The sequence below is a fragment of the Hermetia illucens genome, chromosome 6 (assembly GCF_905115235.1).
Source record: "Hermetia illucens chromosome 6, iHerIll2.2.curated.20191125, whole genome shotgun sequence".
Lineage (NCBI taxonomy): Eukaryota > Metazoa > Arthropoda > Insecta > Diptera > Stratiomyidae > Hermetia > Hermetia illucens.
The window spans coordinates 36,152,381-36,296,559 of NC_051854.1; the positions used below are offsets into that span (position 1 = coordinate 36,152,381).

At 42.9% G+C, this 144,179-nt stretch overlaps 4 protein-coding genes across 5 annotated transcripts; 1 reads left to right on the forward strand and 3 right to left on the reverse strand.

Annotated features, from left to right (window-relative positions):
* Positions 1-692: 692 nt before the first annotated feature.
* On the reverse strand, positions 693-1,779 carry LOC119659345 (nucleolar protein 12). Its single transcript, XM_038067389.1, has 2 exons — positions 1,574-1,779; positions 693-1,488 (listed from the first exon to the last, which is right to left on the reverse strand). The coding sequence occupies exons 1-2, from the start codon at positions 1,633-1,635 to the stop codon at positions 894-896; spliced, it is 657 nt and encodes a 218-aa protein (XP_037923317.1). The 5' UTR covers positions 1,636-1,779; the 3' UTR covers positions 693-893.
* A 147-nt stretch (positions 1,780-1,926) lies between these two features.
* LOC119659344 (parafibromin) lies at positions 1,927-10,637 on the forward strand. Its single transcript, XM_038067388.1, has 6 exons — positions 1,927-2,165; positions 2,224-2,329; positions 2,388-2,879; positions 2,975-3,152; positions 3,213-3,710; positions 10,203-10,637. The coding sequence occupies exons 1-6, from the start codon at positions 2,035-2,037 to the stop codon at positions 10,379-10,381; spliced, it is 1,584 nt and encodes a 527-aa protein (XP_037923316.1). The 5' UTR covers positions 1,927-2,034; the 3' UTR covers positions 10,382-10,637.
* A 4,582-nt stretch (positions 10,638-15,219) lies between these two features.
* LOC119658569 (histone-lysine N-methyltransferase trithorax) lies at positions 15,220-65,321 on the reverse strand. The gene is made up of 9 exons (XM_038066017.1): positions 64,696-65,321; positions 47,288-48,323; positions 30,235-30,462; positions 29,994-30,173; positions 24,366-29,851; positions 22,085-24,282; positions 21,833-21,966; positions 15,647-15,822; positions 15,220-15,589 (listed from the first exon to the last, which is right to left on the reverse strand). The coding sequence occupies exons 1-9, from the start codon at positions 64,900-64,902 to the stop codon at positions 15,416-15,418; spliced, it is 9,819 nt and encodes a 3,272-aa protein (XP_037921945.1). The 5' UTR covers positions 64,903-65,321; the 3' UTR covers positions 15,220-15,415.
* Positions 65,322-69,334: 4,013 nt separating this feature from the next.
* On the reverse strand, positions 69,335-108,028 carry LOC119660203 (transcription termination factor 2). 2 transcript variants are annotated; one of them, XM_038068638.1, is made up of 11 exons: positions 107,877-108,028; positions 90,619-90,702; positions 89,313-90,562; positions 80,773-80,941; positions 75,951-76,088; positions 75,483-75,892; positions 74,882-75,322; positions 74,601-74,831; positions 74,336-74,545; positions 69,612-69,769; positions 69,335-69,550 (listed from the first exon to the last, which is right to left on the reverse strand). In XM_038068638.1, exons 1-11 carry the CDS (start codon positions 107,974-107,976, stop codon positions 69,403-69,405), a joined length of 3,339 nt encoding a protein of 1,112 aa, XP_037924566.1. In that variant the 5' UTR covers positions 107,977-108,028; the 3' UTR covers positions 69,335-69,402. The 2 variants fall into 2 exon arrangements, with proteins under 2 accessions (XP_037924566.1, XP_037924565.1); XM_038068637.1 differs by having other exon boundaries at positions 90,613-90,702.
* Between the last annotated feature and the right edge of the window lie 36,151 nt (positions 108,029-144,179).

The window sequence follows — 144,179 nt, forward strand, 5'->3', positions numbered from 1 at the left end:
GGACGATTCCGTAGCCTACACAATGACGAAATCTATGAGCGATACCATGACCGTCCGGTTGTGGATAAAATCCGGCTCAATAGGTTACGGTGGGCGGGTCACTTAATCCGTATGGATGAAGATGATCCCACCCGGAAAGTCTATAAGGGCAATATCTATGGTAGGAAAAGAAGACGAGGCAGACCCTGCCTAAGATGGAGCGATGGCGTGGGCCAGGACGCCAGACAGCTTTTAGGGATATCGAATTGGTGGACCTCGGCGCAAAACCGGGATGTCTGGAGTTCCTTATTAAGGCAGGCCTAGACCGGATACCGGTTGTTGCGCCGTTGATGATGATGATTCCCAGTTCTTTGAGTCACTACAGCTTTCCAAATGAAAATGCAAGTCTGAAAAAGGTTAATAGCTGCGGAAAGCTAGTCTGTATTAACCATGGATCTAGTAACATCTACTTACATCTTTTAGCATCTTCAACGTGGTTTCATTTAGCATTCCAAAGAGCAGCCTAGATTAGGGCACAGTAGGAGTGTCACTTGGGAGCCAGAGTAAAAATGCAAGCCCCCGGGGTCATAATATTTCTTCAATTATACTGCTACAACGAGAAGTCAAAATTATAAAGAAAAATCGAAGAAGCTATTTCTTAGGCAAATGGAGCGCGGGCGTATATCACATACATTCAAAATAATAGGCATTGGTAAAATCGTTAAATTTTCCTATGTATTCCAAGATATAAAACTTTGAAAAGTGTTTCACGACAGGTTCTTGCACTCGCATATTTATCGATATTGCGACTTCACCTGGACACAACTTATGACGGACAGAACTGGTAAGTCCGATCCATGCAAGCCAGCCCCGCTAGCGAACGATACAAGGCTGTAGATGGTGAATCAAAGATGTCATCGGCCCTTGAATTTGCCTCTCCGCCGTTGCTGTTTGGCGTGCAACTTTTCCTTCTTCCTCTTTTCTTTCCTGGCTTTTTTCTTATCCGCCGCACTGTCCAATTTCGACTTCATTTTAAACAACTTATTCTTTCGCAATGATTTCACTGCAGTTTTCTTTGTTAAGCGGTTAAGATCCTTTTTTGAAGATATTTCCTTTACTTCCTTTTTTTCTTTCGGAGCTGGTTTCGATTTTGTCACTACACTCATCCCAGGAACGGCATCTTCCACTCCATCATCCAATTCCTCGTCATCATTATCTGTTTCTTCAGGATTTTGGCGCACTTTATTTTCTCCGATGAAGTTATACTGCGAGGCGTTGTCCGTCGAAAGATCCATGATTTTGACTGTGACTGCACTGTTTTCGTACTCCTCTTCATTGATTAGGTGTTCAACTTCCGGGACAGGTTCGTATGATTTTTTCAAATGCTTCACACTGTCTTTGACCTCTTGTCGTATGCGTTTGCGTTCCTCTTTCAGCATTTCCTCCAACTTTTCTTTAGCACGTTTCTTTCGCTCGTTTTTCCGTTTATGAAAGCCTGTGAGGAACTCTCTGTAAAGGAAGGATTTATTAAATTCTTATCATAATCTCAAAGTGCAATTTCAAACTAAATTATGAGAATTGTTTGGGCGCGAACCTTCTACTTTTGGGATCAAAAACTATTTCCAGCTTCTTTTTCACTTTCTTCTTCCTAGCCATATTGTTTCCAAGGGGATACCGCCTTATTCTTAAGATAAAGTTATTATAAACAAGGACCAAGTACGACAACCGATATTCAAATGTGTCCTCAGATCTCTTCCACCCACTACTGTCACGAAAAGGTGTTTACGTTACCTCCCCATGTGCTCCAACTGTCAAGCCTAAAAGCTCGTGCAAAAAACAAATGCTTCTTGGATCATTTTTCGCTCTCAAAACACAGATGCCGCCACTTCATGCACCATTTTCGCCATGCATAACCGGTTACATTTATATATGACAGTCACCTATCAAAACGCATTCACAACGCCTTGGCATGTTGTCACTCTGACAGCGGTTTTATCTCGGGGAGTTGCGTTGCGTCTAGTTTCCTTGCGACGTTTGTAGACATATTCGGCGAGAATGGCAGATCCCCTTAGTTTACTCCGCCAATATAATATTAACAAGAAAGAGATCATCGAACGCGACAATCAGATCATATTCGGAGAGTTCTCGTGGCCGAAGAATGTGAAAACGAACTACTTGAAATACGGGTTGGTTTTGCATTAATCTGACCCAAATGGTGATACTCATTTGTATTTAATATTGCAGTTCCGGCAAGAAAGGCGCTCCGCGGGAATACTACACACTCGAGTGTTTACTGTATTTGCTTAAAAATGTTCACCTGCAGCACTCCGTGTACGTGCGGCAATGTGCGGTAAGTGAGCCTGTTCCCACCCAATAGGCTGCCCAGTTATTATTTGTGGATATTTTAGGCTGAAGACATACCCGCTGTCAATCGTCCCGATCGGAAGGAACTTCTGGCTTATCTCAATGGCGAGACATCAACTTGCGCCAGCATCGACAAAAGTGCTCCATTGGAGATTCCCACACAGGTGAAGCGGCCAATGGAGAGCGATGGATCGAACATTGATCCGATCGCGAAAAAGGCGCGGTATGAGGAGATGCAAGTGCAAAAAGTCCGAGAACAGCTAGCTGAGCGACTCGCGGTCAACAAGAAAGAAGCCTCTGTAAATATCGATAACATAAAATCTCTTTCGGAAACTATGTCTGTGGAGAAAATTGCAGCCATAAAGGCCAAACGGTTGGCCAATAAGCGTACGACCATCAAAAGACACGACAATGATGATGCCATGGGTACTGATTTGCGTGCTATTTTGGACTTTGATGTGGATTCTACAAAAGATATTATAAGCAGAGAAAGGCAGTGGCGAACGCGGACGACGATACTTCAAAGTAATGGCAAGGTAAGAGGAGAGTTAATCCAGAGCTCACATAACACATTTGCATTTACAACAACAATTGTAGACATTGCTTTATTTACATGTGGTGCTTTTCACAGCTATTTGCGAAGGACATATTCGCGATACTGCAAGGCATAAAGGCCCGGGAAGAGGGCCGAGCCAAACCGCCTCAACAGCCTGTTCGGATGCCCGAGCCACCAAGACCGATGAAACCGCAACCACAACTGGCGCAGTACAATCGTTACGATCAGGAAAGGTTCAATCGGCAAAAAGAAGGTAAAGAAACTTTCATAATGACCACCCGAAATTCTGACTAACTGACGAATTGGATTTCAGAAACTGAGGGTTTCAAGATCGATACTATGGGTACATACCATGGAATGTCACTGAAGTCGGTAACAGAAGGATCGGCTCTTCAGAAAAAGCCACAGGTACCAGCTTTGCCTCCAGGTCGTCCGAAGGAATTGCTCCCCACTGCCCAAGCACGCATGCTACCACAAACGCCGAGCAAACGAACTTCACGAACGCCCATTATAATTATACCGGCTGCTACCACAAGCCTTATTACTATGTACAATGCGAAGGACGTCCTCCAAGATTTGCGTTACGTTACAACGGAAGAAAAAAAATCACAGGGTTGTCAGCGAGACAACGAGGTATTACTGCAGCGACGAAAAGAAGGCAATATGACCGTTCCATATCGAGTGATCGATAATCCACAAAAGTTGACGGCCCAGGATTGGGCTAGAGTGGTTGCTGTTTTTGTCATGGGACCTGCGTGGCAATTCAAAGGATGGCCATGGGATGGCAATCCTGTGGAGATTTTCTCGAAAAGTGAGTATAAAATGTTTTTATAGTTAAAACTTGTGCTCATGTTTTATTTTTAACAAACTTGTGGTCACTAGCCTTTTTGTCTGGTCAATATACACCTTTTCACATCCCGGACAGCTGACCTTATAAATTCCGCTCATCTCTTGTAATGAAATTATGGGATTGAGACAGTCAAACGACCATCCTGAGTGATTGAAGACCACCTACAGGGAAGAGCTGTCGTGAAGCTCCGCCCGCAAATACTGAAGCTCCATCGCAGCGCTCGGTCGAGACGTGCTTGCAGGCCTTCGTGATAGCCAGGCTCGAAAAAGTGGGGGGTCCTTTGATCGTTACCATCCGTCACGTATTATTATACAAAATTGACGTGTCTATACCATTTGTGGGTCCGTACCAGACCTTTGTCCCCACGTACTCGAGGAGGGCGATCAGACCCGAGTCTGCAAGGAACTCATCTGAAGTGGCTCTGCCACGAAGTCTCACCGGAGGTTATCTGGTACCATGGGAACCGGGGTGGCCCTCTGAGAGCATATGCTCCAGGAGAAATCCTGGAGGATGTGGTCTCGGCCCGGTTATTTGCGGTTGGCCCCCTAGTGGGAGTTTCATGGTGGTTGTGGTTATGCCTACATCGTGGAAAGAGCTCCTTGGAGCTCAAGCGTGGAGTTGCGCTGTACAACTCGGGTGCCGTACCCCTTAGTTGCGGCAGAGGTGTTAGATAGACCTCGCATCCACTGGTATGAATGCTGAGCCTGCACTCAGTATAAACCAGGACCGCTGTGCTTGCATGGCGGGGCTCTGATTGTAGTCCCAAAATCAATCCGTGTCCGAAGAGGACCGTGGGATTAAACCTTCACGGCAGGTACTCACGTTAAACCCCCAGGACTTTCGTACCAGACCTTGAAATTAATTACAAAAACAGCGATTCGCGTGAGCCTAAACCAAACATGAGCTGAAATCTAAAAAATAAAAAAAAACGACGGCTCAACCGCGCGCATGGAGCCGTAAATCTCCGGAGCCGAGTGTCGCGATCGCGGAAGGGAAATCTCGATCGCTGTTTCTTCTGCATCAGATGTTTATTGAGGCGCGACCCCTGAGGTTCCCTCCCTTCCTTGATATCCTCAGGCCAATAATCTGGAGGATGTCCCTAATATGTGGAAGTTTTGCGGGGCTAAAGAGGAGGAGAGATATTTATGCTATGCTATTTTACATTATTCATTCACATTGATCTTAACCAGGGAGATGAGATAGGGGGGAGATGAGGGGGGGCACTTGCCTTGTGGCTTGCGATATTCACATTTTCTTATAAAAAGCACGGTAAAATAAATATGAAAAAAACGTGAGAGACACAGTTCTAAAGCTTGATTCTTTTACGAAGCTGATCAACTCCTCAATCTGGAGTTGGTTTCCTTCTTTAAAAGAAACTCTTTGGGAGTTAAAAGACTCTTTCCAACTGAATTTGTTCTTAGCCACACTGTGCCTCCTACAGTCCTGCACGCCACACTTTAGACAATTATCATTATTGAGTTTGGCAATCTTCCGAAGGAAAGGTTTGCTGTAGACATGGTTCGGGTAAAGTCTATTGAAAGTTTATATAATTGCTATACTATTTGTTGAGATGAAAGCTGGTATTTTAATAGGCAGCTCCGGAACGATTGCCGCGAAATCTTTGCCTTTTAATCTCGACATTGTCTGGTATTCATCGTGCCAGTCATTCTTGATTTTATCCTCCACCACCCATAGTACATCCTCAGTTGCAAAGGATGAAACCACGATGTTTCCACTGATAAGGGCTGCTTTGGCTACTGAGTGTGCTATTTTGTTCAACATCGGTTCTCTTTTAGCTGGTCACCACAGTATTCTTATCTCCTCGAAGTTAGAGTTATCTAGTGCGTCAATTATTTTCCACACAATGGGATGTCTGTTTATTCAGAAGAGTGCAGGTTTTTTGAGAGTCTGTGATTATTAGTATCTTCTTTTTTATCTTTCTTTTGCCATTTGTGGGGCCATCTTTATCCCATTCAGTTCAGCCGAGAGGACCGTCATTGCTTGCATCCTGTAGCCAGCTTTGACTCGAGGGCGGTCTGAGAGCACCGCACAGTTGGAGGCCGCAGCCGATATTGCTGCATCAGCTCCATATAGGGCAACCCCGTTTCTGAGTTCGGTTATTTCATTTTGGATTTTAACTACCCAACCGTTTCTGTTCCCATTCTTTGCCTGCCGGGACTCACTCCAGACCAGCATGTTTCTCACTCTTCTTTCCTCCTCATAGATCTTGCAGTTGCTAAAGGCTTGCTAGAAATTTTTATAAGTTACCAAACAATTACATTTCAAAAAGCGACGATTTAACTTCTTAGCGATCCGAAATAAATATCTGCTTTTACAGAAATTTTGCGGTTTCGATCCGTCCGGATAATGTCCACCGAATCCCATAAAACTTTCACTTCTTCGTGAATTTATCTAAAAAAAATACGAGATGTTTACAAAATAGACACAAACAAGAAAATAGGCTCCGAAATGATAACTTCTCAATAAAATCTCGTAATTTCATTCGACTTCTTTCATTTCCAAGTGATGATTTTTCGGAGTCACAATCCTCGTTCTCGTTCTGTCGAATCACACTCACCTCTAGCAAGTCCGAAGTCGAACCTTTTTCACCAATAGCCAAAAATGATCTCGTCTGCCCATTACTTGTCACTCGATCAGCGCTTCCCGCTTAACTTTCCTTGAACTTTTAGAGTTCATGTTGTCAGCATATGCAAAAGCGTTGATGGATATGGTAGATCATTACCCTCCGTATCGATCAATTCGCCCGAATGCATTCAATAATGCGCAATATGCTGCGAAATTTTAGGCATAGAATGCATTATTTGATCAAATTAATTCCGAAAAAGGCGAATGAAATCCTGGTTCCGTTGCGAAGCCGCGGCCACTACACTTTTCTTCTTTCAATTTGTCTTTGGTAGAAGCTAGCTTAGTCCTCAGTTGTCTGTTTTCGCTTGAACTTACTACTTTAATGTTGTATTTTGTAGTTTGTTAACTATGAGAATGTAATCCTCGCTCTGATATGATCATCCCTTTTTTGTCGTTTGAAGAATGTTGAGTTGATCCTTTTTCATTCTATTTTGTTTTCTGTGCAATATCCTATTTCCTCCTTACTCGATACGTTTTTCAACACTGTCCTTTATGTAGTTTAATTTCTTTTCGAAGCGCTCCTCAGTCAATGGTGTCACTAGCAATCTATGTACCATACTATGGTAAGCCGGCTTTTTCTGCTCATAAGTGTGGTTTGAGGTCCTCGGTATGGTACGCTGTGTTTGAGTTTTTTTTTCTAAATATATCGAATTCGAGTTTATTGTTGCTTCTTATTATTGCCAAATCCAGAAACGCTATTCTATGGTCGTCTTCCTTTTCCGATGTCAAAATTATGTTACGATGTACATTGTTTATTGCTTCCAACGTTTTCTTGATATCTTCCTTTTGGGATTATTACCAGTCCGTCGTCTACGTAACGTGCCCAAAATCTTGGCACAATATACTCCGTTTTTCGATTCCCTCTTCTATGCTTGCCATGAAAACTTCGGTTATCAGGATAACGGATTCCACATTGCAGAGTTTCTGATGTGGTTTTGTAAAATTGGTCTCCATAAGTGAAGTAAAAAGAGAGCTGCTAATTTTACGTAGATTTCCTGCTTTTTCCCTCGTTTAGTTCCACAAATTGTTCCATTAACTATTCCTTGAGTTTTCAAATGGCTTCTTTGGTTAACCTACTCGGATACAAGGCGTTTACATCAAATGATACCAGCAAGTTTCTCCACTGGATCCATGCTATTCTTAACTGAATACTATTAGGTTGTTGCAAATGAAATGTCGGATATTTGAGTAAAATTTCAAAAAACTATAACTTTTATGAAAATTAATTTTATTAGTCAAAATAAGAACCAGCAGCTTCAATGCACTTCTCCCAACGAGATACAAGGGCATTTATTCCAGTTTCGTAAAAGTCTGGGTTTCTAGAGCTAAGAAATTCTTCAAAGGCACTTTTTACAGCTACTTCATTGCTGAATTGTTTCCCCGCCAAAAAGTGATCCAAATGCTTAAAAAAGTGGTAGTCGGTTGGCGAGAGGTCAGGTGAATATGGTGGATGAGGAAGAGTCTCATATCGTAATTCATTTAATTTTTGGACCGTCATTCTGGAAACATGAGGTCGGGCGTTATCATGGAGCAGTATCACTCCATCTCTGTTGACCAATCTAGGCCGCTGAACACGTAATTTCTCGTGCATTTCATCAAGTTGGGCACAATATTTCTCTGCATTAATTGTTTCACCACGCTCCAAAAACGAATAATGAATAATTCCAGATGCAGACCACCAGTTACCATTACCTTCTTCGGGTGAAGGCTCGGTTTTGGCATGTGTTGTGGAGGCTGATCGGCATCTAGCCATTGCGCTGATCTGCGACGGTTGTCGTACAATATCCACTTTTCATCGCATGTCACTATTCTGCGCAAAAAGGGATTGTTCCTGTTGCGGTTGAGTAGAGAACTGGATATTTCCATTCGCAGCGCCATGTTTTGCTCGTTGAGTTCATGCGGAACCCACTTATCAAGCTTCTTCACCTTTCCAAGCTGTTGTAAGTGCCGAGATACTGTCGAATAGTGTACGCCTATTTTCTCTGCAATGTCACGAATCGATGATCGGGGATCAGATTCCACTATCAAACGCAACTCGTCGTTGTCGATCGATGGTCCTGGGTGTCCACGAGGTTCACTTTGGAAGGTCATGTCGCCTGATCGGAATTTTTCGAACCACCGCTGTGTCGTTCGTTCGTTTGCTGCGTCAGCTCCAAATGCTCTGCAAATGTTTCTGGTTGCCTCCGCTGCGTTGTGACCAAGTTTAAATTCATATAGAAAAAGTAGACGTTTTTGACTCCCTTCCATGCTTTTTTCTTTGAGTTTTACTTGGAACTGAAATGACTCCTTGATCGAACGAACGACTATTTATACTCAATTATCCCATACCACCAGAGTCACCTTGCGGCAGTTTTAAACATTAAAATCATAACTAACTTCACTTCATTGAAAAATCCGACATTTCATTTGCAACAACCTAATAGTTACCTTGTTTATGGATTTTTGGCTGAATCCTCATACTCGATAAAGTGGAGTTTGGGATTTTTAGGTCTGCAATGTTTCCTAGTACTACTTTCATTGAGTGCCTTTTGTATCCTTTTTATAGAATCAGGAACTGGATTATATCTCAACTCATTTTTCTTGTAGGGCGCTTTTGTATTCATTCTTGTCCATTATTACAACCGCCGCTTCCTTTGTCGGTTTTCGTGTAGAAAGCATCCTTTTCTCGTAATTCCTAACTACCCGACCATGTTTTTACGTTTTTTCGCTTGTTGTTCTCTTGTCCAGAATATCCCCCAATTCCTTGCGAACTATTTCCTTTGATTCGGGGTCTAAATTCCGAATGGTAACTTCTACGTCGACGGCTATGCCTTCAATTCGTGGCTTCATATTAATTGCGAAATTGAGTCCGTTGTTGAGTAATTCCAGGTTACTTTTCGTAAATATTTCCGATGATTTGTTGATAACGAAGTATTTGTTAAATTTCTAGGGTAGTAGCTTTTATCATTGGTGGTGATTTTATTTTCATTCTGTATAGCTTTTTGTTCAGGAGATCCCGCTTTCACCTCTATCCAGTTTAAACATCTTTGGTTCTAGCTGGGTCCCTTCCATTGTTAGGTATTAAGTTAAGCTAACCTTAGATGGTGGTTGTAGACAACTAAGTTGAATTTATCCATTTTTTTTTTGTACTTTTGATCGATGCTATCCTTCAGAAGCAATCTTTTCATTTTGATCGTCTGATTCTTTGTGTTATATAATCCTGCGTGTAGTTTCACCCGGTGTGATGGGGGTGTAAGCTTCTCTTTTAAATATCTTTTCAGGAACTTAATCTTTTCGATTGTCCCCGCAATATTCTTCCTCGCCTTTAAATGCGGACGGAGACTTGGTTGTCCACACTAAGTTGAAACTTGTGTCCATGTTTTATTTTTTACAGTAGAACTAGGTTTTTTTCCTTATTCTGCAAATTTGTGTATTTGGTATAGCATACAATTGTTTCGGAGACCACGTGTCTCCTTCATCAGTGTTAATACCTAATTAAATGGTTTGTCTTGAACTATCATCATCATCAACGGCGCAACAACCGGTATCCGGTCTAGGCCTGCCTTAATAAGGAACTCCAGACATCCCGGTTTTGCGCCGAAGTCCACCAATTCGATATCCCTAAAAGCTGTCTGGCGTCCTGACCTACGCCATCGCTTCATCTTAGGCAGGGTCTGCCTCGTCTTCTTTTTCTACCATAGATATTGCCCTTATAGACTTTCCGGGCGGGATCATCCTCATCCATACGGAACTATGCCTATTTATATGGTTACTTTTTTAGTCTCGTTAAGATTTCGTCATTTTGATAATATCATTTCTTTTTTTCAGTTTGTGCGTTTCACTTACGCTACGACGAGATGAAATTGGATGCGAACGTTTCAAAGTGGGCAGTAACCGTGCTGAATCTCTCGCGCACTAAACGCCATTTGGACCGAGCTGTTTTAATGACCTTCTGGGAGAAGCTGGACAAGTACATGATGAAGAATAAACCTGAGCTGCGTTTCTAATTGAATATATTGATTTTTAATTTTGATAGTAAATAGTGAACATACTTAGGTAATAACTATTGTTTCATTAAAGCCGCGTTCAATATTGTGTATCCAAGTTTAATGAAGAACATGTATCTCCATCTGGCAATGTATACACAGAGGAACAAAGATTCAATTTTTCGTAATAAAATTGTCTCCAATTGCGCTTTATGAGAAGCAATTGTGGCACTGAAGTTTTCCCATTTTTAATCAATAAATTAATTGTTACAAAGAATCAACTTCAACTATCCTTTGGCGCTTGATTAAAATTTCAGATATGTCAATATGTATCTGAGAATTTGAATTCATTGACGCAGGAAGTATACGAGGCGTTCAACGAATCCCGCAGGAAATTTTTATCGCTGATCTGAAACCTGGGATATTCATCAAGGTTTGGTAGGCTGACACTTTTCAAGGAATTTTACAACGTATCCGTATCATGGCGGCTTCGATGGGTGGTATTTTGGATGCTTTTTAGAGAATCTGGTTGGATGTGTTCGCCGCACTATTATCGTTTCTGTTGCCATTAAACTGATTATTGTTTTAATAATCTGAAGATGTGTTTGGCGCAGGCGTGTGTGGCATTTAGTTTGCCGTTGGGTAGGCAAGACATCGGCGAATGGCAGGAGTTTTGTTGCGACGCGTTGTTTTGATACTGCAATTAGATTGGTTTTGGATGAGGGGGACACATTTTTGAAGTACTTTCTAACCATAACTTCTGTGAAAGCCGGGTACTTGTAATAAACAAAGCTAGGCGTAAGTTGAGACGCAGTGTAACACAGGGCAGCGCAAGGGGACGCAGGAAAGCAGGAGCAGAAATTGTCTCCACTGTGTTAAATAATGAACGCATCAAAGAACATCTCGAAAGTTTGATCGACAGCGGATCACTTTGGAACAGTGCACAGAGTTTAGATCTTCGCTGCACTTGCTCTTCATAGTTTTCGATAGTTTGAACACTAGATGTATGTGGAGGTGCGGATGAGGATATTGGGTCGAAAACGGAGTCCGCTAGGGGTGCATCCTGTCACCGATATTATTTCTTCTTGTTATCGGTGACGTTCTCCATGCTGCCTTGCCCGGAGGCCGTGGAGGAATTCAATGGGCGACAATATTTTCTAGATTTTAAATGAGAGGCAAGTAGAGTTGGACTGAAGATAAACTCCAACTAAACCAAGGTTTTCAATCGGACGGGTCATAGTACTCTCCCTATTTGCATTAATAGGTACAGGCAATTTGTATATCTAGGAAGGGTGGTTTCTGCCGACGCACACTGGGGCCTTTTTTTCGGAAATAGCGCTCAAAACCTCAATTTTAATTTCGCGTCATTTTGAATTTATTATATGACTGAAATAATCTATACATTCCGGCAAATCATGAGGTAGACAGGTTCAGTCCCAATTGTTTACTTTCACCACTTTTAGTCCTTTGGTATTAGACTTAATTATTACATATATTCGAAGTGGCACAAGCAAATATTCGTCAGTTGCCTATCTTTCGCAAGTTTTGCTTCAAATTACTATGGCGAGTTCTAGTAATGGCATGTAATACATTAAAATATAAACAACAAATTTTAATGGCGAAATTAGGGAGAAATTTGCATTCAAATCTGACCAATGAATTTTATTTTTGAACATGAATATTTCAATTTTGCGCAAGGGGATTTCAAATCCGCCAATGTAGTGTTACAATAAAAGGTCCAAATAAATTAAATGTGAAGGAAAAAGTGAAATCCCCTTGCGCAAAATTTAAAAATTGAAAAAAATAAATTTAGTGTGAAAAATTTGTGCAGCAGTTTTGCTCTACTTTAGACGATTCTTGCATTCAAATTTCCATCACAAGGAAGAAAATGTGCGAAATATTTTACCAAACTAAACAAACATCATTTGAAGATGCTTGGAAGGTCATTTGTCAAAAAGTACCGTCACAAGTTAATTGCCTGAATCCGAGCCTGAATCAACATAACTTTAAAAAATTTTAAATCAAAATTAAAGTGGATAAGTAGACATAAGGACCGATTTTTCAAACAGAAAAGAAATGGCTAGAAGGGTCCTGCATACTTCAAACCAACCGACATTCAAGAAGTGGTTGCAGTCGGCCGCTAGGGCGAGCGGTAGAAAATTTGCAGCAGGCATGGTGAAGAAAGTAACCGGAATACCAGGATTTGCTCAAAAACATATAAAAGATAAATATGTTCAAAAGTTACCAGTAACTGATGTCCTGTCTATGATAATTGAAGCTGATTTATCCAAAAAACAATATAACGTAATCCGAAGTTATGCAAAGGAAATCTTCCCGTCTTACAAACAAAGAAAAATAAAAATGTTATCTAGAAAACATTTCGTTAAAGGAAAGTGAAGCTGAGGTACCATTACAATTAATTTTAGACCATACTGCCTGTCGGCTACTGTCAGCTCAAAAAGATATCATTAGAAGTTTAGATCCTTGGATTCTCTAACCCTAATTTTAAAGTGGAGTTTCGATGGTAGTTCCAGTCATCCACAGTATAAACAAAAATTCGTATCAGAACTTGCCAACAATAATGATCGATGATAAAGAATAATCTGTGGCGCATAAAGCCAGATTCACGATGGTGAATTATACAATGCCTTAAGTGAGACTAAATCTTCTGTCCGATGCTATTTATGCGGTCTAAAGATTTTAACAACAAATGGCTTCTTGTCGTTTGGTCAGTGTTACACTCATGGATAAGAGCATTTGAATTTTTACTGCAACTAACATACAAATTATCGATTAAATCTTGGCGAATCACAAAAGAAACCCAAGATATTGTTGAGAACAACAAAAAAATTCTTCAAGAAAAATTGAGGGAAAAAATGTCGGTAATAATCGATCAACCAAAACCTGGATAAAGTAACAGTAACGATGGGAATGCAGTCACGAAGCTTTTTCAAAATTTTGAAGAATCCGCAACTATCTCTGGAGTTGAAAAAGAACTTATTAGACGATTACATGATTCTATAAACAAGTTCATGTGGTTTCGATATAAATAAACAAAATTTACTGTTTAGGAACGGCCAAATTATACATACGCCCCAGAAATTATTTCGCACGCATTGTTACCAATCAAAAAGATCAGCAAGGAAGCACAAGAAGCCCGAAACAAAGATTTTAAGGCCTACGGGGAACATTTTAGCCGAAAGGCTTCACAATACTACAGACAGTTTGAATAGACTCTTAATTTTTTCTGATCCCTTTATTACTAACCTGCGAAAATTACCAACTCTAAAGGGAAAATCATTCGATAGGGATGTTTGTGATACAATATGTTAATGGCGGACTTGGATAATTCAGCTTCCTCAGTACAAGTCCTTCAAATCACGGATTCCGATGATTCCTCTTAATTAGATTAAAAAAATTAGGCTCTAAAAAGAATCAAGTACAATTAAATACACATTCCTAATTTTTTTTTTCTTTTGATTATAATCATTTTTTATTGAAATCATCCTTATCTTAATATTTTACTTTACCTAACAACTGAACCAAGCTTTGAAAATGTGTTAAATGTTCTAAGGTTTTTATTGTTTCAAATTTCGCGTTTTACATACATATATATTATGCGAAATTACGTCTTTTTATAATTTAGTCATGCTTTTATCCCATTATTTATTACTTACAATAATATTCTAACACGAAAAAATGGTTTTGAAGTTTTGAACACGAGCGCCCTGTAAAGGCCCCAGTGTGCGACGGTGGCAGTGAACTGGGTGTTGAATGCGTTTTTTCTGTGTTCCTATGCAAGTGAACTGATACGCACTGTGATCGGAAGACGACAATTGTTGGCTGCGCCAAGCAGTGGATCCACTCTCCCAGGACTGCCGACGAGTTGGTCGCCCTAAGGACACTTGGCGCAAAGTAGTAGAAGACGAGTGCGAGTGTCTCGGGAAGTCGTGGTGCGAGCTGAAGGGCATTTCAGGTAAACGCGAACTATGGCGCGTAAGTGTGGTTGTCGCGCAATACCCCACCTAGGGGTCAATGGCAACCATATATATATAAATAAATCCATGTCTGTACGCTAAAGACCTCCACAAGAACTCTTTGTAAGAAGTGCCTTCATATTTGTGCTCTGTAAGAAACTCGGCGGTGAAGCCATGAAAGAAGTCGGGTGATTTAATAACCTGTTAATGAAGCTCACTGTTGTCTCTGTTGTCCACCATCTACACATCATGAATAGATCAATCCGATGCCGAGGAAGAAGGCTTCTGGCAACTACTTGGGACAAAGACCAGAAACATATGCAAGACCGAAATTTTTGTATCATTTGAGCCGTCCAGCATTACCCTTGCAATAGGAAATGCGTGAAAGGTCACCACCATAAACTGAATCATTCATTACAACGCGGAACTTATTTTTTTAAGTCATTGAGGAAAACTGCTACCGACACAATAAACAAACTAATAAGTGTCAATTTATTTAACTGATGAAGGCAATCATTGAACCCAGATGATTGAAGGCCCATGTTGAAGCACTGCATTACGATAAGGAAGCAGATCCTATACCACATAAAAGACTAAATAGTGGGATCTAGGATCCTTTTTTGAGGCAATCTTCCATATGAATTGGTTTAACTTTCATGCTTACTTCGAAATGCTTGAACAGATTGTAAACCAATATATTAATGTTAGATTGACGTTCCTGAAAAATTCATATCCATAAAAAAAATGTTCAAATGAACAAATTCGTGCCTCTTTCATTCGCTCTAATCTCACCAAATTGCTAAATCGACAGGGGAAGTCCATAGGAAATGTACCTTTCGGAGACAGAAGTAGCACCTGAGAGTGAAATCAGTTGAATTCTATTTTTAAAATGAAACAATAATTATCTCTAATTAAATACTATGTATTTACAATTAATTTTCAAGTGATTTCTGTACTTAATAAATAAAGATTAACATATAAAATCCAATAAATACTGCTAAAAATTAAAAACATTAGAAATGTACTTTAGACACTTTCCTTCTGTCGCAACTCTCCATTTTCCTTTTTCACTTTATTCTTAATTTAAATATTTTCTGCATTTTCTTGATCTACATGAGCATGGTATCTTATCCTCTTCGAATGGAAATTTGTAATCATATGTCAACTCTTCTCCTTGAACGATCCGTCTCAAAGCAAAGATGATTATATGCTTGTGGCCAAGAATGTCCACCACTTTTGAATAACAGTTTGGCTGCAAAGATTTTATGTGAGTATCCTTTTTCAATTTCACTACCAAATTTCTACTTACTTCGCAGGAATGATTAATAAATCGAGCTGCATTTCCTCGCATTGTCGCATCTACAACAAGATTGTCATCGATCTTAAACATGTAGCAACCAATATTTTTGCTGTCATAATATCGCTCTCTTTTATCGGTTAGTGTTGATCTTATAAGTTCTCCAGCGTATTCGATAACCATCTCCCCTGGAAATAAGTCACAATGAAATCTTCTTATATATAAAAATCAATTGCTGTTCGTTAGTCTCGCTAAAACTCGAGAACGGCTGAACGGATTTATCTTATCTTGGTTTTGAAATGTCCGTGGAGGTCTAGGGAAGGTTTAAAAGGTGAGAAAAATTCGAATAATTGCCGGTAAAACCCTAAAAACAGCACTTTTCTTCTTCCCATATAAACGTTTATTTCTAAATAAAATTTAGAGTCAATTTGAACTTTATTGATATTCAATAAAGTTCAATCACTCACTATGTTCATCGGACCTCATATTACAACCAAGTGACAATCTTTTATTTCTAAAAAGACATCAAATGTTTCACAGCTCAGAACATGTTGTATTGGAAAATAGAATTTCTGTTTTTAGTATTTTTGTTTTTCACTATTTAAACCTTCTCTGAATTTCCATAAATATTTCAAGACCAAACTAGACTACCTAGACCTAGACTAGATATTAAGTTTTGTTACAAATTAAATTTCTGAATGCAACGATAATATTTGACATTAGATTTGACAACCAACTAATATGTCAATCCATCCTCTTGCACTTTAGAACACGGAAAGAAGTATTACGATATTGTGTTACGATATCTATGAGTGCGCGAGAACTTTTTTTACTTCGGCGATCCTTTGTGGTAGTGACATTCCAGTAAATGTGCTCTTTTTTTTTGATATTTTGCGATTGTGACACTTTACTGCTAAGTGAGCGAAAAATGTTCTCACTTTGATTATTTACAATTTACGATGCCGAGGAGAAGACAACCTGACTTGGGTCGTCGCAGTGAATCAAATGTGCGAAGAGCTACCTCACTTACTAACTGCACTGATGACCAGAGAGAGACAGATCAAGAAAATAGTCGTATTGCTATGTCAGAATTGCGTTATTTAGTGAGTGATAATGAAGGTAGATAGGCTTAGAATGCAACGAGTTCGTGCACATCAAACACAACAACAGCAATCACGACATAATAAAATTGATCGAATCCGCAGACGGAATGCTCCTGTGATTCTTGAACGAGCTGCATTCCACTATGATCCGGCAATTGATTATAGTGCTGACAAATCGGTAACAATTGGGGAAATGAAAATAATTTGTAAATATTGTAAGGCGTTAAAATACACTCATGAATCTACTGGATTATGTTGTGCTGGAGGCTAAATAAAATTGCCACAATTGCTCCCGCCACCAGATCCTTTACGATCTTTAGTTTCTGGGATTGGAAATGATTCTAAGCACTTCATGGCCAACATTCAGAAATATAACAGCTGTTTCGAGATGATATCATTTGGCTCTAGACATATTATACAGGACAATTTCATCCCCATTTTCAAGGTTACTAAAATGTATGTATCGGAAATAATTAATCTACAAATTTTTAAAAATTACAGATACAAGGACAAATTTATCACTTATTAGGGACACTGTTACCAGTACCTGATGCAGATTATCAATTTTTACAAATTTATTTTATGGGCAATTCAGATGCGGAAGTTGATAATCGTTGTGCTCACAATCCAACAGTGAAGAGAACCATTGTCCATGAATTACAAATGTTTCTGCATCAGAATAACAATTTAGTAAACATGTTCAAAATAGCATTGGATCGAATGCCATCTGATAGCCATAATATTATCGTTCGAGCTGACAAATCGATTGAGGCAGTTCGAAGTCTGCCGGGTCAGCTAGTATATAATAAATATAATTTTATCTATATACCTAAATAACACTATTTAACACAAATCTATCTTTCGTGAGCTCATTGTGTTGGCAAATATGCTAGCAAACAAATTTCTTTCGGACGTTGCTTTGCCTGATTAAAGTGAACTCAAATTAGGTCAGGAAATATGCTAATCTAAATGTTTAAATATTTCCCATGTTCGTGTACGCAGTACACGCAGTAGTGAAAGAATATTTTTAATGGAATAAAATCTCCGAAAAAAACTATAGTAGTGGTCGTACTGCAATACTTGCAGCATAATTTCACCAAGCAAATTTTCCACTAAATGTACATGTAATTTAAATACTAGATTAACAGTAGCAGCAATTCCTTCCGAACATTTACTTAACTTAACTTTAGTACCTGCACGAAGGTCTTACAGCTTTTACAGGTCTGTCCTGCTGATGATCGATATTTTCTCTTCAACTTCTAGGTCGTTATGAAAACCCTAGGAGTTTCCATGTAGGCATAATCTTAATTTTACGGTTCTATCAGGAGAGATTAATTTGGTGACCACAATCAAAGTCTCGCCATGAGTAGCACAGGGATACTGATTTATACTGAATGCCTGTTCAGAATTCATATCAGTGGATACGAGGCACTGAGCGAGAAATATAATAAAAAATCAATCAGACAAATGGCAGATAATAGACGGATGTGTCTGTGTAAGTCACAAATGTGCATAAACCACTGCTACTTGGAAATACGCATATAAAGGGTGACGCAGGGGTGATGGACCGTTTTGAACTTTGTTGTACTGAAAGTGTGGTGGCGATATTTCTTCTTCACACAAGAGGCCAGTTCAGTTGCAAACAAATTCCGTATTACATATTGTCCTCAGAGGGAGGAGCAAGTGAATGGCTTATTTTACGCTTAAAACGAGAGAAGGAAATAGAATAAAAGGACCCAAGCTATAGGGCGTTGTAGGACCAGCATAACTTCGCGATCGGAGAGTGGAAGTAAATTTCGAGCTCCGCGAAGGGTACATAAAAAATGTCCGCACTACGTGTGTTATAAGACCAGGCGATACGGAAAGTAATATCCGAGTTGGCGGAGCAGTCCATCAGGGAATTGCAGAGTTTGAAAAGAGTACGCATATCAAGGAAGATACGACATTGTTGCAGGGAGGGGAGATTGAGGGAGCGCAGTCACAGTGAATTAAAGCATTTAGCAACGAACTTGATAAAGACCAGAAGGTTTGAAATTGTAGATTTATGTTTCACGAAACCATGCTGCTTATTGACAATGAGATGACTGAAGTGCGCGGTCAACCAGTCGTTGACGTACCTTTCCAGGATTTTGGAGAAAGAGGATTGAAGGACAATGGGGCGATAGTTCACAGCAAGAGAAGGGTCTTCGCTCTTGAGGATAGGGATGATAAGGATCTCTTTCCCGATATGGGGAAAGTAGCATTCTTCTTGACTTTTGTTGTAGATTATACTCAGGGGAAGGGAAATGTGTTTTTAGGAAGCTCATCGGGGCCAGGTCCAACATTGGGATCAACATTACCAATGAGGAACTCAATCAAGGAAGGCATAAGGAGAGGAATGGCCAGAGATTCGGAGCAGACTGCAGTTAGTAGAGGTGTAGGGGGTGGGGAGGTGGAAGGAGAAAACACTGAAGAGAAGGTCGCAAGATTGTTGTGGGGAGTTGACAGTGGAGAAATGTGTTTTGCAATGTTGGTCGGCATGGAGTTGTTCTCAGTCGCAACACTATAATCAGATGGATGAAACACTGCAGATCAACAGGTAACATACTAGATAAGAAGCATATAAGCCCGAGACGCAGTGTAACTACACCAGAAAATGTTGGAAGAACAAGAGAAGCGGTACTCAGAAGTCCAGGACAGTCAGCTAGACGTCATGCTGATGAGCTAAGAATCAGTTGTGAGTTGGTTCGACGAATTTTACACAAAGAATGATGAGTTAAGGCGTTAAAAAATGCAATCGTTCAAGAAATTGCTGTCGTCCCTGCAGGGTTGTTGGTCCGTATGGTAGGATTTCGAGAAGAGACTTGAGTCGTGCATCGTTCAAGATGGACATCACCTGGACGATGTCTTACTTACACTAAAGTGGCAAGTAATGAGCTTTAATTAATGTCAATAAACATACATTAATTTGGAAATTGGCCGAGTATTCTTTATTTAAAAACTGTTTTTTTTTTATAATTCTTTGAGAATTTCTTTTAACTTTTATTTGAAGAGTAAATATTGGTAATGTACTGAAGAGTTGTGTCAAGTTGTTTGGAGGCACAGAAAAGTTCTGGTTCTGCAAAAGTGAGTTTCTTTTCTGTAATTTGATGAAATTTCAAGACGGCAAGGTGTAAACACATTAGTGCTGAAAAAAGGAATATGGTGGTGGCTTTATTAAGGACCAACATGTTTTTCTTTCAACATATCGCAAAGAGGGAAAAGGTCTCTCATTAAACAGGGAGTAGAATCAGCAGCATGAGCATCAATAATAAAGAACAAATTCGCAACAAACGGCAAAGTGCTGTGGTAAAAGGAAAAAAATTCCTGCAAAGAATCACGGAATTATTGCACACGCTTGTGAGGAGCGTTTTTGAAGGACTCTTCTCAGGGACTTCAAGAAGAGGGAATACACATTTTGCAAGTGGCATTAAGGAGTTTTCTAAAAAGCATATTTAAAAAAAAACACTTTTTCTTTTGTTCCATTTAGGCAGCATTTAACGACGAGTTGCAGGCAGTTACAGAGGGCCATTAGAGCAGTTTAATGAAGGTTGCATTGCGGCAAAGATAAAAATCCACCAGGAATGAAGCTATGGTAACTTATCTCCGTCAATGGACCTCGGGCCGCATATTTCGTGGAAGGAAGAATCGAAAATAAAGCGAAAAAACAGACTTTTTGTAAAAACATTAGTAGTCCTAATTCGATGAACAGGGACTGTATTTGTGAGAATTTGAATTTACCATTTCGGTTTGTTGTGAACACGCTCGCTTGTCTTTCTCTTCCTGTTCGCATGGTGCCGACTCGTCTAGATCGGCTTCCCCACAGCTTTCTCGGTCGTAGATTTGGTCCAGGTGAAGTGGAAACGTTCTCAAATCTTCATCCCGGATTGATTTAGGCCAACTACACCAAGAGGGTTGTCATCAGCGCTGATTACTTGACCACATCATGAAATATTCCACTCTCGCAACTTATTCACGATAAGTGCAAATCCATATCGGTCGTGAATTTCCGCAACATTTTTTTTTATTTCTATGCGAAGCAGAATTCCTTTCTCTTTGTGGGCCGGCAACATTCAAATCCATAGAAGACAACAGGACGATTGATCATAAACAGTGAATCTCAATTTTTTTTCACCAATTTCTAATGGTCGGACTAATTGAAATTCTACACCAGTTGATTCAGAATTGCATGTCGCCAAATAAGATTAAAATAAAAAACAATTTTTTGAACTGAAAGTGATCAGGGTACCCCTAAACTGAAAGGTTCTTTATTATTATTTCATCCAGGGTCACTGTCTTTTTCTTTTTAACGTTCTCTAAATAGCAACCGAGTTGAATGGAAAGTGCATGCAGCATTAAAAAATGCGTGGCCGTGACTATTTTAATTGGACAGACAAATAAATGATGATGATTTTGTGCATTTTCAAAGATTTCGCGCAGGGTTGTTGGCAGCCAACAGAGCCTATTTCAGCTTACACAATCTCTTCCGCTCGAAACGTCTCACCATAATGTCAAAGCTCTTACTGTAAAAGGAAATGATCTTGCCAGTCCTCATGTATTCCTCGGAGACTTGGATTCTTAGCAAGAAAAATTGCGAACTCTTGGCTATACATAAGTATGGACGATTTCGGAATCTATCATCGACACCATTACTGTCTAGTTGTGGATAAAATCCGGCTCAATAGGAGGGCCACCTAATCCATATGGATGACGATGATCTAGCCTGGGAAGTCTATAAGGGTATTATGTATGGTAGAAAAAGAAGACGAGGCTGACCTTGCCTGAGATGGAGCGATGGTGGCTAGGACGCCAGACAGCTTTTAGGGATAACGAATTGGGGGACCCCGGCGCAAACCCGAGATGTCTGGAGTTCCTTATTAAGGTAGGCCTAGACCGGGTGCCGGTTGTTGAGCCGTTGATTATGATGATTTTCAAAGATTCCCCACTGTCTTATTCGCTTATCTTTCAAGTATATTCCGTTAGCATTCAATTATGACCCCTCAATTTTATCATTTTTCAAAAACTAGCACCTTACATATTCAACTAATTTTCTTCAAATAGAATATTGTGATCTTACCTGCTTCAATATCTTTCGTACAGAAGAGACCTCGACCGTGAATGTGGGAACGGAATACACCCACATAATCTTTATATGTTTCTTTAAGAGTCCGATACTTCATAGCCATTGGCAAATTACTTCCAGTGCCCCGTCTAAAAGTAATGAAAAGAAATAAAGTTTCTCCAAGGCCTTCCAATAAAATTTAAAAATGTCGACATGAAACCATTAGTCTCGAATCTATACACAACATAAAAAAGAAAATCCTCTTACCTTGGGACTAATTCATTATCCGATGGTTGAATAACAACATGTATGGGTTGTTTCCGATGCCTCGAAGCCAACCAACTGAACATATCGTAATCAGAGCGTTTGGAAAATGCTTCACATCGAGCAGCGCCGAAGTCATTCTCCTTTAGTTCCTCTTGATCGGAAGAGTACTCTGCACTGATGCTTGTTTCTTTTCTGTGATATTTCGGGGTGTACTTGCTACAGCGCTCCGCGCCTGGCAATTGTTCAATCAAGTATCTTAAGGCATTGGTTTTCAGTCCCAACATTTGTATCCCACACATATCAGTCAGAGGACCTTCTGGCAATGTTAAAAGTCCATGAGCTTTACGGGCAATTTGTACTGCTTCAAACACTTTCTCCCAAATTTCAGTAATTGAGGTCGATTTATATGTAAATCCATCTTCACTTTGAATTTCATAAAGCACATGTGGGCCTGTAGGTTTTGAAATCATCATTTGTTCTGCTTTTTGAGTAGGGATTGCGATTCTGGGCATGTCTTGAATGTTTTGTGGATCTAAATTTTCTTTCTGATCGACAAGATATTTTTCATCGAGATTCTGTTCCTTTTGATTGAAGTTCAGGTTGTTACATTCATCGTCTAGATTCTCTAGTATTTTACTTATCTTCTCCTTGACTTCAGGTAAAGTGCTTTCGGATCTATCATCATTATCAGTAATGTCATCACAACTCGTCTTCATATCGAAATCGTCATCTATCATATCCTTATCACTATCTTTCTCCTCTATTTGTTTGTCTTCGATTTTGGGGGACGGCTCCTCAAACTCTGTAAACTCTGGCACAGCAAGTGTTGGCGTTTCCACAGTAACATTACTTTCACTTTTCTCCAAACCATCAACCTTAGTTGGGGAAACATTCATTATCGAAATCTTCAAATCTTCTTCTTTTACCGCTGTTTTTGTTTCTGAAATCTTCTGCACAGAATTTGGTGAGTTCGGTTTCTGTAGGATAGTTTGCATTGGTAAAACCCTATTCGTTGGCCGGGAGACTATATTGTTGGATTGGTTGTTCGCAGTTTGTTGAATAGGATTGACAATGTTCGTTGGTATGCTACCATATGGAGAATTGAATGGGGCGCAAGGCAGCTGGATACTAGATGAATGCGAAGTTACAGGCTGAGTTGGATTCACCGTGCACGTCGGATTAAACTGAACATTAGTTGGTTGCTGATAAACAGAATTATTAGTCACAACGTTACTTTCAGGAGTAGGAGTATGGAATGATGCAGAAACGACTCCTTTCTCCAATGCCACCGTGACGGGCTGGGAGGTTTGATTCTGCTCTGACAAACTTTTATCCAGCAATGCAATGTTGAATTGGCGAGGCACGCTCTTATCGTTGTTACTGTTATTCGCGACAGGTTTCCTTTGGATCGTGTAGCTTGGCTTTGGAGCTATCAGTGTTGGAATTTGATTCGTAGCTTTCACTGGATTGTTCACTTTTTGATTGGCCGTCTTAGCTATAATTTTCGGCTTTATTGTCACTGATGCAGGTTTATTTAAAGGTCGAATCAAATTCAATTTCCTTTGAACAGGTTGAATATTTACCACGGAAGAATTTGTCGTGGAAACAGGAGCAATTTTAGGTTTCAAAGCATACTGTTGAGATACTGAAAGCGGCGCGGTTTTCATTATTTTCGACATTTTGTTTGTGATTGCTGATTGCATTCCAGCAGAATTGTTCTCTGCAGTTGGTACGTTAGCCGTGGAAGCTGTCGAGATGGCTGCTGGGACTGTATGATCCTGCACGATTTGATTATTGGTTACAGACATATTTGGTATCACTTTATTAATTATTTGCGGTTGAATTTTTGTCATAACTATTGGTGTTGATTTTGCCGTTGGTTTTACAGGAGAGAGAGTATTCATTTTCGGTGCTTGGATCTGTTGGGGGACAATACACTGAGAAGTCTGTTGCGGCTGACTGTGATGCTGCTGAATATTGTAAATAGATTGACTGCCTATCTGCTGCGCTTGTACTTGAGCTTGAATTGGTTGCGATTGTGTTTGTAGCTGGGTTAGTGGCTGCTGTAAAACGTTGGCAGATATGATGTTAGATTGAGTGGCAGGTTGTTGCATGATTGTTGTTCCATCCACATTATTCAAAACCACATATCCATTAGGCATTTCCATTATCGGCTCAATTTTACTTGCTTGGAAAACCTGATGTGGGAGCAACGAAACCAAATTCAAAGTAAGAAAACAATCGTTCCAATTGTGAATATATATAATTACTCCGTACTTACCTGTGTTGTTGTCGCGGAAAAGCTGGCATTTTGACTCAACACGCCTTGCATAGCGGTCGAGACGAATTGCTGTGATGACATTACTGTGTTCTGCACAATCGTCTCCAGTCCATAATATACAGGCTGGCTTGCAAGTAACATCGTTGGATTCGCCACCATTTCCAACGCAGGTGCTGGGCCCAATACCATTTGTTCTGCAGACATCATCCCGCACTGTACCGCTCCAGATTGAGGCTGTATAAGAGTGCCGATAACTTGAGGTGGCGCTTGTTGGGCAATCTGCAACGGAGTTGCAGACAGCATTTGTAATCCTGCTGAAGCGTTCGTCAACAGAAGATTTCCACTGGAATCGGTTTGAATGAATGCGCCTTGCATCAAAGGGTTTGCTGGTGTTATGAATGCGTTATGCGCCTGAGGTTTGAAGTCTGTAGCTGAGGGGACAGCTAAATACTGTACTGGTTGGCTGTGGCCATCTGTTACGTATGACATTATATTATGTGGCCCGTTGCTCATTTGTTGAACAATAATAGGTTGCGTGTTCGTGTTTGGCTGTAGTATTAAGCCTGGCGTTTGAATACTCTCATTCACTATGGAAATCGGCCTGTTGTCAGTTCTTTGAAATACCTTCTTCATTTGAATGGGCTTTGAAGGTACATTCTGTGCAACTTTTGGTCTGAGTTTCGTTGTAGGTGATAATTGGACCGGCTTTGACTTTGGAGGACTTTTTTCATTTTGTACTCGATACAACTTCGGTTGAGGGAGCGTTGAGACTATAGGATTCGCTGTCGCACTTACCGGTTGGGTAATAAGTGTCGCCTGTTGCGGAGCTATGGTGACAATTTGTTGAGTTCCACCATTAGATGCAGGCATGGTGAAAACTTGCGACGATGGATTTTGCATGGCTTGTACGCTTGATAGAGGTACAGTAGACATTGATACGGTAGGCACTTCGTTTTTCTGCTGTAATAATTGAACAGTCGTTGATCCATTCATGGATTGCAACGGGAAAAATTGATGCGATTGTTGCTGTGGCTGCTGTTGAGTATTGGTCAGAATAATATTAGAGACTCCTTGATTAATTTGCGTTATGGGAATATTCGTGTTTTGTAGACTTTGTATATGAATACTCTGCGTTGTACTGTTGCAAGGCATTGGAAACGAAGTTGGCGTACTACAAGGAAGCGGATTTAATACCGCATGGGCATTTAATGAGGATTGGTTCAGGTTTTGTACTAACGAAAGTGGATGCTGGTGGATACTTCCATTCATTTTATTCCCTGGTTCCATGGTTAGAAGCATATGATGGGATTGTATAGGCGGCGAACGTGCAGATTCCGATTCACTTTCGCTTGTGGATAGCGACTCGCAAGTTGCCAAATGCCTTTGATAAGATTCCTGTGTTCGATACGTGCAATTGCAACGATCACATTTCACAGGGCAATCAACTAAACCTTGTTCGTAAATATTATGATCTTGATGAAAATCCAGCATTTCATTTTCGCTCATCAGATCATCCATGCCATCTAATTGTGAAATTTTCAATTTTTCCCCAACATCACGTACTTTCCCAGTACTCTCTTGATTAATTTCCGCAGAGGATGAGGAAGAATACTTTTTCGCAGCGCTCCAATTAAACGTCTTCGTCTTAATATCTTCACTCTGCATTGTTCTGTGACGTTCTAGAATTGGAATCTCATCTTTTCTCCTGCCAATTGAAAGCAATACGCTCTCTGGAATTCTTATATCCTGGAATCCTTTCGACAGTTTTCTCCGCTTCGCTCCCGACGTTCCGTCGATTTTGCAGTTAAAAGTCAAGCTAGATGATCTTTGTTGGCTTCTGTTACTCCCAAGACTCCTCTGAAATACTTCCGATTTGCTTCTTTTAATCTCTCGACTAGAGCATATAGGCCGCGCTGCTGAAAGCATTGCATCTTCGACGTGATTGAAACCTAAATTGACAGGCCAATCTACAGCAGCATTGCCGTCTTTTTGGAAAGGCTCATTTCCATCTTCTTCTGACATAGTACCATCTTTTGTACATTCGTTCGATAAAAGCGTTTCAGCTTTTGAGTCGAGATTTATCATATCTTCATAGATCATTAGTTTTGGAAATATATCGAGCATAGAAATTCCATCCAACAATTCATGTGGAAGATCTTCGAAAATAGCTTCCTTAATTTCCGGTGGTAGCAAATCAGCATTATTTTGAGGTTCTTCTTCCGTGGCATCGTCAGCACTGTAGTTTTGACTAACCGCTTCTAATAGTTGCTTCATTGATCGCTCTTGTCTGAGAAACATGTCATTCTCATCATTAACGATCAAACTGTTATGCCACCGAGCAATTTGCGCTAGACCTATTTGCACGAGATTCACATTATTTGAGTGGTCCACAGTAAAATTTCGACCATAGTCCGTGGAAAAAGCGAGAGCTCCATTTTGAATAGACGTTTTTACCGTATATTCAACTATCTTCCAAGGTTCTTTAATCGACCAATAAAGCCGTGTACAAGAAAAATCAATCGGAATTAAAGACTCGTTTGTGTCCGAAAGCTTCGGAAATATGCTTCCTAGTTTCTTTACCACTAGAGATCCTATGAGAAATTGTACTTTGCTGGGTTCAATTAATTTTTTCTTTTTTCGGTCAAGCTCAACATAGACAGGTCGTTGAACATTGAAATGTTTTTCACTTTCTACGTTTTTCTTTTTCAAACTTTCTTCGACGTGCTGGGGGCAATAGACAGTTTTATCAGTAAGAAATGAGCATTCTGCTTTCCTAGCACAAGGGTAGTGGAAGTGTTCACCACAACTTTTCACGTTACATCCAACGGTTGCTCCCCTATTCCCGCACAGGGTGCATTTGATAAGTCGTCCTCTTGATATAGCACTATGTACATTCTGAAGTGATCCATCAATTTCTTCGAAAACTTCCGCCGACCATAATGCACAATTTATATGTACCCAAAAATTTTGACCGCAATATATGAGCCTTGACTCTTCACCTGATATGCCCTCGCCAACTCCTTTGCACAGCATGCAACTTCGACTATCCTGTCCTACTACTGAACCATAGAAGCAATCTTCAATGTCTCCGGGAAGATCGATCACTGGGACTTGTTGATCACATTCAACTTCTGAATTTTGAGTGAAACTACACGAATCGAACATATCCTCTTCGAGAAGATCCGTACAGGCTTTCGTTTCATTCTGAAACCAGGGAAAAGTTTCACTCAGGATTTCCTTGTACGTTATAACCAGTTCATCACAATTGGCTGCTGAGATCACGTTGATCATATCATAGTTGAACTCAGCTACAGATACGTATTCACAGGCGTTGATTTTACGTTTGATGTCGATCAAGGATGGGACATTGGGAAGCTGTTTGTCAGTGGCTCCGCAAAAGCATTTTTTCACTGAAGCTGGTGGCGATTCTTTGAATTCATAGACATCTTCCAAACCGTTATCATCACTATTCTGAGATTCTTCATCGAAACTTCTGTAGTCGCAACTTGAACTACTAAATTGAATATTGCGGTTCGCTTGTATTGGTTGACATATGCAAGGAGACGTCTTTTTCCTGGGACTAAGCTTTAGAAGAGCACAAGCTTGTCTACTTTTACTCAACAGTTTCACAACACTTAAGAGCCCAGATTTGAATTCACCAGCAACGGCTTCTCGCCAGATATTAGATTGCGTATTTGTCTCCGAGCATTTTCGACATATGAATTCGATATTTTCGGGTAAAGTACTCAGCATATTGTACTGCTCATCTGAAAGACCTTCACACTTCGCATGCACCCATCGTTCACAATCTCCACATTCCATCATTTTTAAATCAAAGTCATTATCTTCGTAGCATTTTTGGCAAATTGGGCAGTAGTTGCCTTTCTTTCGAAGCTTGAAACATTGCGAGCATAATGGCAGATTTCCAACAAACTTGGTGACTTTTGTGGTGGCACAGCTTTTACATTTCAGACAATTCGCGCAAATTAGCGGCCGATCGGCTCCCAATAATCGTTTACTCGTTCCTAGGCAAGTTGTGTGGTAATTTTTCTGGCATTTCTGACATTTAACCTTTGATCCCGAAGACATATTACAGGTATAGCATACAGTGCATCGAGGACATAGCCAGTTGAGTTTACTAGTAATGGCATTCAAGTTAGTTCCAACGCTCAAAGAAGTATCGTATATACTTGTAATGGTATCATCGAGTGAGGAATGTTTCAAATTATATTCATCTTCGACACAATACTGATGATATGGTTCGCAGCAACAAGCACAAAATATTAAAGGGTCTACGCCAGCGCTTCCGCATAAAAAACAGAGAGCACGAATAGAGATTGACTCTGTCAGTATCAAACCAAAACCAGTTTGGCTTACTTCTGCAGGGTCATAATTTTCCCAGAAATCGATTGATATAGTTACTGGTGAACGTTTGTTTGCTCCCTTTTGTGAATTCTTCCTGCTGTTAAAGCTCCTTGAAATTTTCCTTGTTAGTGATTTCTGAACATCGACTACACTTTTCTTCATAATGTCCGATGACTCTACAGTTTCCTCCTCACTCGCGTTAGCTGGAGGACTTAGTGGCACTTTTGAAATCTCCACCTTGGTGCAACTTGTGCAATTTAGTGTGAGATCATCAACGTTCAGATTTGATGTGTGTTCCGAGAGATCCGCTTCATTGACATTTGCGGTTACAGATGTTGGAGTAGGTTCTTGTAACGTTTCATCCGTCATTTCATCTTCAGGACTCTGAGCTTCATCTTCATTTTCAAACGTTGCCAGTGGCTGTCCCAAAACAATCGATGCACTGCGACACACATGTTTCACTCGCGGTCCTTTCAAATCGATTCGCTGCCTTTTTGGAGCCTCATTTGAGGCAGTAGCCAATTGCGATGCCACAGGCACCCTTTTCTGCTTACTCTTGTTACTTTCTTCCTCGTTAACGGAAGAAACCGATTTAAGGTCATTATTAACATTGATCACAGATTTTGTTCTATCTAGCACATTTTTCTTATCACTCTCATTAATGTTTGGAGTATTTATATTCGAATTGATTGAGAAAACTCGCTTCTCTAAAACTGTAGGCTTGATTAACGGACTACCGCCAAAAGTAGCGTTACTCTCTGTTAACGCATTCGATGGCAACTGAGCGGCTATATTGTTGCATTCAACACTCTCTGACCAATTAATTAGGTTGCTGCATGAACTGGAAAATAAATTGCTACTGCTTTTATTGTCCACAGAAGTCGTTGACGCTGTAAGATTTTCTTTACTGCTGCCAACGCTACTATTACTAAATGGACTTATGCAGTTTTCACTTTCCGATAACGACGCAGGAAGTCTTGCAGTCAAAAGTTTCCTTACACCAGACGATATATTAAATGTTTTCAAACATTTTTTAAGCCAGCATGCATGGCATCTTTCTTTGAAAGTTCTCTTGATATTTCTATATTTATTGCCTATCACAGGTGAGATGGAGCAACTACCTGCATAGAGACAAAAAAAAGGCGAATTAGGAATCATTCCATTAGGATGTCCCTGGGATGGATACGGGGATTGTTACCATGATAAAGGCTGTTAGAAAACTGCCTTTCACTTTCTTATTATATTTGGATAATGTATACGTACCGTTGCCTGAAGAACATTGCAATGTATTTGTCTGCGAGTCGCCGTTTGAAGAATTTACAATTCTTTTAATTGTTTTCGTTATAAATTTGCGGCAAGCTTCACAGGCGAATATGTCAAAAGTTGGGGTTTTTTGAACGCTGGTATGGAGACTTCCACAAACACCACAAATACTGGACACTCCTTTGGAGAGAGTAAATGTTTTAACTTCAGCAAGTTTTTCAGAATTAAGTGCAATACTCACCTAAGGTAGTAGAACAGTTGTCAATGGCTTTCTTCTGTCTTAAACCGAACGAGCTGTTTGCGCAGGGAGTAGTAATGAATGATGGCGTGGAAGTTCGCAAATCGAATTGTAAGCGCGGTTGCCGAAGTATCGATTTCGATGCACAGAATAGGCTTCCAAAATTTTTAGATGTCGAGAATGCGAAAAGGTTGTTTTTAATAGCATACTCCCCTTCAGGTTGAGAACAGTCTGAAAATAGAAAAAACACGAAATACATGAATAGTCGCTGGTTTTCGTTTGCGATTTATTCGAATGAGGTGGGACCCACTTCCAGGCAATTTGGTGAGAATTCGTGGTTTAGATGCGAATACAATAAATGTCAGGTAGGTCTCCTAGTCCCATATTTTGATAGAGGACATTTATTTGCTCTTCTGGAGAATAACACCAAGAAAGCCAAGGATAACACATCTGCTTCATGGGGATTTCCGATGTAGATCATGCATCATTCTCCTTTAAAATTTTCTACCGTTTTAATGTTCATTTTTCGGAGTTTCGTTTTGAGAACTGCGGAAAGCACTATTTGAGTTATAGGTGGTAACAATTGATGTTACTTGCATTAGTCCCGTCGCTTCCATTCATAAAAGCGAAATTTAAGGCGGAGGTATGTGCACTCTTAGACACATTAATTGTATGATTTTTATAACATTTTTACCCAAAAACGGACTTTTTATTATCGGATTAGTTAGAGAAGACTCCAGAAGCTTGGCCAGGAATTTTTGGGGGATCAATTTACAGGGTCTTTTGTTCTTCCAAATCGATTGACTGGTGAAGGACATACATTTTTTTGCGGGAGGTTCTGCTCGATTTATTGAAAAATGTACCATTTAGCAGAAGGAGCTGGATGTTTTTTCACCAGGATGGTACACCTTCGCATAATTTCACGGATGTTATCTCTTTTTAATGAAGAATATGATAACGATGGCTAGGCCGTTATGTGTTAGTACGATGGCCTGCAAGATAGTTTGATTTAAATCCACTGAACTAATTCCTGTAGGGATATTTAGAAGAAATGGTTTATAGGAGCCTCCAAGATTCTTAGAAGAAGTTTCTTCTAAATTTACTAATGTTAGTGCTAATATATCAGGCAGAATGTTGTCTGAAACTTAAATATTTATATAAGCGTGTTTCGTAAGTGGCAATTTTTTATTTGCGCCTACAGTGTAAAGTCAATCATCTGCTTGCTTCAAACACAGCCATCTGTCGGTCTGTTGTCTAATACAGACGCACACATTTGCCTGAGGCAGACCCAGATATTTTTCTGATACAGAAGCAGACTTTGTCTGAAGCAGACATTGACATTGATGTCTGACACAAGCACAGAAGGAGAAGAATATGCCTTTGCTTTTAAGTGCTTTCTCTCCACAAAGCAATTTTGCAGACTTGGAAATATCTTTCGAGTTTTTATGTACAGTCGGTCAAGTAAGAGCGTGGTCGTGTTAATTTATAAAAAAATTATTTGATGAAACTTTCATATTCATATATTCATTGTACACATTACAAACAATGATGCAATTCGGTCAATAATGTGTCCAGTCACCACCGGCGTCGACAATTGCCTGGCATCTCCGAGGCAGGCTTTCTACTAATTTGACGGCGTATTCTAGTGGCAAGAATCTCCAAATCCGACGAATTTCGTAAGACAACTGCCAGAAAGTGTATGTGCGTCTTCCACGAAGCTTCCGTTTAATATATGCCCACACATTTTCAATAGGGTTTGCATCGGGCGACTGCGACGGTCAATCCAATGTAACGATGCCAGATTGAGTCTTCCACTGAGTAGTTTAGGATCGTTGTCCTCCTGCAGAATCCAATCTTCATTTCTTGTGATGAACCATCGTTTGGCAGATGGCAGTAAAGCCTTTTTGTAGATTTTTATCATTTTCTCGGCATTTAGGTTGCTAGTAAAGCGGTGCAAAGTGCCGAATCCCTGCTTTGAGAAGCAGCCCCAAAGATGCACCTTTATTCCATGTTTTACGGTCCGCTGAACAAGCCTATTGGTGGAAGTTGACCAGGCTCGCGTGAGGACAGAACGTGCCCATATAGAACATTCATCAGTAAAAAGACATTTTCAAAATCTCTGTCAATATTCTGATGCGCCCAAGCGAGTCGCTTTGTCACATGTTTTTCAGTCAACAGAGGCTTCGTCATTGTGTTTATGCGCCATTTCAGTTTATAAGTATATAAGGGTTCGGATAGTTTCGTAGGATATATCTAAACCTTTTGCCATTAATTTTGCTTGTCCTTGCCGCAATGCTAAAGCAGGATTCCGCGAAGACAGATTCACTATTCTTTTTTCATCTTTTTTGTTCACTTTTCCTGTCGAGCCACGTTCTGCTAAATCATCGACATTTTTAGTCACTTTATATCGCTGTATCCACTTCTGTACAAATGCCTTCGACTTTCTCATATATTTAGCAGCCACTGATTGCGACATTTTGGGACCTTTCGGGTGGATGCAAAGGAACACAGCCTCGTAGCGCGACGCGTACTTAGCACTCATGGCGTCTAACGTGATTCTCTTTCAAAAGATCAATGACAACTGAATTTTTGTTGACAATGCATCAAGAACAAAGCTTCCCTCTATTGGCTTGCGAAGGAATTAAAACGAAATCTTCCATTACCTGTCGGTGAAGTTGACCACGCTCTTACTTGACAGACTGTACATACTTTTTTGTCTACATCTTCAACGCCTTTTAATTTTCTTATTGGATATTACGTCCGATTCCTCCAAACATACGTACAGTAAAATTTGATCATTAGCCGTTGTGTTACCACCCAAAAAAGTACTCGTTGTTTACCAGCCGGGCACCCAAGCACAGATTTATAAATAATACTGTACTTTAGCTCAAGATATGTTTATACTACACATTAGAGAGATATTGACTAAGTTATGGTTTACGAAAGTATTTAAGCTGAATAAGTGTGTCCGGAAAGCTGAGTGATTAGAGCACAAGGCTGTCGTACGGAAAGTCGCGGTTCAAATCTCACGGGTGGCAGTTTTATTTGTATCGTTACGACGTCAAAACAGTCTACTCAGTTGTGAATGAGTACCTGAGTCAAATCGCCCGAGATTATTACCCTAAATGCTCGTTTTCTCCAACTTGAGTGGGAATTTCAACGATACAAGCTGGACATTCTGGGCCTAAGGGAAGTAAAATCGTGGGACTCTGGGGGTACTTCTCTTCCACTTGCGGTAATGTGCTTTTGGACTCTTGAAAGCCAAGTGGTAGCCGGTTTCTGACAGACTTCTAACTGCACTGCAAGATTCCGGTCCAGGTGAAGGAGCATCACAATTGTAGAATTCTACGCACCAACGGAGACTTCCGATATAATGAAGAAGGATGCTTTCTAAAGGTGACATTGTGATGGATGATCTGAATGCCAAGGTGGGATCTGACAACACCTTGCTTGGACCTGTGATGGAGAAGCACATGGTGGGAGATTCAAGGATTTCTGCAACTGCCACCGTCTTGTCATTGGTGGCACATTGTTTGAGCACAGATCTTACCTCAAGGTTAGTTGGGTTTCAACTGACCGACGTCGTACGGGCAATCAGATCGACCACTTCAGCAGAATATTTAGGACTTGTCTGTTGGATATGCGTAACAAGAGAGGCGTTGACATCGGCCTCGAGAGGAGTCGTCGATCACGTCCCGAAGGAGCGTCATAAGACCTGGCTGACTGCAGAATCGTGGAAGTCGTCGGAAGGGATTGAAGGCTTTACTGAGCGCGAGCGATGGCGAGCGTCACGCGCTCGAATTCCGATACCAAGAGAAATACCGGGAAGTTCAGCATAGTGTACGCCCTAGCAACAGAGGATTTGCTATTACGCTGGTCAGGGAAACGGAAAATATCGGTCAACTTTTTATCCACCATTACAAACAACCGAAGAGGTGGAAAGAACACTTCATCGCGGTTTTTAGTATCACATCCGGTGAAGTTCCTCCTTTTGTGGATGAAATGGCTAGTCCCCGTAATTGAATTCCAATTGGGGTGCAATGAAAATTACAGAAAAATATACATAAATTATTCAAAAACTTAAAATTTTCAGAAACATGAACAAGTTCGGTGTGGGTCTCCACAGAGACTAAATTCAAAAACTATTACGTCCACATTTAAAATTTCCCTAATCCAGTGGGTAAGTTCCTGTTACAAGAGTAAAAATTACTGGAAAGCTTTTCTATATGTATCAACAAAATAACCACCCCAAGTACACGAGTAAATTTGCAAAGCAGTTTTTTACCGAAGATAGCATTGGACAGTTAGAGGGACCGGGCTCAATTGCTAGATTTAAATCCGATTGAATATTTGTGGACAACAAATTCATTCCATTTGAGGCTCGCGTAAATACGAACTCTTTCCAAGGAAGCATTCAGGAAGAGTGGATTAAAATATCCAATTGTAATCTTGCCGTGTTTCTAGCGATTAAATTGTTTGCAATAATTAAGACTGTTTTTACTTTTTCTCTAGTGTTATTCATAATATTTATTTATATATATATATATATTACAAAAAGCCCACGGACCCTCTTCCCGCCCAACCGGACCGAGGGGCGACCAACCTAAGGATGGGCTGAAGGCAACATCCAAAGGCCCCCATCACAGCGATGATGCGTTTTATCGCAAAGTGTGTGCGACCATGGGAAAATGTATTACTACTTCCCGATTGTCGTAAACACTTCAGCCAATGACGCGGAGGTTCTACACTACAGAGACATGGATCTTATATTGAAGACAGTGCTGATCAAGACTGAAACCCATTAGGTCAGATTGTTACCGGACAGGACTCTTCGGACTATAGCACAGGTTGCAAGGATAACTGCTTTTTGCATCTCCATGTATAGTCCAGCCCTAAGATCGAGCGTTTTCAGCGCTTTATGTAAGTTCTGCGGGACTAATCCCGTCGCTGAAATTATTACTGGGACTACTTGGATCTTTTGTAGTCTCCAAGTCTGCTTCATATCGTCTGCCAAGGGGCCGTAGTTCCGAATTTTTTCGTGCTGTTTTTCAACAGTGTTCCGGTCCAACGGTACGGCTACATCGATTATAAAGCACGCTCGTTCTACCTTCAGAAGCAGAACTAGATCGGGTCTGTTATGATTAACACTGTGGTCGGTGGCAATAGTGTGATCCCACAGTAGTTTGACCCGATCATTTTCCAAGATTCTCTGCGGAGTATACTTATAGTAAGGATGGTAGGTTGCCACTAAGTTATACTTCAACGCAAGATTTTGATGGAGAATCTTGCAGACGGAGTTATGACGATTGGTGTACTCGGTACCGCTCAACATCCTGCACGCAGATGTTATGTGCTGGATGGTCTCCTCTTCACAGTTGCATAACCTACAACTGGAGTTGGTGATTGAGGAGTCGTGAAGAATGTACCGTTTATAATTTTTTGTTGGGAGCGAAGCATCCTGAATTGAAGTTAGGAATGCTTCGGTCTCATAGAAAAGTACACCATTTGTCAACCATTTGTTGGAGGCTTCGATGTCAATGCCTGACAACAACAAATTTTTGATATGACCTCCGTGAATGGGTTTCTCTTTCCACATGTCGATCTTCTGTTGGACTGAAGTAACATTCGACATGGGATCCCATTCTCTGCTTCTCAAGTTCAAAGGAGATAATTTATTATCTGCCATGACGGTAGCCTGATGTATTTGGCTAGAGGATTGTTACTCATAGAAAAACTCAGGAAGAGAATGCACTTGATTGTAGTGCAGCGTTTTTAAATCAAGTACCCCCCTTCCTCCCTGATGACGTGGGATAGTGATCCTCAATTTTTCGGCAGCTCTATTGTGCATGTTGTTGTTTGCAAGAACTACCCTTACCCGTCTATTGACAGATTCTAAATCAGTATTACTCCACTGTATCACACCGAAAGTGTATAGAAGGACGGGAATGGCAAAGGTGTTGATTGCCATGATTTTATTTTTCCCGTACAGCTCAGTTTTAAGGACAAGATCCAGACGCCGTTCAAATTCCCCCAGCAACTTAGATTTAATTATTGCCACAGCAGGTGTTGTTGCTTGCAATATGCCAAGGTATTTGTAGACGTCGTCCGAATCCATGCCTTCAATTCGGATGTTATTTTGGCTGTATCCTTCGTTGTCGGTGTGTTTTCCCCGAACAATTGTTTTTATGCGACATTTCTCCAAACCCAACTGCATGCCGATATCCCTGCTGAACTGGATGGTGATGTCCAGCAAGGAGCGAAGTTGGTTCTCGTCTTTGGCATACAATTTGATGTCGTCAATGTATATTAAATGGCTTAATGTACATTTCGACAATATGCCATGCTTGACTTGGAACCCGTATTTGCTTTCATGCAAAAGATGGGATAGCGGATTCAAAGCCAAACAAAACCACAGTGGGCTTAGAGAGTCGCCTTGGAAAATGCCACGCCTGATTGGTATCTCTCCTGATGTTTGCGAAGATACCGATAGCTTCGTGCTCCAATTCTTCATTACTGTTCTTAGTAAAAGAACGACATTCGGGTTGATTTTATACAAGCCTAACACTTGTAGTAACCACGAATGTGATATGGAGTCAAAGGCTGATTTATAATCGATGTAGGCTGTCGAGATGTTTCGTTTTTGGTGGACAGCCTGCTTTACAGCTACCGTATCGATTATAAGCTGTTCTTTGCAGCCTCGGGAGCCTTTTGCGCCTCCTTTTTGCTCCTCAGCTATCAATTTATGAACATCAAGATGTTTTGAGATGTTCGCGCACAGAACTGAAGTGAAACCCTGTAGATGGTAGGAAGACAAGTAATTGGTCGACATTTTGAAGGGCAAGAGGCACCCTGTTCCTTGGGGATGAGGAAAGTTATCTCCTTGGTGAAAAATGGAACTAAATCAGGATCGGCAATCATCTGATTAAATTGATTTGCCAATATCCTGTGAGTGCTCTTGAACCGCTTCAGCCAGAAGTTGTGAATCTTGTCAACTCCTGGCGCCTTCCAGTTACCTGCCTTGTCAAGGGCTGCTTTAACGTCGACTTCAGTTACGTCAGGCATGGTCATTTCGGGGAGGGCCTCGCATGAACGCATAAGGTGTGGGAGCCACGCTGCTTCTAAATTGCAACGGCTGGATTCGCTCTAAACATTTCTCCAGAAGTCTTCTGCCTGATCCAGATTGAGGTTACTTTCCCTATCTGAGCTGGTGAGATTTTTGTAGAATCCCCGTTGGTTCTGGAAGAACAAGGTGTTGTCTGTCCTTCGCTGAAAGCTTTTCTGATGCCTACGGATGCGATTGGAGCATACCGCAAGTTTCTGCTTCAGCACCTCGAGGATTTCTTTGATTGGCATATCATTGGGCAGATGGTAGTTTCCAATGATGTTCGCAACGCATCTGTGCACTCTTGGTGATGGATTTCCAAGGAGTGCTTGCGTCACACGACCAATCTCCTTTCTCAACTTTTCGACTCTTTTGTTGAGTCGAAACACCCAGAACGGTAAAGTCCTTCTGCGCATACCTCTGTTATTCGCTCTAAGATGTTGGTTATGGAGACGAATAACCGTGGCAGCTGCAACGTAGATCAGGCTGTGAACCTCTGTAGCAGTAATCTCGCTAGCCAAACGATCAGCCAAAATTCTGTCAACGGCAGCAATGATGTTAGTAGTTGCCGAAGTAAACTTCAGTTTTGGGATCTTTGGCCTAGCGTCTGGGAGAATCTCAGCATACTCTGTGAATGCGACCTGGAATGCGGTCAAAGCCTCATTATAAATTGGGTCGACATCCCCAGTTACTAAGCTTCTCCTGACTACTGGATTCATGGAGTGCCTTACAGGTGGAGTACTTGTGTTACTCCTTTGACTAGTCCGGTAATTTGATGACTCCAGCCCGAGCTCAAGTGAAACCTCTTGGAAGATTTGTTGCCTAGTTGGTAAGGCAACTCGGTTGTTATTCACTATCACCCGGTACTGGTTGACGACGTTCTGTTCCGGAACATGACTTAGCTCCGGAAATCGGGTTATGAACGCGTCATGTAGTCGATGTCTGTACCCTGATGGATTCCGTTCCAAATCCGTGACACGGTAATAGGCGCGGACGATAAATTCGTTGAGTTGGTTCGTCCAAACCATACGACGCCTAGGTCTCCCGTCCCTGATGGTTGACGGCATAACCGCCAAAACATCCAAGGGCGAAGAGCCGCTCTGATGTTGTTGAACGACCCTTAACCGTGTTGGGTACTGTCTTCGTGTCCCTGGGGTCCCATTAAGAGAATTTAAATTGTTTTCCCCAATTTTATTCCCACGAGTATTGGGGAAGCAGTCAACCCTGCAACAGAGCCCCAATGTTGCAATGCCCCATGGTTACCTCCAAAGGTAGGGAAGGTATTTGGAGGGGAGCCGCTGAAATACAGTGTAACGTCACTGCAATTCATCCGATAGGCGCGTCGATCCCTTCACCCCGGATTACGGATTTGTTAAGGAGGTTTACTCCCCCTGAACGGGAAGAATCGGTAAGGGAGGACGAACACAAAGGGAAACGTTCTGCTTGTCCGCGGCTACTTATTTACAAGATTAACTTGCGATATTCGTGGCTGACCCGGTGGGTCATGTCATTATCCGCAACCCATGACACGCGCCTGGTCGCATGCAGCTCTGCGTTTGCAACTCAGGTGAGGATAAATATGGTACGCCAGGTACGCCATATATATATATATATTAAAATACAGAAATAGTTTGTCCTATTTTTGAAAAAAAAAAATCCTTGCCCCTTTTGTGTTAATACCCTGGAATTTCTAACTTAGAATGCTTCAATCGAAAAAAGCCTGTTTTGCATCAAACCCTTCAATTTGTCAGATAGCTGTGGGCTTTGTCTGCTTTTATATATATACACACGATTATTCATACTTTCCACTTTTTGATGCGAACAGGAATCAAAATTTATCAGTTTATATTCGCTAGTATTATTGTAGGCCCCACGAATAAATTAATCTTGTCGAAACTATTCATACAAAGGGTTACTGATTCATTTTGTGTGATAATAAACAACATATTCCAGCTCCCTTCTCCCTCACAAGTAATGTCAGATCCACTTCGCCAAAATGCTTTTTAATAGCACACGAATGCTACTACCGGAGCAAGCTGTAGGGCACAAGGGGAGCTTCCGTGATGTAGCAGCCGCTTAAGTTCAAAAGTGGCGAAACTAATAAAAACAATGTGGACTACCTTCGAGCTGGGGAGCGATGCTGCAAAGGAAAAAGATATGCTACCTTCCAAAACTACCTACTTTTGTGCGCTATATCAATCTGTGCACTATGGCGTTATTATTATGAAATATACCAAGTTTTTGTGCCAATGTAAATAGAATAACATGTTCTGGTTACATCTAAATTACTTTTGCAAGAACCATTTATTATGCCGGCATTGTGCTAATCCCTCAAAATCACCAACAGGATGACAATGTGGTTAACATGCTTGGCAACTGGTGTACTAACTCAAAATATCCTGGGGTGTATAGGCAATGTATTTTCGGCTATTCCGCATGGAAAGGTGTTTTCTGATAGAATGCTGGGGTGACATTTTAATGCAACTGGTGCCTTTGTTATGACTACGTAAGGAGAAAACCTGGCATGAAGTGACAAATGGGATTCAGCATGTGTCTTTTTATTGGATGCTTTTGTCAAAGTGATAAGTGAGAATGTGAAGTTATTACTGATGGTTTTCACTTTATCATGACTTAAGGCTCGTACGAAGCCGTAATGTTCGCACTATGCACTACAGGAGTAATATGATCTGGGATAGGATGTTCGTTCCTTCTGTTTTCATGAAAAGTTCTATACTTTAAAATCCATGTTGTTTGAAAACATCATTATTTTAACATTACTATAAATGGGGGCGATTCTCGTTTTGTCGTTAGAATAGATATGGTCCTAAAGCGCCATGAAAATTACTTATTTCACGCTGCTTCATAGTTCATAGTTGTATTTTGCCTTACAAGAATCATCGAGAATATAGAAGTACAACCACGTATGCCAGAAAATTTGGAAAGTTAGGTAAGGTTCTCCTCGTTTTGGGCCCTTATATTACTGAAATTCACAACAGGATGGATATTAAATTTCAGCAACTATAACTGCGTCCATGATAGAACCGCCAAAAGGGAGTTTCTCTATCTCCCGCGTAAAGTGAAGTGTAAATTCAAATGACACAAACTTTCCAAAGGCTCTAATGACCGCTGTGAGTGATACTCTCGACCTCCGACACCGGACGAAATCTCGGAAAGTTGAACATAGTGTGTGCTGTGACAAAAGAGAATTTGTTTTTGCGGTGATCAGGGAAGCGGAATCTGTCCCAATTATTTCAGAGAGTGTATTGCGCATCATAAAAGAACTTGCATGTGGTCGCAAACTCAATGGTCTTGTTACGAACATTAGCTATCAACTCCTCATCCACGATGACGAAGAGCAAGGAATAAACCGATGAAGTTCCGTCTCTCTTCGCTGGGCAATAACATCTCTTTTCAAACACTTCGACAACAGTGATGACATCTGTTTGTTCTCTCATTGAGTCATGGACCTTGATTACCTTGATGTTGAGTGTTCATGTTCTTCCTGTGTTCCTAATGAGAGTACCAGATGGAAAGTGAGCAGCACTATTACTCAAAAGCGTCAAGACTTCGTGACTTGTCTGTCGAATCTGCTCAGCGTAGCCGAGTCCTACGATTTTCCAGAATACCCCAGTAAACTAAGAACGAAACTGCTGAGTGAGTGCAAAAAAAAAATGTATAAGAATGACACTGCACGCATACCTTATAAACAACAGAGTATACATTCTACAGCATTTCTTCTCAACAATAGTTTTTGAATATTGGGGGATAACGCAAGTTTTTTATTAGTGGTCTTAAACTTTTGGTCGCAGTGTATGTTGGGAAATCAGAATAAAGCGGCATTTTGTTATGCAGTACGACGTGCACCGTGTTAGAAGGGTACCGCCAGAACATAAAATGTAAACCAACAAATTATATTCCCCTACACAGACGAGCGAACCCAAGGGTCTTTGGGCCAAAAACATTATTCAGGCGAAAGATACACCAAAGACAGTTGTGTTTATTTCGTCTTTTAACATTTACGATGCACACAGTAGAAAAATTACGTTAAACGGACAAGGTGTCCAATGGACCCAACAATTTTAAACAGTCATACACGCACAAATTTTTTCTATCCCGCGTAAATAGCTGCAAACAACGCCCGGAGTCATCAATTCGCTGTTGTTTTTGCTCTACTGTGAGGAAACTCGAGACCCGCTTGGAATTAAAGCAATCTGGGTGCCCTGCGTCTTCGGTAGATGCTCAACTACTTTTAAAGTTCGTATACTATTGGTAAACGGTTGCTTTCGACGGGCGCTTTTCTGGGTAAAACTTTTTCAACCATTTTTCAGCTTGAAAGGTATTTTTTCTTATTAAGGGGGTCATCCCGTGTGTCGGGTTGGAGAAATCGATTTTTTTTTTCCTTAAATTGTATCTATATATAGTGGAGAATATGTGGGCAGAGGGATATTCCGAGTCCTTCAGAAATTACAGGGTTAAACAGGTAAGGAGTTTGCAGCCGCGGCTAGAGTACTCGATGAGAAAGAGCATCGAATCTTTTGTTACCTGAGCCTTATAAATTCGAACACAGGTATAAATATAAAAAGATGGAAAACCAATCAATTGTCTAAACTTATTTGCTGTTTAGAATAAAAAGGATAATCCAGTCTAGAGTGAGCACTGAAAGGCTTTCAACTTATACTCAGTTATATTTTGTTGTAAGTATTGTGCTGTTTGTGTGTTCAGTGATTTTTTTAAATGGATCGTACGAAGGGAGATCGCTTTAACGTTCAACGTCATGCTCGCACTAAAAAACGAGTATTTCATGGGAATCGATAGTTATCAGAGAAGAAAAAGGACTTCGCATCAACATCAGCAAAGAAACTTTTAGCAAGCATGAACATGGATGTTCCAATTGCGACAAGTTTTGTATATTGTATATTGGATTTTGCTGGAGTTTTCTCCGGTATTTCTGCAAATAATAAAAATCATCTTTTCCTCCTCCTCCTCCTCCTACGATTCTGTTACCATACGTGTCCTTCCGCCAAACGTATGTCCCTTTATCATATCGTGTGTATATTTTCCCTGCCTAAGCCCGCCTTCTCTGTACGAGGATTTCTTCGACAGATTATCAGAGGCCCTAACCGTTTTGTTTCCCTCACTTCCTTTCATCCTCTGTGGTGACTTTAATCTTCCTATGCTCTCCTGGCCCGTTACACCTGGCCTTCCCTCCCTCCCTAATAACTCGACCCACCCTTCCCTTCCTCTATCCACTTTCATGTACATCTGTGGGGCCCTCCAATTTAACCTTTCTAGAAACCACTTAGATCGCACTCTTGACCTTGTCCTCTCTAACCTTCCTGTACGTTATCTTTCCCAATCCCTTCATGCTCCGTCTTACGTTGCCCCTGACGCCCATCATCCTGCTCTCGAGTTCGATGTTCAGATATCCCGACTCCACTCTCCTGTCGCTCGCAAGCCTACCAAATTCAACTTTCGTAAGGCGAACTTCGAAGGTCTGAACTCAGCCCTGGCGTCAATCAACTGGGTCCCCCTGCTCTCTCCATTTACATGTGACCAAGAACTCAACACTTTCTATACCATTTTATCTGATCTTCTTCCTTGTTACGTTCCCTCCTCTCCTAAGTGCTTACGCTCTTACCCCGTCTGGTTCACCACTGAAATTCACAAAAAACTACGTCAAAAACAGACTGCGAGAAAGAAGTTCCTGTCTTCTAGAAATGTTGCTGACTTAGTTTTTTTCAAATCCCTTCGTTCCTCGGTCAAATCTTTAATACGTAAGTCCAGACAGGAATATTTGTCCAGCGTGGAAGACTCACTAAAGCGCGGAAATCTGAAACCTTTCTGGTCCCACATTCGCAACTCCCGCTGCCCCGCCCAGTTATCCCCTCCGTCCATTAAATTCTCTGGCTTCTCAGCTAACTCCCCCCAACGATCTTGTGATTTACTCTGCCGCTACTTTTCGTCAGTCTATGTCCCTTCTCCTTCCTCCGAATCCCTCCCGATAGTAGATGTAGCCTGCCCCGCATCGCCTACCATTCCCCTTCTTACTCCTATCCTTATCGAATACCTCATTGGCGAACTTGATGCCAAGGTCGGACCTGGCTACGATGGTCTTCCAAACCTCTTTTTGATCAAAACTGGTAAGTCCATCTCCCTTCCCCTATCTCTTATTTTCAACAAAAGCCTTGAAGAGAATCATTTTCCCAGCTTGTGGAAAGAGGCTCTCATTATCCCCATTCACAAAAGTGGCGATCGTTCGCTTGCCGAGAATTACCGTCCCATTTCCCTCCTCTCCTCCTGTTCCAAAATCCTGGAAAGATATGTCAGCGACTGGTTGTCCGCCCACTTTGGCCAACACATAGTGAAAGAACAACACGGCTTCGTTAAACGTAGGTCCACTGCCTTCAACCTGCTTGACTTTACCAACTTTGTCGCCAAATGTCTAAATTCACGGCAAGAAGTGCATACCATTTACACTGACTTCGCGAGAGCCTTCGACACTGTAAATCACAAGATACTTCTATCCAAACTCTCGTCCCTAAATGTTCCCATACCACTGGTTTTATGGCTTGCCTCTTACCTTTCAAACCGATCCTGCCGCGTCTCTTTTGACGGCTGTACTTCCTGCTCCTTCTCCCCCTCTTCTGGCGTCCCACAGGGGTCTATTCTGGGTCCTTTGCTATTTTTATTTTTTATTAACGACCTTCCTCCCCTCCTTACTTGTCCCTGTTTGCTCTATGCAGACGACCTTAAGCTGTTTTCCGCTATATCGTCGCCTATGGACTGTGTTTCCCTTCAGAATAACCTGGACACTCTGGTTCGTTGGTGCCCGACTAATGGTTTAGCGCTAAACGTCAGAAAGTGTCACTCTATGTGCTACTCCCTAAAATCCTCACCGACTTCTTTCTCCTACTCGCTTAACGGACATTCCTTATCCTGCTTAAATTCCACTCAAGACCTCGGAGTCACTTTCGACAATAAGCTGCGTTTTGACACCCATTGCCTCGATGTTATCAATCGAGCAGCAAAATTGTCAGGCTTCATTCTTCGCTCCTCCTCTGATTTTGACTCCATCCAACCCTCCTTAGCTCTCTTCAATTCCCTTGTGAGGAATACCCTCGAGTATTGCTCCGTGATCTGGTCACCCACTCGTAACTGTGATTGTCTTGCCCTTGAAAATGTGCAACGTAAATTCACCCGTTCTCTCTTCTTTAAGAAAAGCTTCCCTCGTGTGGATTACCCCTCCCGCCTCCGCTTTCTAAACCTTCCCTTCCTACAACAGCGTAGATCCTATCTGGATCTATGCACATTCTTTAAACTTTCCTCGGGCCTGATGGACTGCTCCGCCGCTGACGAGATCACCTGCCGTCCTGCGTCTTATAACACACGTAACGCAGATATTTTCAACGTGCCCTTCGCGGAGCTCGAAGTCTATTTTCATTCCCCGATTCCCAGGCTTTGCCGAAATTATAATGCAAAACAGCGTGGTCCTTTTAACTTCCCTACTTTAAGTAGCTTTAAACGTAGGATAAGTTTTTTGCTTTCTCCTCCTCCTGAGGACAATAAGTAATTGGAATTCTCTCTGTTTGTTGTCCGTTAATTAAATAAATAAATAGAGATATCAATAAACATATGCTGCAAAAATCACGTTTCTATCTTTATGCAGTCCTTTAAAATAATTTTTCAAAAAAAGACAAAAAAAACGGCCTTCACACGAGATGACCCCCTTAAAGACAGTGTTTGATTAACACGCGGAATTCATTTTTTTTCACCGGCCTAGCTTTCGCACACACATTCGTTTGATATCCACCAGGACTATATTCTGAGAAGCATAAAAAAAGGTTTGCATGTTTAGAAACCCTTCCTTAAACTGGGCACAGAATTCGCTGGATCGTAGTGATTCACCAACGACCCATTCTCACCAAATTTCAAGACAATCGCCTCAGCCATTTCCGACTGAATTGTATGTGGAAGACAGACAGGCGAACAGACATTGACTGATTGATTTTAGTAAGGCTTTGTTTAATGCAAAAAAATAATCAGGTCCTATTTTAGCAAAAGAAAGAGGCCCCTTCCACCAATTAAGAATTCGAAGCGTTAAATCCAAATTCTTGCTGAAGACACACGACGATATCCATGTTTTGGCTAAATGCAATGTTAACTAATTTTCACGATAAATCTGATTCATATTCCGACAGCTTGATATAATTTATGGCAAAACCCAACAAATTCAAAAATTTTGACAAAGGAATATTGCAGCAAATTAGTTTCAGGAATGATAAGAGGTGTATGCATAATATACGCTTAATTGCCCTTAGTAATTAAAATACCAATTAGTAATGCAAATTTAACTTTAATAGTCCAATTCTTTGCAAACCACAATTTTTAGGTACACCGGAACATAGACTAGGTGTTTACAATCAATACTCGATAGATTTAACAATTAGACTTTATTAATTAATTTATTTAAAGAATGAAGAAAAAGTGAAGTGACTATTTGCTCGTTATAGGCAGAAGAGAATTATCTCCTTCATGTGTTTCTTTTCTGCCCCTAACTCATGGCACACTTTTCTCGCCAGTCCTCCACTCCCGTGGCGAGTTCTGCAAAGTGGATAGTTCCGCGCCATCTATTTGTTCGCATTCGCAACATTCGAAATAAATTTCGAATGCTGCGAATCCTGCCGCGCCACATCACTCCGCCCCCAGATGAAACCTAGGGATTTCGGCGACTGATCCCGGAACTTCGTTCTCCGTCCACAAAACGGATACGACGCTGCTTCGGGGCGGACACGGGTTTCAGCCTGGACAGAGAGACCGCCTTCCTGTGTCCACCGACCTCGAGCTGGAAGAAATGTTCTCCCCGCTCGAGAACGCGGTACGGGCCCTCATATGGAGGCTGCAGCGGCTTCCGGACGGCATTCGTCCTGACCAGAACGTGCGTGCACGTGTCCAGTTCCTTGGGCGAACAGGCAGGTGTGGACGAATGTCGGGTGGGTGGTGTGGCTTTTATGCGTCGGAGATTGTCTCTCAGCAGACGCACCAACCCCGATCTCTTGTCGAAGACCGGATCGCTTGGGAGTCTCGGGTTCTCCCCGTATACCAGCTCTGCGGGGCTGGCAGCAAATTCCTCTCGTCGGGTTGTACGTAGGCCGAGTAGGACGAGAGGCAAGACTTGGGACCAGGACGGATCGTCACGTGCCATAATGGCGGCTTTCAGCGTTCGGTGCCAACGTTCTAGCATCCCATTGGATTACGGGTGGTATGCGGTAGTCCGCTGGCGTTTAAAACCAAGGAGTTTGCCTAACTCGGAGAAAAGGGTGGACTCAAATTGCATTCCCTGGTCAGTGATGACCACTGCAGGGACGCCAAAGCGAGGTATCCACTCTCGACAGAGGGCTTCGACACATGATTGCGCCGTAATGTCTTTCAGAGGTATTGCCTCAGGCCACCGCGTAAACCTGTCGATGACTGTGAGACAATACCTATAACCGTGCGAGTCTCGCAAAGGCCCTACTATGTCGAGGTGTATTGTGTGGAACCGCTTGGTAGTGCGGGGGAATGAGCCCACTTCTTTCCTTACATGCCTGGAGACTTTACACTTCTGGCATGCGATGCAAAGTGGATAGTTCCGCGCCATCTATTTGTTCGCATCCGCAACATTCGAATGCTGCGAATCCTACCGCGCCACACAAATATCCATTTGGAGGTATTTCATTGTTGAAATTTTTTTCAAGAGTCAGAGCACACAAATTACTTTGATTAGATTGAAATAGTGGAAGATACGTCATTTATAATTTTTTTCAATTTTTGTTTATTATTATAAGGGTTGCATGAAGTGATCGGAGACAAATCTGAAGAAGCAGATCAAAGCTATCTAAATCAAGTACCTTATATGGTCCTCCATAATGTACCCAGAAATCAATCGAAGAAACAACAAATAAACTGAGTAAATACCTGGTAAGGAATCGTCTGGCCGGATTGTTTCTGCAAGTTTGGGATGTGAAGCACCGATACTATTATTTTCTGCTACCGGCAACTTGTTGCTACTGCTGCTGGTTTGAAGTGGTGGTGTTGTATTTAGAAAACTGCCTCCTTGATAACGAACAATCTCAATGGAACGATTCTGTTTCTGACATTTCGAATCCCCATCTACATTTTCTTCCTCTTGTGTTTGCTTATTTGTTACTTTCTTGCTATTATTTCCGGAGATATTTGTCTTCTTTATATTTTTCACAGTTGTGTCCATGTCATCGAGAAATCGTTTATTAGGTTTTATCACACGGCAGGAGTGAACGCTTCTTTTCGGTAATATAAACCGTTTATCCCCGACAACCAGAGCGTCGTGATGTGATTTGTCTGATTTTTTCGATTCAATAGAATCTGTTTCATTATTAAGTGATGTCACCGAAGATGATGTTAATGTTGATAAACATGGCACTGTATTTGTTTCAGTTTGCTTCACTTTCAATGATGTACACGAAGGAGCTGTATCCGTAATTGTAGTTGCTGGTATAGTAGTATTCGCAGTTGTGATTTTAAATGACAAGGCATTCAATTTATCAATATTATTTGCATTATTTTTTAATATATCTGTAAGACGTGATGGTCGCACTATACAATCACTCCTGGCTAAGCGCACAAATCGACTTAAACACTCTTTCTTGATTATTGGGACGAGCGGTGTATGGTTATCTGGATTATACACTTTCTTCACAGCACTGGCATCATCACTGGTTTCGAGAATTGTTTTGAACGTAACGGTTTTCTTCTTAGGTTTATCCGGATCGGATTTGCCTTTAGTAGTATTTCCGGTTGTCAAATCACTGGCATCCGCAACGTTTATAGACGATAAACTTGATCTTGTTGAAATTCCGGAATTAAAGGGTTTGTCGATTTTTATCACGGATTGAAAACGTCTCCCGCCATCTCCACCGCCATCGGGGGGTTCTGATGAAGGGGGCTTTTCACGCGATTGGGGCACCGATGTCGCCTGTAAGTAAAGTAAAAATACATTTTATCAACATTGAAAGAAAATTGTTTTTACAGGATATACGTAATTTCACTTTGCCTAAGAAAGGCTTCATTGTCTCTTATTGCCTGAAGTTAATTTTGACAGCCCTTAAGATGTCTATTGAAATTATTCTCGACGATGTTTAACTAAATCGCTTCCGCGGTTGAAGGGAGCATTGACGAGACAAGCATGTCTGTAGACGATAAAGGCGGCAAACGCGATACTATTCAGTTAAGGACATACTCCACTTTTCCAAGGAAAACAATATTCAATCGATCATGGGATCGTTTAGATAAAACTCGTTAGCAGTCACCTAAGCACGAGTGAAAATAATTAGGATTGTATGCAAGCCTTGATCTCCCCTTTTCTACTATATGCACGATAGCTTACTTGAATTCTGTTTACCATCTTTTATTTCAATATTTCTCTGTGTACATCTCATTTAAGGATATACAGGGTGCGGCAGCATAACTTCCTTTTTTAAAATGCGCGCCACTCAGTTAGTTGATGTCATAGCGGAGCGCTAGTGGTTTCGTTAAAGAGGGGATACTGTAAAGTTTTGTCCCGACACCGTTCAGTCGCCATCATGCGTTGGAATAGTGAGAAGCGTGCCTTTGCCGTTGAGGTTTACTTTTCAAGCGGATGTTCGGTTATTGCAACACAGCGTGCATTTCGGAATCGCTTTAATTTAGCCCCGTTGGCTCCCGTCCCAAACCGCAAATGAATTGTTACATGGGTCACTACAATCAGACAAACTGCAAGTGCGACAAAAGGAAGAATTGGAGTCCCTCGGCCCGTTAGATCACCTGAGAACATTGAAGCAGTGAGAGCGTCAATGTTGCGATCGCCACGGCGTTCTGCGCGCAAACACGCATCTGCCCTTGAACTATCCGATCGTTCTGTGAGAAGAATTCTTCGTGATCATCTTCATTTTCATCCCTATAAGATGGCGATAGTGCAGGAACTTTCAGAACGTGACTTCAATTGTCGGATGAACGCGTGTGAGCTTCTTCTTGATGTCGTTTTCGAGGGTGCTATGTTTTGTTTTTTTTTAGCGATGAAGCCCATGAAAACATTTGTGTGGGTCGGTTAACAAACAAAACATGCGCTACTGGGCTGACACCAACATCAAAGCCTTTGCATTCACCCAAAGTCACAGTGTGGTGTGCAATTTCCTCAGCTGGAATTATTGGTCCCTGGTTTTTTGAGGAAAATGAGGTTACAGTGACAGTGAATTCGGACCGGTATGTAAACATGCTACAGAATTTTTTTTTCCCACGGCTAGAAAATTTGGATTTGGGGGACACTTGGTTCCAACAAGACAGTGCAACAGCACACACTTCAAGAGCATCGATGGCTGTTTTGAGGGAACACTTTCCAGAGCGCCTTATCTCAATTAGAGGCGATTTGGAATGGCTGGCACACTCTCCCGATCTGTCCCCTTGTGATTTTTTTCTATGGAGTTTTTTGAAATCCCGTGTTTATGTGAACCGTCCAAGAAGCCTACAAGATTTGAAGACCAACATCCAAGAAGAAATTGCCAACATAACACCTGCTATGCTAACAAGAGTTATGACAAACGCCAGAAACCGGTTTACGCAATGTATGGAGAATGGGGGACGTCACCTAAAGAAAAAAGGAAGTTATGCTGCCGCACCCTGTATTTGGATAGTCACATCAGGGAACAATTTTGTAAAAATTTAGGGTTATATAGAAAATGAAAACAACTATCTGATATCCGAAGAATTTCATCCTTCTACCAAGTTTTTTGAAGTGTGAGAAGTGTTAAATGCAGTGAATAAATCATTTCAGGGTATCCTTAAGAATGAGAGAGCTTTCTATATATGAGGTCACCAAGTTAAAAAGTTAAAATTTTTTACTGCAGTCGCCACAAATGGGAATTATCTTGGATTATACATAATTTATAACACGAAATCAATGGTCTCTTATAGCATTTCATAAAGACATGCAGCAATTTCGCTTAGAAGACGGGGGAGATATTTTTTTCCAAAATAGTTCCTTTATGATGCGTCAATTTCTTGACGGAAATTTACGCCATAGACAAATGTGCCTCCTTTAATATGCAAAGGAACTACAGGGGGCAGAACATAGCTATTCTCACCGATAGCCAAGCAGCGATCAAGGCACTTAGGTCCAACCAGGTGAACTCTAAACTGGTATGGGAATGCCTTGAGAGACTGAATACACTCGGCTCGTCCAACAAGGTTTGGATACTTTGGGTTCCAGGCCATGCTGGGTTGGAAGGCAATGAGGCAGCGGATGAACTAGCCAAGAAGGGAGCAGGGATGCCTTTACACGGGCCAGAACCCTTCTGTGGAATCGGAAACGGTTTCATGGCTATGAATCTAAGAAACGAAGAGAAACGGTTGAGGGAACTATATTGGGCGGGCCTACCAGGGATGGAGCAGTCCAGGGTGCTTATTGGGGGATACGAACCCATGCGTACAAAGGATTGCCTAAACCTCACCAAGAAGAACCTCCGAATTACAGTGGGAATTCTCACTGGTCATTGTCGGCTGAACTATCACCTAGGGAAGCTAGGGATATCTACGGACACTGCCTGCAGGTTTTGTGAGGAGGAGGACGAAACCTCTATGCACGTCCTGGGACAGTGTCCGGCACTTGTGCAAAGTAGGTCGATACATCTGGGAGAACACTTAATACCAAATGCAAAGCTGAAACTTCTGGAAGTGGGGAACATACTAAAGTTCCTAACGGTTACAGGCCTGCTTGAGATACTATGATCAACAGGTACACTATAACCAGTAAAACGGGCACAATAGTTCTTCAAGGACGCGGTGCGACTTTCCCTTAACAGAATAATAATATATAAAAGAATTGAACTATTTCTCTACTCTAAGAGAATTAAATAAATTTTGAAATTTCCACAATAAAACTTACAAATCAACATTAATTTCCAACTAATATTTTAAACAGGATAAACTGATTACTCTGCTGAGATATCCCGCTATAGTGAACTCCTGCACGGTTTTCTAAACTATATGAAACGCAACGTTATGCACATGTCCTGGCACCAAACCAAACGCAAAAATAATCAGCACGAAAAAAAAAAAACCGCCGAAAAAGAAGCAAGACTTCAGTCAAGTGCGTCGTACTTCAACCAAGGATAACAATGCAATGACATGAGAAGCTGCACGCTTTCACAGGATGTATAGAGCAGTACGCATGTTCTTCCAAGTGAGGGGTTGGAACTCCCATTTAGTTTTCATAAAAATCTTGTTTTTTTTTCACTGCAATTATCGCTTAGATTTTTTCCCTTCAAGATACGTTTTGAAATATATAACGATGAAAGAGATCAACTACGTCTGAATGATTAAGTACTCAAAATTAAATATAAACGCTTCAGAACTCATCAAATGTAAACGTCCGGTTTTTAAGGTGGGAATCAAGATTTAAAAAATGTTTATTTGTGTTGTATATTCTAATCGAGACGAAGCGATTAATGCAACAACGTTCGATTTGCGAATTTGACATGGATATAAAGTAAACTTTGATAACATAAAAATAGACTGGACGCTCCGCGCTGAAATTCACACCAAGGACGAGATGGACTTTGGTTTTATCACTCTTAGTTTGGTCAAAAAGTCAAATACTGCGCAAAGCACTCGAATTGGGTAGAGTGCTCGAAACCGCGAAACTAAAGCGATCCTCTCGCACTGAGGCGAAGAGATCAAGGTGGACGTATCTGGTAAGTCATTGCAGATAAAGCAACGAGTTCGAGATTTCTGTTTGACAATGAAGCTGAACTTTGCGCCATTCGTTGTTCTTTCTATAAGAAACCAATTAAAACCGCCATTTTTATGTGTTTGGACTGGGCCCTTCGATTTTGGAGCCGGCTTACTAAACTCCTTTGACATTTTTGTGCACAGATCGGGTCACGGAACGCTGCACTATTGTAAACATTAGGTAAGTACTGTAATAGAGTTTCTCATTGATCAAGAACGATGTTGGTAATATAATAACATAGTGGCCTATCATCATCATCACCCAACAGCTGGAGAATGCTCATCACCAACAACATGAAGCTACATATAATACTCTAGTCGAGGAACATAGCCCTGCACCCCCGCCTCATCGATTTGACAACACAGACCTTGTAGTCTACTGACATAAGTTCAAGGATAAAATTCAACCTTGCGTTTCTGGATCTCTGCCAAAAATGTCTTCGACATGATACACAATATTTCACATGATAGTGTACGAACAAGGAGCAAGATGATCCGATGATAGTTCTTATGCTCAGCAATGACAATATATATCAAGGGCTGGATTGGCATCTGTCTGTCGCGCTAGTGTAGTTAGCTGGCCAGTCGTGCACTTCTGCAACGCAAATGCATCGCTATCCCAGACAAACGTTCTGATTGCGTTTGCATAGACGTCTTTGGAAAGTTTTTACAAACATCGAGGGTATCAGTACGTCTTCATGATAAACCAAGGCGGCAGGAAGCAATTACAATCAAAAATGTATAAGGCCTACAAATAAGTTCTGTCGGTTTTTTTTTTAAATTTGAAGCTTTATTGTGAAAAATTGGTTATACATTCATTGTTCAAAGTATTGCCCATCGATAGTCACAACTTTCTTCCATCTTTCAGGCAATTCATAGATACCATCGCGCCAAAAATTGGCCGGTTTGCCCGCTATCCACTCATCGAGCCATTTTTTGAGTTCGTCGTAATTGGAGAAGTGCTGGTCAGCCAGGCCATGCTGCATCGACCGGAACAAATAGTAATCAGAAGGAGCAATGTCTGGAGAGTACAGCGGGTGGGGTAGGACTTCCCATTTCAACGTTTCTTGATATGTTTTAACGGGCTGTGCAACATGTGGACGAGCATTGTCATGTTGCAAAATAACTTTATCATGCCTTTGCTGGTATTGCGGCCGTTTTTTCTTGAGTTCGCGGCTCAAACGCATTATTTGATGTCGGTAGAGTTTGCCCGTGACCGTTTCGTTCGGTTTTAGCAGCTCATAGTATACCACACCCAGCTGGTCCCACCATATACACAGCATGATCTTCTCACCATGAATATTCGCTTTGGCCGTCGATGATGAGGCATGGCCGGGGTATTCCCACGTTGCTCGACGCTTGGGATTGTCGTAATGGATCCACTTTTCATCGCCAGTAACTATTCGATGCAGAAAACCCTTCCTTTCTTGTCGTTCGAGCAGTTGTTCGCACGTGAAAAAACGGCGTTCGACGTCTCTTGGCTTCAGTTCATACAGAACCCAATTTCCGACCTTTCGAATCATTCCCGTTTTTTTTTAAAGCGGTTGGAAATGGCTTGCTGAGTGACTCCAAGTGTTTTTCCAAGTTCTTCTTCCGTTTGCAATGGATCTTGGTCGAGCAATGCCTCTAATTCTTCATCTTCAAAAATTATTGGCCGTCCGGCGCGCTCTTCGTCTTCCAAGTCAAAATTGCCACTTTTAAACCGTCCAAACCACCTCTGACACGTTCGTTCAGATAGAGCATGGTCACCATAAACTTCCACCAAAATGCGATGACTTTCGGTTGCTTTTTTCTTCATATTGAAATAATGAAGTAGAACTCCCCGCAAAAACACATTATTTGGTACAAAATTGGCCATTTTCGTTGATGAAAAAAGTATTGTTGTTTACACTTCAATTAAATAATTTATACTGACGTTTGTGCCTATTGACAGTAGCTTTCCGATGAATGTTTGGAAATGTGGATCAATGGAATAAAAAACAAGCTACGCCATCTATTGTGAAAACCGACAGAACTTATTTGTAGGTCTTATACTTTTCATGATCCAACATTCTATGTGGAGACATCCAGGGAGTACTATGCCGAATCGGAACGAAGCCGATGGTATATTACGAAAAAAAACAAAGGTTTTCGTGTATTTTTTACATTTGAAACCAGTTTGACTTTGGAGCATCCATATCAAGGACTTTACAATTGAAAGAATCAAGGATCACAACTTGGAGGTCGAAGGGTATCATATTCAAGTACTTATTCCATCGGAAACAACCGGGAGAACAGGAGACCTCGAACGCGAACTAGAAACATGAAAAAAAATTTGAAAATGATGTCTTTCTACTCAATTGCAAAATGAAAAACAAGCTTAGTATAAATAGGCTGGGGCACTCGTCGCCAGATGTCGCAGCGTTCAATTCGGCGAAATTTGCGTAGATACAAACCATGATACAAAAAAATCATCAGTCTTGGTTTTCATAGTTATATATGGATATCATAATATATATGATACCCCTTGATGTAAGTACGATTAACCGATCGTTCAGAGCTGATTGCAGCGTGTTACTCCACTGATTCAACCCAACATCTTCGGCTCCTGTTGCTTTTGCTAGTCGGCCACCACATAGAACTATGAAGCCAATAGGGCGAACTACACTAAGCTGAATTTAGAACTCCAGTTGTTTTCAAATTGGCGGAAAGCAACAGGACCTGACGACATCGCATCTGAGCTCTGGAAAGCAAAGAGCTGGGACCCAACACTGTGGCTCGGTGAATTCTTTAACCTGGTTATTCAGGAAGGAAGAACACCATCTGACTGGCAAGAAAGTACCACTGTTCCAATATGGAAAAAGAAAGGTAGCCCAGCAGAATGTTAAAATTACCGTCCGATCCGATTACTTTCCCATACCATAAATATTTTTGAACGCATTCTTGACAACCGTATCCGTGAAATCGTTGAAATAACCGTGAATCAAGCCGGATTTGTCAAGAACTGCGTCAGATTGAATTTAAACAAAACTGAATTTTTGACGACCGACCCCTATGAAACAGGCACAATCACTGTCAGCGGCAGAGATCTGCCCAGAACAGAGCGATTTAAATACCTTGCTTCATGCATTAACGAAACCTGGATGAAGTGGCGTTCCACAACTGGTGTCCTTTGTGATCGACGTATCAACGAACGTCTCAAATCTAAAATTTACCACAATGAAGTCCGCCCAGTCGCTCTCTATGGTTCTGAGTGTTGGCCGACCATAAAAGACAATGGACGGCATCTTGCGGTAATGGAGACGAAGATGCTACGTTGGTCTATTGGCGTCACACGTTTAGATCACATCCGAAATGAGGATATCCGCGATCGTTATGTGGTTGCACCGATCGTGGGAAAGTTGCGAGAGAGGCGTCTTCGTCGTCGTGCAAACGAGAATTCACTTGCCAAGATTGGTCTGAATATCGAAGTCGATGGTAAACGACCAAAAGGCAGACCTAAGCAACGGTGGCTTGATACGCTGGATGGGGATTTGAAAGCCTCGAGATTGCACCCAGATCAGGCATTCGATAGAGCCAAATGGCGAAGCCGATCACGACGAGCCGACCCCGCTTGTGACCGGGACAAAGGCTGAAGAAAAAGAAGAAGTTGTTTTCAAATTCTTAATTCTTCATTAACCGAGTCCAAAGGCATAAATCAACAAAATCTTTCCAATCGATTCAAATTTTAGGACACACACTCTACAATGTCCATCATATTTGTAGATTTTTCAAATTCAGGTAGCTTCCCTATTTTTCTAAGATCCTGTAGAATGCGATTTAAATTCCAATCGAAATTTTATCTAGAAATAATTCAAATTTAAGCCATTATCTTGACTATCACCTTAAATGTTTCCAAGTTAAGAAAAAATTGGATTTTCGCCTATTTACCTTTAATTTTTACGCCCCGGGGCAGTAAGCAACCACAGACGCAGCGCGAAAATTGGCGGCAAATTGAAACACGAATATCACGGATATATTTTCTCTTTATTTTGCATTATCTTCGTTCAATTTGTTTTACAATTTTAGAAAGCTTACGACTTCAAAACGAAGAGAATATTCTGTGATACCATCGGAGTACATACTGACGTTAGAAGGGAAGGACGCGACTCTTTTATAGAGTTTGCGGAAATAAATCAAACTTTATTTTTATCTTATTACAACTGGTTCTCCAGAGAAATACATATCCGGACATTCAAACTTGATGACATAAATCAAATGAGTGGTTGATTACTTTTTCATCCAATACAGGATGGACATGATGGGTTTCTATGCAATTTGACATATCTGACTGAATCCCGTCACTGTTTGAATGTGTAGAAATAGGAGGAGTTGAGATGTTTGATTAAGCGGTTAATTACTTAAAATTGTGTACACGAGGATTCGTTATAAATCTGCATATAGCTGAGAAAGAAAGGGCATCACAAGTTCAGACTGAGTAAGGAAACGTGGAGGCGGATTAATGAGCGGTAGAAGAGCTGAGAGCCCTGTTGATCGTTGTGAGTAAAGGCGAGGACGACGCGTTTCAACTCCATTATTGAAACAAACGAGAAGTATAGCGTATGCAGTGACAGAAAATTCCACGATTGCGTTGGTGGAGGAAACAGATATTTGCGTGCTTCCTGCTACTTTCGCAAATCTAATAATAATCTTTGGCGCAACAATCCATGTTGGATCAGGGTCTTGAAGTGTGTTAGAGCACTTCATTCAAGAGCGTAACGGGACACTAAAGTAGACTGTAGGAGGCAATGTGGTCAGCATTGCGCCCGCCCGAGATTATACTCTGATTTGACTCAGGTTCTCATTTACAGCTGAGTCGACACTGCCGGATTTAAAATAAATACTCACAAAGTCAAGATTCTTAGTCTAACAATCAATCATTTCTTGATATGGTGAATGTTCGCATGACCGTATAAAATTTTACTCGGGCTATGTTAGTATACCACTTAGCAATGTATGTAATACCTCTACAATTGCTGCACTCCTTTTCACCTTCTTCTTTTTCTTCAGCCTTTGTCCTGTTCACAAGCGGGGTTGGCTCGTCGTAATCGGTTGCGCCATTTTGGTCTATCAAAAGCCTGGTTTGGATGCAATCGCGAGGCTTTTAAACCCCCATCCTGCGTATCAAGTCACCGTTGTTTCGGCCGGCTTTTTGGTCGATCAATCTTAGCGAGTGATTTCTCGTTAGCGCAAATTACCATACCACACCACGCCTCTCTCGCAACTTTGTCATTATCGATGCAACCCCATATCGACCGCGGATGTACTCATTTCGAGTGTGATCAAAGCGTGTCACACTACAAGCCCAACGCAACATCTTCGTCTCCATTACCGCAAAACGCTATTCATTGTCTTATATAATCAGCCAACTCTCAGAACCATAGGGAGCGACTAGGTGGGCAACGTTGCGGTAAATTTTAGATTTGAGACGTTTGTCAATTTATCGATCAAAAAGAACGCCACTTCATCCAGGTTGCGCTAATCACGCATTACGCAACCAATTTCATAACGCAATTTGCCATTGGCTGATAGCAATTCTGGGCAGGTTACCTGCGCTGACAGTGATTGTGCCTGTTTCATGGGGAACGGTCGTTAAAAATTCAGTTTTATTTAGATTCAATCTGAGACCGCGTTGCATGAGGCGATCATTCCATTTTTGGACAGGTTGCTCGAGATCATTTTTGCTATTAGACGCTAGGAAAACCTCATCTGCATAAAGCAATGCATAGGGCGCTGAACGTTGGATGTCCCGTGTGACGGTGCCCATTACAAGAACAAGGAGTGGTGAGAGGGCGCTTCCTTGAACACCCGCAGAGACACGAAGCGGTCTTGATACACTCACCAAACTTCGAGCTTTACTTTTCGGATCGTGGTAGAGCAATTGAACCCAGCGAATCAAGTTTGCCAATGAGGAACTCGACAAGGGAATGGTAGGCGATGCGGGGCAGGCTACATCCACTGTCGTGAGGGATTCGGAGGAAGGAGGGGGAGCATAGACTAAGGGAAAGTAGTGGCAGAGTAAATCACAAGACAGTTGCAGGAATTAGCTGAGAAGCCAGAGAATTTAATGGACGGAGGGAGTAATTGGGCAGGACAGCGGGAGTTGCAAATGTGGGACCAGAAAGGTTTTAGGTATCCGCGCTTTAGTGAGTCTTCCACATTGGTCAAATGTTCGTCTCTGGATTTACGTATTAAAAATTTGACCGAGAAACGTGGAGATTTGAAAAAAAAAACTAAGTCAGCATAGTTTTTAGAAAACAGCAATGTTTTCCTTGCAGTCTGTTTTTGACATAGTTTTTTTGTGAATTTCAGTGGTGAACCAGACGGGGTAAGAACGTAAGCACTTAGGAGAGGAGGGAACGTAATAAGGAAGAAGATCATATAAAATGGTATAGGTGTTGAGTGCTTGGTCACGCGTAAATGGAGAGAGGAGGGGGATCCAGTTGATTGCCGCCACGGCTTAGTTCAGACCTTCGAAGTTCACCTTATGAAAGTTGAACTCGGTAGGGTTGCGAGCGACAGGAGAGTGCAGTCGGCATATCTGAGCATCGAACTGGAGAGCAGGATGATGGGCGTCAGGGGTAACGTAAGACGGGACATGAAGGAATTGGGAAAGGCAACCGAGAGGAAGTTTAGAGAAGACAAGATCAAGAGTGCGATCTAAGTGGTTTCTAGAAAGGTTAAACTAGAAGCCGACACAGGTGTACATGAAAGTGGATAAAGGAAGGGAAGAGTGGGTGGAGTTATTAGGGGAGGGAGGGAAGACCAGGTGTAATGGGAAGATTAAAGTGAGGAAAACAAAACGATTGGGACCTCTGATAATCCGTTGAAGAAATCCTCGTACAGAGAAAGCGCGGGCCGAGGCACGGAATATACACATACGATATGATCGCAGGTGGAGGAGGAGGGGAAAAAGATGATTTCGCACGGCAAGGAGACTTAACGGCTTTTAGGACACCTCTATAAGTTGTCTTGCCAAGCGCAACGCAGTCTCTGCCACAACGAAAGACAGAGTAACCTTCGAGAAGCTTAGAATCTAAAATCCTGTCATCCAAACAGGTTTCAGAAATGCAGATGGCATGATGTTGGAATGCTAAGGCAGAAGATTTCATCGTCAGAACCAACTCAACGAAAGCTTCTACAGTACTAGGCCTTATTATAAACAAAGTAGCATTTCTCCCCATTTATAGTAGGGCCAAATCTTCAGAAGAAACTCGTGCTACATCTTCTCGAAAAATAATACAGAGGTGAGTTTAGAGATAGGCCATATATTCAACGTGTCCCATATAACAAAAATACAAAACCTATCATACCTGACGAATCCCTCTTCTGGTTTTTGGCTTGAGAGTGTGTGATCTATTATTAGCTTCTAAAATCAGGTGAAACTGTTGATACGATCAAATGATCAGTTTGAATCATACATTTCTTGAAAAGCGTCCAGAATGTGACATTAGACACGAAGGAGTAATTTTTGAGCACTTTGACCACACATCAAATCAATCAGAGACACCATTGCTGCAATTCGCTGGGATTTCCTGCCCCATCTGCCCTACTCACCAGATTTAGCGCCTTATGACTTTCACTTGTTTGCATCAGCGGAACACGGGCTTGCTGAGCGGCACTTCAGCTCTTACCAAGAAAGTCTCCTCCTCGGTTCACTTCAAAAGAGCAGCGCTTCTACTGACAAGGCGTTCACAAATTTATAGAAAGATTGAAAAACTGTGGAAGTAACGATGGCTAATACTTCAAATGAAATAAATTTAACCATTTTTCCAAAAATTGACGTATTTTTTCAACTTAAAAAAAAATGCGGTTTTACATTTATACACCTGGTAATTGTCTAACATTTATTCACTCCCCCATACTTTCGACTCTGATTAATGAAACGCTTGATTAAGTTTGCGTCTTCGGATTTTATACCGTTGAACAATTTGTGATTTTTCAATTTATGTGTTGTTCGAACGGGATCTTCGATGGTTAAAGGTGTTTTTTTTGTATTCTATCGTCCCCAGCAGGCAGTTAAACAAGTTATCAAAGTATTCAAAAAATCGGCTTAATATACTCATTCAAATGATGACCAACTACCCCTCTTTATTACGGCAGTCGTAGCGTGAGATATTGGGTTGGGGAAAAAGAAATGTTGCCTTGTAATGGAAATTTAACATACTTAGAATTATCCGATTTAAGTCAAGTATGCGCCATTATGTTCACAAACTTGTTGCCATTTAGAAAGCAACTTTATTATCCCTCTCCCCCTCCCCCCTCCTCCTTATTTTCAAAAAACGCAGACAGCCAGTTTTCGCAAGCCTCTTTTGAGGCCAACTTAGTAGCACCAAAAGTGTTTTGCATGAACCGGAAGAGATGGTAATCACTTGCTAACAAGTGCGAACTATACGGTAGGTGCGATAGCACATCCCATCCGAGCTGCCGTAGCTTCTGGCGGGTCATCAAAGATGTGTGAGGCCGAGCGTTGTCCTGGTGGAATACAACACCATCCCTATTGACCAATTCTGGTCAATCGCGTGCTTCAAACCGTCGAGTAGTACACACAGTAGAGGACCAAATTGAGGGTCTGGCCATAGTTGAGCAGCTCATAGTGGATGATTCCCTTCCAATCTCACCAAACACACAGCAAAACCTTCCTGGCCTTCAATCCGGGCTTGGCGATGGTTTGGGCCGGCTCGCCGCGCTCCCACCACGATCTTTTCCACTTGAGGTTATCTTACGTGACCCTCTTTTCATCACCAGACACCATCCGCTTCGAAAATGGGTCGCATTCGTTCCGTTTCAGCAGTGCATCGCAGGCGTTGATTCGGTCCAAGAGATTTTTTTTGCGTCAACTCGTGTCGCACCCAAACATCCAGCTTTTTTTGGAATCCAATCTTCTGCAAATGGTTCCAAACGCTTTTACGGTCTACACCCAGTTCCTGGCCAACCGAGCGAGTACTCACATGCCGGTCTACTTGGATGATTTCGACGATTTTATCGGTTTCTACGACGATTGGCCTCCCAGTACGGGGTGTATCTTCAACATCCACTGCACCAGAACGAAATCGATTGTCGTCTTCAAATCGCCGTATATTACGACCCGATGGGATAAGTACAACGCAAGATATGTTTAAGTGTCCCCATCTATTGACAAAATACGGCATTTCTTTTTCCCCAACTTAATATATTGCTGGACCCTATTTACGCTTTGCTACAAACCACCCCAACTGAGAGTGCTGCCTGTATTTATCGATTTTTCAGACACATCTCTTTCGCCAGGTTTCTTTCTACTGACTGTGAGTAGTTTCCTTGCTCGTCGAAGTTCGCGATAATCATCTACGCATCCCCTCGTTTTCTTGAGAATGTTGTGTGGACCTATAAGTACCAGTCCGTTTCGACTGGTGCCAAAGGTGTTCATGGACGCACCAATGATCGGCTCCAAGCAGTGTTTCCAGACTTAGTTTAATCAGCTTCAGTTTCATTTGTGACTGCTGCATTCAATGCTTTTTTGTACTTTTGTCCGTAGTAATCTTAACCCGATCATCGTGTTTGAAATTCCACACCGAAGTTGATGACTTGAACTGTTCCCCTAAAAGTACTCACATTCATGGAGTTCAAGAGGTGGCGGGGCTCGATTAATACATGATCAATAGATTCAAGCGGCCTCTGCAACCCTCGGGGTCACCAAGCCGGGTAAGCGGTACATCAACAGAGATAATTGGCTTTGGAATGATGATGATCCGTGAAAAGAAACGCCTCTGCCACAAATTTCTCGACAATAAAACACCTGCTAATTGGCAAATTTATAAAAATGCCAACCGGGAAGCAAAGAAAACGGTCGCTGTCACCCGAGCGAACCATTTCACAAATCTTTACGATAAACTGGACACTCGGGATGGCGAGAGAGATCTGTATCGACTTGCTAAAAGCCGTGATGAACGCACACAGGATATCGAACACTTCTGTTGTGTTAATGACAAGAACGGTACTTTGCTTACCAACCGTCGAGCCGCAATGGATAGATGGCGAGAATACTTCGAGCAAATTTCAACTGAAGAATTTGCTCATCCTCCACTTCCACAATCATTGCCGACATTTGGAGCAGTTCCACCAGTCAGCGCAACTGAAGTCGAGGAGGCAATAAAACAAATGAAATCTGGGAAACCAACAGGACCTGACGACATCGCATCTGAGCTCTGGAAAGCGAAGAGCTGGGACCCAACACTGTGGCTCAGTGAATTCTTTAACCGGGTTATTCAGGAAGGAAGAACACCATCTGACTGGCAAGAAAGTACCACTGTTCCAATATGGAAAAAGAAAGGTAGTCCAACAGAATGTTCAAATTATCGTCCGATCCGGTTACTTTCCCATACCATAAGATTTTTGAACACATTCTTGACAACCGTATTCGCGAAATCGTTGAAATAACCGTGAATCAAGCCGGATTTGTCAAGAACTGCGGAACTACTGACACAATACACGCTGCGCGGTTAATCATGGAGAAACACCGTGAGAAGCACCACCCTCTTTACATTGCCTTTCTGGATCTAGAGAAAACGTTTGACCGTGTACCACACGAATTCATCTGGTATGTTTTACGACAACACTTCGTGCCAGAAGAACTTGTGCGCTGGGTTCAATTGCTCTACCACGATCCGAAAAGTAAAGTTCGGAGTATGGCGGGTGTATCAAAACCGCTTCGTGTCTCTGTTAGTGTTCATCAAGGAAGTGCCCTCTCACCACTCCTCTTTGTCCTTGTTATGGACACCGTCGCACGGGGATATCCAACGTCCAGCGCCCTACACACTGCTTTATGCAGATGATGTTTTCCTAGCATCTGATAGCAAAAATGATCTCGAGCAACTTGTTCAAAAATGGAATGATCGCCTCATGCAACACGGTCTCAGATTGAATTTAAACAAAACTGAATTTTTGACGACGGATCCCCATGAAACAGGCACAATCACTGTCGGCGGCAGTGATCTGCCCAGAACTGAGCGATTTAAATACCTCGGGTCAACGCTATCAGCCAATGGAGAACTGCGTTATGAAATTGCTTCACGCATTAACGCAACCTGGATGAAGTGGCGTTCCACAACTGGTGTCCTTTGTGATCGACTTTTCAACGAACGTCTCAAATCTAAAATTTACCGCAATGTCGTCCGTCCAGTCGCTCTCTATGGTTCTGAGTGTCGGCCGGCCATAAAAGACAATGAACGGCGTCTTGCGGTAATGGAGACAAAGATGCTACGTTGGACTAGTGGCGTCACACGTTTAGATCACATCCGAAATGAGGATATCCGCGATCGTTATGGGGTTGCACCGATCGTGGAAAGTTGCGAGAGAGGCGTCTTCGATGGTATGGTCACGCAGTTCGTGCAAACGAGAATTCACTTGCCAAGATTGGTCTGGACATCGAAGTCGATGGTAAACGACCAAAAGGCAGACCTAAGCAACGGTGGCTTGATACGCTGGATGGGGATTTGAAAGCCTCGAGATTACACCGAGATCAGGCATTCGATAGAGCCAAATGGCGAAGCCGATCACGACGAGCCGACCCCGCTTGTGAACGGGACAAAGGCTGAAGAAAAAGAAGAAGAATTGATTCAAGCTGGTTGGTTCATAATTCGGATCATTGGTTATGTTATACAGGCTACAACCTTCAATATATCATGAGTACGGGCTTCTCTCTTATCTGTGGTTATAGAACCCCAAGCATAACTTTAAGGTCATACTTGAAATTGGATTCTTCTAAACCCTCAAAAGGTATCCTCGCCATGGGAGCAGGAGCGTTGATGAGGCTGATAGGTGGCTTCGCATGCACGAAGTGCGTAGTCTTCACTTGCTTCAGTAGTTATCAAACTTTTCCAAACTTTAACGTCGATGCGAAACGCTCTGTCATTTTTGTTGGGATACTTGTCCTTCTTTCGTACGCTGCTCTTAGGGCAGTTATCCATTTTTATACTTAAGCGACATTGTGACATGTGCATTATCCCCTGATGCGGGCGTGGAAATAGCACTGATCCCAGCTGCGCTTCATGTCAGGCAGTTCGTATAAAACAAAAAAGCCAAAAAGACGAGATTCCCAAGAACAATACTAAGATCAATCAACACTCGAATTTAACCAATCTTGTCATTCAATGCGATCGCAAATATTTCGAGTTGCCAAGCATTTTAATGCAAGTGCGTTTCTGGGCAATGTACACAATGGATTTCCGCCATTTTACGCAACTGTCAAAATTCGCAAAATCCTTTCACCCACAAACAGGAACAATTTCAGCCGCAACGCATGTGACAATTGCGCAAAAATAAGCAAACTGAATTTATTTACGAGAATTGAGACAGAATCCGGAATCAAGCCGTGTCGTTAGTCGACGACGGTATAAGATTAAATTTTCGCTGAGTTTGGATAGACGGCTTGCACACAAACATAAATGTTTACAAACGCTAGCAAACAGTCGGCGCGTCATTCTTCAGTATTTCCGCATTGAAAAGCATTTTGTCCACTATTTTGGTGGTGGCACCGGGTCGGATTGCCTAATGCCCAAAGGGACGCTGGAAAATTCCTTTTTTCTTACCTGAACAGCGCCATCATGACCAAATGTTGTTGTTTCGTTTCGACTATTCCCGAATGAAACTTGATCGCCAAGTAAATATTCAGAATTCTCTTCACTAAAATCATGTAAATCACTATTTTCACCTCCCTGTAGAACACTAACACGTTTTTTATTCACTAGTTTTGAAGGTTTGCCGGGAAACTTCGATCTTCCCATTTTATTTTGCATAAAACTGACATTCAAGCAAAACGCGACTGCGGAACGTCTTCGTACGACACATACTCACTCATGCACACACACACTCTGCATCCATTGCCGAAACACGGAACGTTCGGAACGACGAAATTGCGCGGGATGAGATGTTGCTAGAATCCATTCCACTTGGACACGTTCCGTATACCATGCCAAGCTTGTCCCTATGTATATTTTATGCGCAGTGGGACACTGGTGCTATGTACTGAAACGCGTTTATAAACACATCAAACCGAGTCTGAACACCAACCACGATGGAGTCGTTTGTTCCGAGAAGCTCTACCGAAAAGGAGTGACATGAAATCTCACTATTTGTTGTAAACGCTAATCCTTAAAATCGTCAAATTGGAAAAATGCTCGCGACTCAAAACATAAACCTCTTCTATCTGGAATGACACAAGGCTTTATGATCATCAACATGCATAGTCAACTTCAATGCGGTAGTATTACCATACATGACATTCGTTTAAATTTGAAAACAAACAGAAATACATTGGAACCCGGTTAAATGCTATCAATTGTGGCTTCAAAATTGTTTGCACTTAACCAGGCTGTGCATTTACCCAAAAATTCGAATATATGCAATGTTGTGCAATTACCCGTCTTGCCATAATTTCAAAATATTGCATTTATGCGTCAAGACCTGAATTTTAAAAAAATCGTGTAAGAATTAATGAATTCATTTTATTAGACAAGAAATTAAAATATAAAATTATGTCGTTATTTAAAATATAAACAATTTTTGATAGAAATAGGACAAAAATAATAAACGAAAATTAAATCACTGACCAAATTCAGTGATTTTTAATTGCGTAAAATGTGGTTTCATTGATCTCTTTATAATTGCCTTCCATTATTATAAAATACGTCTGGAGAACAAAAAGTACGGATAATGCTTCCATGTGTGGGAGTTAGTTGTATACTTCCAATTTTTGGAGATTTTCCGTCTCCGTTATCGCCATCAGTTATTTCGGTGTTACATTCCATCACTTGTTACAGTCCGTGCAATTCATCGGCCAAAAAAAAAATCAAATCGCCAGGAGCCGATGGAATTACAGCCGAATTGGTTAATTATGGAGGCGACCAATTACACCAAGTGGTTCATCAATTGATGCTCAAGGTATGGGACAGCGAATCAATGCCTGACGATTGGCAACGAGGTATTATCTGTCTCATACATAAAAAGGGAGATATCACACAGTGCAGCAATTATAGACGTATCACGTTACTGAGCACCATCTATAAGATATTCTCCGCTATCTTACTAGGTCGGATAGCCCCATACGCCCAGAACACCATTCTCTTTAAGTGCATCCTACTACCCAACTATTGGCCTATGCTGAGGATATCGACATCATGGGAAAAACCACCCGAGACGTACAAACTGCCTTCATCCAGATCGAGCAGGCGGAAATCGGGGCAAGATCTTGGGCTGCACATCAATGAAGGCAAGACAAAGTATATGGTGGCAACGTCAGCACCGAAAACCAACCAATCAACAACGTCGAACCGCACTGGTCAAACGGGAAGAATAAGAATAGGAGAATACAACTTTGAGACCGTTGATAATTTCTCCTATCTAGGGTCGAAAATCACAACCGATAACAGCTACGATGATGGAATCCGCGCACGGTTGTTGTCAGCCAACAGAGCCTATTTCAGCTTACAAAGACTGTTCCGCTCGAAACGTCTCACCATAGGGTCAAAGCTCTTACTGTACAAGATTATGATCTTGCCAGTCCTCATGTATTCCTCGGAAACTTGGGTTCTTAGCAAGAAAAATTGCGAACTCTTGGCCGCATTCGAGAGAAGAATCCTCCGAAGAGTTTTTAGCCCCCTACATGAGGATGGACGATTCCGTAGCCTACATGACGACGAAATCTATGAGCGATACCATGACCGTCCGGTTGTGGATCAAATCCAGCTCAATAGGTTACGGTGGGCGGGTCACTTAATCCGTATGGATGAGGATGATCCCACCCGAAAAGTCTATAAGGGCAATATTTATGGTAGAAATAGAAGACGAGGCAGACCCTGCCTAAGATGGAGCGATGGCGTAGGGCAGGACGCCAGATATCGAATTGGTGGACCTCGGCGCAAAGCCGGGATGTATGGAGTTTCTTATTAAGGCAGGCCTAGACCGAATACCGGTTGTTGCTCCGTTGATGATGATGATTTTATCCCGTTCTCCAGCGGGGTCGGCGCGTCGAGGTGCAACAAGATGCGAAGCAGGAGCAAGACTTTTCTGGCAACCTATAAAGCGACTGGTATTACAGATCTACAGCAAATTATACGGCTTCTATATAGTCTCCAACTTAAGCAACACCGAATGAATAAACACTCAGATCTATAATAATGCCGTTCGTCCCTTCTGGCATCATCCATCATGAGACCAAAAAACTGCTTGCTATAAACCATGATAATCTGCTCACTAAAAATTTTTAAATCGAAATCATTTTCAAATAATTTGAATTTGAAATTATTTTCTAAGTCTCATCGTTGTGTGGAAAAAATTCTAAAATTATAATGGTGTGCACTTCACTAGCTAAATGCTTCCAAAAGATGATCCAAGGGTGTTCTACCGCTCGCCGCAAAAGACCTGCAAAATTTTGTATTGCTTACACGCTCCCACGCCCAATTTGAAAAAAAAAGTCAATATCAAAATTTGTCATGGGAAAGAGTTGTTTAGACGATTGGTTGTGGACACTTCTTCTTTTTCTTCAGCCTTTGTCCCGTTCACAAGCAGAGTCGGCTCGTCGTGATCGGCTTCACCATTTGGCTCTATCGAATGCCTGATCTGGGTGCAATCTCGAGGCTTTCAAATCCCCATCCAGCGTATCAAGCCACCGTTGCTTAGGTCTGCCTTTTGGTCGTTTACCATCGACTTCGATGTTCAGACCAATCTTGGCAAGTGAATTCTCGTTTGCACGAATTGCGTGACCATACCATCGAAGACGCCTCTCTCGCAACTTCTCCGCGATCGGTGCATCCCCATGACGATCGCTGATATTCTCATTTCGGTTGTGATCTAAACGTGTGACGCCACTAGTCCAACGTAGCATCTTCGTCTCCATTACCGCAAGACGCCGTTGTGGATTACAATTTAAAAATGTTCTCACACAAAAATTTCGAAAAAAAAAAATCTTTTTTTTAGAGCTCCAAAGAAATATAACCCCTTAAGAGGGAATCTGTTCACGATACAGTTTACAGACGTACTATTACTAAGCTCTACCACGAGGAAGTTTCGAAGTCTATTATGAAAATTAGATGACGAGAAAGGACTATTGTGATCAATGGGAGCCACGCTTGTTCACCTTTGATCGTTTGGAGCATGGGCTGTTGCATCAATACGTAACTATATCGAATCCAACACAACATCCAAAATTTCTGTCTAGCGATACCGGGTGGCTCCCTTGATGACGTTGAGCCCTACTCAGCAGCGACTGCTACAGCAGCACATCCCTTACCAAAGCATTATTGAACGATTCAATCGAGATGCCTACTTTTCTTGGTTTCGATACGAAGTAGGCTGGAACGCCATCATAAAATTAAACTGGATTCACCCACACACACGAAGCGATAGCAACTGCGTTCTTGGGATGATCCGATATATCCATATGCACCAGTTGTTACTTTTTCACTGATTCTTCGAGAGAAGCAGTAGCGACTTTTGTGGACTGCTCCTAATGTACGCACAGGAAGAGCAGAAATCATAAGATGATTCGTTTCACTAATTTTCGAGAGGCCTCTCCACGACCGAGTTCTTTGTGCTTAGTAATATTTAAATGGTTCATTTGGTTCTTAAATGCGACCTTGGCCATCATGATTTTCGATCATTTGTTATTTCTCGGAAATTTAATTTTTTCAGTTGACTCTGGACTTGATATTTCGATCACCGTTTCGCATTTTTATATTCTGCTCACTTCGAATAATAATAATCGTTGGCGCAACAATCCATGTTGGATCAGGGCCTTGAAGTGTGTTAGAGCACTTCATTCAAGACCGTAACGGTACACCACAGTAGACTGTAGGAGGCAATGTGGTCAGCATTGCGCTCGCCCGAGATTATTACCCTGATTTGACTCAGGTACTCATTCACAGCTGAGTCGACTGGTATCCGACGTCAAATCACGATACAAATTCCACTGCCACCAGTGAGACTTGAACCGCGACCCTCCGTACGACGGCCTTGCGCTCTAACCACTCAGCTATCCGGACAGTTCGAATAGGTAACGTAGTAATTCAAGAATTGAAATTTCCATATTCTGTGGGCGAACGATACTGTGGTAGATTTTCGATTTGAGCTTTCGTTTATGCGTCGATCCCGAAGAACGCCATTTCCTTCATCCACGCGCTGATGCGTGAAGTAATTTGCGGAAATGCGGAAATGAAATTTATTTGATTTCCGAATGAAAATAAATTTATCTAGGACTGATATAAATATGTATTACAAAGGAGATAAGGAGATTCGGAAAGTTAAAGTCCAAAGAGACTCTTCAAATCGTCTATGCTGAGTTTGCTGCTTTCACTTGACTTCACACCTGTTAGAACACCACTAGCAATAGCTAGTTTGTGGTCTTGCAACATCTTGATTCGCTCTTCTACTGTTTCTTTGCACATAAACCTTGAATAGGGGAAAAATTATTAATTATTAATTGCATTCAAACAAAATATTTATTCCTTACTTGTATATATACACTGTTTTCTTCTGGCCAACACGATATATTCTATCCTGAGCCTGTGCTTCCAGTTGAGGATTCCAATGCAAGTCTATCAAGAATAGGTGATTCGCTCCAACTAAATTCAAACCAACTCCTCCAGCAGTTAATGAAAGCAGCATAATCTAGAAAAAAAGATAATTATTATGCAAAGTTTTATTCAGTCGAAAATTTTCTTTTTTCTTGATATAATGGAGTCTACTCTTAATATGTCCTGTTCAAGGGAATTTTTTGCTACAGGAAGTATTTGTAACCATCCTGACATTGTGCTAATGGTCGGATGAACCGGAGGCACTCTGCTTATTATCATTTTGTGTAAAGATAAAAAAAAAATCCCAAAAAAATAGACGACTGGCGGTTTCGTAAAGATAAATTGATCATCATCAATAGTGCTACCAGCGGTATGCGGTCTAGGTCTGCCTTTGAAAAAAAATCCAAACTGCGATTTTATGTCGAGGTGCACGATTTTAATATCCTAAGTCGTTATCTGGCATCTTGACCTACGATATCGCTCTACCTATCGTAAAGCTTACCACGTCTTTCTTTTCACCATAGTTATTGCAATAATTCATCGGCTTAAAAATCATAAGTCGCCAGGAGCCGATGGAATTACAGCTGAATTGGTTAAATATGGAGGCGACCAATTACACGATGTGGTTCATCAACTTGTGTGCTGTGGGACAGCTAATCAATGCCTGACGATTGCAAAGAGGCATTATCTGTCTCATACGTAAAAAGGGAGATATCACACAGTGCAGCAATTATAGAGGTATCAGGTTGCTGAGTACCATCTATACGATATTCTCCGGTATCTTGCTAGGCTGGATAGCCCCAAAGCCCTGAATATCGTTGACCCATACCAAAGAGACAAGCGATGGAAAAACTGTTGGAATATGGACATCAGTTGCATCACCTTTTCTTCGACTTTAAAGCCGCCTATGATAGCATAGCCAGTGTAAATTGTACACGGCCATGAGAGAGTTCAGTATCCCGACGAAATTGACAAGACTGACTAGGCTGACTGTGACCAATGTGCGAGGCCAGATAAAAGCAGCAGGATCACTCTCAAGACCATTCGACATCAATAACGGCCTACGACAAGGGGATACTCTATCGTGCGTCCTCTTTAACCTAGCCCTAGAGAAAGTCATCCGTGATGCTGAGGTAAATGCAAGTGGTACGATCCTCTTTAAGTCCACCCAACTACTGGAATATGCTGACGATATCGACGGGTTGAAAATCACAACCGATAACAGCTACGACTATGAAATCCGGGCACAGTTGTTGGCAGCCAACAGAGCCTATTTCAGCTTACAAAAACTGTTCCGCTCGAAACGTCCCACCATAGAGTACAAGACAATGATCTTACCAGTCCTCATGTATTCGTCGGAGACTTGGGTTTTTAGCAAGAAAAATTGCGAACTCTTGGCCGCGTTCGAGAGAAGAATTCTCCGAAGAATTTTTGGCCCCACTACATGAGGATTTACGATTCCGTAGCCTACATAACGACAAAATCTACGAACGATACCATGACCGTCAAGTTGTGGATAAAATCCGGCTCAATCGGTTACGGTGGGCGGGTCACTTAATCCGTATGGATGAGTATGATCCAGCCCGGAAAGTCTATAAGGGCAATATCTATGGAAGAAAAAGAAGACGAGGCAGATCCTGCTTGAGATGGAACGACGGCGTGGGTCAGGACGCCAGACAGCTTTTAGGGATATCGAATTGGTGGACCTCGGCGCAAAACCAGGGTGTCTGGAGTTCCTTATTAAGGCAGGCCTAAACCGGATACCGGTTGTTGCGCCGTTGATGATGATGATAATTCGGTTAAAAATGGCCTCACCTGGAAAGAAGTATGTTTGTGGATTTCCTTCCGCGCCAACCACATACCATAACGATCATTTCAGTATTTGGATAGTCCGCAATCCGTTGTCTTTGGTACACTTATGAAAGCTATGAATGCCGGCGCATTGCCTGAATATGCGTCCTTCCCTTCTTGACTGTTGAAATCACCAAGCAGGGGGGGTAGACTTCGAAGGTTGGTTCGATTATCTCGTGAAATGCATCGTTTTCCGTCTCCTTTGAAGGAGCCTGAACGTTTGTGAGGTCGATGTTTTGGAAGTTTGCTTTGTAAATTAGAGGGCACAACCATTCGCTTATATTATCAAAGCCGACAACAGCCAATTTCTTTTTGGAGACTAGGAAACCTACTCCAGGCACATGGTTCACTGGATAGCAGTTATATGTGATACTCCTTTGAAGGAAACTGGTCCATGTATATCAAGTGTAGGTTAGGATAGGATGTTGGGTAGCTCCTAAGCAGCTCTTACTCTCTTCAGGGAGTAGACTTTCCAATCCGAATTTATTTGCCGGATTTTTTCTCAATTTTGGGCACAAAGGATACACTTTCATCCTCCTCCGTCTGCAATTTTCCGTGAACAAAAAACTCCCAGTGGCCACTATGTAGAGGTGGAGATAAAATTTAGTAGCAGAGCTTCTTCCACCGTGGGTGCCTTTTGTCCTATTACTCAATACCTAAGATTAGATTAGATTAGATACTAGCACTGATGGAGGAGGCACGTGGTCTCCGAAACAATTGTATGCGGAAGGAAAATTAAAAAAAATTATCGTATAAGGAACAACACCTAGTTCTTTTTTAAGGTTTTGTGTGAAACAAAACCTTATTAAAATCGGTTTACTGTCTGTATGTCTGTCTGTTCGTCACACGCATTTTTCTCGGAGACGGTTATAGCGATTGACACCAAATTTGGTAGAAAGGTGGGAACTGTGAACGCTCACGCATACAGTGAATTACATCCTTTTACGTCGAATTTAAGGGGGGGGAGGGGGGGTCCCCATACATGCAAAAGGGGGGTGTGTCAAATATAGTCATGTGGGGTATCAAATTAAAGGTATCGATTAGTACTTTTCAAAGCCGATCCTAGTTTTGACATTCGTTGGAAGGGTGGGGAGCGCGGGAGGTTGAAAGTGATCACTTCTTTAAGGAGGCCATTCTTAGAAACTACCAAACCGAAAAATCTGAAAAAAAATCAAGAGGCTGCCACTATATGGTGCCTGGGCTCCGAAATACCTTCCATGCCGATATCTGTTTAAATAAAGTTAATAATAGTATATTACTACAATTTTTTGTAATTGGTTAGAAACCCCCCTTAAGTTCATCCTAGTACCATGAAATGTTGCATTGATATAGGCTATGATATAGAGCATGATCTTACCAAATTTGGTGGAAATCGCACTATTACTAACAAAGTTATAATACCTCAAAGAAGCAACAATCTTTGAAAATTGAAGACTATGAATGTCAATATCACCCGAAAGTGGATACTCTCACATAATATATGGATATATTACGTGCTACGTACTAAGAAATACACAAAACCTTTCGTACCTGAAGCGTCCAGCTTCCGGTTTCCCGACTTGTTTAATTTATAAATAACTCCAATATAAGAGTATTGATGAGATCATCTCCAATTAGGTAGTCTATGCACATTTTGAGGTGTTCACATCGATAAAATCCTTATAGAACGTTTACGGTGATAGACAGCACGTAACCATGCATTGTTATATGTACATTGCGAAGGTTTCCTATTGATTACATTTAACTTTGACTCGAAAATATCGACTTATTTGTACTACGACAGCAAAATCCGTTTTGCTGCATAATGAAACAATACCCGTAAAGTTTGCTTGTTACAAATTTCGTTCTCCTGAAAATGCGCCATTAAAAATAATGTCTGTAGAAATTAAATCTGCTCAGTTGCTTAGGCAAATTAATAACCATTTTGCACTGTTTCATAGTTTACAGTATATTGAAGGTGAGAATGAAAGTAGATAAGTAATAGTTACATCACAAGGATCACCTAATACAGTAGAATCCCAATAATTCATATGGTCAAGGGGTTTACGGTTTGGTACGAATTTTCTGGATTATCACTTACCGGGAGTACAATATAAAGAAAATTAACTCCGAGGACCGAAAAATTTATTCGAATTAGTTTGAAATACGCGGGCCTGAGATGGCGAAGGCTTACAAGCTGTGCCAAGTCAAGGAGAATTTGGCCCGCTTATAACATAGCCCGATCACGAGAGCTCCTGTGTCAGACGCGTGCAAATGCATTCAAGATTACGGCGGTCTGAACGGGGCAATGGCCTATAGGGGACCATGCCGCTAGGCTCGGCATACCCTAAAGCTGGCATTGCCGAAGCTGCGGAGAAGGAAGGGAAACCCTCATGCACTTTCTCTGCGATTGCCCAGCTCTGGCTAGAGTCAGGCTGCGGACACTGGGTAAACCATTCTTTGGGGACCTCAGAGAGATTTCTAGCTGCAGGGTGGGAGAGCTGCTTTCCTTCGTGAATGCTACGGGCTGGCTCTGAAGATCCGAGCCGGCTGGACTCTGCCTCCCTGCTCCCATAACAACAGTCACGATCTTAGGAGTTTGTGGCATCAAAACGGCGCACCAAAGCGCTAATTGGGCTCCTCGGAGCGGCCACTTATACCTATCTACCTACCTGAAATACATATAATCGGGATGCGAATTTTCCCCGTTACTTAAATATAAGTTGTTAAAAAACCAGCACTACGCACGGACCATGAAATAAAGGCTTTACCACAGTCACTTACAGAATATTGAATAACTTGAATCGAAGACGAAAATTATAAAACTTACCTTCTTGTTATTATTTGGATTATTAAAATCGTTAACAATGTCGTTTCTGTATTTTACCGGGACGGAGCCATTGAGGGAAACCGTTACAATACCTTTACGCGCTAAATGACCTTTTAGAATCTCCAATACACTTGTCCATTGTGAGACAATCAATGCCTTGTCTGAAGTATTCAGGATTTTTTTTTCAAAAACATCAATGACTTTTTGCATCTGGAAAATTTTTAATTGTGTAAAATACTCTTGTTGCCTGATTTTTTTTTTATACCTTTGAACTAAGCCTCGTCAAATTGAAAACAGGATTAGATTTCCACAGAGCTTTCGATAAGGCCTTCGATATTGCCTTTTCTTTGGATGCATTTAACGATTCCGACAGACCCGTACTCGAATTTCCATCATTAATTTGCAAATTGTTAAGCTGTTCCAACAAATCTATTTCTTGATGATATGCGAAACTGCTCTCATCATGTGTCGACACATTATCTTCATCTTCGAGCATCTGCAAATATCAGTATTAGTTTTAAAACTATTCAAAATATGTTAACAAACCGAATCTATTAATCCTGGATGGCAACAAATTTGTCTAAGACGTAGAAGCAGCACTAAGATTTCATGTGATTTTACTTCAGTTTTCCGATCCAGACGAACAAATCTTTGGTGCATTTTCACAAAGGCTTCATTTGGTTGTTTTGTTTGTAGGAATGTTGGCCTATCACCTTCCACGCCGCGTATTAAATCGTGATTCTTCTCGGCTCTCTGATGGAGAAATTGTGCAAATAGTGATCGAGAGTATAACATGACTTTTTGATAAACAGCCATTTCTTCCTTGTCTAGGGCAACTTCCACTAATTCAATATTTTTGTCTGGTAATGCTAAATTCCCATATTCCTGCAGCTGCTGTTTTGTACGTCGAAGCATTAGGGATTTCATTAAAGTATTTAATCTTTGTTGACCGCCTGCACTTTTGTTATCGATCCATCTCTTCCAGTGCTGTTAAATAAGAAATGGATAACTTAAGCGACTTTCAAATTAAGGAATCTATGATGAGAAGAACAATTGGGATTCAAGGAATGTTATGCTGGGGGGGGGGATAAGGAAAATTAATTTTGTCATTTCCGTTTAAGGGAGAGCTTATCCTACGTATACTCACAGCCAATTCATCGAACGGTGAACATTTTAAAAACTTTAGTAGGGCGTACAGATCCATCTCTTTGTTTTGAATAGGCGTTCCAGTGAGTGCCCAACGCTTCTTCCCCTTCAACTTGCATGATGCTTCCGAAGCTTGACTTTTGTGATTTCGAATAAGATGCGCCTCGTCAAGTATTATCCGTTCCCATTTCACAGCGTATAGGTTACTTCGGTTCTTATATTCCCGACTGACAAGGTTGTATGTCGTCACTACCATGTCATACTTGGCTAGCGTTCTTGGTTTCGCCTCCCGATTATTTCCATGATAAACACATACCGTTAATTTATGCCTTTTAACTCGATTGGAAACTTCATTTTCCCACTGTCGTATAAGACTTGCCGGACACACCACCAATGTTCCACCGTAGTAATCTAGAAAAACGTGTTACTAATTTCTTATTACAACTTAATGCAAAAGCAAAAGACTTACATTCCCGTTTTCCTTTCCTGGACCAATTGCTGGCAGAATCTTCGTCCTCGATTTCAGAATCTTCTTCAGACTGTTCTGATTCCTCCTCCTCTCGTTGACTGGATGCGAGGACAAGGGAAATCATTGTAAGAGTTTTTCCTTATGCAAAAAATGCCAAGTGCTTATTAAAATAGTTACGAAGAAAAAAAATGAGCCATTTGTTTTTAGAGTGGCGTAAGTCCATCTAATTTTAACCCGACGTTTTTCGCGAGAATTGTCTGTGAGGTTCAGGCGCCATCAAGCCATAAGAGACTAAGGTAATAAAGAATCTTTTTGGTAAAGTTGGAACTTTGAGGTGGAAGACCTCACACAAGGGAACAAGAATGCCGATACAAAAGGGAATTTGCTTGTATTTTAGTAAAACAACTTTTGTTATTGCTACAAAAATTAATAAAAAAGAATTCCGAGCGTTGGTAAAACATTGTTTTTTAATGAGGAAAGCCAAAAAGGAGCAGTCATGGAGACTGCACCAGGGGAATCAATTATTATTGGACTGAAGGTAAACACCAACGCAACCTAGGTTGTTAGTCTCACGAGTCATAGCACTCTCCCTATCTTCATCAATAGCTAGAGCATCGAAGGTGTCGATCAATTTGTATATCTAGGAAGCGTGGTTACTCCCGATGGTGGTACCGAACTGGGTGCCGCCTGACGCATTAACAGCGCTAGAACCGCTTTCGCTGCTTTGTCTAAAATCTGGAAATGGAGTTATCTCAACGCCAAGATAAGTTTAGATTGTTCTGTTTTAGCGTTCTTTCTTTGCTGGGAGTAGCACACGGAAAGTGAACTCCACTGTTACCCAAAAGCTAAGGGCTGTCATCAATACCTGACACTATCTCAAAAAAAGAACTGGCATTCGTACGCACTGTGATTGGAAGACGGAAGTGACAATGGATAGGTCGCATATTAAGGGCGACAATTGCATTGCTGACTACGCCACGCAGTGGAATCCACTCTCCCAAGATGGCTGACGAGTGGGTCGCCCCAAGAGCATTTGGCGAGAGCAGTAGAGGATGAGTGCAAGCGTCTTGGAAATTCGTGGGGTGTGGTTGGTTGAAGGGCTATACTCCACCAAGATGTGAAGAGCAACCTTATATATATGCTAAATGTAAACGCTCTGGTCGCCCAAAATCGGCGGTTGTTCCGGAAAAATAAAAGAAAATAGAAATAGAAAATAGTTTCAAAAGACTGAAATGTAAAGTTGCGTGAGATACTTAACAACTTAAAGAAATCAGAAGGTTTGAATTTGAGAATGGGTAAGTTGCTTTCGAATGGGGTGCCGCATTTGCTTACACCGGACCAAAAGCAACAGCGCGTCAACGATTCACAGCACTGTTTGGAGCTATTCAAACGAAATAACAATAATTTTTTACGTAGGTATGTGACAATGGATGAAACATGGATTCACCACTACAAACCTGACTCAAAAAGATCGCCAGCTGAGTGGACAGCAGCCGGTGAAAACCGTCTAAAGCGACCAAAAATTGCAGTAGTTGGCGGACAAGGTTATAATCATCCGTATTTTGGAACGCCCATGGTGTTTTGTTCGACTATCTTCGACTATCACACCGAATATTACATGGCATTACTGGATCGATTAAATGAAGAAATAAAGAACAAGTCGGGAAACCGGAAGCTGGACGCTTCAGGTACGAAAGGTTTTGTGTATTTCTTAGTACATAGCACGTAATATATCCATATATTATGTGAGAATATCCACTTTCGGATGATATTGTCATTCATAGTCTTCAATTTGCGAAGAAGCCACAACTTTGACGTATTATAACTTTGTTAGTAATAGTGCGATTTCCACCAAACTTGGTAAGATCATGCTCTATGTTATACTCTATATTGTTGTTCGTCGTGCTAGCATGAACTTAAGGGGGGTCTTGCAGTCAATTATTAAAAATTATGGTAATATACTATTATTAACTTGATTTGTACAGATATCACTATGGCAGGTATTTCGGAGCCCAGGCACCATATAGTGGCAGCCTTTTGATTTTTTTCAGATTTTTCGGTTGGGTAGGTCCTGAGAATGGCCCCCTTAAAGGAATGATCACTTTCAACCCCCCGTACTCCCCACCTTTCCAACAAATGTCAAAACTAAGACCGGCATCGGAAAGTACCAGCCGAGACCTTTCATTTGATACCCCACATGACTATATTTGATGAACAAAAAATTTACACCCTCCTTTTGCATGTATGGGGCCCCTCCTTAAATTCAACGTAAAAGGATGTAACTCACTGTATGCGTGAGCGTTCACAGTTCCCACCTTTCTACCAAATTTGGTGTCAATCGCTACAACCGTCTCCGAGAAAAATGCGTGTGACGGACAGACAGACAGACAGTAAACCGATTTTAATAAGGTTTTGTGTTTACACAAAACCTTAAAAAACGATCTCACATGCAAAAGAAAGAAGTGCTATTTCACCAGAACAATGCGTTGTGATACAAACCAATGAAAACGATGGTGAAAATGAACGAATTACACTTCAAATTGCTTCCCCACTCATCGCACTCGCACTAACTCGACGTATGCCAATCGCAAGTGACCACAAAATTGGATATGCGAAAGGTCTGTCAAAGGCTTCCGTGAAACTGTTTGTACATTTTGAGTAGGACCCAAAGACTTAAAAAAAAAACTGAAGAAGTCTCTGATTACGGACTTTGCCCGAATGACTAAAAGCCGACAAGAACAATCGTAGGATGAAGAATGGACCGAAACGAGCACACAATCTGAATAGGAAAATATTAAAGGACCTTAACTTTCAGCTTTTTCTCTTTTCTGTCTTTTACGACGAGCAATTCTCTTTGGTTGTGTCCCCAATAGAAATAGTCTGAACTGAATATTTAGAAATTCGCAATGGTCATCGGCTGTTGAAAAAGCTTTGATAGAGAACAAGCTGAACGGAATACAAAATGTCGAAGTAATTTGGACTTTGAATTTGGAGGATGGATTATTTCACTTTATAATAGAAAATTCATCGACATCATCTTCAGGGTTCGCGACGCCGGATGACCATTGCGAATTTCTAAATATTCAGTTCAAACTATTTCTATTGGGGACGCAACCAAAGAGAATTAATAATAATAATAATCGTTGGCGCAACAATCCATATTGGATCAAGGCCTTGAAGTGTGTTAGAGCACTTCATTCAAGACCGTAACGGTACACCACAGTAGACTGTAGGAGGCAATGTGGTCAGCATTGCGCTCGCCCGAGATTATTACCCTGATTTGACTCAGGTACTCATTCACAGCTGAGTCGACTGGTGTCCGACATCCAGTCACGATAACAAATTCCTCTGCCCCCAGCGAGATTTGAACCGCGACCTTCCGCTACGACAGCCCAGCGCTCTAACCACTTGAGCCATCCGGAGAGAATTGCTCGTCGTAAAAGACAGAAAAGAGAAAAAGCTGAATTGGAATTTAGCGAAAGGGATATGCTTGGAAGCTAGAGTAACATGAATAGTGGGAACCTTTAAACCACTGAAATCATCCGGAGTAGATGGTATTTTGCCACAATGTACTTCTCGCGGAGGATGTCAATCGGAACTGCCCTGTATTAGGACGGATGTAGTGCGGGATAACATAGCAACAAAAGAAATATCACTGTGTGCCTTTTGAGACACCGAAGGAGCGTTCAACAACACATAGCACATAGAGATAATAGATGCATTTATCTGCAAGAGAGTGAGAGAAACCATGGAGGTGGAACGAGTAACAGACGTTTGGGAATCACACTAGCCCAAAAACTGCTCTGGAAGGCACTTGTTGAAAACATATGTCGAAAAGCTACAAGGATTCTGATGGCTTACAGGTCTATAGCAAGGAAAAAGCTGGGATGCACCCCGGAAATGCTGCACTGAAAATTCATACACTACAATAGTAAAGCAAATGACTACCTATGGGCCGGTAATGTGGGTAGACAGAACTGAATTCAGGACAAAAGCCAACAGCATCCCTAGAAGTTCGTGTGGGATTGACTCCTCTTCATCTGTACGTACAAATGCAGGCAAGGTAAGGTATCTTCAGAATGTCTGGGAGTACCATCAAGGTTGGGAGCTGTCTAATCGAAGGAAGATTAATATTTTTTTTCCAGACGACATTCTGAATTACTGATACCAAAAAACAAAGGACAACATGCAGGTTTCATTTGTATAAAAAGTTTAAAAATGGTTGGAGCAACAGGACAAAATGAGGACAGGGATTGCAGGTGCCGGGATCATTGTTCCAAGTCAAATGGATAACCATATTAGCATATTCCAGGCGGAAATATACGCCATAAGTAGATATGCCTCCTTCCTTCAAGGGCAGCTAATAAGGCACTTACGTCCCACCAGATGAATTCCAAACTGACACACAGAACACACTCGGCTCGCTCAATAAGATCTGGATACTTTGGGTTCGAGGCTGCATTGGATTAGAAGGAAATAAGGCAGCAGACGAGCTAGACAGGAAAGAAGCAGGGACGACGCTGTACGGACCAGAATTACAAAAAGTGTTCATTTCTACGACGCTAAAAAACGAAGATGAACGACTGAGGGAACTACACTAGAGTGGAACAGTTCAGGGTGCTCATGGAGGGATACGAACACAGGCGCTTGAAAAATTGATTAAACCTCGCCAAGAAGAGCCTCCGGATTTTACTATCAAATTGTGCTGAGTAATTTATGGACAAAGCTCTAATTGTTACCACAGATAATTTAATATTGCTGAATAATGGACTTACACCTACGGTTCATTTGCAAATGTAATGTATTAATTCATTTTACTCACCTAGACCCATATCATCTGCTAGTATACCTCCTGGCGGTTTTTGCTTCTCTCGCCAATACATCCAGGCCAGCGCATGTTTTTGATGGTTCATTAAGGTTACGTTTAAGTATTTTGGATCGTCCGCCAGTATATTTTCAGTTGGGCAAGTTTCAAGAGAACCATGAATATCCTATCAAATGTTAAATGTTGTTTTAAAATATATTCCTTCTAGCTCTATTTCTTAGCTGTGGAAAATCGGAAAAAGTATTAGGCCTACAAATAAGTTCTGTCGGTTTTCACAATAGATGGCGAAGCTTGTTTTTTATTCAATTGATCCACATTTCCAAACATTCATCGGAAAGCTACTGTCAATAGGCACAAACGTCAGTATAAATTATTTAATTGAAGTGTAAACAACAATACTTTTTTCATCAACGAAAATGGCCAATTTTGTACCAAATAATGTGTTTTTGCGGGGAATTCTATTTCATTATTTCAATATGAAGAAAAAAGCAACCGAAAGTCATCGCATTTTGGTGGAAGTTTATGGTGACCATGCTCTATCTGAGCGAACGTGTCAGAGGTGGTTTTGACGGTTTAAAAATGGCAATTTTGACTTGGAAGACGAAGAGCGCGTCGGACGGCCAACAATTTCTGAAGATGAAGAATTAGAGGCATTGCTCGACCAAGATCCATCGCAAATGCAAGAAGAACTTGGAAAAATACGTGGAGTCACTCTGCAAGCCATTTCCCACCGTTTAAAAGCAATGGGAATAATCCGAAAGGTCTGAAATTGGGTTCCGTATGAAGTGAAGCCAAGAGACGTCGAACGCCGTTTTTTCACGTGCGAACAACTGCTTCAACGACAAGAAAGGAAGGGTTTTCTGCATCGAAGAGTTACTGGCGATGAAAAGTGGATCCCTTACGATAATCCCAAGCGTCGGGCAACGTGGGGATACCCCGGCCATGCCGCATCATCGACGGCCAAAGCGAATATTCATGGTGAGAAGACCATGCTGTGTATATGGTGGGATCAGCTGGGTGTGGTATACTATGAGCTGTTAAAACCGAACGAAACGGTCACGGCAAACTCTAACGACGTCAAATGATGCGTTTGAGTCGCGAACTCAAGAAAAAACGGCCGCAATACCAGCAAAGGCATGATAAAGTTATTTTGCAACATGACAATGCTCGTCCACATGTTGCACAGCCCGTTAAAACATATCTGGAAACGTTGAAATGGGAACTGCTACCCCACCCACCATACTCTCCAGACATTGCTCCTTCTGATTACTATTTGTTTCGGTCGAAGCAGCATGGCCTGGCTGACTAGCACTTCTCCAATTACGACGAACTCAAAAAATGGCTCGATGAGTGGATAGCGGCCAAGCCCGCCAATTTTTGGCCCGATGGTATCTATGAATTGCCTGAAAGATGGAAGAAAGTTGTGGCTAACGATGGGCAATACTTTGAACAATGAATGTATAACCAATTTTTCACAATAACGCTTCAAATTTAAACAAAAAACCGACAGAACTTATTTGTAGGCCTTATAAATGTACATACTAATATGAAAGGAGAGTTGACAACTTGTTCATCGAAAATTATATCTGACAAGGAATCGGAAGCCAGAATATAAACTATGAAATTGTAACCTGGATTATACTCTCTGTTCGGAACAGGAACGCTCAGAGCATTCACTGAGCAGGTTGACAAATACAAGATTAACATGTTAGCGATTCAAGAATTGAAATTATTGACACTGAGGGATTTGCCTTTCGAGCATACTCAATTTTTTAAATTGGTAGGTTGACGAGACAACAAGAATGCGTTAGTCTTTATAGTTCAGCAGAAATTTGCTCGCAAACTCCCACTTGTATAACACGTGGAATATATATGGTTGGAAAATATCCCGTAAATGGGGCATAGCGCGTCAACCACGAGCGATCCACTTGCCAGCTACTCTGGGGTAGTGGACTCCATTGCATGGCATAGCCAGTAGTGGCTTCGACTTTTCCACTCCTCGAACCGGTGAATGCCATTCAACTTTTAATTACAGCATGTGAGCAGGTTGCAACTGACTATTAGTAATAAATACTAATGGAATCATGTACTTTTAGTGGAAGACCGGTCCTCTCTAGAATATTACAGGATAGGTTGTTAGGTACGGAGGTGAAGTGCGTTTATGCACAGATTGTCGGATTCCTGTTGTGGGACAGACTACCGGCTAAACTTCCCTGTTGCATCTAGGAAACTAACTTAAAAATATTTTAGACACATTTTATCGGTTTAAGCTTATTCAAACCCATGGTTCAGAGAGCATCAGTTATTCTGCCCCATTCAACCTCACCTTAAGGTAATCATTCCGTGTGTCGGATCCGAGGAATCGATTTTATTTGGCATCAATTGCATCTAGATATAGTGTAGAATATATGGGCAAAGTGATGTTTTGATATTCGTAGTTGTTCAGAAATTCCAATGTTAAACAAGTAAAATGTCACATGCCAGGATTATGTCGATCACCGTAGTAAACCGCGTATTTATCATTCCAAATGACGTTCGAATGATTTCGTTAAAATCATAAGAATTGATGCCAAGGCTTTACATGTGTTTCTTCAAGAAATCTAGGGTTTGTGGACTAGGTATAGCAGATTAATGGTCAGATAAGATTTTATGGTTAAAAATCGCTTTCTACTTTTTAAATGCGTTTTTCTCGAAACTGTATGTTGAAAATCTGCTGTCATCATAGCCCAAAATCGATCAAACGAAATTCTTTGAAATTTTCACGACTAGAACATATTTCTACGGTCCGCAAACTAGGATAATTGCGATTCATTCGGTACTTTTTTTTTATTCATTAAAGAAGCCTTGGAGAAACACCAAAATTTACAAAAAAAAAGTTTACCAAGGCACCAAAAATTTAGTTTTTAATATTTTTTAATAATCCTAGTTTGCTGACTGTGGTTAAGTCCGCAAGTTAAAATGCCCGTTGACATTTTTTCTTTAAGATGATCACAGGATCCTCTAGCGTGGCAGCAGAAAAAATCCCTTTTTTGGAGATGAGTGTATAAGTTGCTCTGTATTTCAATAATGAACTATGCTATCGGGCTGGAAAAATTATTACGCATGCTGAAGATATGGTAAAAAATTCGTGTTTGTACTTTTCTCTAGTTCTTTACAAAAAATCTTTAAAGAAAACGAAAAAAACGGCCTTCAGACCCGATGACCCCCTTAAAGACTGTCTTGAGTGCAGCATACCAATTGGCTTCACCTGTCCTCACATTGCAATATGGCTTCAATGAAGGTATTTGGGCATACTTTACCCTTCTGGCGCTTCTACAGAAGAAGAAAGTATAGTAGACATCGTCAACCCCCGCTATGCAGTAAATCTAGTCAGGCGACCGTGATTTTCTGATTTTGTGGTGATAAGACCTAACAGAACCGTGACTATTGGACAGTTGAATTGACCATCAAGTGACTCAACACAAAACTTCTAGCTGCAGCTTTTTCCGTGGTAACCTGCACTTCTTCAGTCTATTATATGGCCAGGATATTTGACTGAAGTCCGGTATAAGTGACTGCTCAATACGACGGGTGGTCAAAAAGGAACTCAACCCTCGTTTTAGAACTCTGGACTCCATACGGGCGAAAACAAGAGGGTGGAAACTAGTAGACAATTAAGTGTCGGGGCGCAACAATGGTGGTGAATCTCCTTCACGATGAAACTATTTACTGTGGATCAAACGCAAAATGTTGCATTTTGAAATTTAGATGAAAAATCAATTTTGAAATTTCTTTAAAGTTTGAAAGGTTATATTTTCGAAGTGACGGTGATCTTTTCAGTTGAAAAAAATACCCATTTATATGAATCTTGCGTAGTTTCTGAAAATGGCGTCAAATGGGGATTAAATGATGAATGGAGTGGAAAATTATGATTTTGTTGGGTAGATCAAACTTTTTGGCACTTTTGACGGAAAGCGCTATAACTTTGCAGCGATAAAAGATAGAGTGACCACTCCATGGAGCAATTTCCCTCAAACGAATAATACTATCCTAATTAAAATTAATACCATCGTCAAACGGGATGTCTTGTATATTCAAACATGACAATAAAGTTGAGAAGTGTTATTTTAAAGCTCCTTTTATTTTGGGAAAGGAGGGATCACATATAACCCCTATTCTCCTTGCACATGTGGCAGAATTCATGTGATGACGGCGACTGCATCACTTGCCTGAAAGTCGTAAACACAGGTTGGCTTGATTTCTGACGTGGGCTGAAAATTTGCCTAAAGATGCAATAAGACCAGAAACAAGCTCCCGTGGTATCGAAATTTTTGCTTGTAAATGCTTTGCAGTAGAGCCTACTCAAAGAGAAGTACCCATCTTCTTAGCCGTGTAATACTGTCATCAATAGAAGCAACATTAACATTAGTTATTCAGGAAGGAAGAACACCATCTGACTGGCAAGAAAGTATCACTGTTCCAATATGGAAAAAGAAAGGTAGTCCAGCAGAATGTTCAAATTACCGTCCGATCCGGTTACTTTCCAATACCATGAAGATTTTTGAACGCGTTCTTGACAGCCGTATTCGCGAAATCGTTGAAATAACCGTGAATCAAGCCGGATTTGTCAAGAACTGCGGAACTACTGACGCAATACACGCTGCGCGGTTACTCATGGAGAAACACCGTGAGAAGCATCGCCCTCTTTCCATTGCCTTTCTGGATCTAGAGAAAGCGTTTGACCGTGTACCACACGAACTCATCTGGTATGTTTTACGACAACACTTGGTGCCAGAAGAACTCGTGCGCTGGGTGCAATTGCTCTACCACGATCCGAAAAGTGAAGTTCGAAGTATGGCGGGTGTATCAAAACCGCTTCGTGTTTCTGTTGGTGTTCATCAAGGAAGTGCCCTCTCGCCACTCCTCTTTGTCCTTGTTATGGACACCGTCACACGGGATATCCAACGTCCAGCGCCCTATACAATGCTTCATGCAGATGATGTTTTCCTAGCATCTGATAGCAAAAATGATCTCGAGCAACTTATTCAAAAATGGAATGATCGCCTCATGCAACACGGTCTCAGATTGAATTTAAACAGAACTGAATTTTTGACGACCGATCCCCATGATTTGAAAACCTGGAGATTGCACCCAGATCAGGCATTCGATAGAGCCAAATGGCGAAACCGATCACGACGAGCCGACCCCGCTTGTGAACGGGACAAAGGCTGAAGAAAAAGAAGAATAGAAGCAACATTAAGTAACCCGGGACCTTGTGGCTATCCAAGTCTCATTGGAAGCCGGGAGGAGCACTTGAGAGGCAGTTGTAGCATCGGGATACTTCCCAGGAGACGAGAGTCGGACTCCACCGGAACAAGTCGCAAAGCTGACGGAGTATTGCGAGGAGAGGGCGTTACCACTTCTTCTCGGCTGCGATGCCAACGCCCACCACGAAGTGTGGGGAAGCAGCGACACTAATCGTAGAGGTGAGTACCTTCTCGAATTTATTCTTAGCAATAAGTTAGAAATAAATATACAACGTAGGGAACACTCCAACATTTGCGACCAGCACCAGACAAGAGGTACTAGATATAACTCTAGGAAATACCCTAATGAACGGGATGGTCAGGAATTGGAGGGTGTCGAATGAACCCGCAATGTCTGATCACAGGATAATCAGGTTCGACATTAAGGGTAACTCCGAAATAAAAAGAATAATAAGGAATCCCAAGAGAACGGATTGGGAATCCTACACAACGCACCTGAGCAACAAAATTGCTCACCTTCAAGGGGGCGGTGACATCAGGAGCGAACTGGAATTAGGAACGGTGGTGGAAAACCTCAACACAATCGTCATTAACGCATATGAGGCCAGCTGTCCGGCCAAAACAGTCAAGTCATCAAGGGATGTACCATAGTGGAACAGGAACCTGGCCAGAATGAGAACAGAGGTACAAAAACTCTTTAACCGGGCAAAACAAACCGGGAACTGGCGGAGGTATAAAAATGCACTGACTGCGTATAGCAACGCGATTAGGGAAGCGAAACGGAACAGCTTCAGGGAATTCTGTGAAGGGATTGAACAGATCACAGAAGCAACCAGGCTGTACAAGGCTGTAGCCAAAGACGGGGGAATATACTCTGTCTGCTTGAAGAAGGAAGATGGGACATTCACCGAGAATGAGGACAGAGTACACCAGCTTCTCAGAACTCATTTCCCGGGGTCCTACCCCTCGGCGGCAGGCGACAACAATCTGCCTGACACCCCAACAACGAATAAAAGGGGAAGGAAAGAGAGCTGGAAACTAGCAAAAGAGGTATGCTCAGTAGCTAGGCTAAGGTGGGCAGTGGGAACTTTCAAACCAATGAAATCTCCTGGAGTAGATGGCATTTTCCCAGCACTTATCCAGAGAGGCCTAGGAATTATCTTAGAGTCTCTTCTGAGGGTGGTAAGGGGGAGCATAGCACTGGGTTACATACCAAGGGCATGGAGACGGGCAAAAGTGGTCTTTATTCCGAAAACGGGTAAAAAGGATCCTTTTCACCCTAAATCTTTCAGACCAATCTGTCTAACATCGTTCGTACTCAAAACGGTGGAGAAGGTCATAGACAACTATATTAGAACTAACGTTCTAAACCGTAATCCCCTACATCACTGTCAACACGCTTACCGGGCAGGACGATCAACTGAAACTGCTCTGTATCAGCTGACAGAGGTACTACGGAACGCCATAGAAACAAAAGAAATTGCACTGTGCGTGTTTTTGGATATCGAAGGAGCATTCGACAACACATCGCACACAGAGATACAGGAGGCGTAAGCTGGATCACCTGAAAGCCATAACATTACATGATATGGAGGTGAAAAGAGAAACAGAGGTCAAATATTTGGGAATCACGCTAGACCAAAAATTACTCTGGAAGACACATGTCGGAAACACTTGTCGAAAAGCCACGAGGGCTCTGATGACTTGCAGATCCATAGCAGGAAAAAAATTGGGTTGCAGCCCAAAGACACTACTTTGGATATATACTGCAATAGTAAGGCCAATGATTACCTATGGAGCGGTAATCTGGGCAGAAAGAACCCAACTCAGCACACAAGCCAGGGAATTACATAAGCTCCAAAGGCTGGCTTGCGTGTGTATCAGTGGGGCAATGAGGACATGCCCAACGGCATCCCTGGAGGTCCTTCTGGGATTGACAGCTCTCCATCTGCACATACAGATGCAGGCAAGGAGATCAATATTCAGGATGGCCGGTAGTATGAGTGAGGCGGGGAGCTGCCTAAATCGAAGGAAGATTGATATCCTTTCTAGGCGGTATCCCGAATTACCGATACCGAGGGACAACATGACAACGAGGTTTCACTTCGATAAGAAGTTTGAAACACGTTGGAGTAACAAGGCTGCGACATACGGCTTAAACCAGCAACTGATTACTTGGTACACTGACGGATCCCTCACAGCAGAGGGAGCGGGTGCCGGTGTCATTGGTCCAAGGAAAATGTACTTTGAGCCAATGGGCAGGTACACTAGCACATTCCAGGCGGAAATTTACGCCATAGACAAATGTGCCTCCTTTAATCTGCAAAGGAACTACAGGGGGCAGAACATAGCTATTCTCACCGATAGCCAAGCAGCGATCAAGGCACTTAGGTCCAACCAGGTGAACTCTAAACTGGTATGGGAATGGCTTGAGAGATTGAATACACTCGGCTCCTCCAACAAGGTCTGGATACTTTGGGTTCCAGGCCATGCTGGGTTGGAAGGCAATGAGGCAGCGGATGAACTAGCCAAGAACGGAGCAGGGATGCCTTTACACGGGCCAGAACCCTTCTGTGGAATCGAAAACGGTTTCATGGCTATGAATCTAAGAAACGAAGAGAAACGGTTGAGGGAACTATATTGGGCGGGCCTACCAGGGATGGAGCAGTCCAGGTGCTTATTGGGGGATACGAGCCCATGCGTACAAAGGATTGCTTAAACCTCACCAAAAAGAACCTCCGAATCATAGTGGGAATTCTCACTGGTCATTGTCGGCTGAACGGCTGAACTATCACCTAGGGAAGCTAGGGATATCTACGGACACTGCCTGCAGGTTCTGTGAGGAGGAGGACGAAACCTCTATGCACGTCCTGGGACAGTGTCCGGCACTTGTGCAAAGTAGGTCGATACATCTGGGAGAACACTTAATACCAGATGCAAAGTTGAAACTTCTGGAAGTTCCTAACGGTTACAGGCCTGCTTGAGATACTATGATCAACAGGTACACTATAACCAGTAAAAGGGGCACAATAGTTCTTCAAGGACGCGGTGCGACTTTCCCTTAACAGAATAATAATAACATTAAGTAAAGACTGTCCAATAGACTTCTCAATCGAAGTCAACTATAGCAATAAAGTTAAAGAGACGTCAAAACATCTTCAGACAACTGTATTTAGGATAATCTTTACTGAAACTATGCGTAGATAATTTTGTGCTTCTATGAACTGATATGTTACAAACTCTAAATGAATTCGTTGAAGTCATATTTTGGTTTCTAACGTCATACTGTACCTTTAGTCTCTCAATTGTTAATGTTTTCTGCGCAATAAAGTTGGCCATTCCAACCTTTCCGGTGTGAGTTGGCTGTATCGCGTTCGCAGCATTTGTTAATTCTTCCCAGGATGGAGCGTTGAGTTTCATTGGTGGTACTTCTGGCTTAACAAGAGGCTTTTCTTCTTTCACAAAACTATCGTCTACTTTCAAAGTACTAATATATAAAGCTAATTTTTCGATTTCAGCCTTAAGACGTTCACCCCTTCCTGACATTCGTTTGCCTTTATCAGGCAGCTTCGAACCCAATGTATTAATCAGATTTTCGCAAGTTGTCCATTCCGTTTTCAACTCACTTAACTTTTTCAGTTGGGTATCGTAATATTCGCGAGACACATATTTTATAGGGGCGGCACCTTCAACTGCCGAGTTATTTGCTCTTTGCAACAAACTTTTGATTTTTGGCTGAATTAAATTCTTGGAATTTCCTCTGGTAGGTGTTGAAGTGGATCCAAGCGAAGTTTCTGATGAACTGCTGATTTCTATAGTTTCCCCTTTGAGTGGTAGCAGCGTAACTGGCGACTCAACAGATGGACTGTTCAAGCAAACTATTCCACTGCTTTCGTTTGCTTTCTTATCAATATGAGGATTGATTACTGTTGATGATAATTTACTAGCGATAGATGAATTGAAATTCATGCTCATTCGATTGGGTAAGTCGCTTTTGTCGTCCAATGAACTTCTACTATTTACACCTTTTCGATAGAATTTCCCATCAGTTGAATCATTTGCTCCTTTGAGAGAATTTGATAACAGTAACGATGGAGAACCCTCCTTAGGCGGTTTTTCTGGATCGAAGCTATGCAATTCATCCTCTTCTTCTGAAAATGGATCCGAGTTTTCAACCTTTGAATGTTCGACTGGTACTTTTTCTTCGTGGGGTTGACTGGGCTCGTTTTGCAAGACACTATTTTCCTCTGAGCTATCGTCGATAAAATCACTCTCATCATCAGAAATATCGCGAGGCCGAAAGCCAGTAATGCTCATTCTGGTTCTAGGCGACAATGCTCTTCTCTCAAACTCGTCGTCTTCCTCAGTGAGATTTCCTTCTGAATCTTCTGATAAAGCAAGTTTTGACATACTGCTTGAATTACGTTTTGATTGCTTTGGGCTCTCGTCATTTTCACTAATGTTACTCTCTGAATCTGTGAGCACACGAGCTTTTCTATTGGAATTTTTAATTCTGCCAATGGGTTCATCATCGCTTTCACCTGAAATTACATAAAACAACAAATCGAAATCTAAACGTGTCTTCAGTTACAATTACTTGATTCAACAATTTCCGTCGAGCTATTTAAAATGGTTGAATTCTCGGATCTTTGTTTGTACCGGGAGCGGCTGTTCCGAACACCTGTAATACAGATTTTTGTTAGTTATAATTATTGCCATCCATCAGAGGAAAAGAATGTTTGCTACATCAAATGTTGAGGGATTATTGGCAGATGATGTGCAAGAGAAAAAGACTAGGCAGACCCTGCCTAAGATGGAGCGATGGCGTAGGTCAGGACGCCAGACAGCTTTTAGGGATATCGAATTGGTGGACCTCGGCGCAAAACCGGGATGTCTGGAGTTCCTTATTAAGGCAAGCCTAGACCGGATACCGGTTGCTGCGCCGTTGATGATGATGTGCAAGAGAGAATATGTTAAAATTTTAATTTATTTTTAATGGGGATATTGTAGAAAGATGATCCTGAATATTCTTATCTGCACCTTTTATATATGTGTGACCATTTACTGAATTGATTGGAGTGAGTCTTTGTAAGCCTTTGAGATGGGGAAGAAGAATTCACTCAAACTATCCAGTATCTTCCGTAAAAGGCTACTAAAATGTCAATTACGGTAGTTCTCTTGCGATGCTGTTGTTTTGTACTTTGGTAGTAGACGCGAATCTAATGTTGAGTTGATGCTGGCAACTACCGGAAGGTGAGCTCTCGTGTTTTAAAAGAGGCCATCATTTGATTGTTATTAACTTTCGTCTTGTTACGAAGACGAGAGGCACTGAAAACTTTCAAAACTGGGCGGCTAACAAAAGTTGAAAGTCCTCCTCTTGGATATGGACTGCTTCTCTAAATAGAAACGGAATCATCAATTCACATGAGCAAAGCAGAGCCCTCGTCTTTAACAGTTTCCTCGCGGAACCGTTTCTTGCATCCCAGAAGTTTCTACCAGGGTGCTGCTCAAGCTTATTCGAAAATTTCATGTATGGTTGCCATTCATCTCTTAGTGGGGCATAGCGGATCGACCCCGTTTACGCGCCATCGTATACGGTCCGCTGAAATTTGCTTCAATTGCCTCCAGGAATTTATGGAACGCTTGCAGTCCTCTTCTATTTTAGTGCTCAGTGATTTTGATGGGAGAGTTTCTACTGCATGGTGTAGGCAGCTGTTCAAATCTCCCGCTTCTCAACAAAGTCAAAATGGATTTCAAGCGGCAATTCACCAGGACATCATTCTCAACCCAACTTGTGTAAATTTACAGCGGTTCTTTTTCTATATCTCCGCTTGACGTTTATCATCATCTTTCACGAGCAATTCGCTGTTTACTGTTCGTCTCATTTTCATTTTCGTTTTCTTCTTCTCTTTTCTCATCCTGCGTTGTGCGGGCAATAAAACTAATCAAAATTAATCTTTGTGTTTTGTTTTGATATCATCTCGTTCTCACCCAACCGTGTGTTTGGTTGAATCTCGAAAGAAGTCCGGTTCCAGTATTTTCAAAGAACGCATTTTTCGAACATTGTTTTTGAAGCGTTTCTCGAACATTTTTTGGTCCGTCGAGCCGGATTCGGGCTTCTTTAAGCTTACATTTTGTAAGAAACTGTGTTGAGTGTAGTTTGTGCCTTCAACTTCGAGTTATTGCCGAGTGCTCCGAACTATTTAGTGCAGTTTTAGACTCAGTGGTGCGAGTGCGCGTGTTACAATACGAAGAACATTTGCAGTGATTCTCAGTTTTACGAACTTTTAAATCTCATCAGTTAACTATGGCTATCAAAGTTAATTATAGCTCAGCACATCAACAGTTTCATCTGGCAACATCTCGTGCCTTCTGCATTAACTGTCTCGACATGCATCAAGTGGAAAGTTGCCTTAGTACAAGGCGCTGTAAAATTTGTCGCGCCGCACATCATTCAATGCTGCACCACTCCCGCTTCTTCAGCAAGCCGTCTCATCAGAACACTCAACCCGGCTTAGCTAATCCAACAACGTCCAGCAGCCAGGAAAAGACAATACAAAATTGACCTTGATGGAGGTCTCATCAGTCAGTTCAAACTGAAAGCTCACATCTCCAGGATTTTGCGTCATCATCTCACATCTCAGCATCATTCAACTCAGTGTGAAAGTCTCATCAATACCTCAAATCGGAAGTCATATCTCGTCCAACGGTTTTGCTGGCAACTGCTCAAGCTCTCATCTTAACATCGTCACGAAATTCTCACCCAGTAAGACTTCTCATCGATCCAGGATCGGAGATCACCCTCATCTCTCAGGAACTCTTCCGCACTCTCAACCTCGCTGTCTCGAATGTCTACATTCCAATTGTTGGAGTAGATAGCGTCTCATCTGGAGAAACAGAAGGAGCTGTCAACTTTACATTGTTATCTAGATTCTCAACTCAACAGGTAGAGTTCAACGCACACATTCTCCCGAATCTCACCGTCAAATTGCCGTCAGTCGAAATATTCGCAAAGAATTGGCCTCATCTTCATAATCTGGAACTAGCTGACCCTGATTTCCTCTCACCTGGCCAGATTGATATTATCATCGGTGCAGACTCCTACGGCAAAATCTTAAAATCTGGAGTTAAATCCAGTTCACCAAATGAGCCTACGGCTTTTAACACCATGTTTGGATGGACAATTCTTGGTCCAGTCGATAGCTCATCATCCAGTGCACCTTCCCATACTGGTTTCACAATCTCAAATGAGCAACCACATGATAACATCTCCAAATTCTGGGAAATTGAAGATGTCTCGTCTCATCGGGAGGATTCGCTCAGCGCCGAAGAAGCAGAATGCGAAGCACATTTCCAGAGCACACATACTCGCGACAGTGCAGGTCGGTATGTGGTGCGCCTACCCTTCAAATCGAATGCTCCACAACTCGGACAAACGAAGCATATCGCAGAAAAATCGCTCACCAGGCTCATCAAACGCATTTCTCACCAACCTGAGTTCTTTAAGTTGTACTCAGATTTTCTGAAAGAGTACGAATCGCTGGGCCACATGAGAAAAGTCTCAAAAGATAAGGCATCACCTACTGAGAGCTTTTACCTTCCTCACCATGGTGTATTGCGTAAAGATAGTCTCACTACGAAACTGAGGGTCGTGTTCAACGGGTCCTGTAAGTCAAGCACAGGAATTTCACTCAACGATACGTTGCATACCCGTCCGAAACTTCAGGCAGACATTTTCGATGTACTGCTGTATGTAAGGCAGCACAAATTCATCTTTACGACGGACAGCAGCAATAAAGCTGTGGTTAATTGCTCACAGAGCGCATCCTTCTCCACTATATCGAAAGTCTCCACTGCATAGCACCGTACAATTGTGATGCAGTCAAAATCATGCCGTCAATCCGATACGATCTCCCACCGGTTGGCTTTCCAGAGCACAAAAGCATATTTCCGCAAGAGCAAGACTCTTCAGAGTCCCACCAACCACTTTAATTCGCTTACGCATAGAATGACCAGGTTATATCGCTGGTATTCTCGCTTGAGTAAGGAAAATTGAGCATTCTGGGGACTTTCGATTTCGTTATCGAGGAGCATATTCTAGTAAGGTCTTCGTCGTGATGTCAACCCCTAGGCGTTATTGATGGCAGCAGTAAAGTTTCGATATTTGCTGTTTGCTGGCCCTTTTACGAGAAGCAGGGAAAACTTTGAGTGGCTTCTTAAATACCAGCACATAAGGCAACTTGAGTGCTAGGGTTGGAAAGGTTTTTTTGTGTTCTCTGCTGTTGCAAAGATAATAACTAATTAACACATCGTTCAATAAGTCCCGGGACTAGCGTAGAAATGGCGCTAATAATGCCATTTATATACCAAGGTTCAGAAGTACCAACCTTCAGATAAGATGTGTCAAAATTTGATGTAATTCGAAACATAACCAAGAAAGCTATAGTGGTTAAACTGACACTACCTTTGCAATCGTGAAAAAATGGACCAAAACGAGTTTCGTGTGTTAATAAAACATTGTTTTCTAATGGGGAAAAAACACTGTTCAAGCTCAGCAATGGCTTGAAAAACGTTATCCGGACTCTACTCCGTCGAAAACAACCATTTGTCGGTGATTTTCGACGTGAAACGCGGTCGTGCTGATACAAATGATGCGGAACGTTCGGGTCGGCCAAATGAGGGAGTAACTCCCGAAAACACCAAGCAAGTATTGAAAATCGTGATCGGTGACCGCAAAATGAAAGTGCGCGCGATAGCTAAGATGGTGAACATATCAACTGGTAGTGCATTTACTATTTTGCACCAAAAATTGGCTATGAAAAAGATTTTTTCCAAATGGCTGCCGCGTATGCTCACAATGAAACAAAAGCAACAACGTATCAATGATTCGGAGAGTTGTTTGGCACTGTTTACTCGCAATAAACAGGATTTTTTGCGTCGATATGTGACAGTAGACGAAACATGGATTCACCATTTCACTCCGGAGTCAAGTCGGCAGTCAGCTGAATGGCGTACGACCGGTAAAAGCCGCCCGAAGCGTCCAAAAACACAACAGTCGGCCGACAAAGTGATGGCGTCCGTATTCTGGGATGCGAATGGTATAATTTTCATTGACTACCTCGAAAAAGGAAAAACCATCAATAGCGACTACTACATGGTGTTATTGGATCGTCTGAAGGCCGAAATAGCGAAAAAACGCCCACACATGAAGAAGAAGAAAGTCATCTTTCATCAAAACAACGCACCGTGCCACAAGTCAATCAAAACGATGGCCAAATTCAACGAATTAGGTTTCCAACTGCTTCCTCATCCTCCGTACTCGCCGGATCTGGCCCCCAGCGACTGCTGGCTCTTTGCGGATCTCAAAAAGATGCTCCAGGGAAAAAGATTTGGCTCAAATGAGGAGGTGATCACTGCTACTGAGGCTCATTTTGAGTCAAAAGACAAATCGTTCTACAAACATAACATTGAAAAGTTAGAGAAGCGTTGGAATGATTGCATAACCCTTGAAGGAGATTATGTTAATGAATAATAAAGAATTTTGCCGATAAAATGTTGTTTTCATAGTTAGTCCCGGGACTTATTGAACGATGTGTCATTTCAGTAGTATTAACTGGAATGCATAAAAAAAAAACAAACAAATTAGTCGAGAGTGACCAGGAAAGTATATCGAACGGAATAGCTATTGGAAGAACGTTGGTTGAAAGAAAGGAAACTGAGTTGGTATCAGTAAGGGTTCTGAATTTGAGCAACACTTGAAAAGTGGTTCAGAAAGGAACAATCATCGCTTGATGCTAAAAAGTTACAACAAAAAGATGATAATATTAAAGGGGATGATGTCAAGAAACTATAAAACGATTGGAACGAAAAGCTACGCGAAAAAGAAACACTTAAAGCCCAACAACTGCTGAAGAATTATTTTGGAGTATTTGATAAAAACAACAGTGACAGAACAGGTGAAGCCTATCTGGTCCGGCGAGCTCCCCGAAGGCTGTCACTAGCGAAGCGAGATCAGGTCGAAAGGTTGTTAGAAAAAATGCAGCAAAATAAACTCATTGAACTGTCAGCTAGTCCGTGCACAGAGCGGTAGTTAGCTGGTTAAAGGTTCCGTTGCGGTTCTCCGCCTCGGGCTGATTCCAGTTAACCCGTTGGGGAGTTCCGTCCCCACGTACTCGAGGAGGGCGATCAGACCCGAGTCTGCAAGGAACTCATCTGAAGTGGCTCTGCCACGAAGCCTCACCGGAGGTTATCTGGTACCATGAGAACCGGGATGGCCCTCTGAGAGCATATGCTCCAGGAGAAATCCTGGAGGATGTGCTCTCGGCCCGGTTATTTGCGGTTGGCCCCCTAGTGGGAGTTTCATGGTGGTTGTGCCTACATCGCGGACAGAGCTCCTCAGAGTTCAAGCGTGGAGTTGCGCTGTACAACTCGGGTGCCGGCAGAGGTGTTAGATAGGCCTCGCATCCACTGGTATGAATGCTGAGCCTGCACTCAGTATAAACCAGGACCGCTGTGCTTGCATGGCGGGGCTCTGATTGTAGTCCCAAAATCAATCCGTGTCCGAAGAGGACCGTGGGATTAAGCCTTCACGACAGGTACTCATGTTAAACCCCCAGGACTTTCGTGTCAGCTAGTCCATGAAGTTCCCCAGTTGTAGTCGTGAAGAAGAAGGATGGCAGTACTCGGTTCTGTATAGATTATAGGAAGTTGAACTACATTACAATAAAAGATAGTTACCTACTGCCTCGAATCGATGACACTCTGGACACACTATCCGGCAGCAAATGGTTTTCTACCCTGGAGCTGAAAAGCGGATACTGGCATGTGGAAACCGGCGAAAAGAATGGATATAGAACTCAGCGTTGAGAATGGGTTGTGGCAATTTTTAGTGATGTCTTTTGGACTATGCAATGCTCCAGCTCCAACTTTTGAAAGATTAATGGAACATGCATTGAAGGGTTTGCAATAGAAAACATGCTTAGTCTACCTGGATGACATTATTATTATGGGAAAAAACTGACCATCGAAACGAATTCAACATTCCGGGCTTACACTAAATACAAAGAAGTATTCGTTGTTCCAGAAAGAGGTGGGTTACCTTGACCAAAAAATTAGAGCAGAAGGAGTAAGTACCGATGAAGAGAAGATTGCAATAGTAAAACGCTGGCCATGACCCAATAATATGAGCTGCACAGTTTTCTTGGTTTGTATGCTTACTATCGCCGATTTGTACCCGACTCTGCAGATGTCGTTAGCAGTTTACATGAGTTTGCGGGAAAGGGTCGTAAGTACTCGTGGGTTAAGGAGCAAGGGGAATGATTCTTGCAACTGGATGACAGTGTAGCGATTTTGGCAGGCCTTATTTCCGGGAGAGAGTTAGTGATACTGATCCAAGGAATTACGGAATTGGGAGAGCTCTTTCACAGGTTATTAATGGACAAGAAGGAGGTATATGATATTTTAGCAAACTTCTGAGCAAACCTGAAAGGAACTATTCTGACGACGGGATTAGTTGGCAGTAGTTGAATCGGTGAAACATTTCCATAAGTACAATTATGGACAGCCATTTGAGGACGGACAATGCGACTTTACAGTGGCTTCTACAGTTCAAGAATCGGGAGGGACAATTGGCTTTGAGTTTCATATTGACCACCGTAGAGAATAGCACGGGAACGCGGATGCATTGTCAAGACGTCCGTGTAATGTAGAGTGTAAGTTTTCTAGCAGTGCAGAAGGGAAGGCCGGAATCATCGACATTCGCCTATTCAAGGTTTTACCCGATGAGCAGTTACGAAAAGACCGGAAAGGTGATACTGATATAGCCATAATATAGTCTATAGTCCTAGCAATAATCTAGGAAGAAATTCCAAATGGCAGTCCAACCACAAAGGCTTATATGGTTCAATGGCAGAACCTTCAGTTGGAAGACGGATGCTTTTATTGTGTCTGGGAAAGTGAGGATGGGAAAAATTTAAAAGAGCTTATCATCGTTCCAGAGGCCAAAATAAATGAAATCATTAAGAAATACCACAACGGAACAAGCGGTGGACACGGTGGAACCAAAACGATCGAGAAAATGAAGCGTCAATTTTACTTGGTTGCATGCCGACAGTCCATGGATATAGCCGGGCCGTTTCCAACGAGCACCAAAGGCAACAAATATGAGCTCGTGGTTATCAAATGGCCTGGAATATATCTAATACCCAACCAGGACGCAAAAACGTGTGCGGACGTATTTGTGGAAAATTGGATATGATAGTTTTGAGTTCCATTGGAATTACATACAGAAAGAGACGAAACTTTGAGTAGGAGTTTTTTTAACAAGTCGGAAGCTAGACGCTTCAGGTATGAAAGGTTTTGTGTATTTCTTTTATAAAGAGATTTGAGTGTGCATTTGTCCCATTAGCATGTAGTACGTAAAATATGCATATATTACGTGAAATTAGCCATTTTCAAGTGATATTGACATTCATAGTCATTCAGATTTTTCGGTTTAGCAGTTTCTGAGAATGGGTTCGTTAAAAAAATGACCACTCCGTGAGCGTTCACAGTTCCCACCTTTCTACCAAATTTGGTGTCAATCGCTATAACCGTCTCCGAGAAAAATGCGTGTGACGGACAGACAGACAGTAAACCGATTTTAATAAGGTTAACCTTAAAAATGTATGTGAATCATTAGGCATCCGGAAAACCCGAACAACGACAAAGCATTCACAATTAGCTGGAATGGTGGAAAGTTTGAGTTTGGTAGTCAATGCTTTCACAATTACAATTGTCTTTATTGAACAAATACCGTATTTCGTGAACCAGTTTTCCATTCCTCGGTGTTTTGCCTCTTCCCCGTTCACGCTTTTTGTTTAACCAAGATAATTGGAGCCAACAGAGGAAACCCCCACTTTGATTGATTTCTAGTATATACGCAGGCTCTTCGGAATGGTATGACTTCTTTAAATTTGACCGAGAATTCCGACGATATTTCTGCGCCTAAGCAAATTGACATCGTGCAACTTGGAAGAGAACTGTGCGCTCTCTGTGGCATTGTGTTTTCCTACTGTAACGGGTGTATCATGTATTTTGGCACTAACTTCAAAAGCATGTCATTCGAAAACAAACAATCGATTTGAAAAATCCTTTTAATCGTACTTTATTCTGTTCATGATTTTCGAAAAATACATTTACAGTACACTTAATGGACCATGGTCCTCGATTTTTCGTAGTGTGGAGCGAATGTTCCGAATCAGGTTTTGGCGGACCGATGGATCGATTTCCTTCAACTTTCTCTTGATTCGACCAATCAAATGTTGCTCGTTTCGAGCCTCCCAGCCACCGACGTAGACCATACGCTTGAGAACTGTCCAAAAATTTTCGATTGGACGTGCCTGAGGTACGTTTGGGAGATTGTCCTTTTTCGGCACAAATGGTATATTTTGCTCAGTCAGCCAATTCAATGTTTTTTTGCATAATGACAGCTTGCAAGGTCCGGCCAAAACATTATTTCGTCACGACCATGATGTTTTTCGATGAATTGCTTCAATTTCGGCAAGCATTGGCCGATATAAATGTCAGCATTGATCGCTTCTGATTTGTTTGATCGAATCAAAGGCTCTGAAACACCCTTCGATGAAATGGCTGCCCACACCAACACCTTTGGTTCAAATTTTGATTTGCCGGCATATTTAACATCATCTGCTGTTGCTTCAATGTTGCCAGTATAAAAGCCGTCGTTGCCACTCAATTCATGATGCGAGAATGTGAAGTACGATTCATCATCCAAAATTATGGATTTTCCATTCGCAAAGTGTTTGTCACGAAGTGCACGGCAGCATTTTGGTATTTTTTCGAGTTGTTGTTGTGTATATTTTGGTGCTCGTCGACGTTTACGATAAATTACGTTGTTTTTCTTCAAAATACGATGGACTGTATCTTTCGAAACACCAAATTTTCGTCCCAATTTGCGTGTTGATTGACCAACCTTGTTTTTCGCACTTGATAGCAGACTTATGACTGTTCTGGCACCTAATTTGGAAGGACCACCGCATTGCATTTGTTTTCGGGCTCTTTACCATCGCGACAATCCTTCAGAACACGGAAAATTGTTCTGCGAGAGATTGGCTTGTCTTTGAACATTTCAAGAATTTCACTAGAACTTAGTCCGCCAAACATGTTGGCGACAGATTTCCGTAAATCGAGCTTGTACGACATTTTGAATGGATCTAACTGCACAATTTGAGTTTGACAGTTCAGTGGGAGTACAGTTAAGTGTGACTAGTGCATTGGTTTACATTTGTGTGTTTGTTTATGCAATCAAATAAACGCCTGAAGTTAGTGCCAAAATACATGATACACCCGTTAGAAGGCGTAGTGGAAGTGGATGCGAACTCGATATTGGGAGTGTTATTGACAGCTACCACAAGGCCTTTGATCTGTCTTTGTCTGATAGGATCTTCCATGCCAAATTTCGTTCCAGGTCACAAGCATCACAATTCTGTGTCACCCACAAAGAGACTTTTGATATAAAGAGGGACGCTTTTTATGAGTAACTGTACGAAGTACGGGAGAGACCTTGTGATCGTGATGGGGGATCTCAATGCTAAAGTGGACTCTAACCACACGTTGTTCAAGCATATGGCGGTGGATCATAATATCAGTGATCGTAGCAACAACAATGAAAAGTTTGTCGACTTTTGCATTGAGCACGGTGCCGATCACAATGTCAATTGCGTTTCAGCTAAATGGCAATGAATCAAATTACAATCAGCAGTAGACCCACAAGTTGTTTTCTGAATGTACATAATAAAATAAACGCTGACATCGACCTCGAATGGGTCCATTATTTTATGTTCATTTTCTTTCGCTTGCATCTTATTATTGTGTACATACAACAAAACTCAGGCCTAATATAGGAAGAAGTTGTCAACTTGTCTCTTGAGTATGTCATTAGTAGGATTCATGTGCTCCCAAAAAAACACACAATTCACCAGGTCCACTCAGGTGGTGAGGTACGCTGATGATATTACTCTCTAAAATCACCAATTAAGCCATCGCTGCTTCAATCGTTTCCCATAGACTTGGATGTATAGACCAATTAGCTAGTGAGCTCTCGTGGGCCCGAATGCATGACCGTACCATCAAAGATGTCTCTTTCTTAATTTTTCTACTACGCGTGTAAGCCTGATACTATTAATCCTTCCTTAGCGTCAGTGAATATTTATATTTTCCGTATTCGTATTTTGACAGCGGAATGCGATTCAGCCAACAAGCGACCGCCGAAATACGTGTAGAGAAAAAAATAAATATTCATCTACTCTAAGGAATCTGGGATTTTTTACTCTTAGAGTTTGACTTCAATCAGTGCCTACCGGGAGAAGTCAATACGTAGTATAGGGTTTTCAATAGGGATAACTTTCCAACCCAATGACATTTCTGACATCCGGTTTAACAGAAATCTTCAGAACAACGTATAGAAATCGTTCAGCGTTATTACGAATATTTGCGATCTGTGACGTGCACCAAAAGATTATTACGGTCCACACAATCGTCCGAATGCGTCATATTCATCGCCTCATTCAAAAGTTTGAATCAACTGGGTCGGTACTCAATCAATTCACCCCTGTACATCGTTGCTTGGCTCGGTCAGACGAAAATATCGCTGCGGTTCGTGATAGTTTGCGTGAAAGTCCAAGATTCTCGATTCCGGGGTGTGCTCAACACGTGGTCCTTTCAACCAATTCAACGAATTCTGCAGAAATGTCTGGGCCACTACCGGTATAAGATGCAACTAATATAGCAGCTCAAGCTAAATGATCATCGCAGCCGCCATGTGTTGGCAGATTGGGCCTCAGAGCAGCTCGAAACCGACCCCAGTTTTGGCCGAAAAATCATCTTCAGCGATGAAGCACATTTTTGGTTGAACGGCTGTTATTAATTATTGTACAGAAAACAATCTGTACGAGATCTTATTATTGGATTTTATTCAATTTTCAAACGCGGACATCGAAAATGAAAAATCCCCTACTAAACTTAAATCGTTTAGTTCTCGGCACTTCGGTATCCCAGTTATTGATAGTGTTTTTTTTCATTGGGTTCGGTCGTTACAAACTATTTTATTTAGATTTTTTTGCCGGAAATTGGATGCTGCACCTGACAGAACAAAGGGAAATGGCAGAAATGCGCATCGCTGGTGAATACCAGTGTGGCGTGCCAGAAGTGTAAGATCGACAAGCACGTAAAAAAGGGAGTAGGCGTATTCCCTAGATCGACCAAGCGCTTTCGCACTATCCGCCTCGATATCATTGGTCCCTTGTGAGACTTGCATGGTTACAAGTATTGCCTCACAATCATCGACAGATTTACGCGAAGCAATATCTCTGCTATTAACATAGTATGCTGGTCCCAAGCCCAGGTAAAGGAGGAGGGTTTGAGGCAACGTACTCTGTACTATCCTCAGTAAAACAAAAATAAAATGCTGAGATCAGGGAAAGAGATAAATAGAGTATAGTTGGAGTTATTCTACTATGCTAAATCCTACCTGATCTCTCTTGGTGACAGGCCCCGCGACAGGTCGACCAAGAAAATGCATAGAATGTCGTTACAAACATGATGATCGGATTGAGTCACAAGCCTCGGAGAAATGCTAGGGCGTCCACCTCAGTCGACGCGGCAGGACGGGCCCCGGTCCTGTCGAGAAATGGGCAAGGGTTCTTGACGCATGGACGGCGTCAGGACGTAAGCAAGTTAGTCCGCACATAACGAACAAAACAAATACGTGTCTGCACGCTAAATGTTGGTACCCTAACTGCAAAGACCGAGGAACTCGCAAGAGCCCTTCGGAAAAGGCGCATTGACATCTGCGCTCTGCAAGAAACCCGATGGTCTGGTGCCAAAAGCTGCGACATTGAACGCGAACGCGGCAAAAATGGCTACAAACTTCTCTATTTTGGTAACCCACACACTCAATATGGTGTTGGCATTGCCATCTCAGAGGGTTTCCGTGATCCCATTAAAGAAGTCAAACGATTTGATGATCGGCTGATGATGCTCACCATTATATCAGCTGATCGCACTATTCACTTCTTCACCGCGTATGCACCACAAACAGGTCGACCTGATGCCGAGAAAGATGCCTTCTGGCAACTTCTCGATGAAAAGACTTGTCACGTGCCTGCTGACGATTACATAATCATTGCCCGCGACCTTAATGGTCATGTGGGTGAAAAGGCAGACGGTAACAGGTGCCATGGGGGAAAGGGGTTCGGAGCGCGCAATGAAGGTGGCGAGCGTATAATCGATTTTGTGGACCCCCATGACCTTGTACTTATGAATACATGGTTCATCAAACGATTGTCTCATCTTCCCACATTTTATAGTGGGAACAATAAAACGCAAATCGACTATATTCTCATAAGACGCCAACATTTTACCACTGTCACTGATTGCAAAGTCGTTCCCTATGAGACCATCGCACCTCAACATCGGCCGTTGATTGCCGTCCTGCGAATTAAGCCACCGATAAAACAGCGTGAGGAACGCACTGGCCCGCCGCGCATTAAATGGTGGCGGTTTGGTGAGGAGAAAGAAGAAACGGTCTCACTCATACGATTGCCAACCATTACGAATGTGGAAGAATCATGGAACCAAATGAAAGACACGATCCACAAAGCGGCCTCTGCAACCCTCGGGATCACCAAGCCGGGTAAGCGGTACATCAACCGAGATACTTGGCTTTGGAATGATGATGTTGAAATGAAGGTCCGTGAAAAGAAACGCCTCTACCACAAATTTCTCGACGATAAAACGCCTACTAATTGGCAAATTTATAAGAATGCCAACCGGGAAGCAAAGAAAGCGGTCGCTGTCACCCGAGCAAACCATTTCAAAAATCTTTACGATAAACTGGACACTCGGGATGGCGAGAGAGATCTGTATCGACTTGCTAAAAGCCGTAATGAACGCACACAGGATATCGAACACTTCTGTTGTGTTAATGACAAGAACGGTACTTTGCTTACCAACCGTCGAGCCGCAACGGATAGATGGCGAGAATACTTCGAGCAGATTTCAACTGAAGAGTTTGCTCATCCTCCACTTCCACAATCATTGCCGACATTTGGAGCAGTTCCACCAGTCAGCGCAATTGAAGTCGAGGAGGCAATAAAACAAATGAAATCGGAGAAAGCAACAGGACCTGACGACATCGCATCTGAGCTCTGGAAAGCGAAGAGTTGGGACCCAACACTGTGGCTCAGTGAATTCTTTAACCGGGTTATTCAGGAAGGAAGAACACCATCTGACTGGCAAGAAAGTACCACTGTTCCAATATGGAAAAAGAAAGGTAACCCAGCAGAATGTTCAAATTACCGTCCGATCCGATTACTTTCCCATACCATGAAGATTTTTGAACGCATTCTTGACAACCGTATTCGCGAAATCGTTGAAATAACCGTGAATCAAGCCGGATTTGTCAAGAACTGCGGAACTACTGACACAATACACGCTGCGCGGTTACTCATGGAGAAACACCGTGAGAAGCATCGCCCTCTTTACATTGCCTTTCTGGATCTAGAGAAAGCGTTTGACCGTGTACCACACGAACTCATCTGGTATGCTTTACGACAACACTTCGTGCCAGAAGAACTCGTGCGCTGGGTTCAATTGCTCTACCACGATCCGAAAAGTAAAGTTCGAAGTATGGCGGGTGTATCAAAACCGCTTCGTGTCTCTGTTGGAGTTCATCAAGGAAGTGCCCTCTCACCACTCCTCTTTGTCCTTGTTATGGACACCGTCACACGGGATATCCAACGTCCAGCGCCCTACACACTGCTTTATGCAGATGATGTTTTCCTAGCATTTGATAGCAAAAATGATCTCGAGCAACTTGTTCAAAAATGGAATGATCGCCTCATGCAACACGGTCTCAGATTGAATTTAAACAAAACTGAATTTTTGACGACCGATTCCCATGAAACAGGCACAATCACTGTCAGCGGCAGTGATCTGCCCAGAACTGAGCGATTTAAATACCTCGGGTCAACGCTATCAGCCAATGGAGAGCTGCGTTATGAAATTGCTTCACGCATTAACGCAACCTGGATGAAGTGGCGTTTCACAACTGGTGTCCTTTGTGATCGACGTATCAACGAACGTCTCAAATCTAAAATTTACCGCAATGTCGTCCGTCCAGTCGCTCTCTATGGTTCTGAGTGTTGACCGACCATAAAAGACAATGAACGGCGTCTTTCGGTAATGGAGACGAAGATGCTACGTTGGACTAGTGGCGTGACACGTTTAGATCACATCCGAAATGAGGATATCCGCGATCGTTATAGGGTTGCACCGATCGTAGAAAAGTTGCGAGAGAGGCGTCTTCGATGGTATGGTCACGCAATTCGTGCAAACGAAAATTCACTTGCCAAGATTGGTCTGAACATCGAAGTCGATGGTAAACGACCAAAAGGCAGACCTAAGCAACGGTGGCTTGATACGCTGGATGGGGATTTGAAAGCCTCGAGATTGCACCCAGATCAGGCATTCGATAGAGCCAAATGGCGAAGCCGATCACGACGAGCCGACCCCGCTTGTGAACGGGACAAAGGCTGAAGAAAAAGAAGAATATCTCTGACTGATGTTACTGCACAATTATGTGTCGAGGTCCTCTGTCGAGAATTTATTTAATTTAACGGACAACAAACAGAGTAAACTCCAATTACTGATTGTCTTCAGGATGAGACGCATGGATACCCCTATGGTGTACCGGCCGCAATCATCACGGAGTAGGGAATGCAATTTGAGTCTACTCTTTTCTCGAAGTTATGGCCTAAACACAACAGTGGAATGACTGTGTCCGTCCGCAGTGAGAGAGCTGTCAAATGAAATTGATTATACGGACTTGTATGAGGCAATATACAATAAGTCCGGTGTGCAATATGGCACGTAGAAAAGTTCGGAAAATCGAACTTTTGCCATGTGTGAGAGAGAGTTTGTTGCGTCATTTGCAATATGGCGGCACTTTTCGTTTTCGGCTGTTACATTTGAATGAGATTAATTAGCATGAATTCGTTTAGGAAACTGTCGAAGGCACTAATTGAATTGCAAGAGCCAATTAGGAATGTCACTAGCATTATTTCTGAATCTTTCTTTCATAAAAATAGAATTTAAGCCGGAGGTGGCATTAATTGCATGATTGAAATGTAACAGCCGAAAACGATAAGCACTGCCATACTGCCCGGCTGTAATCTGTCATCAGACCGAACCTTGCCGACGTGAAGTGATCTTTGCTGACCTTAAATCTTCATTGTACATTGAAGCTGCGTACCGGCCGCAGCTTCTCTCATCCGCGTTCCGGACGCAACAGAATTGTGCGGAAGCTCGTGGGTTGCAAATGCGACGGGATCACTGCATATGCAATCCAATAGGATACTGGAATGTTGGCACCAGAAACTGAAGACAGCCTTAATGGTTCGCGACGATCCGTCATGGTCGCAGTCCTTGCCTTTCGTCTTCCTTGGCCTTTGTACAGCCCACCGAGAGGAATTCACGGCCAGCCCCGCGGAGATGGTGTACGGGGAGAAGAGTGGAGGCTCTCCGCCGACCCTGTGCTGGATATTAGAGCAGGATTAAGTGACTCCAGCATGCATGCCTCCAGGGACCTCGAGTCCTGCTCGCAGATCCTCATTAGGGTGGACGCTCCTTGGAGGTCGCTACACCCACTATATGAGGGCCGTTTTTAAGTCCTGGATCGATGGGAGCACTCCTTCAAGCTCGATGTCCGGGGCGGGCGCAAATGACGACTGATGCGAGTTGTAGTTCCACTCATTTTTATAACACAATATATTATACCAAAACGCAGTACAAGATGAGTTCCTCTGACACTAGGTGTCACCGCATAGCGTGCTAGATAACTCTGTGTGGCACACATCAGACGCCTAATTTAGATCTAGAAATGCAATGCAGAGGGACGACGCTTCTCACGGTGTAATGAGTAACCGCGCAGCGTGTACAGCGACAGGAGTCGCGCAGTTATTGGCAAACCATTCCAACTCATAAACATAAAAGTAGAGGACGCAAGAAGACCAAGGTGTAACCTGAGGGAAACCACAAAAATGCTGGGAGTAATCAATCGATACGGACCACAGAGTTTTAGAAACTGGAAGACGAGCCCGCTAGATCAGATAGTTGGAGACGATGTAATATGGAAACCAAGTCCCGATTTGTCTGGCAGCGCCTTAAAGAAGTGAAATGTACAATTTCGTGCGACAGGGTTAGAACTTGCATGGTTACGTGCAACGATGTATTTCAGTTTTTAGGACTTTATTTGCGTCAGGTTGGGACTATTCCGAACTGATTTCTCCTCTGTACTATATGACAGAAGCACATGAAGTGTCCAACGTCTTTCTTCAGGCATCCATCGATATCCAGACGCGTCGAGAGTGGATAAGAGTTCCATCGCTCGAGATTTGCAGTGGAGCCGATTGTAGAATGGCTGAGGAATGCGTCGCAGCAGACCTATGTGGGGCTGAACACTTGACCGGGAAGGCTTCGAAGAAATTCTTGTATGAACGTAAAGTGCTTCCCCATACTAGATAAAAACCGGGATTGACGCGCTATGCTCCAAATAGGGTTCAGTGCAATCACACATGTAAACAACTCCCAATCTGAGTGAGACGACAGCAAACCCAGGTAAGAAATAATTACCTCGCGCGACTACAACCCTGTACCGCTTTTGAAAAATATAATTCGAATCTCAGAAAAATTGTTCTATTCCAAGCTAAATGGATTTCATAAAATATGTATATGCGCCAGGCCAGTGGAAAGTTTTCTGGAGAAGTAATAAAGATTTGCGTCAAAACGGTCACTTACTGTTTGCTGAGAAAGAATCCTCGATGACTTCATCTTCATCTGATGTTATAACCTCGTCCGAAGGTTTTCTATAAGTGGTAAATGAATTGGACATGGACATTTTAAAATCAAACGAATTCAGTTGAAATCCCGAGAACGTTACTTGACATTGAAAGAATAGCAAACACTGCAGCCAACATAGCGGAGCTCTGAGTGAATATGAGTAATGACTTATGAGATGGAAATTTGTGCGGATGGGGAAGCAGTTGTAAGGAGTTCTAAAAAGAGAAAAGATTTAATTATATACTTAATTCGACAGAATAGCATGAATATTCCACCGTATTCCGATAGTTGTATGTTAACATCAATTAGGGCAGCTAAGTTTTATGCTTTTTCCGTTGTTTGCAAACTAGACGTTTTAATGTAGCCGAGAGCTATTGTTCTAGTACAAATACCAAACGTAATTAGGGATTTCCCCTTTAAATCTCTGAAATTTTGAATGTAACTTGAGCGTGAAACATTTAGATCGAAAAATACAAATTTTGTGTAATAAGCAAATATTGATTTTTAATGTTTTGAGAATTAGCTGTATCTGGAATTTGTTGTTAAATAACCCATCTTTCCGATCTCTTACCGGTATTATTATTATTCTGTTAAGGGAAGAACTATTGTGCCCCTTTTACTGGTTATATGTACTTGTTGATCATAGTATCTCAAGCAGGCCTATAACCGTTAGGAACTTTAGTATGTTCCCCACTTGCAGAAGTTTCAGCTTTGCATCTGGTATTAAGTGTTCTCCCAGATGTATCGACCTACTTTGCACAAGTGCCGGACACTGTCCCAGGACGTGCATAGAGGTTTCGTCCTTCTCCTCTCAGAACCTGCAGGCAGTGTCCGTAGATATCTCTAGCTTCCCTAGGTGATAGTTCAGCCGTTCAGCCGACAATGACCAGTGAGAATTCCCACTATGATTCGGAGGTTCTTTTTGGTGAGGTTTAAACAATCCTTTATACGTTCGTATCCCCCAATAAGCACCCTGGACTGCTCCATCCCTGGTAGGCCCGCCCAATATAGTTCCCTCGACCGTCTCTCTTCGTTTCTTAGATTCATAGCCATGAAATCGTTTCCGATTCCACAGAAGGGTTCTGGCCCGTGTAAAGGCATCCCTGCTCCCTTCTTGGCTAGTTCATCCGCTGCCTCATTGCCTTCCAACCCAGCATGGCCTGGAACCCAAAGTATCCAGACCTTGTTGGACGAGCTGAGTGTATTCAGTCTCAGGCATTCCCATACCAGTTTAGAGTTCACCTGGTTGGACCTAAGTGCCTTGATCGCTGCTTGGCTATCGGTGAGAATAGCTATGTTCTGCCCCCTGTAATTCCTTTGCAGATTAAAGGAGGCACATTTGTCTATGGCGTAAATTTCCGCCTGGAATATGCTAGTGTACCTGCCCATTGGCTCAAAGTACATTTTCCTTGGACCAATGACACCGGCACCCGCTCCCTCTGCTGTGAGGGATCCGTCAGTGTACCAAGTAATTAGTTGCTGGTTTAAGCCGTATGTCGCAGCCACGTTCTCCCAGTTTGCCTTGTTACTCCAACGTGTTTCAAACTTCTTATCGAAGTGAAACCTCGTTGTCATGTTGTCCCACGGGATCAGTAATTCGAGGATACCGCCTAGAGGATATCAATCTTCCTTCGATTTAGGCAGTTCCCCGCCTCACTCATACTACCGGCCATCCTGAATATTGATCTCCTTGCCTGCATCTGTATGTGCGGATGGAGAGGGGTTAATCCCAGAAGGACCTCCAGGGATGCCGTTGGGCATGTCCTCATTGCCCCACTGATACAGACGCAAGCCAGCCTTTGGAGCTTATGTAATTCCCTGGCTTGTGTGCTGAGTTGGGTTCTTTCTGCCCAGATTACCGCTCCATAGGTAATCATTGGCCTTACTATTGCAGTATATATCCAAGGTAGTATCTTCGGGCTGCTCCATTTTTTTCCTGCTATGGATCTGCAAGTCATCAGAGCCCTCGTGGCTTTTCGACAAGTGTTTCCGACGTGTGTCTTCCAGAGTAATTTTTGGTCTAGCGTGATTCCCAAATATTTGACCTCTGTTTCTCGTTTCACCTCCATATCATGTAATGTTATGGCTTTCAGGTGATCTAGCTTACGCCTCCTAGTGAATGGTACTATGGTGGTTTTGGTTGGGTTGATCCGCAGTCCCACCTTCCTGCACCAGGCACTAGTAACCCTTAATCCAGTTTGGATTCTATCACATAGGGTATCTTCATATTTGCCCCTACAGATTAGAACAATGTCGTCCGCGTAGCCCTGGACTTGTATTCCAGTATTAGTTAACACGTCCAGGAGTTCATCCACTACCATACTCCACATCAGCAGCGATAGTACTCCACCCTGTGGACAGCCTTGAGTGGTGTTCATGATAATAGAATTTGTACCTGTTTGTACCTCTATTTGTCTGCTTTCTAGCATTTTGCCCATCCAGAGTGGCAGGGTGTTTCCCACTCCTTTGCGGCTCAGGGCATCCTGTATCTCTGTGTGCGATGTGTTGTCGAATGCTCCTTCGATATCCAAAAACGCGCACAGTGCAATTTCTTTTGTTTCTATGGCGTCCCGTAGTACCTCTATCAGCTGATATAGAGCAGTTTCAGTTGATCGTCCTGCCCGGTAAGCGTGTTGACAGTGATGTAGGGGATTACGGTTTAGAACGTTAGTTCTAATATAGTTGTCTATGACCTTCTCCACCGTTTTGAGTACGAACGATGTTAGGCAGATTGGTCTGAAAGATTTAGGGTGAAAAGGATCCTTTTTACCCGTTTTCGGAATAAAGACCACTTTTGCCCGTCTCCATGCCCTTGGTATGTAACCCAGTGCTATGCTCCCCCTTACCACCCTCAGAAGAGACTCTAAGATAATTCCTAGGCCTCTCTGGATAAGTGCTGGGAAAATGCCAGCTACTCCGGGAGATTTCATTGGTTGAAAAGTTCCCACTGCCCATCTTAGCCTAGCTTCTGAGCATACCTCTTTTGCTAGTTTCCAGCTCTCTTTCCTTCCCCTTTTATTCGTTGTTGGGGTGTCAGGCAGATTGTTGTCGCCTGCCGCCGAGGAGTAGGACCCCGGGAAATGAGTTCTGAGAAGCAGGTGTACCCTGTCCTCCTCATTCTCGGTGAATGTCCCATCTTCCTTTTTCAAGCAGACAGGGGATATTCCCCCGTCTTTGGCTACAGCCTGGTTGCTTCTGTGATCTGTTCAATCCCTCCACAGAATTCCCTAAAGTTGTTTCGTTTCGCTTCCCTGATCGCGTTGCTATACGCAGTCAGTGTATTTTTATACCTCCGCCAGTCCCCGGTTTGTTTTGCCCGGTTAAAGAGTTTTCGTACCTCCGTTCTCATCCTGGCTAGGTTCCTTTTCCACCATGGTACATCCCTTGATGACTTGACTGTCTTGGCCGAACAGCTGGCCTCATATGCGTCAATGACGATTGTGTTGAGGTCTTCCACCACCGTTTTTATTTCTAATTCGCTCCGGATGTCACCGCCCCCTTGAAGGTGGGCAATGTTGTTGCTCAGGTGCGTTGTGTAGGATTCCCAATCCGTTCTCTTGGGATTCCTTAGAATTCTTTTTATTTCGGAGTTACCCTCAATGTCGAATCTGATTATCCTGTGATCAGACATTGAGGGTTCATCCGATACCCTCCAATTCCTGACAATCCCGTTCATTAGGGTATTTCCTAGAGTTATATCTAGTACCTCTTGTCTGGTGCTGGTCACAAATGTTGGAGTGTTCCCTACGTTGTATATTTCTAACTTATTACTAAGAATAAATTCGAGAAGGTACTCACCTCTACGATTAGTGTCGCTGCTTCCCCACACTTCGTGGTGGGCGTTGGCATCGCAGCCGAGAAGAAGTGGTAACGCCCTCTCCTCGCAATACTCCGTCAGCTTTGCGACTTGTTCCGGTGGAGTCCGGCTCTCGTCCCCTGGGAAGTATCCCGATGCTACAACTACCTCTCGAGTGCTCCTCCCGGCTTCCAATGAGACCTGGATAGCCACAAGGTCCCCGGTTAAGAACTCTGAAAGGCATATGTATTTTAAATTACGTTTGAGAATTATGCAAGCTCTTGGTTTTTCACAAGAGGAGTCCCAAATTACCTGCATGTCTCCTCCTTGCTGACCGCGAATCTGCCCCCGGTACACCCAGGGCTCCTGAGCCAGCACTATTCCAATGTTCTCCTTGGAATTTGCCCTTGCAATCACTGCAGATGCAGCTCTCGCATGGTGGAGGTTTATCTGGGCTATCGTAGTGCTGGCCATTGGCTCCGTTATTGTTTGGAGCTTTTCTCCACTGTCGGAGTGTCACCCTCCTCCTCCGACATGGCGCTTTCCTGCTCGTCGCTGTCCACCCCGAGCCCTAGGAGTTCTAGGTCTAGGTCGTCGAGCTTCTGCTCTTCACTGAGCAGCAGGTCTATTTCCCTGGTTGATCCAGTTCTTTCCGCCTCTATGGCTTCCGCGACTTCTTCAGGGACCTCGGTAAGTTTTCCACCCGATGCCTCCTCCGAGGTCTCTTTCCTCGGCTTTTCCTTGTGCACATGCACGGGTATGTTGCCAAATCGGTAGTTGATATGACAACTCCGACGTTTAATTGCCTCCAGGGATCGGTCATCTACCCCGATCGTGAGGAGTTTACCCTTTCCCTCCACCTTGTTTCTGAAGACTCTCCATAGTCCAGTATGGAGATCTTCATTCTGAGCAATTAGGAGTCTCATAAGGCTTCTGTTTCTATTGCCGCGGCCTTTGGCAGAAAAACTGCCACCATGTGGGCTCCTGGTATATCATTCCCAGCACATGTTGACAGTTCTACCCCTTCCCAGCCTGGCAATCTAGGAATTATGGTTCTAACCCATTCTGCCGTGCCTTCCGTCGCGCAGTCCACCAGTATAAGGCCTAGTCAAAAGCGTATCCCGGTGAACACCAGTTTCGACGTCCAACCCTTGATCATCTGCTTGACGACAAGTTCCTCAATGATTTCCTGTTCCTCCCGAGTGAGTATTTGCTCGGGAAACCTTTTTGGCAGTATGGCCAGTCGAATGCCCTTGACCGCACTAGCATAGCTAATGCCGCGCTCCGTGGGTCCTGCCTTCACTCCTGACCTGCCCGGGTTTTCTCCTCCCGTGGGTTCAGGTCAGGATTTTTTGGGAGCATTCCCTGCATGCGGGCTGATCTCTGCTGCTCCTCGCTTTCCCGGCTCCGGTAGAGATGGCTTAGGTCTGTCCTGAGCCTTCTTAAGGGCCTCTTCTGGTTTCAGGCCTTCCTTCAGATAGCGCAGGTACCATTTAACCCCGGCGCCACTGAGACCTGTCTCCTTCCTGACGTCTGTTATATTTATCTCAGACGTGCTTTTGCTGGTCCCTGCTTTTTGAGCAGTGGTGTTCGTTGGCTGTAGTCCACACAGTATACCAATGCTCACCTTGGATCCACTGCTTGACGTCCCAACTGCTCCCTTCTTGGGTGTAGTCGCCTGACTCTCAGTAATTCGGAGACGTGCCTCCGCCTGATTAACCAGTTTTGGTGCGGTACGGGGCCCCGCTTTTTTGGTTTTTGTTTTCCTTTCTAGTTTTGTACTCATTTGATTCCCACGAGTATGGGGGTTAAGAGGTCCGCCGTGCCATAGCCCCCCGTAGTCTAACTTACTCACTGAGGCGACCAGGTATCAGTGAGGTTCCGTTCGAATACAGTCAGTTACCCCCGACTGCAAACTATGCAATGGGCACGGTTCGCATGACACCCTGGATTGGGGGAGGTGTTTTTCGACTCCCCAGTCTAGATCCGTAGCGTTTTGTTAATAGTAGGGTCACCTCGTACAGGTTGTGGCTATCACCACTCACTAACGGTCTTGGTAGGCGAGAGGTTTGGCCCCTGAAAAGGCACACATCGTCCCAGAGGAGAGGGAACTCATCCTTAGAGAGAGATAGGTTGGCCTCAGGGAGCTGTGTTCCGCATCAGTCTATCCTGCAGTGCACTGCTTGACCCCCTCTTACCGGTAACTTCTGAAGTACCGCAGGGATCCATTTCTGGTCCCACTCTGTACAACATCTTCATTGCAGATGTCCTCTCCTCTGAGGTCGGTACAGAACTTATGCAATATACCGACGATACACTCGTCTACTCCTCCAACTTTCGACCAGACAAAGTAGCCAGCGAAATAGACACAAGTCTGCATTTGCAGGAGGAAATCTAGATACTTGGGATCTAGATCCATCCACAGGAAGGCTAAACGCCTGAAACTGGAAATCAGGAATGTTATAGTAAGAGGGTCGAAATCGATCAAATATCTAGGAATCAATTTCAATGAATTCCTAGGATTTAACAATCATGTGAAACCCACTTTTGGCATCTACTTTCTTCTTCGTAAAAAAGTGGCACCAAAACTGAGCTGATCCTACACAAGACTCTCATCAGACCCATCATATGCTACGGAGCCCCTTCGTGGATCACTTGCTCTTCGAAAGCCATGGATAAATGCATGTCTTTCGAACACCGTGTATTGAGACATTGCACTTGATGGTCTTACAACTGGAAGACTAAGAAGTGCGGCAGGAACGCCGAAGTATACCGGCGAGCAAAGATAGCACCCATTAGAGAATATATTCTCAACATTACGGAGTGGTTTTTCAAAACTCGAAAACCATCCAAACCAAAAAATTAGAAGACTGTATGAGCAGGGAAAAACAATCCCACTAGCGACTTTTCTTAGGCCCTGCCAGATACTTAACTCTGACTTAAAACCAATAATCCTGTCCCATTTCGGCACAGCTTGTCTGCACTGCGCTTGGTGCTGGTTTCTTCTCTCTAGTGTGAACCTTGGCTAATGAAACACCATATGCTCCAGTATGTCCAGCTAAAACCGATGCAGAAAATACCTTAAGCAAGCATCGTATCCTGTGGGGAACTGGGTAATGTGGTAGTTGACCCCTCCATGTTTTCGTTCAAGCAGTACCCTAATGTTGGGAATGAGTCTGTGCATCCATTGATGCTTTGAAGACCCGTCCTATCTGCGTTGCTAGAGGTATTGTAGTATTCCAGCGTTCTGTGTGATCCTTCTGCAAACATCCGAACTGCCAAATCTAACATGGTTATAAGGGCACCATAAACTCTCAGAGCCATCAACTGGTAAACCGGTATCCCGGTTCCCATGGTACCAGATAACCTCCGGTGACGCTTCGTGGCAAGAGCCACTTCAGATGAGTCCCTTGCAGACTCGGGTCTGATCACCCTCCTCCAGTACGTGGGTACGGCTCTGAGAGTTTGCAAGCGCTTCCTTCCACTCAAGCGATCTTAGATCTTAGATCTTAGGCGGAGTGCTGCCTTTATCGTTTACAGTATCTCGGATCGCCAACGTTCTGCAACATTACAACATGAACCAAATAAAGGAAAGGGAGTGGTATTTATACTGAGAATGAGTCATCGCTAACTACCTTAGGCCGCGAACTTATCAGCCGCCCTCATAGCTCTCGAAATATCTATGTCTGTGCGTCACAGGTGCCCACACGCTTCTTAGTTGCGTTGTTTCGAATGAGTTTTTATATTTAGCATCACTACTAGATACGTCTCTTTTCATAGTTAGATGACCTGTCCAAAAATAGATGGGGGCTCGAATTTGTTCAGCTTTTTCTTTCTGGGGCAGACTAGGAGATTAATTTTGTGTAGGTTTACCACGAACTTTCTATTCAGCGCAGAGTTTGTTGAATAGGTTTTGGAAACGTTTGCAGGAGTTTTCCTATAGCTAATATTCTGATATAATCACCATATTGTTGCCCATTATAACCATCATCATCATCAACGGCGCAATAACCGGTATGCAGGAAACTAGTTCCTGTCCAGCGTATCTCTTCTAACGCGGTTACATTAGTCCTATATTGGGACATGGTATCGGCTAACTGCTGGGCAGCATTCGATTTGTACAGGAAGCTCACGTTTCATTGCAGGGTTCTTCGTTGTAACATTCACCCTGTCCAAGCCTCGTTTGTGGTCTCTTAACAATTTGTTTTGCGTGTAGGGTTGTCAGCCCTATCCTCGAGAACCAGTTGGTACATTTTGTCGTGTTGCTCCGGGGTTAATTTTTCCTCCCGGTACTCATTAGGCATCATTACCATGTTCAGTGGGATGAGGTTCTCTGTATTTTTTTTTGTTTTACAAGTGGATGCGGACTTAAGACTTCTCAGGGGCCGCTTGGGGGCTTGTGGATACTCCACTGCCTTCGAAACTCTGAGTTCAACTTGATCCCGTCCTCATGCCCGTTTCACCATGTCGTTTGTCAGCGCCATCGTCTTTTGTTTTTGTTCATGATTTGTTTTTTTTGTGTTATAGTCTCATAATGGCGGTAATTTGTGGTCACGTGACGAGTGAACCCTGGAAGCCCCTAATGCTGTTTACACTAAGGTTGTGTCTAGTATCCCAAGGCTCCTTTCGTGACACTCTTTATCTCTGGTGTCGTTCACCTATCAACAGACATGAATCACTTTGTTTGTTGCAGCTCTAAGTATCTGTACTAGACTCCCTCGACGATTACCTACCTTGTCGTGGTGAGGGAGCTCAGTAAGGAAGATCCTCCAGGAAACGGGAGGTGACACCTGAAGCCAAGGTGTGACTACCGTGCCGAGGGCTGAATGGTCACAGGGGTTAAGATGTGGCCGTAAACGGTGAACTCTGGGTACCAGGCGACCCCCAGTTTCAACTAGCCTTGTCTCGGCAAAAAGGGGCTCTGCCGAGATCGACTTACTTTCCCCGGAAAAATTGAGGCCATGGCAGCCAACTATGAAAAAACAAAAAAACAAAAACATAAACCTATAAAGCAAACACTATTAAACTTCGATTGCGACGATCCAACCCCGAGTGAAGGGGCAACCCTGAGCTCATCGATGGAGAACCTGAGTCTAGACTCAGATTCCCAACTTATTCAAGTGGGAACCAATTCAATTGGGACCCAGTCCTTAACGGAGGAGCCGAAGCAGACCCCTTCTGTCAGTACTCCTGACGCCAGGCTCCAATCGGCTGTCACCTGCTGAGGCTAAAGTCTTGCCCATGGGTAAGCACTTGTCCGCGGACAGCAAACTGCCTTCGGGCAAACCGCCTTCGGGCAAACAGCCTCCGGGAAAACCGCCTTCGGGCAAACCGCCTTCGAGACGCTTTTGCGAAGAGACTAACTCTCTTGAGGCAACCTCAAAGCTGAAGCGGATTCTGGTTAAAGAACGTAGCCAGAAACTGGGTTATTTACGTTTACAGAATGGGAAGTACACAGAAAGCGATGAAGAAACAGCAAATCATTTGCTTGAAGTACACTTCCCAGGCAGTATCCAAAATCTAATCTCAGGGCCAACAGGTGCATACAGCCCTCAACCTCAAATGGCGTGATGTGAAGGTGTTGTTCATTCCCAAACCAGGAAAACCCACTTACACAGACGCAAAAAGCTTTCGACCGATCAGCCTAACGTCCTTTCTGCTAAAAGGACTAGAAAGACTAGTAGATCGGTTCATAAGGGACACACACATTCCTAAGTGGCCACTTCACCGTAGACAACACGCCTACCAGAAAGGCAAATCCACGGAGACAGCACTCCATGAATTTACGGCAAAAATTGAAAAGGCGATGTTCGAAAAAGAATACGCCTTAGGCGCATTCATGGACATCGAAGGTGCCTTCAATTATGCCTCATTCGCGGCAATTTGTGATGCGGCAAGATAGCATGGAATCGAACCGCTGCTAATCAGTTGGATCCTTCACATGCTAGAGTGGAGAAAAATCCCCATATCGGTTGGCCAGAAGTCTATTGAAGCAGGATGTCTCAGGGGCTGCCCACAGGGAGGGGTTCTCTCTCCACTGTTATGGCTCTTGCTAATGGATACCCTGCTGTGGCTCCTGGAGGACAAAAAAGTCTTCGCGCAAGCATTTGCGGACGACCTAGCCGTAATAATTACCGGCAAGTTTGCGAGCACAGTATGTGACCGCTTGAATGCAACTCTGCATGTAATCCACAGCTGGTGCCTCCGCAATGGACTCACGGTGAACGCTGGGAAGACTGGACTAGTTATGTTCACTAGGAACGTCAGGTGGGGTAGCTATACGCTACCCACCTTAGCAGGGGCGGAAATCCAGCTGGCACAAACAGTCAAGTACTTAGGAGTACATTTCGACTCCAAGTTAACGTGGAAGCATCATCATCCAGGAACAATATCAGAAATCCTGCAGATTGCTCTGGTGCTGTAGGAATGCGATAGGTAAGACCTGGGGACTTTCACCTAAACGGATACACTGGATGTATACATCCATAATAAAACCCATTTTGATGTATGCATGCATCGTCTGGTGGCCAAGACTGAACTTTGCTAACAGCAGGAAGCTGCTAACGCAGATTCAGAGACTTGGTAGCCTAAGTATTACTGGAGCAATGAGTACTACGCCAACTGCGGCACTTGAAGCTATCCTAAATTTACCCCCAATTCACTTGGAGGTGAAACGGAAAGCGGCCAACGACGCATATAGGCTCGATACCATTGGGGCGTGGAAAGGCGGCCAATCCAACGGGCATGCGTCTATCTGGAAATTCCTTGAAAAACATCCGGTAGCCCTGATGCCGACCGATCAGATGGTTTCCAGATTCGTCTTTGAAAAGACATATACTGTCGTAATCACCGAAAGAGAAGAATGGTCGACAAGTGGCCATGAGTCTTTTCAGATTACAGACCTAATAATCTTCACCGACGGGTCTGTCATGGAGGATGGATCAGGTGCAGGGGTGTTCTCGGAGAATCCGATTATAGAACTGGCCCGACCTCTCGGAAAAATGACGATCATATTCCAGGCGGAGATATATGCCATTTCATTGGCAGCAGAAGAATGTCTGCGACAGAAATGGAGGGGTCGCACCATTCGAATCTGTTCCGACAGTCGGGCGGCATTATCAGCGCTAAATGGCAATAACATATCAAGCAAGTTGGTGTGGAGTTGTCATCAGGTGCTGCTGAAACTTGGCCGACTGAACGAAACATTCCTGATGTGGGTGCCGGGGCACTCTAACATCGCCGGCAATGAGGAGGCTGACAGACTAGCTCGTCGAGGGTCTGGATCCACAATGGTGGGGCCAGAACCAGCTCTTGGAATCCGACCATCTACTGTCAAGTCTACTCTGAAGAGTGAAATTGTAAGGATTCACGCAACCGAGTGGACAAATTTGGACTCTTGCCGGCAAGCGAACGTCCTTGTGAAGGAGCCTAGGGCCATTAGAGCGGCATTTTTGTTGTCCCTTAAGAAGTGGGACATGAAAACCCTAGTAGGGCTTTTAAGGGGCACTGCCCCTTAAACTACCATATGGAAAAGATTGGGGTAGTGGTTTCGGCTGTGTGCAGCCAATGTGAGGAGGAGGAGGAGACGGCCCTGCACTTTTTATACAGCTGCCCGGCATCCTCAGATCTCAGACGAAGACACCTTGGCAAGGTTTTCTTCAATGAAGAATCTGCGCACTCTCTGCCTCTGGAGAATGTTCTCAGATTCGCTAAAGCCTGCGAACACCGTAGGCAGGAAGCGATTGAATAGGCAACTACGGGGATAGTACAATGGGCCTAATAATGGCCTGAGGGCTCGGGGCTGCGGCTCCCCCCAGTTAACTAAGAAAAAAAAAAAAAAAAAACAGAGTCTGTATCATCCAATCCTACATTGAAATCAAAGACACAAAGGGAGCAAGAAGAATATCATACCGCCCCTTGTTGAATCAAGTCCTGGATATAATTTCAGGATCCCTTGCATAGACCAGGTATCTCTGGGCTCTATAAAATTGTTTCGATTATGTATTGGTGTCGTTGATGCAACTGTAGTTGCTAGCCCATTATTGGCCAGTTTCGGTTATCCGAAAAGGTTTTTTCTCATCCTGTTTTTGAGGCAGAACATTGCTAAGTAATATGATTATAAAGTGTTTATCAGAAATATGCAATTTCAAGAGATATACTTACTGCTTTCTGGGCACACTCTAGACACACTTTTTGTCCAGAATACAAAGTACGCGAGGAATCAGTGCAGTTTTTTCAGACCGCTCAACGAACCGGAAAAGACCGTCCGTTTAGTCTTCAATGACAGAGGCGAAAGAGTCCCCGTATTGGGGTGGTCTTCACAATCTGTTGAGTCTAGGTTAGGTGATTATGTTTAGTGGATTGCAGGTATGGTAAGAATTTTGTGGAAGTTATCGAAGAGGAAGTATGCGAAGGGCCCTGACCTAAATTGGATGCAGAATTTGCGATACCAAAAAAGTCGCGAGCATATATTTGTAACGTCGGTTGGTACTAATCGTAAACTGAAGAAATTATAATAAATAGTATGCGAATATAAAATTCCGCCCGTACATATTCGATGGTTGAATTTTCAACCCTCATATAAATTTTCAACGCCCATTATCAGTGCAAGGATGTGTACGCTCCTCGGCATGAATAAGAGTTTGTTTCAGGAGCAGAAGAATTGTAGAGAGTGGCTCGGTTTTTGTACGATTGCGGCTACAAGGAGAAAAATTGTTTTTTTTAGTAGCTGCGTCGATTATACCAAGATTTTCTTATAGCGTCCAGTTGACCATATTTGTCTAAACCAAATTCCATCCAAATATCACGACTAAACGTTTCAGTTATACACAAGAGACCTCTAAGATAGTGATCGACACTAGAATACAGCTGGATGTCATTTAAGTACATGTGATCTGTCAATTCGAACTTAGTATTAGACGATCATCACCGTTGATTGTGGCATAATATCCTTCCACATGTGACAACTAATGGGAAACTGATCGTGTAACGCCGCTCTATGGCTTTGCAATCAAATATCGTCTGATGCTAAGTTCGAATTGACAGAAAGATGCATGACATCCAGTTCTATTCTAGTGTCGATGACCATCTTAGAGGTCCCTTGTATATAACTGAAACGTTTAGTCGTGATATTCGGATGGAATTTGGTTTAGACAAATATTTAATTCAAGTACATATATAGTCGTGGGAATATGCCCCATTTAGGGGAGGCAATAATATACATATAAGTGAACAGACTTTCAGAATGTTCTTCTGAGTAAACAAAAGCTATACTGCAATCTCTTTAAATATTACGGCGAAGCGAACTAAAGATCCTTTCACAATATAAACACGTATCTTTCCTTAAAAAATTCATCAGATTTATATGCAACTGTTCAAATTCCGACCCAAGGCGGGAATATTTTATGTTTATTTACTTATACGTAATATTCGTGTGGCCCCGGCAACTCATTTGCATATAATATATTGAAGGAATTTTTCGCCAACAACATTGAGTTATGCTTGTTCTGTTGTAAGGAGTTGACTTGATGATTCTCTATATAAAGTTGATTACTATAGTAAAGAAAATGCTCTCTCAATACAGAAACTATGGTTATTTCCGTAAAGTTTTGTTCCCGTGGGATTCATTTTCGTAGGGAATAATAATAAAGAAATACAAGTTTATTGTTATTGCCTGTAGTGAAGGAGAGTTTTACGAGGAAAAGTATTATGAGAAAAGAAGTTTGAGAAAGATTCTATCCTTTTTATGTATGAACAATATATGCATGTGCTGAATGTTTGCTAGTTTCTATTTGAGAGTGTTTACACTGGATTCATGAAGTTAGTTCCGTCCGGAGCTTTACAGTACTTTTCAGCTCCATTGGGTACATGTTTTTGTTTCTGACACTTTTCACCCCGGAATTTTAACATTATGGAAGCTGTAGATTCATTGAATGCAAGTAAATCAACTGAGAAAACGGCATTATGTCTTTCGAGATGAGAATATCACTTCTGTCACATCTACTATTCATTGGAGGCTCACAAAACTTTTTTTATGGTGTTATACATGGATTTCTGGCCATAGTTTATAATTGTTTCACGAACATGGATCTTTGGAAAATAGTTCTAGCTTTAAATTTCGTTTTTGAATTGGCAGATACAAATGACATTGGTCCCTCAACTTTGTTCCCGACTAGGGTCATATGAAGGTGGTTTGAAAAGTTTCCGACCTAACAATGATACAACAGATTTTTTCTTTATATTTATTTTTATTTTTCTACATAGTCTCCTTGTAAGTCTACACACTTCTCCCTGCGATGCCATCATGTCTTTAACCCGCCCAAATAGTACTCTTTGCAAATTAATTGCTTACGAAAGTGATGGCCCCCTCATTTGACGAAAATTTTTGCCCTCCGAGCTCAATTTTTAGCAAGTTAGTCCGCACACAACGAACAAAACAAATACGTGTCTGCACGCTAAATGTTGGTACCCTAACTGGAAAGACGGAGGAACTCGCAAGAGCCCTTCGGAAAAGGTGCATTGACATCTGCGCTCTGCAAGAAACCCGATGGTCTGGTGCCAAAAGCTGCGACATTGAACGCGAACGCGGTAAAAATGGCTACAAACTTCTCTATTTTAGTAACCCACACACTCAATATGGTGTTGGCATTGCCATCTCAGAGGGTTTCCGTGATGCCATTAAAGAAGTTGAACGATTTGATGATCGGCTGATGAAGTACACCATTATATCAGCTGATCGCACGCGTATGCACCACAGACAGGTCGACCTGATGCCGAGAAAGATGCCTTCTGGCAACTTCTCGATGAAAAGACTTGTCACGTGCCTGCTGACGATTACCTAATCATTGCCGGCGACCTTAATGGTCATGTGGGCGAAAAGGCAGACGGTAACAGGTGCCATGGGGGAAAGGGGTTCGGAGCGCGCAATGAAGGTGGCGAGCGTATAATCGATTTTGCGGACACCCATGACCTTGTACTTATGAATACATGGTTCATCAAACGATTGTCTCATCTTCCCACATTTTATAGTGGGAACAATAAAACGCAAATCGACTATATTCTCATAAGACGCCAACATTTTACCACTGTCACTGATTGCAAAGTCGTTCCCTATGAGACCATCGCACCTCAACATCGGCCGTTGATTGCCGTCCTGCGAATTAAGCCACCGATAAAACAGCGTGAGGAACGCACTGGCCCGCCGCGCATTAAATGGTGGCAATTTGGTAAGAAGAAAGAAGAAACGGTCCCACTCATACGATTGCCAACCATTACGAATGTGGAAGAATCATGGAACCAAATGAAAGACACGATCTACAAAGCGGCCTCTGCAACCCTCGGGATCACCAAGCCGGGTAAGAATGGTGATGTTGAAATGAAGGTCCGTGAAAAGAAACGCCTCTACCACAAATTTCTCGACGATAAAACACCTGCTAATTGGCAAATTTATAAGAATGCCAACCGGGAAGTAAAGAAAGCTGTCGCTGTCACCCGAGCGAACCACTTCAAAAATCTTTACGATAAACTGGACACTCGGGATGGCGAGAGAGATCTGTATCGACTTGCTAAAAGCCGTGATGAACGCACACAGGATATCGAACACTTCTGTTGTGTTAATGACAAGAACGGTACTTTGCTTACCAACCGTCGAGCCACAACGGATAGATGGCGAGAATACTTCGAGCAGATTTCAACTGAAGAATTTGCTCATCCTCCACTTCCACAATCATTGCCGACATTTGGAGCAGTTCCACCAGTCAGCGCAACTGAAGTCGAGGAGGCAATAAAACAAATGAAATCGGGGAAAGCAACAGGACCTGACGACATCGCATTTGAGCTCTGGAAAGCGAAGAGCTGGGACCCAACACTGTGGCTCAGTGAATTCTTTAACCGGGTTATTCAGGAAGGAAGAACACCATCTGACTGGCAAGAAAGTACCACTGTTTCAATATGGAAAAAGAAAGGTAGTCCAGCAGAATGTTCAAATTATCGTCCGATCCGGTTACTTTCCCATACCATGGAGATTTTTGAACGCATTCTTGACAACCTTATTCGCGAAATCGTTGAAATAACCGTGAATCAAGCCGGATTTGTTAAGAACTGCGAAACTACTGACGCAATACACGCTGCGCGGTTACTCATGGAGAAACACCGTGAGAAGCATCGCCCTCTTTACATTGCCTTTCTGGATCTAGAGAAAGCGTTTGACCGTGTACCACACGAACTCATCTGGTATGCTTTACGACAACACTTGGTGCCAAAAGAACTCGTGCGCTGGGTTCAATTGCTCTACCACGATCCCAAAAGTAAAGTTCGAAGCATGGCGGGTGTATCAAAACCGCTTCGTGTCTCTGTTGGCGTTCATCAAGGAAGTGCCCTCTCACCACTCCTCTTTGTCCTTGTTATGGACACCGTCACACGGGATATCCAACGTCCAGCGCCCTACACACTGCTTTATGCAGATGATGTTTTCCTAGCATCTGATAGCAAAAATGATCTCGAGCAACTTATTCAAAAATGGAATGATCGCCTCATGCAACACGGTCTCAGATTGAATTTAAACAAAACTGAATTTTTGAATGAAACAGGCACAATCACTGTCAGCGGCAGTGATCTGCCCAGAACTGAGCGATTTAAATACCTCGGGTCAACGCTATCAGCCAATGGAGAACTGCGTTATGAAATTGCTTCACGCATTAACGCAACCTGGATGAAGTGGCGTTCCACAACTGGTGTCCTTTGTGATCGACGTATCAACGAACGTCTCAAATCTAAAATTTACCGTAATGTCGTCCGTCCAGTCGCTCTCTATGGTTCTGAGTGTTGGCCGACCATAAAAGACAATGAACGGCGTCTTGCGGTAATGGAGACGAAGATGCTACGTTGGACTAGTGGCGTTTAGATCACATCCGAAATGAGGATATCGGCGATCGTTATGGGGTTGCACCGATCGTGGAAAAGTTGCGAGAGAGGCGTCTTCGATGGTATGGTCACGCAATTCGTGCCAACGAGAATTCACTTGCCAAGATTGGTCTGAACATTGAAGTCGATGGTAAACGACCAAAAGGCAGACCTAAGCAACGGTGGCTTGATACACTGGATAGGGATTTGAAAGCCTCGAGATTGCACCCAGATCAGGCATTCGATAGAGCCAAATGGCGAAGCCGATCACGACGAGCCGACCCCGCTTGTGAACGGGACAAAGGCTGAAGAAAAATAAGGAGACTCCATGACTATTCCAAAAAATAGTCGCCATCACTTTCCTAGTCGAACAAACAGTATTCGCTTTATTTGCAGCCGATTCCCCCTTCGCACTTCACTGTTTTCACTGTATTTTCGTTTTGGGTGTATAATGGTGTATCCAAGTTTCATCTATAGTAATTAATCTCCGCCAAAACTCTGATTTATTGTTGCTAAACTTCGCCAACAGAGCATTGGAAATATTCATTCGAACACGTTTTTGGTCTAACCTGAGTAAATGCGGCACCCAACGTGCGGGCAGCTTTCTCATGCCTATATCTTTATTCAATATGTGACAAGCACGTTCTTTTGACATACTCATAGCCTCTGCTATCTCTCTTACTTTAATTCGACGGTTGTTTAGCACCATTTGGTGAATTTTAGCGATGTTATCGTCAGTGGTTGCAGTTTTTGGACGTCTCGAACGTTCATCGTCTCCCAAGCTTGTATGGCCACGTTTAGATTCAACTGCTCAAAATTTCACAGTGGTAAATGGTGATGCAGAGTCCCCGTATACGGCTGTGAACTAGCTTATAAAGCTCCGGTGTCGAATTTGGCGAGGGGATGCTTTATAGGGCTTTGCATAAAAGCGAAGGTAAGAGGCTGTAGTTCAGTTGGGCTGTTTTTAATTTCTTGAGAAAGAAGTTCAACGGCTACAAAATTTGGTTCACCAATTGGTGAAGGGCAGCACCTACTGCGCTGTCGGAGGCATCGGCGAATACGGCAAGCGTTGCATCTTTTTGAGGGAATGCCAGAAGTAGTGTCTGTCGTCGTCGTTTGGCTAGCTAAAATGTTGTGCGGCTTTGGGCAAAAAACGACTATAGAAGTTTAACATCCCCAAAAATTTTCGCAGACCCTTGACGGTTTTAGGTTCTGGGAAGTCTTTGATGGCATTAACCTTGCCTGGGTCCGGTTGGATACCTCACAGGAAATCAAAACTTCACCTGCTGTTGAATGAATTTGCATTTTTCAACGCTAAGGATAACACCTGCTTGTTCTAAATCCTCAGACTCAGAGGAGGGGGCGAACAAAACATCATCACGAAAAAAAGTTAAGGTTTCGCAGGATAAAGTACATGAACCTCTGAAAAGCTTGCCCTGCATTACACAAGCCATCCGTGTGAACTCGAAGAGTTTCCGGAATGTCTTCTGGAGCTACAGGGATTTGATGGTAAGTCGCGGATGAGTGGTATGGGGTAGCGGTCTGTAATTGTCTGAGCATCCAGACGTCTGTAATCGCCACATGGTCTCCATTCGTCGTTGAGCTTTTGGACCATGTATAGTGGAGAAGACCAGGAGCTATTTGATGGTCTGCAAATACCCTGCTTTAAAAGTATATCGAATTCTTTCTTAGCAACAGCGAACTTCTGGGGTGGTAATGGACGCACTTTTGAGAAGATAGGGGAACCCATAGTGCGGATGTGGTGCTGTTCATCATGCTTACCTAGCTGCGAGAGACTACTAGTTGAGCAGGTGGTTAGTTTTACTAAAGATTTGAGCGAGGTTACCGGGTCTATAACAGATCTTTTATGTTGCAGATGGTCCTAAAGCTTGAGCGGCAAGCACTTCCTCCTCTTCCGACCATTTGTAATTTCTTAGCTTCCTAGTACTCTGGAGGAGGTGACAATCGATTAGAATTTTACGATCTTTTTCCGTTGCGAGTGTTTTATCGTGCTGTGAAGGAGCGCGAAGTACATATGTGACAATTTTTAGCTAACCCCAATAAAACTTTAGGACTGCGCGCTCACTATTTAAAATGAACATTACAAATTCGCGAATTTAGTCGGAGCGACTGTCGGGGTCACAAACTTGATTATTATTTCATTTATATTTTTAACTGTGCCTGGATAGCTGAATGGTTAGAGCACAAGGCTATCGTACGGAAGGTCACGGTTCAAATCTCACTGGTGGCAGTGGAATTTGTATCGTGATTTGACGTCGGATATCAGTCGACTCAGTTGTGAATGAGTACCTGAGTCAAATCGGGGTAATAATCTCGGGCGAGCGCAATGCTGAGTGGTACTGCGTGGGAATTATTTTGAGTGATCCAAATCCTCGCATTTTGCTGTACACCAAAATGCCACTGGGTCCCGTGCAACCCTTCCTTCACCGACCTGCGTCTCGTATTCCGCTGACATGATGCTGAAAGTTAAGTATAAACCCTTTTTTCAGTCACCATGAAGGGTCTTGAATTTTCTCGATTGGACCTCCATTACTCAAGGCTGTGCTAAAGTCTAGTTTATACTGGGACGCCCTCCTATGTATGTAATAATTGAGGAGCAATTCTGCCTTTATTGCGGAAGCGTATATGCATGGCAGGGAAGGGTTTGAAAATTGAAATGAATGGACATATGTTTATCCCTTTACAAGGGGAAAGTGAATGACTAGGTAAAGATTCCTAACGACTTAAGTAAAACAACTCCGAATAATTTTCCATGCTTACAAACATACGATGCAGAGGCATTTTGTTTCTTTTGGTCACGAAGGCAAGTGACATTTAAATCCACAATTTGCAATCAAAGTCAACAAACCAACGTTCTGTCCTCCGTCATATGGCACAGCAATTCACAGCGACGTGGATCATTCATTAATACCGTTCTAAGCTACTTTTTTCCCTTCAGCACGTTATGCTTTCCGGTGTGTATTCCCCGCTATCCAGGCTTGGCCTCACGTAACAAATACATATACAAGAATTGTTCGCGTATGCAAATTCCGTCCATGAATTCCTGCTTCTTGAGCTTGTCATGCCCGTCACGTAAAAGAATTTATTTATTTGAATGGCCCGGATGCTGTTTGTTTGATTAAGGCTAGTTTGTGCAATTCTTGCATACTTTATGGATCAAATTAAATTAGTTCGAGGCGTCAAACGCAAGAGTCCGCCGAGGCACATGGGAAATTAAGGTCCTGCAGGCAGAGAAGAGCGGGGGCTCCCGTGTTCGTCTTAAAGATGAACAACTTGGTTTTGTTTTATGAACGTACGAGCATGTGAGTTTGGAGATACATATGTAGAAATACGTGGTCTAATGATTTTTTTTCGCTCTGACCCAAAATGTCGAACTTTGAATTAAGGGAATCTGTGAAAACAAAATCCTATAGTTGAAATTTGGTTGATCTGTCTGTCAGACGCAATGTAATTGTAGGAGTAGACATTGTAGGGTGAGCGTAACTGTGCACCTACCACAGTATATCTAATGAGCAGCGTTTCCTTCAAGATGCATGTTGAATGAATGGCAGTGGATATTACTGGAATCAGTGAGTCAATCATCAGTCTTTGATGTATCCATTTCCCACTGGGATACGACCTCACATTCGTTCGCCAGTGTGTTTGTTTGTCTACCTGTTTGTCTGTCACACCCATTTTTTCTGAAACGTTTACGCCTATTCATACGAAATTTAGTAAATAGTAGGCACTGTGAATCTCCTTGCATGCAGTGGGTAACATTGCTGTACGTTACGTCTAAGTGGGTCTCCAGACATGCAAAAGGGAGGTGTCAATTTTTTTTCACCGAATATAGTCATGTGGGTTATCAAATAAAAAAAATTATACTTGACGCGTTGACCTTCCGGTTTTGAGTTGTTTCAGGTTATCCCTATTTGCAAAAGTGGTGGACAGTGGAGAGATATGCTTTAGCCAACTTATAGCTAAAGTGCAACACGAGTTTTTGACATGTTAGTCCACGATCACCCTAGTAATTTTCATCAACTTTGTGGTCAAAAGTCTAAATTTTCGGTAGGTAAGCCACTCAGATTTCTGTAAGGCTTTTCACTCTTGACATTCCCTTGTCACTTATCACATGGCACACCTCATATCTCCCTAACTATTCCTGCAACATATCTTTTGATGGTTGCATATGCCGTTCCTTCCCGCCCCTTCCTACTACTATTTGTATTCTTCAACAACGACCTTTTCTTCTTCCTGAAGGCTTCTGGCTTTCTCCAACAGAATGTGTGTTCTTTCAGTCCAACTTGGACCCTCTGGTTTTTCCTTTATTATTCCGGAGTTCCATCCAGGATCTTGACGTAGCGTCAACAGACACTGCCTGGATGTTAGAAATTGCGCTTCTGGAATGCTTGTATTTTTATTGCATACCTTTTCGACTTTGACTCTGTTTAACCCTCCTTAACTCCCTCAAAGCTTCGTTAAGAAGGACTTCCCCTTTATCCTACTTGTCAAATTCTTTTAATCTCCTTTATTAAAATTTTTTACAGACTTGATAGACTCCTTAATTCCCTCAAAGCTTCGTTTTATATGTTGATGCTGACTGACTCACCTGAAATAAAATAATTTATTTTTGTGTTTAATAAGGAACTCCAGACGTCCCGGTTTTGCGCCGAGGTCCACCAATTCGATATTCCTAAAAGCTGTCTGGCGTCCTGACCTACGCCATCGCTCCATCTTAGGCAGGGTCTGTCTCGTCTTCTTTTTTACCATAGATATTGCCCTTATAGACTTTTCGGGTGGGATCATCCTCATCCATACGGATTAAGTGACCCGCCCACCGTAACCTATTGAGCCGGATTTTATCCACAACCTGACGGTCATGGTATTGCTCATAGATTTCGTCATTGTGTAGGCTACGGAATCGTCCATCCTCATATAGGGGGCCAAAAATTCTTCGGAGAATTCTTCTCTCGAACGCGGCCAAGAGTTCGCAATTTTTGTTGCTAAGAACCCAAGTTTCCGAGGAATACATGAGGACTGGCAAGATCATAGTCTTTTAACTTTAGTAGTCCAATTCTTTGCAAACCACACTTTTTAGGTACACCGGAACAAAGACTGGGTTTTTACAATCAATACTCGATAGATTTAACAATTAGACTTTATGAAATAATTTATTTAAAGAATGAAGAAAAAGTGAAGTGACTATTTGCTCGTTAGAGGCAGAAGAGAATCATCTCGCTTCATGTGTTTCTTTTCTGCCCCTAACTCATGGCACCCTTTTCTCGCTAGTCTTCCACTCCCGTGGCGAGCTCTACAAAGTGGATAGTTTCGCGCCATCTATTTGTTCGCATTCGCAACATTCGAAATAAATTTCGAATGCTGCGAATCCTGCCGCGCCACATCACTCCGCCCCCAGATGAAACCTAGGGGTTTCGGCGACTGATCCCGGAACTTCGTTCACCGTCAATCCACAAAACGGACACGATGCTGCTTCGGGGCGGACACGGGTTTCAGCCTGGACAGAGAGATCGCCTTCCTGTGTCCACCGATCTCGAGCTGGAAGAAATGTTCTCCCCGCTCGAGAACGCGGTACGGGCCCTCATATGGAGGCTGCAGCGGCTTCCGGACGGCATCCGTCCCGACCAGAATGTGTGTGCACGTGTCCAGTTCCTTGGGCGAACAGGCAGGTGTGGACGAGTGTCGGGTGGGTGGTGTGGCTTTTATGCGTCGGAGATTGTCTCTCAGCAGACGCACCAACCCCGACTCTGTGAGACCCGATCTCTTGTCGAAGACCGGATCGCTTGGGAGTCTCGGGTTCTCCCCGTATACCAGCTCTGCGGGGCTGGCAGCAAATTCCTCTCGTCAGGTTGTACGTAGGCCGAGTAGGACGAGAGGCAAGACTTGGGACTAGGACGGATCGTCACGTGCCATAATGGCAGCTTTTAGCGTCCGGTGCCAACGTTCTAGCATCCCATTGGATTGTGGGTGGTATGCAGTAGTCCGCTGGCGTTTAAAACCAAGGAGTTTGCCTAACTCGGAGAAAAGGGTGGACTCAAATTGCATTCCCTGGTCAGTGATGACCACTGCAGAGACGCCAAAGCGAGGTATCCACTCTCGACAGAGAGCTTCGGCACATGATTGCGCCGTAATGTCTTTCAGAGGTATTGCCTCAGGCCACCGCGTAAACCTGTCGATGATTGTGAGACAATACTTATAACCGTGCGAGTCTCGCAAAGGCCCTACTATGTCGAGGTGTATTGTGAGGAACCGCTTGGTAGTGCCGGGGAATGAGCCCACTTCTTTCCTTACATGCCTGGAGATTCCTCGGCCATTTCATTTCCCCTGAAGGAATACAGCCCGACCCAGACAAGGTGCAGTCGGAAATCAAATTTCCCTCTTTGTCTCGGCAGGATGAGCATCGAGGTGTATAAGGCTTCATCCTGCTGACTGGTAAACTTGCGCGCCTGGTGCGGTTGCTCCCTGTACTTTTCGAGCTCGTAGACCTGTTAGTTCTCCCAAGCTTCCTTTTTCCGTCTGTGAAGTCTCTTCTCCACTCGACGGAGTTCGTGGTAAGTCTCTGCGCGTGCCCACGTTCGTTGAGAACGCGACATTACTCGGTATGCAGCCGTTCCGACTCCTCTTGCGGCTGAGGCTAAGTATGTTTGTGGCCGTCTCCATGATAACGTTCTTCAGGTGATTGTGAAGATCATTTGTTGATGCTTCATCTCCAGGTCCTCTGTTGACTGCAGTTATTGCCGCATCCATTTCCCTCTTAAAGGTGTCGTGGAGGGTTGTGTTGTGGATGGCTTCAGTGTTCACTCTCACCTGATTGTCAGAGGGCATTCTAGGTGGTACTGTTATTTGAGCTCGGAGCACCATGCAAACAAGATAGTGTTCCGCATCTATATTGGCCCCCCTATAACATCATCATCATCAACGGCGCAACAACCGGTATCCGGTCTAGGCCTGCCTTAATAAGGAACTCCAGACATCCCGGTTTTGCGCCGAGGTCCACCAATTCGATATCCCTAAAACCTGTCTGGCGTCCTGGCCCACGTCATCGCTCCATCTTAGGCAGGGTCTGCCTCGTCTTCTTTTCCTACCATAGATATTGCCCTTATAGACTTTCCGGGTGGGATCATCTTCACCCATACGGATTAAGTGACCCGCCCACCGTAACCTATTGAGCCGGTTTTTATCCACAACCGGACGGTCATGGTATCGCTCATAGATTTCGTCATTGTGTAGGCTACGGAATCGTCCATCCTCATTTAGGGGGCCAAAAATTCTTCGGAGGATTCTTCTCTCGAACGCGGCCAAGAGTTCGCAATTTTTGTTGCTAAGAACCCAAGTTTCCGAGGAATACATGAGGACTGGCAAGATCATAGTCTTGTACAGTAAGAGCTTTGATCCTATGGTGAGACGTTTCGAGCGGAACAGTCTTTGTAAGCTGAAATAGGCTCTGTTGGCTGACAACAACCGTGCGCGGATTTCATCATCGTAGCTGTTATCGGTTGTGATTTTCGACCCTAGATAGGAGAAATTGTCAACGGTCTCAAAGTTGTATTCCCCTATCCTTATTCTTGTTCGTGCTTGTGTTTGATCAGTGCGGTTTGATGTTGTTGGTTGATTCGTCTTCGGTGCTGACGTTGCCACCATATATTTTGTCTTGCCTTCATTGATGTGCAGCCCAAGATCTCGCGCCGCCTGCTCGATCTGGATGAAGGCAGTTTGAACGTCTCGGGTGGTTCTTCCCATGATGTCGATATCGTCAGCATAGGCCAGTAGTTGGGTGGACTTGAAGAGGATCGTACCTCTTGCATTCACCTCAGCATCACGGATCACTTTCTCGAGGGCCAGGTTAAAGAGGACGCATGATAGCGCATCCCCTTGTCGTAGACCGTTGTTGATGTCGAATGGTCTTGAGAGTGATCCTGCTGCTTTTATCTGGCCTCGCACATTGGTCAGGGTCAGCCTAGTCAGTCTTATTAATTTCGTCGGGATACCGAATTCTCTCATGGCCGTGTACAGTTTTACCCTGGCTATGCTATCATCGGCGGCTTTAAAGTCGATGAACAGATGGTGCAACTGTTGTCCATATTCCAACAGTTTTTCCATCGCTTGCCGCACAGAGAAAATCTGATCTGTTGCTGATTTGCCTGGAGTGAAGCCTCTTTGGTATGGGCCAATGATGTTCTGGGCGTATGGGGCTATCCGGCCTAGCAAGATAGTGGAGAATATCTTATAGATGGTACTCAGCAACGTGATACCTCTATAATTGCTGCACTGTGTGATATCTCCCTTTTTATGTATGAGACAGATTATGCCTCGTTGCCAATCGTCAGGCATTGATTCGCTGTCCCATACCTTGAGCACAAGTTGATGAACCACTTGGTGTAACTGGTCGCCTCCATATTTAACCAATTCGACTGTAATTCCATCGGCTCCTGGCGACTTATGATTTTTTAGCCGATGAATTGCACGGACTGTTTCTCCTAAACTTGGTGGTGGCAGTATTTGTCCGTCGTCTTCAGTTGGCGGGACCTCCAACTCGCCGATGTTCTGGTTGCTCAGTAGCTCATCAAAGTACTCAACCCATCGCTCTAATATGCCCATTCTGTCGGAAATCAGATTTCCCTCTTTGTCTCAGCAGGATAAGCATCGAGGTGTATAAGGCTTCATCCTGCTGACTTGTTGGTAAAACTTGCGCGTCTGGTGCGGTTGCTCCCTGTACTTTTCTAGTTCACAGACTTGTTGGTTCTCCCAGGCTTCCTTTTTCCGTCTGTGAAATCGCTTCTCCGCTCGACGGAGTTCGTGATAAGTCTCTGCGCGTGCCCGCGTTCTTTGAGAACGCAACATTACTCGGTATACGGCATTCTTCCGTTCCGTTGCTAGCTTACATTCATCGTCAAACCAGCCGTTCCGACTCCTTTTGCGGCTGGGGCCAAGTATGCTTGTGCCCGTATCCATGATAACGTTCTTCAGGTGATTGTGAAGATCATTTGTTGATGCTTCATCTCCAGGTCCTCTGTTGACTGCAGTTATTGCGGCATCCATTTCCCTCTTATAGGTGTCGCGAAAGGTTGTGTTGTGGATGGCTTCAGTGTTCACTCTCACCTGATTATCAGAGGGGATTCTAGTTGGTATTGTTATTCGGGCTCGGAGCACCATACCAATGAGATAGTGATCCGAGTCTATATTGGCTCCCCTATATGTTCTGACATTCATCAAGGCTGAGAGGTGGCGGTGTTCGATCAACACGTTGTCAATTTGATTGAAAGTGATCCCGTCTGGAGAGGCCCACGTATGTTTGTGGACCGCTTTCCGCGTAAACCAGGTACTTCCAACAACCATTTCGTGTGACCCTGCTAATTGAATAATCCGCAGTCCGTTATAATTTGTTGTTTTGTGTAAGCTATGGGAGCCAACGTATCGCCTGAATACGGGCTCCTTCCCTACTTGGCTGTTAAAATCCCCAAGTATGATTTTAATATCATATCTGGGACAGGCTTTGAGGGTTCGTTCTACTGCCTCATAGAAGGTATCCTTCTCCGACTCTGCAGTCTCCTTTGTAGGGGCGTGAACGTTAATGAGGCTTATATTTCTAAACTTGCCTCGCAAGCGCAGAGTGCATAGCCGTTCGTTTATGTTTTCAAAGCCGATAACAGCAGGTTTCATTTTTTGGCTGACTAAGAAACCTACTCCGAGCACATGGTTTACTGAATGACCGCTATAATATATGGTGTAGCAGCTCTTGTCCAGGAAACCGGTACCTGTCTATCGCATCTCTCTCGCAGCCCTATATTGGGACAGGGTATCGGCTAGCTGCTCATCAGCTTCATCTCTGTACAGGGAGCGCACGTTCCATGAGAAAATGCGCAAATCGTTAATCCGTTGTCGTTGCTGGGTCCGTCGTTTTAAAGTCCGTCCTGTCCGAGGCTCCTTTCGTGGCTCCGTAACATCGGTTTTCCATGTAGGGTTGTCAGCCCTACCCAACCCCCAACCTGGAGGACCAGTTGATACAGTTTGTCCCGTTTTTAGGCGCGCCTTCATCTTTTTCCGTTTGCAGCTTTTCGTTACGAAAGAGCTCCCAGCGGTCACCACATGGAGGTGGAGATAGGGTTTGGTAGTAGAGCTGTTGGTGTTGGTTCAGCAGGCATTTCCCAGGTTTTATGCTCCATCGTGGGTACCAATCCACGTTTCGCCCTGGTACCTATACTACCCTTTGACAACTACCATACAATTTATCTTCGTTTGTTTTAAACTTGATGTACATAGGTATCGAAGGCTTCAATTGAATTGCATTGAACTATTGGAGAAATACAACTGGACGCATTTTCTTCTACTTTTGGATGCTTCTCTAACTCTCTGCTCTCTCCCTGTGAAGAAAAACTAGGTAAACACATTTCTTTTTTATTAATTATGCTTAAGTATCTACAAGGATCACAAGTGTATCTATGTACACAGATGCCTAGGGAGAACAGTTTGTCAAAGTTTTTAATTGGAGTATGCAGAAGTACAGTTTCATGTGTCTCGGGCTTGAGTTCTTGAAAGAAAATTCTTCCACCTCACCATTTCCTGATATTGATAAGGAATAAGCTCGTGTCCTTCCATGCTATCGTCATTACTGGTTGAAATAGTACTTCACTCTTGCGACGATAGTCTCTCCTAGAGGTGAGTAATTGCATTGGATGTAGATATCATTACTAATATTGCAGGATATACTCGTGCATTGCGAAGTGGTTTTAAAGGGATGCCAGTCTATAATTGGTACGGGTAAATGCGTATATCCTTAAATATTTCGTAATGGAAGTAAGCAGGGAATAACAGATTTTACTGCTTCATATAACAGAACCAAGCGTTCGGTTATCGCCCCGTAAAACTTAAATGGCAAAGTGCCTAATTCAGGTGTCAATATGTATCATAGTTGTCCTGTATAGTAATGATTAGTAAGAGAGATAGTTGTAGGAGAGGTGGAAGAAGATTTACCTCATAACTAGGGAGATGTTGACCTCAGGCGACAGTATAAATTAATTTTCAGTGTTCCCTTTGGATATAGACTATCTTTTCAGATATAGTGTTTGCAACTGAACAGAAACAAAACTGCGTATTTCTCGCTACTCCTTACTCTTATCCTCTCTTCTATATGATTCCGAAGTAAACATGCTCTTTGAATCCTTATGACCAGAGACATAGGGTGGTATTGTGATGAACCGAAGGTCTTGCGGGATATTTATCTAGTATTAGAGGCAACACAGGAGGATTATCGAAAGACTGAAATCAAATAGCAAACACTACTATTATAAGAAGTTTATCAGCAATAGCAAACCTTCGTTACTTAGAAAGGCATTACCAGTAATACCGGGGAAATCGGAAGCTGGATTTTTCAGAAGTTTGGGCGGTTGTTCAAGAATCTTAAAATTTTGTTTTAGATTTTCTTGCGTATAAATGTCAGGGAGTTTCAAAAAGAGTGCGGATTTTCGGTCTGTGGGATGAACTCACGATTTGGCAGGGCCTTAAGAATGTGGCCAATGGGGAGGTTTTACCCTGTTGGTAGAGATGCCGAATTAATGGGTTGGTGTGGTCCTCCGTTCTTTCGAAGAATCTTTCCATTATTGTGAGAACGTGTTCTCGAAATGGTTTGACTTTGGCTCGCCTATACACTTCGGCGTTTTTGCCTATCTTTCTGGTTTTCCAGTTGTAAGACAAGCCTGTGCAATGTCTAAGGATTTGGCGTTCGAATGACTCGCATTTTGCCATGGCTTGGTCGGAGCATGAGATCCAAGTTGGTGCTCCGTAACAGATAACGGGTCTAATCAGGGTCTTATACAGTGTCAGTTTGGTTTTGGTGCTGAGACCTACTGTCTTGCGAAGAAGAGAGTAGATGTCACTGACTGCACCGCGTGCCTTGCTGATAGCGAGCTGGAGGTGGGGTTTGAACTTGAGGAGTTCATGCAGGGTTACTCCCAAGTATTTGATTGAACTAGATCTGCTCACTGTGGTGTTCCCGATTCTCATTTTCAAGCGTTTAGCTTTCCTGTGGATGCTTCTAGAACCGAAGTATCTAGATTTTGTTCTAAAAGTGCAGATTTGCGTTTTTCCCTCGTTTATCTTGATTCCCCAACTACGGTAGTACCTGCAGAGGACTACGATGCAGTTCTCAACCGCTTTGGCTGCCCTGTTGGGGTGGAGGTTTGAAGCGAAGATAAGCGTATCATCGGCGAATTGGATGAGGTCAATGCCATCATCGGGGATCGGAATGTCAGCCGTGAAGATGTTGTAGAATGTTGGCCCAGAAATGGATCCTTGCGGTACACCCGACGTTACCGGCAAGAGATCGGAGAATTCACTCCCCACACTGACATAAAAGTGCCTATCTTCGAAGAAACTTAGCGCAAGTCTAATTATCGGGACTGGGAATTCATTGTCTATTAATTTGTATATAAGTCCGTTTACCCACACGGAGTCGAAGGCGTTTTCTAAATCTAACGCACATGCTACTGCGGGTTTGTTGTTGACGTTAAGTCTTGAGACAACAGTGTCGTGAAGGTAGCTGAGTGCGTGCTGGGTTCCGTGTTTGGAGCGGAATCCGAACTGGTGGTCAGGGATAATTTTGTTGAGGTTGCAGTGCTGGACTAGCCCAACTGTCCATGCTTTCTCAAACAGTTTGCCTAGGTTGGATAATAGAGAAATGGGCATGAAATTGCTTGGCTCACTGGAAATGCCTTTTTTTACGGATCGCAATTATTTTTGCAACTTTCCACGTGGATGGAAAGTAGCCATTATTAATGCAGTTGTTGAAAACTGCTAATAGGAATTTCAATGAGGCTCTGGGCAGATTCTTTATTACAAAGTTCGGGATTTCATCAGGTCCGGCTGACCTTTTACCGTTGAGGTTTTGGGTTAAGTCGGTGAGTTGTGGTAAACTCAGAAAATGTTGCGATTCCGTTGGTTTGACTGAGGTGTTGGTTGCGGTGAATTTAGTGAGTTTCTGGGAGTTCTCAGAGACGAAGGCCTTGATTGTTGAATCAACAATCGATAATATAGTCGGGTTGTTTTGAGGCGGAGGGGAATTGAGCTGAGTCTCAAAAGATTCCGCGAGAATTTGCGCTTTCCTAGCGTCACTGCAGATGTGCTCCCCGTTCTTGAAGAGAGCGATATTACGGGACTTATGTCTGCCGGTTAGCCTGTTGATATGCTGAAACATATCTGGGCCGGGCTTAATATCTGCTAGTTTCCTTGTTAGTTCTTTGTTGCGGAAAATCGCCACTCTTTGCCGAATTATTGTACTCAGACAATTAATCCGGGAAAGTAATGCTTTATACTCAGCATTAACTTTATTTCCGTGTTTGTGGAAAATCCGTTTGAGTTGCCTACGCCATATTTGCCTGACTTTCAAGTGGAGCATGATATCGTGAGGGACTGAGTTATATTGTAACTTGTCGACTTTGATAAGACTTGTGTTTCTGCGTGTAGCAGTATTAATGGCATCAGTGGCCAAGGTGATGGCTTCGTCGATCTCTATGTCCGATAGATTGCGGTCAGTTGCGAGTTTTTTCAAGTTCAGCCTTGGTGCAAGGTCTGACTTGAATTTGTCCCAGTCAGTGTGGGCGAAGGACCTTACGGTGGTCATCACTCGCTTTCGCAGTTGGGAGGACGAGGAAAGTTTAAGTAGTACTGCGAGATGGTCAGACATGCCTGGTAGAGTAGTGCACGATATCACTTGGAAGTTCAGTGAAGTTTCCTCCGAAAGGAGGAAGTAGTCAATGGTTGATTGACTACTGGGTCTTGTCGGAGAGTCTGGCAAGACCAAATCGACATAGGCTGGCGAGTAAGGGTCTTGGATCCATTTAAGCAGGGTTTCCCCATTTTTATTTACTGCCGTATCGCCCCAGGAGGTGTGCCTAGAGTTGAAGTCGCCACCGAAAATGAGGTACTTGTATTTTGACTGGAGATTACCCAAGATCTTAAGATCTTGTCCCAGTTGCTCATTCCGAGAGTTGCATTTGATGTAGACGGAAACTACCAAAATCCGTCTACCATCAGTGGTTTTTACTATTGCCGCCGCGGCGGAAGAGGTCAGCAGGTTTTCAATGACGACTTCCTCAAATTCATAGTCTTTCCTGACTAAAAGGGCAGCGCCAGTGTTGTTGTCATTCCGGATAATATTATACTCGGTGAATTGTACGTTATGCCTGCTGTTTAGTTTCGTTTCTGAAACGCAATAGAAGTCTGCTTTCAGACTGTTAATCAACACTTGGGCTGTGGCACGTTGGGCGTGTGAGATCAGGGACGCGAAGTTAAAGGTGACGATATTTAACTCCATAAATTCATAATAAGTTTTATAGTGGCGAATTGCCGCTGCTCATGAGTTGAGGCCGACGCGAGAGATTGCACCAATTCGCGGAAGGCATTTGGTGCGGGGATGGGAGCAGGTTGTGCTGCCACTCTTGGTTGAGTGTTTCTGGCAGCTTGAGCTTACGATACGCTGGGATTGACCAAGCTTTGTGACAGTTGTGTCACTGTGCGCTTGACTTGGGAGCTTTCATTGGCTCGCTTTTGTTTGGCAGCTTCCTTCCTGGCTACCATTTCTTTATAGGCTGGGCACCTGCGATAGCTCGCTGGGTGGCCAGCTTGGCCGCAGTTGCAGCAAAGAGGCCCCTCGGTCGCCTGTCTTCCGCATTCCCCGCGAGGATGGGATTTTGTGCACCTGACACATCTGTGCACAATTGAACAATTTTGGGCGATGTGCCCAAAATTCTGGCAGTTAAAACACTGCACTTCCTCGAAACTTTTGACCTTTTCCAAGGTTACCTTTTGATGAAGGATATATTTTACCTTCATCATCTCGCTGAGCTCTTGAGAGGGCTCGAAAGTCGCGATGAACAATCCCGATTGCGATTTCATCGGGAGGGCCGGATTTTCGCTATGCAGAAACTTGTCTCTGCGCGTAAACAGGTTAGCAACTGTCTTCAGCTGGAAATCTGGGTGCTCTGTTTTAAGTTCTTCCAGAATGTCCACGGGGTCTGTTTCCCTGTGGAATCCGCGGATAACTACAGATTGGGTGCGAAGGGAGGGAGGCGTCCTAGTGGTAGCATTAAGCCCCTGTTCTTTTAAAAGCGCGAAGACCTTCCCGTGATCTTCCGCCGTTTCAGTAAATATGAGGGTCCTGTCAGCCCTCGTATTTTTAAGGGACGCTTTTAGCCCCTTATTTTTCAGGAGTCTTAAAAAAGATGGTACGTTTAAACCGTACCCAGTTATAGCGGGGATTCTCATTTTCTTGGACTTGGTAGGTTGGAGAGCTTGGAGGGGGGGGGGGGGGGGTAGCCTGTTTAGGAGCGATTACAGTTTTTACACTAACCTTTATCTTGTTACTTTTCCTCCTCCGCACGAAGTTGAACGGGTCACCTTCGTCGTTGACTTCGGGATTTGGTGATGGTGATGGTCCCACGCTGTCCATCTCGCACTCTTCGTTGGCTCTTGTTGAGTCCTCTATTGCTGCTGGTGCTCCCCCGCTGTCGATGACAATCGGTTCACGACTATTTCTTGCTACACTGGTTCGCACCGCCTCTTGTAGCGCTGCTACCTCCTGTTTTAGCTGAATTATCAGCTGTTGTTGGCACTCCAGTTGCTGTGCGAGGGCTGCTTTCTCGCCTCTGAGCTCTTCAAGCTCCTTCCTCAGCGGGTAATCGTAATTTTCTGAGGGGCCCGTGCTCCCCTCCTCCTCAGATGATAGCTCACCAGGGAGTGCCATTTTAGACCTCTTGGCGGACATTATTGTCCCCAAGCCCGTCCTCAGCTCTCCTCCGAATCTTCACACAGTATTCACTGAAATTAAAGAAAAACAATTAACAATAATTGCACTTTGGTATACAGTGTCTCAATAATATTGAGATGCACTGCATACTTTAAACAACTGTACTTCCTTTTGAGAGTACTACACTTAACACTTCACCACTTTTTTTTTTTTTATTTAAGTCACTTGTTTCCTTTCACCGTGCTCCGTGCCACGTCTGTCCGCTTCGATGTCTCGGAGCGAACTGCAACAACTCCCAGGGCGATCTTTGGAATTTTATGGAGACGCAATATCATTGCACATCTTCGACCGTGATGGGAGGTACGCGACCGAAATTCCGCGCATTACAGCTGGTGTTAGTGCCGTGCATATGATGCAGTGTATTAGTGTGCGCCCACGTGGCTGCGAGTTGCTAGGAGCACGTGGCAGCATCTAACATATCAATAGAAGCAAATAAAGTGTAAAATTCTATTACATTAGTGTTTTGATCCCTCAAATGGAAAAAAAAAGTACTTACTTGTCGACAACCAAAATCCATTCTACCTATCAACATTATGCCACTTTGACACATTGCACAGCTGTTTATGACTTGCCACATCCGGGCAGAAACAAAAGACAGAGCTTCCTTAAAATTTTGGATTAATGGTAGTGGATCTTAATGGAATCACTGAGCGAATGATGCTTTAAAGCGTTCCTCTATTCCTATTCCCTATTATTCTGGAAGCAAAATTCCCGGCAATAGATCCATGTTTGCTTTCCTAAGAAGTGAGGAGCAAATAAATAGATATATTCAAGATCAATCTTTCGGATATATCAGTTTCATGCTGGGATAGGATGAGGAAACATACATAAGGGAACCATTTCGGTGACAACAACATGCCGACACATCAATACATTAACAACACGGGTCTGGTCCCTAACCGAAAGGTGTACAATGAAATTCCATGTCTCTTTGCTGTTGGATTTGCTCCTTCTGTATATAGTCTCCTTGCTTGGCAATCGGGTCACCCTTCCGAGCTTCAACGAATTCTAAGACTTTATAAATGTTATAACGCACAACAGTTTGGTCCCTAAACTTTCCTTTTTTCAGTAGTTTTGAGCATAGGTCTCCTCCTTTTGAGGACAATAAATAAGTGCAGTTTTCTCAGTTTATTGTTCCCTAGTGGCTCATGTGGTTAAAACGGATGGCTCATGTGGTTAGAGCGCTGGGCTGTCGTAGCGGAAGCTCGCGGAGCAAATCTCACTGATGTCAGAGGCGTTTGTTATCGTGACAGGATATCGGATACCAGCCGACTCAGCTGTGAATGAGTATCTGAGTCAAATCAGGGTAATAATCTCGGGCGAGTGCAATGCTGACCACATTGCCTCCTTGTTGAGCCAACGATTATTATTATTATTAATAAATGAGTAAACTTTTGTACCTCTTACATGGTTATAGTCCGACTGTAGTATATTGGACAGTCTATGTTAAAGCACCTTTTGTAGAGCTGGGTTCCTTAATAACCCCTTGGTTGTCAATTAAGAGTAATGATCAGTCCCCGGTAATAACTTTGGAGGTTGAAGTAAGTACCAATGGATGACGTATATTTTTGCGTAAACTATACTGGTGTACACTCCAGTTAGCTCGCATTTTCTTTGATCAAATGAAATATGGGCTCCTCTTCCTGCTTTTATGGACTGAGGAATCCAGGCCTCCAGGAAAGAATTGAGTCTTGAGCAGAAACCAAGTATCAATGTAATGGATGAAAACACCACAAAGGAGGAGGCCTGTGAATAGATGTAACAGAGGAAATGCGACTGTTGTGTTACTTCAAATCTAATGACTGGAGAATATCAGACATTATTGGAATGGTGACACAACACGGCATCATCTAAAGAATTCAATTGGTGATTTATCAGACCCATGGCATTTATTCCTTCTATTACTGGAATGGGAAAACTCCTCGATGCTATTTACTCGTACATAGCATGCTGGTCCCAAGCCCAGATAAAGAAGGAGGTTTTGAGGCTTTGTACTATCCTCAGTCAAACAAAAATAAAATGCTCAGATCACTGAAGAGATAAATAAAGCATAGTTGGAGTTGCTTCATTATGATCAATCCTACCTGATCTCTGTTTTTTTATTGCATTCTCGAGGAACGCGGGCACGTGAGGAGACTTATCACGACCTTTGTAGAGTGGAGAAGCGACTTCACAGACGGAAAAAGGAAGCCTGAGAGAACCAGCGAGTCTGAGAACTAGAAAAATACAGCGAGCAACCGCACCAGGCACGGAAGTTTTACTAACAAGCCAGCAGGATGAAGCCTTATACACCTCGATACTCATCCTGTCGAGACAAAGAGAGAAATTTGATTTCCGACAGAATGGGCATGTTAGAGCGATGGGTTGAGTACTTTGATGAACTACTGAACAACCAGAACATCGGCGAGTTGGAGGTCCCGTCAACTGAAGACGACGGAAAAATGCTGCCACCACTAAGTATATGAGACTCCCCCTCGGACACCACCTTGTCGTGGTGGGGGAGCCTGTAGTAGTTTACTACTACACTAAGGGTGTCCAAAAATATGAATATGGAAACGATGGATTTAAACTCTCCAAGTGGTAAGAAGTCACAGACTTCGAATCCACCCGCGACCATAAGCAATCATGTCGCGGTAGAGGCGCGGATTTTGGAGGCCTCACCACATTCATACTCGCCTACAGATCAATCTGTAGAAGGCATGCTTTCCGACTCAGTGGAAAGTTTGCACTTGGTGCCTACGGCGAAGTTAGCCAGATAGGAAAGTACGGAAACTTTCAAATTGGGAGAAACTGGAAATCCGACTACGGCTGAATTCTGCCTGTCAGAACCTTCTCCTTCATCCTTACCAGGAAGAGCGGAAGAACGGGAAGCTGGGGACGTGGACGCTACTGGTTTAACGCCGGTGTGTGGAAATGGATCCAAGCGGTCCGGACACCGTGAACCTGGAAAGGCCCGAAGCCGACGGCAGAAGAGAGCACTGCGAAGGAAGATGAAGCACCTTGGGAATGAGGACATGGACGTAGCTGTACCACTAGGCGCGGTAACGCCCAGAGAAATCGAACACAAGGAAGCGGAATCTCCGGCGGAAAGTGGGGATAAACTGGAAACCCCGGTAAGATCCACACTGGACGCACCAGACTCTTCTGTCAGCGGTAATGCGCGCAAGAAGCGTAAGATCAACACATCTGCTGTGGACAACGCTTTATTGTGCTCCGCACCAGGTCTTATATCCACGCGTCTCGCGGGGATTAGGACCGGTGTGCCCCCCGTATGGGGGCTCGCACTAGAGAAGGGACTACAGAGTGAATCCTACCTGCTAGTAACTTCTCCTACACCTTCCAAGGAACAGGCGGAAGGAAGGGAAGCCAGAGACGTGAACGGAACTGACTTGATGCCAGTTCGAGTGATCGAATCTATGCAACCCGGACACCGCAAACCAATTTATGTGCTAAGTGGAGAACAGACGAATGCTCTGCGGGATGAGATGAGATCTTTCGTGGATGAGAACATGGGAATTGCGGTACTTCCAAGTACGGCTTTTCTCAGAGAAATCAATCACGAGGGGATCGAGTCTCTGGCGGTACGGTGTGGGGGAAACCCCGTCATACGCGGACTGCCGCATACGCTTCTAACTGTTTTCCATAAGACAATAGACTAAGTTTATGTCGAAAAACATAAAGATTGGTCAAATCAACCTGCAGCATGCCAAAGCTCCCTCCTACCTGTTGGCAGCGGGAATGACAAAGC

Bases quoted from the DNA above. Each gene is read 5' to 3' on its own strand.
- LOC119659345 (XM_038067389.1), bottom strand. From the start codon at position 1,635: ATGGCTAGGAAGAAGAAAGTGAAAAAGAAGCTGGAAATAGTTTTTGAT. The intron at 1,489-1,573 runs GTTCGCGCCCAA...CTTCCTTTACAG, and splicing joins TTTGATCCCAAAAGTAGAAG to AGAGTTCCTCACAGGCTTTC.
- LOC119659344 (XM_038067388.1), top strand. From the start codon at position 2,035: ATGGCAGATCCCCTTAGTTTACTCCGCCAATATAATATTAACAAGAAA. The intron at 2,330-2,387 runs GTAAGTGAGCCT...TGGATATTTTAG, and splicing joins TGTACGTGCGGCAATGTGCG to GCTGAAGACATACCCGCTGT. The intron at 3,153-3,212 runs GTAAAGAAACTT...ATTGGATTTCAG, and splicing joins GTTCAATCGGCAAAAAGAAG to AAACTGAGGGTTTCAAGATC.
- LOC119658569 (XM_038066017.1), bottom strand. From the start codon at position 64,902: ATGCAAAATAAAATGGGAAGATCGAAGTTTCCCGGCAAACCTTCAAAA. The intron at 30,174-30,234 runs GTGAGTATTGCA...CTCTCTCCAAAG, and splicing joins CAACTGTTCTACTACCTTAG to GAGTGTCCAGTATTTGTGGT. The intron at 24,283-24,365 runs GTAAGTACGGAG...CTCCCACATCAG, and splicing joins TTTCCGCGACAACAACACAG to GTTTTCCAAGCAAGTAAAAT.
- LOC119660203 (XM_038068637.1), bottom strand. From the start codon at position 107,976: ATGTCCATGTCCAATTCATTTACCACTTATAGAAAACCTTCGGACGAG. The intron at 90,703-107,876 runs GTAAGTGACCGT...TCTGTATTACAG, and splicing joins GGATTCTTTCTCAGCAAACA to GTGTTCGGAACAGCCGCTCC. The intron at 69,770-74,335 runs GTAAGTTTTATA...CTTTTTTTCTAG, and splicing joins ATCCAAATAATAACAAGAAG to ATTATGCTGCTTTCATTAAC.